This window comes from Polypterus senegalus, chromosome 4 (assembly GCF_016835505.1).
Source record: "Polypterus senegalus isolate Bchr_013 chromosome 4, ASM1683550v1, whole genome shotgun sequence".
NCBI lineage: Eukaryota > Metazoa > Chordata > Cladistia > Polypteriformes > Polypteridae > Polypterus > Polypterus senegalus.
Window position 1 is genome coordinate 13,463,829 of NC_053157.1, and position 144,179 is coordinate 13,608,007.

At 43.0% G+C, this 144,179-nt stretch overlaps 1 protein-coding gene across 3 annotated transcripts; it reads left to right on the forward strand.

Moving 5' to 3' along the window:
* The first annotated feature begins 27,001 nt into the window (after positions 1-27,001).
* On the forward strand, positions 27,002-120,027 carry fhdc1 (FH2 domain containing 1). Of its 3 annotated transcripts, none has more exons than XM_039750264.1 (12): positions 27,002-27,171; positions 81,863-82,559; positions 86,794-86,855; positions 86,989-87,091; positions 91,174-91,259; positions 91,348-91,448; positions 98,798-98,868; positions 98,947-99,054; positions 102,534-102,604; positions 102,855-102,972; positions 107,382-107,546; positions 117,331-120,027. In XM_039750264.1, the coding sequence occupies exons 2-12, from the start codon at positions 82,047-82,049 to the stop codon at positions 119,395-119,397; spliced, it is 3,465 nt and encodes a 1,154-aa protein (XP_039606198.1). In that variant the 5' UTR covers positions 27,002-27,171; positions 81,863-82,046; the 3' UTR covers positions 119,398-120,027. The 3 variants fall into 3 exon arrangements, with proteins under 3 accessions (XP_039606198.1, XP_039606199.1, XP_039606201.1); XM_039750265.1 differs by lacking the exon at positions 27,002-27,171 and adding an exon at positions 27,517-27,564; XM_039750267.1 differs by lacking the exon at positions 27,002-27,171 and adding an exon at positions 66,001-66,296.
* Positions 120,028-144,179: the final 24,152 nt, after the last annotated feature.

Sequence of the window (144,179 nt, forward strand, 5' to 3'; positions counted from 1 at the left end):
TTTTGAGGGTGGTATTGCACAAACTTGTAGAAACGCAACTGAAAACTGAAGTATGCCACAAGGGCAGAACTGTGGTGTGGTGGTTGATGCTGCTTACTTCATTTTGACCCAAGACACTGGGTTCATATCCCAGACTTGGCACTCTATATGTGGTGATTGCATTTCTGGGTTGGTTTTTTATTGGATGCTTCACTCTGTTCCAGCATGATCTGGAAGTTGATTGGTGCCCTGCAGTGGACTGGCATTTCTTTCAAGTTTGCATCCTTACATACTCTCAGTAAAGTTTCTAGTTCATTGCAATCCAAAGAATGGTGCATAGAGTAAAGCAGGATGATGGCAAGGATACTGCATCATAGGTTTGTCTGTGTGGAGTTTTCAGGTTGTCCCAGTGTCCCCAAAGATGTGCAAGGCTTGATTGACAGTAAGAAGAAATTGGGTCCCTTACATGAGCATCCAACATAGATTCAGACCCTCCTGCAATGCTAAATTCAATTAAATGGATTTGAGAATGTGTTTATGAATGTCAAGCAGCAGAAATTGTGTGGAAAGAATAGAACAAGCCAAAATTTGAGAAGCACAGAACATTAAGACCACATCCATCTTGATTATTTAAATGGTATATTTTACCTTAGGGCACCCATATTTCATGACTCAAAATAAGGACAATTTAAATTCTGATTACTGTTTTTTCATGGAAATATCACAGCTAACTAAAATTAAAATGGGTGAAGGTTATAAAAAGTTTTGTACAGTTTGTCCTTTTCTTTAAATTATACAACAGGTAAAGAGAATGAGTAGATGAAGTTTCAAATGTTTGGCCTTTAAGTAAACATTTTGGTTGGCCTGGTGCAAAATGCATGCCTTATAAATAATATGTAACATTGAGGATGCAATGTGTGTGTCTGTCGTTAACCTCCTTAGCACCACTCGGGCAGTAAAATCAGGAGTAAAAGTGTTAGTCCCAAGTGTCACTCAGGCAATGGTACAGATGTGTCTCGCATAAGACCCGAGGCTTACTCGGGCTGTAAAAGTGCCAACGGCGTTACTGCCGAGCATTACTTGAGCAGTGGTATGAGTGTGTCTTGTGTAAGCGTCAGGCTAGAGTGTCAGCCAGGCAATTGTGTAGACATGTCCTCTCTTAGCCTCATAATGGCATCTCTTAAGAAGCGCCTCTCATCAGCAGTGATGATGAGGTGTATCTGCCTTCAGGCCGTAAAATTGAAATAGTGAGTGAAACCAAAAGTGATTCTGGTAAATGTGAAAGTGACACTCGCGTCACTCACGTATGTGCAGTGTACTATAAATATTATTTGTATTGTTATGCTTTCTACACTTCTGACTTTGTACTTTTAAGGTTTTGCACGTTTTACAGTAGAAAAATGAGACTTAATAAAAATGTCACTTTTAAAGCCAAAATATGTAACACTTCTTGCATGTTTTTTTGAGAAAAAATTAACACTAAGGAGGTTAAGGGCTGTCCTAATGCCACATATAAAGAAAGACCGAGCACCAGAGTTCAAATCAGGGCTTACAGAATAGATGCCTCCTGAGGGATAAGGACTGATCAGGTTCAAGGGTGCAAATAAGTAACACAATAGCACGACAGAAGCTTAGTTATGGACTGATTTTATCTCTTCTGCATAAAAATGCCGGAGAAAACCAATCTTCAAACTTGCTGCATCTGGTTAGCTTGCATGCGTGGGTGCCTGTTTAGCTACCACAAGGCCTCTGAATGCTCTTGTGCTCGGAGCCTCAGCAGATTGTTCGTTCCTGTACGCCCACTTAAAGTTCACACAGTAACCTTTTTCATTACTGAAGGGATTCGTGTATAAATACTTTTTTGTTCAGCGGGTGTTTGAAAGTTTCTTTGGCTTAAATTTGGGTTGGCCACAATTATGCCGCTGTAGTTTTTTTACTCAGGTATACACATCCTTTCCTAAATCTAATTATTCCTACTTTAATGACTATTCAAACTCAAGTCCACGTAGCTATAATTAAGCAATGCTAACCATTGTATCACCATTCATATAATTTTCAGCTTCTTATTAACAAGTGAAATTGCTGCACTATAGTAGATGTCACAGCACGGAGCAGAGATTTGTATAGAAGAATCATCTGAGACTATGTTGAGAGCATGATCACGCACAAACTGATACAATAGTGTTACACATATATACATTAATAATAGGGCTGTCAAGTTCACCAAAAATTAAATGTTGAATTTTCAAGTTAAGGATTAATATTCAAACTTAGTTTAATGATTCTCAACATTACATGTTTGTATTTGGTTTTTTATACTTACTGCAATGGCCACACTGCTGGCCATAGTAAGAACAAACACCAATAGCATAAAACTATCTGTCAGAATATAATAATGCATTTTATTTATAGGGCACTTTACATTAGCAGTAAATCTCAAAGTGCAACATAAGATTAAACAAAGGCAAGGCAAGATAAAAACACAGAGAAAATGACAATAATTATAGCATTCTTGTTAATAAGCTTTCCTAAATAGAAAAGTCTTTAGCTGTTTTTTAAAACAGCCCACAATCTGCTGTGTTCTTAGGCTCTCTGGTAGGGCATTCCAGAGCAGTGGAGCAGCGGCTGCAAAGGCTCGGTCTCCCATTGTATGAAGTTTGGTCACAGGGGGGCGAAGGCAGTAGATATTTGTAAAACGGAGGTTTCTTGTAGTGGATTGTAATATAAAGAGCTCTTTGAGATATTGTGGAGCATTTCCATGGATAAACTGGTGAGTAAATAAACAGAGTTTATCTGTGTGTTACCTGTACAATCCTACACCCTATGTCCAATTTGGACCAAATTTTGCATAGCTGCTCTCAGCGACTACTTTGGAACTGAAAGTTTTCACACCCCGCCTGCCCTCCATCTCCCTTGTGTGCTACAGTTTGCACACCAGCACCACCTGCTGGCTCAGAGCAAGTGAAACATACAAGTAGACAAGATGACCAGAGCTCAGCATTACTGATCCAGGCCATCCCATGTGCTACTGCTATCTACTGAAATTTAAAAAGGAGTATTTATTGTGTGTGTTTTGTTGAGTGCAGTTTCATCAAGAGTGGAACTGCAGCAAATCACAAATGAGGATCAAAGATTTGTTGTTTAACTCCTGCTTTGTCCGCCTTTCTTCATAATTTAAGCACAAAGAACTGCCCACCTTCACCTGGGGTGACTTTGCTCTTTAACTGAGAGTTGGTCCTACTTTTTAAAACACAGCGTAAGTGCAGTGCAGTACTTCTCACTCAATTACGTCATCACCCCCAGGGGGTGGGATAGGGTTGGTTCCCCCTTTGTTATTTCATATACCCCCATTATTTTATTCTGAGCAGTTCCCTGTTTGTCATTTCAGATTGCAAATACTTGAGCATTCGCCTTGTTCATTTCAATTCACAGATATCTGCTTATATAATTAAGCAGGGTGAGGTCGACCTTGTAAAATTTGGCTTGTGTATACTCTGTTGTTTCATCGCTCATAGGTTGGTAAAAAGACACCCTGATGGTAGATCCACCACTGTGCACCATGCTATGCAATGCTTTACTCTCTTAAGCTAAAAAGGTGCCATTCTAAGATGTGATGCAGCCAGTGAAGATGGACACCACTGTGCACCTGTAGAAGTTCATGAGCACAGAAGGAGAAATGCAAGTTGTCGTCTAGTATCTGAGGAAGCAGAGGTGAGGGTGAGCCTTTTTGACAAGAGATGAAATGTGTTGTGCCAACCTGAGTTTGTCAGTGATGGGCACTCTAACAAATTTAAAGCTGCTCACCATCTCTGCAGCATTGTCTCCAGTGTAGACCACCTTAGGTTTTCTGAAGTCTTCAGCCACCACTGATTTTGAAGACATTAGGGGTCTGATTGTTGTCTTAGCACTAGTGAATCAACACGTCGGCTTCTCCATTATTGCTGGTGTTCAGGCCTATGACGGTCAAGTCTTCTGCACACGAACTGACAAATCTGACCTGTCAGAGGTAATAAGGCGTATAGAAGGGGGACTTCAGCCCACTATGCTGTGGGTTATACGTGTTGATGCTGCCATTCCACACATTCTGAGGTCTACAAACAAGATGCTGGCTTAACAGTCTTTTATTACCCAGATGTGCCAAGGGGGTATGACAGTATGCAAACTGGAGGAGATCAGAACTAGCTGGAATATTCCATGTAGGGTTTCCCAGTCTCTCTCAAAGCACTTCATCACAACTGGAGTAAATATCAATCTGTGGTCTTTTTGTTGTCTCAGGCCCTGATCATTGTCCATTTGAAGCCAGTGGGGACAACAAATTCTCTTAGCAATGGTAGCAAAGATGCCAGCTAGTTGGTTGCTACAGGTTTTAAAAAACACAGCCTGAACGTCCACCTGACTGTGTGACTAATAAGCATTAAAACGTGTAAAACTCCTTCCTACGTCACGTACAGAAACAGAGTAGGATAAATTGTGGGGCTGCAGACAATGACATGGTGGTCACGATCAAAATGGGCATGGAAGTGATTGGGAGGAGAACGTGCAGATGAGGCAGGACTGGGTTTTACTCTGTAGTCCATAAACATCCTCAATATCTGGCTAAGTCGGCAAAGATGGCTACAACTGCTAAATTCCATCTCTGTTTTACTTCCACACTGACAGCAGCTTTGGTTAAATGACTGATCTCTGTGATCCTTGTCTTGTTTATCTCACATGGCATCCTCCATATGCATCATGTGAAGAAGCTGAGATATTAAGGTGCTTCAGGAAGATCAGAGCCACATCTTCAATCAAATCTTCAATCATAGTTTTTAATAAATAATAAAAAATAACACTTCATATGATCAAAGAGAAACCGTATCAATAGGGCAAGTTTTATGATGAGGTGGCTTGAAATGAAAAGAGGAAATAAATCAGGAATTTCAGTAGTCACCACTCGACTTTTTAAGAAGAAAAAATAAATCAAATTAATGGATTTGGTGGAATTCAAAGACTTTGTCCTCGTCACACCTGAGGGTGGTCTTATGTGTTGAAGGAGCCAAGCCAAGGTGAGTGCTGCTGGCTTTTTGTAGAGGGGTTAGCTCTCATTATTTATCCCATTCATGTATTTTTTTTTGTGTCTTTTAATCCACTTTTAGGGGTGAGATGGGTAGAGGCAGCAATTAATGCTACATCTGCAACATTTCTGTTTCATATCAGTCTCATCTCCACTGTCCGACCCGGACATGGAAACAAACTCCATACCAGCCGTGACTTGGTCAAAAATTCAATCCAAGTCCTTGACTTCTGTGAGACAGGGCTGAGCATTGTGCAACCAGGCATTTTCTGGACTTGTCCATTTCTACATTGCCAACCTGACTTCAACCAGTTCAGGTTAGGATGGGATGTGGACCCTATGCCAGCACTGGGTGCAATGTAATAACTAATCCTGCACGGGACAGCAGTCAATCACAGAGGTACAGATGACTCGGACAGTATTCAGACCCCTTCACTTTCACACATTGTTATGTTCCAGCCTTTACACACATTAAACATTGCAAAACAATCCAAAGTATGTTTTTTACAACTTAACAATGTTGTAAAATTAAGGAGTTTTGAAAACATGCACAATACAGAGAAATTCATGCATTTGTTTCTAGTAGGACTGACTATTGTAATGCGATGCTCACAGGCTGCTCAAATTATTCATTATTCAGCTTTCAATTAATTCAAGATGCTGCTACAAGAATTATTACAAGAACCAGAAAGTACAAACACAGAACTCCAGCTCTCACGTCCTTACACTGGCAAATGGTCAAGTTTAGGGCAGAAATCAAATTTGCTCCTTACACCATATAAAGCCTTAAATGGCAGAGGACTGCTTACTTATCTATACTTTATCATTACTTACAAACCTGAGTGTACATTAAGAGCTCAAGATGCTGGTATGCTTATGATTCCAAGGATTAATAAAATAACAGTTGGAGGTCGAGCTTTAGTTACAGGGCCTCGAAGCTATGGAATGGCCTGCTTGCTAAGAGGTGCCCCTTCATCATCAGTGTTAAAATCAACTTCAGTTTAGCATACCCTGACTAGAGCTACTGATTCGCTGTTCACACTACATACATCTCTGTGGTTAGTCATTAATACTAAAATATAAGTAATATAAATTTATAAACTGTTACGAACCCTCCCCTGTTTCTCTTCTCGGTATTTCATCTGACACTTGGTGCCACTGCCCTACTGCCAAGTTTGTCATCTCAGGAAAAAGAGCACTGGAATCACTGGGTAAAAGAGTCCTTTGATTGGCTGACTCTGCTGTAAAATGGCCAATAGGGAGAGGCAGCTAGTTTGCCAAGGTCTCCAGGACTCTTACTGTGTCTGGCTTGTATGGGTCTTTTTCTACAATGTGGCTATGGTTCTACAATTACCTGAATTATGCATATTGTTGTTCTTTATTTATATTAATTTCTACTTTTTTTGATGTATTTGAACAAATCTGTGTCCTTATATGTGGTAATTCTGTATTTAGTGAGCGTTAGAATCAGTTCTTCAATTTCCATTGAGAAGGTGTCACGTCACTCAGCGCATGCACTTGGTGCAGTTTGTACTGTTGTATTATACTTCTGAGGTGGTCATGATAGGTTGCCCATCATAGACTCTATTTTCACACCTGACAAATGTTACATTGTCTAGCTTTATTCTGGTGCACATATTTATATTAAATGGATGAAAACTATTTAGACTGTGCTTACTGCTTATGATGTCAGTATACTACTGAAACGAAGATGGCTAAAGAGCCTCTATCTATCTATCTATTATATAGTGCCTTTCATATCTATCTATCTATATATCTTATATAGTGCCTTTCCTATATAGCTATCTGTTATATAGTGCCTTTCCTATCTATCTATCTATCTATCTATTCACAGTCGTACTTCAAACAGAATCACTTTCCCAGTGTCAAAGCTGTGGGAAGCGCCAATCAAAAATGACAGTCACTTAAAGTAGCCAGGTGTCATGTTTCAACCAGAATTTTCCCCTAGGCTGGGGTTCAAATTCATATTTTGGGTCTATTTTGTCTACTTTCATGTCAGTTATTTGTATTTTTTATTTTATTTATTAGTTACCTTTTCCTGTTTGTATGTTGGAAAGGGGCCGTAGCCTAAGCAATGCCCCTTGTGTTTTGTGTGTGGCACCCCCCAAGGGGCGGGGCCACCTGCCAATTACAGCCCAGAGTGGCTCTCCACCCTATTTAAGGGAGGACCTCCCATAGTTCCTGGCGGTGGGTCATTGAATGCGCTGGGATTGGAGTGTGTTGGTGACTTTATGTGCCATTGCTTTGCTGTCTGGAATTTTGACCCTGTGCGGGGTTTTTTGACTGTGCCTGTTGCATTCTGTTTTTTGATACCGTGCTTATTGATATTTTTGAACCTCTGTTCTGTTGTCGACCACAATTTTTGTATTCCGTTTTGGAACTTTGTTTACTGTGTATCTCCTTGCCATTTCAGACTCTCCTTGTGCTTTTTGGAACTTTGGGGTTTACCTTTTATGGAAAATAATAATAATAATAATAAACCTCATATTTTTATCATGATTCCTCTCGGACGTTTTTGTTTCTAGTCGGGGTATTTTGATGGTTTTTCCCCCTCTAGTGGGCAACCTTGGAACTGTTTTTGGTGCCTGTGCATTCGGAACTCCCATTTCACAGCAGCAAGCTAATCCACAGTTTCAGTGTCTCTGATCATTGTCCGTTGTCGTGTGTCGAGTCCCTCTCCGTGATCCCCTGTTGTCTGTGAGGCTGCCTCCTAGTGTCTTCCCGTGCTTGTTGTTCTTGTTCTCCCCCTGCTATGTTCTCGGGGCTTCTGGAGTGCGGAGCTCAGCACACCTGTGAACATTTTGCTGTCAATCACCCGTCCAGCCCCGCCCATTTTAGAGTCCTAATGTGTGATGGCTACTATAATAATAAAAATTAATAACAGCAGCATGCAGTATGGTCACGGAAGCAGACAGGGAATGATGAAAGGCTTGACACCAGAAATTTCAAATCTGGGTTTGTTAAGTTTTGTTGGACTGCAGTAAACATCTATATAACTAAGTTACCTGTGGATAATGTATTTTTCTTTAATTTGTTGATCATCATCGTCCTCATGCTGTTCATTCCTCTTTTCCACGTTTTGCTTATTTAAGCCATTATTTACCGATGATTGGTGGCACAGTTATAGCGCTGCTGCCTTGCAATAAACAACAACAACATCATTTATTTCTATAGCACATTTTCATACAAACAGTAGCTCAAAGTGCTTTACATAATAAAGAATAGAAAAATAAAAGACACAATAAGAAAACAAAATAAATCAACATTAATTAACATCGAATAAGAGTAAGGTTCAATGGCCAGGGGACAGAAAAAACAAAAAAACTCCAGACGGCTGGAGAAAAAAATAAAATCTGTAGGGATTCCAGACCATGAGACCGCCCAGTCCCCTCTGGGCAAAAGAGACTGAGGTTCGCGCCCCAGGTGTTCCCTGCGTGGAGTTTGCATGTCCTCCCTGTGGTTGTGTGGGTTTCCTCCGACTGCTCCAGTTTTTTTAATACACTGAAGACATGCAGGTCAGGTGAATTGACAATGCTAAAGTGGCCTTGTGTGTGTGTGTGTGTGTGTATGTAGGAATATTTCAGAAAAAGTGAAATAAAAAAATAAGTAAAAGTATTCCGAAATGTGACAATAAATAACAACATGAAGCGTAAGTATAAATGTGTCACGAAATATATTTTGTTTCTTATTTCTTAATTTCTTTATTATTATTCATGTAATTATGTATTCATTAATGTATTCATGTATTTTTTTTTTTCATTTACTGTTTTTTTTTTTTACTTCAGTGACACTCCGCGCAACGCGAGGTAAGCCCTGAAACGAAATCTCGTCGAAGCTGCTCCTGCGCATGCTCAGAGGTGCCACTCTGTGCGTCAGGCCCCAGTGAAAGCAAAAGTCGCCCAGAATAACCGGACGCTGCGAAGGCAGCTACTTTCATACGATTAACTTCAAATTCATCACCAGGTACCTGCACCTGAAGTGGCAGCTCTAACGATTCGCCAATCAAGAAGCAGTACTCGCTAGAGTCCGCCCTCTCACGTTTGATGAGTGAAGGTGACAGTTTTCATTTTCTAGTGATTGTGGTCTCAATCAACCCGCACGTTACAAAACGTAAACAGCGTGTGAAGCTAACGTGGGGAGGAATGTGGCAGATCAGTGGACCTGATGCAGCGTAATAAAAAATGGGATCAAAGAACAGGAGCGGCTCCGCTATAAGAAACTGAGCAGTTCGGGGGATAAGCAGACAGGCAGGCAGGTAGTAACCCGCTGGAGCGGTGGAGAGGCTTTGATCTCCTGAAACAAAACACACCCCCTGCCGCCCTGTTGAATCCCAATTCCCCCTTCCCTTAAATTCCGGACTGTCAAAAGTTCCCTGGTCGAGTAAAAAAAAAAAAAAAAAACTTGGCGTAAAGGTGATGACATCACTGATATAAAACGACTGTAATGTGGATGAAACGGTGCCAGCCGGGGTGGTGTGTATGTGTGTGTTTGGTGGGGGCACGGTGTCGTGGGGGCGTTGTAGGCAATCTGGCACAACGCCGCCACTAATAGCAGCCTTCTGTCGCGTTCTCTGCAGTGAATGTCACCGACAGAGCACCTCGTCAAAGGCGGCTGAAATGAAGAACACTTACCAGTTAATAGAAACTTGATGAAGAAAAATCGTCAGTGTGCAATGGAGGCATGTGAACTTTGTGAGCTCCTTCAAGGGTCTTCTGTAAAATCTTAGCAGCGCATAAAAAGACCCACAATCCGCACTGCCGAGCCCCTCGTCTTTGTGGAGGCTGCCCGTCCCCCTTGTCATCTGCGCACCTTCACTCAACCCGAAGTCGGGCTCCTGTGTGAGAGACGCCGGACTGTCTGTTTAACAATATTTTAATAAAAAATGCAGGTGCTGTATATGGCACTTTCATAGCACATGACCGGATGACTGACGTCTAAAGTGACATTTTTTATTTTTTCTCCCCCGTGGACGCTGAACAGCGTTGGTCACCATTGGCTTGTCAGTTAGTCATTTTCTAACCTTCTTTGCCCAGAACAGGGTCTGCTGGAGCCTATTCTAGCTTGCTTAGGGTGCAAGGCAGGGACAAACCCGGGACAGAGTGCCAGTCAATCATGGGGCACACACACACTAGTGACAATTTAGCCTCCCCAATGTACCTAAATGTGTTTTGGATTGTGGGAGGAAACTCCATGCAGGGAGGACACCTGGGATGCAAACCCTGGTCTCCTTACATCTATCTATCTATCTATCTATCTATCTATCTATCTATCTATCTATCTATCTATCTATCTATCTATCTATCTATCTATCTATCTATCTATTATATAGTGCCTTTCATATCTGTCTGTCTGTCTGTCTGTGTGGCAGAGCCATGGAGACGGCGTGCAGACCAAAGTGCAGCAGTAAGGCGGTGGGAGGCCAAAACCTGAGGAAGGGGACAAAAGGCTGGGGTGGGGGTCCGAGGGGTTAGAAGTGCATTGTGGATGAGTTGTGTTTATGAGAGGACAAATCTAGAGAGTCCGAAAGCAATTTGAGCTGCTGTGCTTTTGAAACCTTAGAAGATGGGCGTGGGCACCATTGTGCAACAAAGCTCTCAGGTAAGCAACTAAACACGTGACGTGTGAAGCGTGCATTCAGTCAGTGCCATGTGGTCGTGATGTATTGCATTTTCATAACCTCTATAACAATAAATGCCGGAACAAACGGATTAAAGCTGAAAGCAATTTAACAGCACGGCAGTGTCACGGAGGACTGGCAAGGTCACCACAAACACACATCAGATAATCGGGGAGACACGCAGCCTGGCAGACAAATTGAGTTTATACCCTCAATCATTTCTCATTCATTCATTTCAGGATTTGGTTTTGTTAGACAGCTGCACGGAGCACCAGGTGTTGTGTGATTTGTGCCGCTGTCTGGGAACAACTGGCAGTCATTTTGTCACCAGCCTTCAAAAAAAAAAAAAAAGTAAATGTTAAAGAGGGGAGACGCCATCTCTTACAGTATGTGGTAAAATGGTGATGTGGGGCAACAAAAACATGCAAATCCTCTCATCATATCTAGTGACCCATAGAGTGCACCATAGAGCTCTAAACCCCAGACAAGTTCCAGGTTCAAATAATAATTTATTTCACTGAATACCTTCAACAGGCTTCCAGAAGGTAGGCCAAACACAATTTTCTTCTTTCTCTTCTTCTTCTTCTTTCTCTTCTTCTTCTTCTTTCTGTTCTTCTACTGTTCTATTCCTCCCAGGTGAGCTTCAGCTCTCCTCCATCTTACCAGGGTGAGACAGAGTAGCTCAGACCCAGAAGTGCTTCCAGTGCCATGCAGCACCCATGAAACCCAACAGGGCTGCTTTAAGGGACTACAGCTCCCATAACGCCTTGTGGGTGACCATATGGATAACATAACACAGGGAACATAGCAACCAGCATGTCAGGAGTTCCAATGTTCTGAATATGTTGTCCCCCGATATGTATATACATATACATGTGGAAAAAGTGATGCGCTGTGAATACTTTCCGGATGCACTGTATGTATGTATGTGTATATACTGTATATAATAAATATATATATATGTATATATATATATATATATATATATAGTGGTGCTTGAAAGTTTGTGAACCCTGTACAATTTTCTATATTTCTGCATAAATATGACCTAAAACATCATCAGATTTTCACTCAAGTCCTAAAAGTAGATAAAGAGAAACCAGTTAAACAAATGAGACAAAAATATTATACTTGATCATTTATTTATTGAGGAAAATGATCGAATATTACATATTTATGAGTGGCAGAAGTATGTGAACCTCACGGATTACCAGTTAGTTTGAAGGTGAAATTCGAGTCGGATGGGATGCCAGTCAGGTGTGAGTGGGCACCCTGTGTTATTTAACGAACAGGATCTATCAAAGTCTGCTCTTCACAACACACGTTTGTGGAAGTGTATCATAGCACAAACAAAGGAGATTTCTGAGGACCTCACAAAAAGAGTTGTTGGTGCTCATCAGGCTGGAAAAGGTTACCAAACCATCTCTGAAGAGTTTGGACTCCACCAATCCACAGTCAGGCAGATTGTGTACAAATGGAGGAAATTCAAGACCATTGTTACCCTCCCCAGGAGTGGTCGACCAACAAAGATCACTCCAAGAGCAAGGCGTGTAATAGTCGGTGAGGTCACAAAGGACCCCAGGGTAACTTCTAAGCAACTGAAGGCCTCTCTCACATTGGCTAATGTTCATGTTCAGAAGTCCACCATCAGGAGAACACTGAATAACAATGGTGTGCATTGCTGCTCATCTGCAGTTTGCTAACGGTCACGTGGACAAACCAGAAGTCTACTGGAAGAATGTTTTGTGGATGGATGAGACCAAAATAGACCTTTTGGTTTAAATGAAAAACGTTATGTTTGGAGAAAGGAAAACACTGCATTCCAGCATAAGAACCTTATCCCATCTGTGAAACATGGCGGTGGTAGTATCATGGTTTGGGCCTGTTTTGCTGCATCTGGGCCAGGATGGCTTGCCTTCATTGATGGAACAATGAATTCTGAATTATATCAGAGAATTCTAAAGGGAAATGTCAGGACATCTGTCCATGAACTGAATCTCAAGAGAAGGTGGGTCATGCAGCAAGACAACGACCCTAAGCACACAAGTCATTCTACCAAAGAATGGTTAAAGAAGAATAAAGTTAATGTTTTGGAATGGCCAAGTCAAAGTCCTGACCTTAATCCAATCGAAATGTTGTGGAAGGACCTGAAGTGAGCAGTTCATGTGAGGAAACCCACCAACATCCCAGAGTTGAAGCTGTTCTGTACGGAGGAATGGGCTCGGTGTGCAGGAATGATCAGAAGTCACCGGAAACGTTTAGTTGCAGTTATTGGGGGGTCACACCAGATACTGAAAGCAAAGGTTCACATACTTCTGCCACTCACAAATATGTAATAGTTGATCATTTTCCTTAATAAATAAATGACCAAGTATAATATTTTTGTCTCGTTTGTTTAACTGGTTTCTCTTTATCTACTTTTTTTAAAGACTCCAGCCCTGAATGAAGGGAGACGGCCCCTTTTATTCTCTCCCGGATGAGCTCCAGGTGGTTCCCGGCATTCCCTCTTGGCCACGCCCCAGCGTGGCGGAAGTGCCGGCTGTTCTCCTGGCAGCTCTTCGGGTGTCCTCCTAAATCTTCCCCCCCAGCACTTCCTGGTGTGGCGGAAGTGCTGAGGCAACAGGTCCCAAAGGCATTGGGGTGCCTCCTGGTGGTGACCACGGGCCACTGCAGGGTGGGGCTTCCATGCCCTCAACCTGTGGCCCCCAAAGCAACCAGGAAGACGGCCCCCACGTGATCCAGGGTGGGCACAGACCCACATCCAGTCCCTCACAGCATCCCGGCTGGGTCATTTCCCCTGGCATCCCTGACAAAGTCTAAGCATTATCCTCTGATGAAGACCCCTGGCAGGGGTTGAAAGCTCAGGAATAACAAAACTACTTTATGATACGTGATTCATTTTCTCCCTTTGTGGATCTCCAGCTGCAAATATACATACAGTAGATATATATATGAATGTGTGTGTGTGTGTGTGTGTATGGTCCCCCAGAACATGCGGTGGTACATTTAGGGTCACAGGCGTGGGACTTCAAGGCTCAGCCCTGTTGGGTTCCATGGCCACCACCGAAAGGAGCTCCACGGCTTAGCGAGCCCCTGTGGGCAGGAATGCAGCCTCACCCGGAAGTGCAGCCTGAATTAGGTTAATTATCACCTGAAGCACTTCCGGGTGGGCTGTAAGAAGAGCCTGCAGCCGCTACTCGAGGCGCCAGAGTCGGAACAATGACGATGATGATGACGACAATGATGACGTTGCTTGGGAGGAGTGGAGGAAGAAGAGAGGGATTTTTCTTGGTGCTTTTCTTTGCTTGTGTGTTTTGGGACGATGTAGGGCCTGTGGGACGCGAGGAAGACATGCCCCAAGGCTGAAGAACGAATAAATCTGTTATTTTATTTCACACGCCTCCGGTGTCTGTCAGTGTCAGGTTGGCGCCAACCAAGCGCTTTTGCCATAATATATTTACAGTGGGTATAGAAAAGAATCATCCCCCCCTCGAAATATTCCCATTTTTTTTGCTTTACAGCCTAAAATAAAAACACACACAAAAATATTTCTTCCCAGCTTTACTTACTCAATGCAACCTCTAACATCCAAGTGAAAGATATCACAGCTACAGTTCAGAAGAATTTTAAAAACAAGGCCTACTGAGGTTAATAAAGGATCACGCCACCCCCCCCCCATGTCATTTTGTTGACCCACCTTTTGCTTTAATGCCAGCCTTGAGTCTGTTGATTCTTCTCTATCAGCTTTGCTCACCTATTTTGCCCTCCACTCTTCTTTACAGTTTAACTGTTCAAGTTCAGTTAAATTGGCTGGTGAGCGTTGGTGGTCTGCTATCTTCAAATCTTTCCACAGATTTTCACCGTGATTCAGGTCTTGGCTCTGACTGGGCCACACCAGGACATTCACTTTTTTTCTGCGTGCTTTGCGTCGTCGTCGTGTTAAAATCTTCAACTTTCTGGCAGAGGGTAGCAGGTTTTCCTCAAGAATTTGATTGTATTTTGCCCCATCCATTTTTCCTTCTACCCTAACAAGAGCCCCAAGCCCCCCATGACAGGATGCTGCCACCACCATACTTTACTGTAGGTTTGGTGTGTTGTGGATAGTGAGTTGCATTGGATTTCCGCCAAATAGTTGGATTTTGGTCTCATCTGACCATAAGGCCTTTTCCCACTTGGCATCAGAATCTTCAAGATGAATTCTGGCAAAGCTCAAACGAGCCTTAATGTGGCTTTTCTTGACAACTGGCTTTTTCCCTGCGACCCTCCCGAACAAGCCACAATTGTGGAGCGCTTGTGAAATTGTTGTCTCCTGCACACAATGGCCACTCTTTGCCATGAAATCCTGTAACTCCTTCCAAGTGGCCATTGGCTCTCAGTAGCCTCCCTTACCAGTTTCCTTCTTGCTCTTCCATCCAGTTTGGAGGATCCATGGAGGGTCCTAGTAGTACCAAACACTTGCCACTTCTTTACGATGGACTTTACTCTGCTCCTTGAGACTGATGAAGCCTTTGAGATTTTCTTGTCTCCATCTCCTGCCTTATGTCTGTCCACAACTCTATCCCTGAGATCTTTTCAAAGTGGCTGACCACCCATAGTCACCTGTTTGCTGTCAGTTGCACTACCAAGCAAGGGAATGAATGGACCAGGAACAGCTTCACTGATCACACTCATTACAGTTGATCACGGATGGAAGGAAGCCAGTAACCGCAATGGAAATGGTGGGCACTTACACCTGATTGAGTTTGGGGGGTAGGGGGGGTCCTTTATTCATCCCAGTATTTCTTGTTTTTTATTTTTTATAATTCTTCTGAACTCTAGCTGTGATATCTTTCAGTTCGATGTTATAGATTACATTGAGTAAGTAAAGCTGGAAAAAATACAATGGTGTGAAAAACTATTTGCCCCCTTCCTGATTTCTTATTCTTTTGCATGTTTGTCACACAAAATGTTTCTGATCATCAAACACATTTAACCATTAGTCAAATATAACACAAGTAAACACAAAATGCAGTTTTTAAATGATGGTTTTTATTATTTAGGGAGAAAAAATCCAAACCTACATGGCCCTGTGTGAAAAAGTAATTGCCCCTTGTTAAAAATCACCTAACTGTGGTGTATCACACCTGAGTTCAATTTCCTGATTACTGCCACACCTGTTTCAATCAAGAAATCACTTCAATAGGAGCTGCCTGACACAGAGAAGTAGACCAAAAGCACCTCAAAAGCTAGACATCATGCCAAGATCCAAAGAAATTCAGGAACAAATGAGAACAGAAGTAACTGAGATCTATCAGTCTGGTAAAGGTTATAAAACCATTTCTAAAGCCACAGTGAGAGCCATTATCCACAAATGGCAAAAACATGGAACAGTGGTGAACCTTCCCAGGAGTGGCCGGCTGACCAAAATTACCCCAAGATCGCAGAGACGACTCATCCGAGAGGTCACAAAAGACCCCAGGACAACGTTTAAAGAACTGCAGGCCTCACTTGCCTCAATTAAGGTCAGTGTTCACGACTCCACCATAAGAAAGAGACTGGGCAAAAACGGCCTGCATGGCAGATTTCCAAGACGCAAACCACTGTTAAGCAAAAGAACATTAGGGCTCGTCTCAATTTTGCTAAGAAACATCTCAATGATTGCCAAGACTTTTGGGAAAATACCTTGTGGACTGATGAGACAAAAGTTGAACTTTTGGAAGGCAAATGTCCGTTACATCTGGCGTAAAAGGAACACAGCATTTCAGAAAAGAACATCATACCAACAGTAAAATATGGTGGTGGTAGTGTGATGGTCTGGGGTTGTTTTGCTGCTTCAGGACCTGGAAGGCTTGCTGTGATAGATGGAACCATGAATTCTACTGTCTACCAAAAATCCTGAAGGAGAATGTCCGGCCATCTGTTCGTCAACTCAAGCTGAAGTGATCTTGGGTGCTGCAACAGGACAATGACCCAAAACACTCCAGCAAATCCACCTCTGAATGGCTGAAGAAAAACAAAATGAAGACTTTGGAGTGGCCTAGTCAAAGTCCTGACCTGAATCCAATTGAGATGCTATGGCATGACCTTAAAAAGGCGGTTCATGCTAGAAAACCCTCAAATAAAGCTGAATTACAACAATTCTGCAAAGATGAGTGGGCCAAAATTCCTCCAGAGCTGTAAAGACTCATTGCAAGTTATCGCAAACGCTTGATTGCAGTTATTGCTGCTAAGGGTGGCCCAACCAGTTATTCGGTTCAGGGGGCAATTACTTTTTCACACAGGGCCACGTAGGTTTGGATTTTTTTTTTCTCCCTAAATAATAAAAACCATCATTTAAAAACTGCATTTTGTGTTTACTTGTGTTATATTTGACTAATGGTTAAATGTGTTTGATGATCAGAAACATTTTGTGTGACAAACATGCAAAAGAATAAGAAATCAGGAAGGGGGCAAATAGTTTTTCACACCACTCTATTGGTTTGTGTGTTTTCATTTAAGGCTGTAAAACAAAAAAAAGGGAATATTTCAAAGGGGGTTAGGATGAAAAAATCCTTTTTTCATCTCAGGATTTCAAGTTTTTTTTAAATTCTTCTGAACTGTAGCTGTGATGTCTTTCACTTGGATGTTAGAGATTGCATTGAGTAAGTAAAGCTGTCGAATCTAACTGAGCTTGGAGAGGATCTGCCAGGAAGAACGGAAGAAAAACTGCAAAACTCGTAGAGACTTCGTTAAAGTGACTTGAAGCTGGAACTGCTCTGCCAAAGGGGCTTCTACAAAGTACGCGGTTCTGGGTCTGAATACTTCTAGCAATGAGAGGTTTCGGTTTTTGATTTTTAGCATGTTTTCACTTTGTCATTACGGATTATAGAGTGTAGATTGATGGGATTTTTGATTTAAAACTAACAATCATAATAATACATAGCAACTTTCTGACGCTCAAAACTCTTATAAATCTACAACCCAATGAAGTGTGAAAAAAGTGAAGATAGTAGGCCCCCCTCATGCACGTTCATATACGATCACCAAGTATCCTCACCTGTTATGTCTCCAATGTGGCGGGCGGCCAGAGTGGCACCCACATTAGTGGAAGGACCAGCGGAGAGAGCAGATTCGGGGCGTTACCTCCCCCAGAGTGCTAGATGGCAGCCTTCCTGGGTTGCAGCGCTGCCTCGGACTCCCACAGGTCCCTCAGGCTTAAGTGCCTTGAGCATGGGAAAGGCGCTATATAAATAAAAATAAAATGTATTATTAGGTCTCCTCAGGGGTTTGGAGTTTGGCACAGCCCTGTTGGGTTCTCTTGGTGCCACCAGAGGGTGCTGCAGGTCCTGGTTATGGCATTTCCACCACATCTGGGAGTGCTGCCGGAAAAAAGTCACGGAACACCTGGAGGTACGTTATAAAAGAGGACAGCAGCCAGTACTCTGGGAGGTGGAGGACAAAGTGAAGAAGAGAGAGAAGAGAAGACAAAAGGAGAAGTAGGGAAATGAAAGTATTGTGTTCATTATGTTTGCGGCTTTGGAACTGCTGTGCAGGTGGGAAACGGGGAACGCGTTTCCCACAGGAGAACATGTGTGCTCAACTTGTGTCCTGCGTCTGTCTGTGTCGGGTTTGGGTGGCAAGGGCGCCCTCTGCAGACCACAGCAGGTAGAACATGCAAATGCCACACAGACAACAAATGGGTATGGGAGCCAAACTCGGGACACTGGATTCTCAAGACAGCAGCGCCAACCGCCGTGCCACCATAGTAAGTACACAACAACAACAACATTTATTTCTATAGCACATTTTCATACAAAAAGTAGCTGAAAGTGCTTTACAAAATGAAGAATAGAAAAATAGAAGACACAATAAAAAATAAAAATAAGTCAACATTAATTAACATAGAATAACAGTAAGGTCCAATGGCCAGGGTGGACAGAAAAAACAAAAAAAAACTCCAGACGGCTGGAGAAAAAAATAAAATCTGTGGGGATCCCAGACCATGAGACCACCCAGTCCCCTCTAACATAAATGAAACAGTCCTCTTTGGATTTAGGGTTCTCATGGAAGGACTTGATGATGATACACATCTTCTGAAGAATCTGAAGTGAAGTCAAAGATGGATTCTATTCATTTATTACGCAGGAATCAGGCCAGTATGAAAGAATGGGACCCCATGCTGCCCACAATCCATCCACCCATTCATCCAACCCGCTATAATCCTAACACCCCCAGGCAGGGCACCAGCCCACCGCAGGACACACACACACACACACACTCCAAGCACAATTTAGGATCGCCAATCCACCTGACCTGCTTGTCTTTGGACTGTGGGAGGAAACCCACGCAGACACGGGGAGAACATGCCAACTCCACACAGGGAGGACCTGGGAAGCAAACCCGGGTCTCTTAACTGTGAGGCAGCAGCGCCACCGTGCCACCTTGCCCACAATCTGCATCATTAAATTTGAATCCATCCATGTATTCCATTTTAGGGTTTACGGTATAAATATTATTCAGGTCGTAGTGAAATATCAAGGAGGCAGCAATGGCTGTATTGTGTAATAAAATGTCACGCAGTGTGCGGCTCCTGTGCGGGATTTCTGAGTGACGCTTGTGCCATTCGGACTGTCCGCTCAGCCTGCTATGTCTCATTTTTTATTATTTAAAGGGGTCTATGTGCAGATGCCCCCCTGATACCTTAGTGTCTCCATATCCTGAACACTCCTCACCCCCCAGTGACCTTCTCTTTTCCTATCCAATGAGGGGCTCACCTTAGTTCAATTTCATTTTATCGGTCAAAGTGAGGGCAGATCCTTGTACCACCCTCCCCGAGGGTCCCAGAGCCGTCGTCCTCCAAAGATCTCATTTCACAAACTGCTGTGGCCACAGGATAATGACAATGACAACGCAGCTGGAAGCGCCAGATGCCATTGTGCCACCAATCTGATCTGTGCTTCAGCAGGAAGACCCCCAGAGAGGGCTGCTGCTCACCTCTAAGCTTGATTGTCTGCCCCGGCTGTCACGGCATGATGTGGTGTGATGGCTTACTTTCCTCACCTGGAGGATGCTGTGGAGCTAAAAACATTCACCACAAAAACCTTCAGAGACAAAAGAGTGAAGCGCCATCATCAGAACTGCAGGGACACGGAGCCTGCCTTCAGTAATCCAATGGCCTCTTGTCTTCTGTTTCTTGTGTGGTGGAAATCCATCCATCCATCCCGCTAAATCCTAACTACAGGGATCTGCTGGAGCCAATCCTAGCCAACACAGGGCGCAAGGCAGGAAACAATCCCCGGGCAGGGTGCCAGCCCACCACAGGGCACACGCACTTGGGACAATTTAGGATCGCCAATCCATTTCATCTGCATGTCTTTGGACTGTGGGAGGAAACCCACGCAGACACGGGGAGAACATGCAAACTCTACCCAGGGAGGACCCAGGAAGCGAACCCGGGTCTCCTTACTGCGAGGCAGCAGCGCTACCCACTGTGCCACCGTGCCGCCCGTAGAGGAAATCATTACCTTAAATGTTTATATATATATATATATATATACACATACTAGGGGGCTTCGATCTCCTGCTTGCTTCACTCGCCGACCCCCCGGCCTGCGCTACGCACCAGATTCTCAAAGTCCACAAACTGGGACACTTGTGTATCATCTACACCAGGGATCTCAAACTCTGGTGGCCGCAGGTTTTCATTCTAACCCTTTCCTTAATCAGTGACCTGTTTTTGCTGCTAATTAACTTCTTTTGAATTCATTTTAATTGACTTGCTCTTAAAGACTGAGACCCCTTAGTTGTTTCTTTTCATTTAATTAGCAGCCAAACAATAATGAGATACTGCGGTGGGCTGGCGCTCTGCCCAGGGTTTGTTCCTGCCTTGTGCCCTGTGTTGGCTGGGATTGGCTCCAGCAGACCCCCACGACCCTGTAGTTAGGATATAGCGGGTTGGATAATGACTGACTGACAATAATGAGATACTAGGGGGCTTCTAGATTCTAGAGGCGAAGCTGCCTCCTCACCCTATAATACCTTCACTCATTTTCTAAACCGTCTATCCATCCATTACCCAACCTGCTATATCCTAACTACAGGGTCACGGGGGTCTGCTGGAGCCAAACACAGGGCAAGGCAGGAAACAAACCCTGGGCAGGACGCCAGCCCACCGCAGGGCACACACACACACACACACACATACCAAGCACACACTAGGGACAATTTAGAATCGCCAATGCACCTAACCTGCATGTCTTTGGACTGTGGGAGGAAACCCACGCAGACACGGGGAGAACATGCAGACTCCACGCAGGGAGCACCGTTTTCTAAACCAGTGTATTTAAAATTAAAAATTTTCGCAATTTCCTTAATGTCAAAAAAAAAAAAATTAAAGAAAATGTCTTCGTATAGGTAGAAAAAAAACTTGACTTACACATTTAACGAATCGGCAACAAGTTTAATTAATTCATCAGAAAAATTCCGATTAACACTAGAAAGACATTTGATTGATGTGCTGCGTACTTGAGCTGCCCCAATTCACGTGGTGGGACGTCCCCGTTTTCCTATAAAGCAAGTTAATGACATTCAACGGGAAGAGACGAGCTCCGCGGCGAGCCTGCGTTTTGTTGAGGGCGGCCGGGTTCAGCTGCCTTCGTGTATGCGCCCTTTTGCACAACCGGCGGAACCGGGCCTGCTAGGGGGCTTCACCCATCCGCTCGCTTCGTTTGCCAAACCCCCCTGGTCTGCGCGGTGTGCCAGCCACATCGCATCTCTGCCTTTCACTTTCACCAAACAACAAATCTTTTAATTCTCGCGGATACGCCTCTTCAGTTTGGAAGAAACACTACTTCACCCTGATGGCAACACGAACTGGACGATCTACAAGTCTCTGACTGAAGGCTTAAATCTGAACAATATATTTGATCTCTGTTTGCTGTTCCGTTATTTCACTGAGTAATAATCCCCATTTGTTTGCGCTAATGCGATCTTTACAATCAATTTTTTGGGACTTTCGAATTTTCATTCTTCCATTATCTCTATCCTGCTCTGCCTGTGTATCGCGCCAATGCTTTTCAATTCTTTAGGACGTTCTACTTTGTCATCTACTCTTTGTCTTTTATTTCCGGCCCCGGGTGTGGATAAAACTCTTGGCACAAAGTCTCGTCTCGCGGGCCGTGAAAGTATCTCTCTGAAAAAGCCACGTCTCATGTCAGGCTAAAAAGCCTCATCATGTCCCAGGAGTTTTTTTTTTATTATAATAGAAAGACAAAATGACCAGCAAACTGTGACCATCATACAATATCTAAAAATAAAGAAAGGTGAGGGTCTCAGGAGTGTGCTTAAATCTCTTGGCACAAAGTCTCGTCTTGCGGGATTGCTTTGTCAGCTTCCTGCTGCGTGTGATTAAGACGCTAATGTTTATGATGCACCATGTGTTGGAATGACAATGCATTGTAATTCTAAAAATGTTTGTGATGTGTCATCTTTTGGAATGACAGAGACACAGCACCTGGACAGACGCACAGACACGCTTTAATCAAAGTGGATTGACGGGGAAGTGGCGGAGAGGGTTGATGTGGTATGCAGAACTTCAAGGACTTCTGATCATTTCTGCATTATCAAATACATCCCAAAGGATGGTGCAGAGCAAACGTTGAAGCTGAATGTGTCCAACAGAGAGAAACTGCTGTGGTCCCTAGGGGGGGCCCTGCAGCCCCACCAACACCTGACACAAAGTCAGCACTTAACATGAGGATTTTATTGTGTGAATCTCTTATGGAAAGAGTTTACCACACCACAATCGCAGTTGCAGTCACAAGCACAGTAACTCTCATTTCTCTCTGTTGGCTCCCTGGCTTCTCTCCTCCGCTCCTCCAGCAAGCTTCGTCCATCTCCTTCCGACTCTGGCTCCTGGAGTTGAGGCAGGCAGCTCCTTTTATATGAAACCTGCGAGGATTTCCAGTGTCCCAAAGGTTTGGCTCAGGAGCACATCCAGGACTTTTCTTTGCCCCCTGACAGCATCCTCAGAGCACAACAGGGCTTAGACAGTGAACTCCAATTACCATTTTGCTCTGTGGGAATCTGTGATGGCACCGTAACCTGGGGGGCTGTCACCTAACGGTTTGGGGGAGACAATGCTCTGTGCACCCTGTCTCACCTGGTCCTTCCACTCCATGGGTGACTGTGCCAGGTAAGGTTCCTGGGTGGCATCCCTAACACTGCCGCATGGACAAAAATCAGCTCATCCACCTTAATAAAAGAACAGGTGTGTGTGTGTGTGTGTGACCGCGTGTGTCTTCATCTGTGTATCTTTGTGTCTGTCAGGTTGCTGCATCTCTGTTATATGCTGTTTGTTATGGGATTTGTAAAAATAGTGCCAAAGTTTGTGATGCGCCAACTGTTGGAAAGAAAATTACAAAGCATTTTATTAGTTACATCCATCCATCCATCTCCATTATCCAACCAGCTATATCCTAACTACAGGGTCATGGGGGTCTGCTGAAGCCAATCCCAGCCAACACAGAGGGGACTGGGTGGTCTCTTGGTCTGGCAACCCTACAGATTTTATTTTTTTTTCTCCAGCCGTCTGGAGTTTTTTTTTTTTTTTTGTCCACCCTGGCCATCGGACCTTACTTATTCTATGTTAATTAATGTTGACTTATTTTTATTTTTTATTGTATCTTCTATTTTTCTATTCTTCATTTTGTAAAGCACTTTGAGCTACATTTTTTTTTGTATGTATATAAATAAATGTTGTTGTTGTAAGGCAGGAGGCAAACCCCAAGCAGGATGCCAGCCCACCGCAGGGCACACACACACACCCACCCACACACCAAGCACACATTAGGGACAATTTAGGATCGCCAGTCTAACCTAACCTGCATGTCTTTGGACTGTGGGAGGAAACCGGATGCATTATAAAATATATTACAATAGATGGTGCACTCCAAATGTTAACACGTCCAACAGAAAGTAACTTCTGAATAGACAGGAATCAGCTTATGCACTTTAATAAAAGGACAAGAGTCTATCTGTCTGTGTGTGTCCGTCCAGATGCTACATCCATCCATCCATTTTCTAACCCGCTGAATCCGAATACAGGGTCACGGGGGTCTGCTGGAGCCAATCCCAGCCAACACAGGGCACAAGGCAGGAACCAATCCTGGGCAGGGTGCCAACCCACCGCAGCCAGTTGCTACAGTTAGGAAGAAAAAAATGAAAAATAGGGAAATACGTACTGTAGAAAAGGGTCAAATTGAATTTTTGTTGTTGAACGTTATACTCCAGCAACAGCAGCGTGGTAGCGAATTTAATCCACCCACTCGGTCCCCATAAATGAGGGTTTATAGCTGTAATGCTAATGACTGATAACTTCATGTGGAAAGCAATAGATGAGTGAAAATAAAGATAAATCAAACCCTTGGCTGGAGCATCTAAATGTGGTAGGAACCACCAACGTATTTTCCCAGCAAAACACTTCGATTATAAGGGTGATCAGCTGGATGAGCAATGGCAAGAGGAAGCAACGAAAACGAGCAGCTCTGTCCAAAGAGGAAAAGGCCGTCGCCAGGAGAAGGGATCGTTTGACTACTTAGATTTCAACCCGTAGCACTTCTAGCTCCTTGAGTGAGCCACTTCACCTTTTGCCGCTCACATTGTAGAAATAGGAAAAGAACTCTACTCAAAGTGTAAATTAATCACGATAAAACATTGATTAAATACTTCATTGTACGACTGCCACCATACAATTACATAGAACTTCCTGAAGGCAGAGTTGCCCTCTAGTGGCTATAATGTGGTACTGTAAGCCATAGATCTGCCATTTGAATTCCCAGTGCTGCCCAGTAATGGTCTGGTGCAGGGGTCCTCAATCACGGTCCTGGAGAGCCGCAGTGGCTGCAGGTTTTTGCTCCAACCCAGTTGCTTAATAAAAAGCACTTATTGCTAAAGTAACACTTCTGCTTCACTTTAGTGATTTTGAGCTCTTATTGCTTAATTTTGTCTTAAACAGCTATTTTAATTGCTCCTTATTATCAATGACATGCAAATGACAAGAGAGAGCAGCATTTCTCCATTTAGCTTATTTACATTTACACCTGTGTGTATTTATCTGCACTATTGGGTTTAATTAAATACTTGGAAGAAAAATGAAGAGAAAAAAGTGAAGGACTGAGAATTACTCGTCCATTTTAGCCTTCAAATCATTTGCATGATAGAAAGGGAAAGAAAATCTAGGATATGAGAATGACCTGACATAGCAGAGTTAATTTAATTTCATAGCTTGTTAGTGCTTTATTGGCAAGAATTGCTTTCTAATTAAGCAACCAGGTCAGAACAAAATCCTGCAGCCACTGCGGCTCTCCAGGACTGGGATTGAGGACCCCTGGTCTGGTGTCCTGTCAAGGAATGGTTTCTGCTTTGTTATCTATCTATCTATCTATCTATCTATCTATCTATCTATCTATCTATCTATCTATCTATCTATCATGTAGTGCCTTTATATCCATCTATCTATCTTATAGTGTCTTACATATCCTTTAATAAATTGTACCTATCTACGTATTTATTATAGTGTATCCTTTCTTATAAGTCTCTTTTCTATCTGTGTGTTATATAGTGCCTTTTTTCAGCTCTCCGTTTACCTTTGATATGGTGCCTTTTGAATCCTTTGTTCTATATTGCCTTTGTTATCAATCTACTATAGACTGCCTTTTAAATTCTTTATTTTATAGCGCCTTTCCTTTCTATACATCTATCTATTATACAGTGCCTTTGTATTCTTTTTATATAGTGTCTTTCATTTCTGTATATTATATAGTGTCATTTTATTTATCCTTTATTTAGTACCTTTTATATTCTTTTTTTATGTAGTGCTTTTCCTTTTCATATATCTATTATATAGTGACTTTGTATCATTTTAATATAGTGCCTTTCATTTTTATTACCTATTATTATCTATTATTTACACCCTTTCACTTACTTAATTATATAGTGCCTTTCCTTTTTATATATCTATTATATAGTGTTTTGTATTTGTTTGAAACATGGCCTTTCAATTATATCCATAATATAGTGCATTTTTATCTAGTATTTATCTCCTTTCATTTTCTTTATTATATAGTGCCTTTTCTTTCTATATATCTATCATATAGTGCCCTTTTATCTATTAATTGGCTCATTTCAAATTCTTTATTATACAGTGCTTTTCTTTCCATACATCTCTTATATAGTCCCTTTGTATCCTTTTAATATAGTACCTTTCATTTCTATCTATTATAGAGTGCCTTTTTTATCTATTATGTATAGCCTTTCATTTCTGTCTATTATATACCGCCTTTCCTTTCTATATATCTTTTATATAATGCCTTTGTATCCCTTCTATACAGGGCCTTTCAGTTATATCTATTACATAGCACCTTTCATATCCTTAATTATATAGTGCCCTTTCTTTATACATATCTATTACATACGTAGTGCCTTTGTATCCTTTCTATATAGTGAATTTTATTTCTATGGTATACTGTAGTGCCTTTCCTTTCTATATATCTGTTACATAGTGTCTTTGTATCCTTTTTATCTAGTGCCTTTCATTTCTACTCATTATATAGTGCATTTGTGTTTTTCTTTCAATATATCTATTATATAGTGTCTTTATAACCTTTTTATATTGTTAACTTTATTTCTACTATATAGTGTCTTTCCTTTCTATGTATCTATTATATAGTGGCTCTGCATAATTTTTATATAGTGCCTTCCATTTCTATCCATTCTATAGTGTATTTTTATCCGTCTATCTCTTTTTTAGCGCCTTTCATATCTTTTATTATATAGTGGCATTGGCGATTCCAGCTCACCTGGTTTCAGTGTGGCCTTGTTACGCCTCCCCACGTGCACGTCTTCTAGTTCAAGGATGTGGCGCTTAAGACGCCTGGCGGCTCTGGACTGACCTCGCGCTGATGTACAGGAATGTGCCCAGGATTTGTGCCCAGTAATGGCCTGGCGTCCCGTCCAGGTTGGGCTCCCCCCTTGTTATGTAAAGTCCCAGCACCCAACTGACCTGAACAGTAAAGCTGAGTTCACGAGTGTGTCGCTGTGCTGAGCGCGAAGGTTGCCCATCTGTCTATTAAAGACAAAGGAGCAGTTTCGTTAACGTGCAATCTACCGATCATAAAATAAGTGTAAAGACATTAAGCTGTCGGTTTTGTGTGGGGGTGTTCTGTCCTGTAATCCTCCGGTCCCCTCGGAGTCGTAACAGCCCGCGCTATTCAGAAGACAACTTTGGAGAGCGAGTGAGTAGACAGGCGTCAGTCTGTGCGCTTGCGCTGTTTTGGGCGCTCATCGGGTGGGGTCCTCGTCCGGAGCACCTGTACATTTGCGCAGGCGTAGTGCGACGCTGGGTCTGTCGTTGCTGGTCCGGCGGTGCCGCTGCGCAGACGTCGCCTGGGTGGCCGTCGCTCTTCGAGGTGAACGCAGAACAAGCTGGCATTTTGGATTTCGCTCTTCGCCTGTCGATCCGCTCCCTCATACGCTTATGGCACATGTAAGTTGAGTGGAGGCGCCGCTTTTGTTTCGCCGTACAATGCGGGTCAGCACAGCTGGATTGGCTTTTGTGGGTCTTCTGGGTCGCACTTCGCATCCATCACTGGGAGTGACAGGCAGTGCTTCTGTTTATGTCTGGGTGCCTGTGTGGCTGAGTGTGTGTGCATGTATGTCTTATATGTGTCTTGTTTCAAGATAAGCGGACTCCACAGCCGTTTGAATATTACGGGCTGCATTTTCATACAGCTGCAGATGACAGCTCAAGATATCCCAATGAGAACGAGATCAGGAGAAAGGCGAACACCTCCATCCGCGCTTTAACCACCTTTGGACACGGACGGGTGGAAGAGGAGACCACAAGGAAGTGCGAAAGAGTCACTCAGTGGGGGAAGAGGTTAGTTATATAGGCGGAGGAGACGTGAGAAAGTCCCGATCGGGTAAGGCTGAGGGTGGCACGGGGACTGCCGGCGATGGCCAGCCACGGGAACTGCGGCTTCGCTTTTACATCCGTCACCCAGAGAGCTTGCAGACAGAAAGGGAGCGGATCTGCTTGTCGCTTGATTCATTTTGACCACAAGGGGTGCGGGTGCCCCACAAAACTAAGACAGGTGCGCCTGCGTTTAAGATGCCGCCGATCCGAGCAACCTGTGGCGTTCCGTCCTCGGCTACATGACTGGCATGGAAACGGCAGCCCGGAGCTACAGCGTCGCTTCTTCTTCAGTGACAGACAATTAGCAAAACGGTGCAAACAATAACGAGAATTAAAACAGTAATACGCTGGGTAAATAATCCACTGTACACTAAACAGACGTCTGCTGGGTGGGACTCGTCCGCGCCTTCCTCAAAGGTGCCTTTCAGCGCATTGTGTCAATGTGTGCTCAGAGGGTGGCGGGCACAAATCGCACGGCGTTCGGCAGCGAAAGGGCAACACGCAGAATGCCCATCATCATCATCATCATCATTATCATAGTCAAGTCATAGTTGTTATTATTGGACTTACCTGACATCGAACGCACACTTTTAAATGCGCTTAATACCATCGGCACGGTGCTGCTCGGGGAGGCTGCGGACCCCGCGCGACTGAAAATTTTGAATCACTGAGTACGGGACGCGGGCAGTTAACGTCGCACTGGCAGGAATTTCCTGACTGGATGAAAAATATCGCCCACCTTTTATGTTTCGGGTGGTAGATATGTTTTAGACATTTTAAGAATAGATGTGCATCGAACTTTTTATTTTTTACCTTTCAACTTTTCAAAGTAGTTGCTTTGCAATGTTAGTTGATAGACCCGCTGGTGCTGGTGGTGTGCCGACCAACGGAGCAGAAGGATGTGGAACAGGATAAGGGATGAGGGGAATTGGGCAATGCGGTCACGTGATTGGAGTCTGTGTGTGAAGCACCGGTGTGTGTGTGAGAGAGAGAGAGAGAGAGAGAGAGAAAAGCACCGGTGTGTGTGTGTGTGTGTGCAGTGAAAGCGACATCTGGGACAGAAAGGAATGAACGAATACACCAGTGGAGCTGACGCGACATATTATATAGTGCCTTTCACATATCTGTCTATCTGTCTAATTGAGGATGAGTTGATTTTAAACTGGTTACATATTAAGAATGTAGGCGGAGTACAAAATACAGTGGAAAGGGTCATTTACTCTTTATATATGGAAATTATTGATGTTTGTTAAACATGATTTTGTTTTTTTCTGAAATTCTCAAGGAATTGTTTTTGAGTTTGTGTGCAAAGTAGAAGGTATGTACTGTGGCAGTAATGGTGAAGTCATTTATGGGCAGAAGTAGGTAAACAGTTGTGCGTATGTGAAAGGCTGAGTTTATTCTTGTATTATTTTTTTAATTTTGTGTTATTTATTTGTATTATGTCTCCTTATTTGTCTTTTTCTTCTTCTTAAAGATATTGAGTTAATAAAGCTATTGTAATGATCATAACCTACATGTCTTTTCCCATACAAACAGATTTAAACCTACTATTGGCCACCCTGTATGTATATATATATATATATATATATATATATATATATATATATATATATATATATATATATATATATATATATTAGATATTAGATATTGTCTGAACGCAGTGTAGGAGGTGTGTACTGGGGTAGTAATGGTAGTGATTAATTATATGTGTGGTGACAAGATGTGTGAATCATGAAATTTATTTTAGGAATAGGAAAAATGTTTATTTATGTGTATATTGTTAGGAACACAGTTCACTTTATAACATGTGTTAAATGATTACATTGAAGTTTTATATTTGTCTTGCTATTCTATTTAATAAAGACTAATGAAAAAAATCATATAATTTGGAAAACAACAAGAAATAAAGCTAAGAGTAAGTCAACTACTGATGCATTACTGATGTTTAAGGTTTTAGTTAAAAGCAGAATAACAGTAGAATATTATGAACGTATTGATGGCACTGATCTTTTTAAATGCATGTGGGGTGTTGGGGAAGTGCATGTGCTATTTACTGTACTTGGAATTAATTATGTGGTTTTTACTTAGTGTCTTTCTTTGTTTTTGGTTTATATTTTTTTAATGATCTTCAGCTCTGTTTTCTGTGTTTAATTTGATGTTTAACTGTTGTTACTGATCTTTGGCTTAATAAAGAATTTAAAAAATAAAAATATATATTACGGTATCTTCCCTATCTATCTATCTATCTATCTATCTATCTATCTATCTATCTATCTATCTATCTATCTATCTATCTATCTGTATTATATAGTGCCTTTCACGTCTGCTGATCTGTTGCTCTACAGCAGTAGTAGACACTGATTCCCGATTTTCCAAGTCTTTCCAGTCTGTCTGTCTGTCCGTCTTTTGTCTCTAATGACAGAGCTCATTATGTAAGACACCTTATAGTTGAAGGCCGTGCTGCTTGTCCGGTGGTCGGACTCTGTGATTGGTGACATGGCGGGTGGTCTTTCTCACCTTATTATTATCTGCTTATCAGGGTTTGTTTCTTGGAGTGGTCTGGTCAGCCTGCAGGTCACTTTTATTGCCCTTTAATTCCAGTGTTTCTTTACAGTCTGTTGCTGCCATTCTGTGTTTCTCAAGCCCAGTGCCCCCCACTGCCCCCACCTCAGCTCATTCCACCTGCTATGCCCCCCACCTCAGCCCCCCAGGTGTGAGTCTATACAGCGGTGCACCTGTTGCTTACAGTGGCAGGTGTCTTTATCTCTGGGAGCGCCGCCCGCCTTTCTGATTCACTTTCAGCGAGTGCCACGGCTGACCTCTCATCTTACATAACGCCGCGCTGCCCGCCATTAACCAGCTCTTTGAAGTGCCTTCCTGTGGAGAGGAGAGGAGAGGCTGGGATGGGGCGTCCGGCCAATTACAGGGCATGTGGTCGTCCCTCAGAGCCGCTTCTGTGAGAAACGTTTTGTTGTAATGAATGAGGAGGAGTTCAGCGACTCCATTCAGCGAGGTTTTCTAAAGTCTTTCACATTTTCTTGATGTTAGACCTGCTGGCACCACTCCCAGCTGGCAGCCGTGGCACACGTCTCCTAAATGAATCCCAGGTTCACACACATTTGTCATTCCCCTGGGATTATTCACACCTTTGTCCTCACAGACCCCGCATTTCCCAAGTTCAAGTTCAGGTTGATCGCTGGGTGTTCTCAGTACATTGAAATGTTTACCTCAGTGTGTCTCCTCAAGACAGCCGACAAAAACTGTGAATTAGCGTAAAGCGCAATAATCCGGGGTGCTCATGAGAAACAGAGGTAGAGGTGCATAATGAAAAAAAAAAAAACAGCTGGATCAAATATTCAGTTATGTGCTTCAATTTAAATATTCTCAGCTGGAATTGAAATGTGTCATTGTCACCGTCTGGTAGAGTCCATAGTGGGCTAGAAGCCTAGTGCAGCACCAAAGCTAACGTCACCTTCATGATCACTGACCTTGAAGTCGTTTAATAAGATACCTCACACGCTTATGATTTTTAAACTTCTGGAAGAGTCTCTTAGAGGATTAGGGTTAGCTGTGCTACCCGTCTAAGATGGGTTGAAATCTAAGTAATCAACGTAGACTTCAATGTTAATGTTTGCAATGCATATGCATGTCTGTTTTGTGCCACGGGATTGATAAAAGCAGTGCTAATGTTTGTGTAGCGTCATCTGTTGGAATGACAAATACAATGAATACATATATATCTGTTATATGCCATATGGCGTGAGATTCATAAAATCAGTGCTAATGTTTGTGATGTGCCATCTGTTGGAATAATAAGTGCAATACATTTTTATTATTTAAAAATGTTTGCTGTGCTCTATCTGTTGGAATGACAAATGCAATGCATATATATATTTAAATATATATGTTATATGCTATTTGGTATGGGATTCATAAAAGAATTGTTAGTGTTTGTGATGTGCCATCTGTTGGAATAATAAATACAATGCATTCTTATTATTAAAATGTTGCACACTATCTTTTGGAATGACAAATGCAGTGCCAATGTATATCTGTTATATACCATTTGGTAGGGGATTCGTAAAAGCAGTGCTAATGTTTCTGATGCACCATCTGTTGGAATGACAAATGCAATATATATATATATATGTATCTATGTTATATGCCACTTGGTGTGGGATTAATAAAAGTAGCACTAAAGTTTATTATGCACCTTCTGTTGGAATGAAAAATGCAATGCATATCTATCTATCTATCTATCTATCTATCTATCTATCTATCTATCTATCTATCTATCTATCTATATATACTGTATATATACTGTATATATATATATATAATTACTAAATGAAGGTTGTATATATGCACGGCTGTGCCGAAAGCGCACGTGTACATTGCTTCAGCGCCACAGAGTCAAACCCAGCGGCTTACCAGAGTCAGTAGGTGGCGCCCAAACAACACAACACAACCGGTAAACTAAGCTTGATGTAAAGCGTGCATGCCAAAAAGTTGCCATGGTGACATATTTAAACTTGAAGTAGTGGTGCCTACTGACAGTACCAGCAGTTACTCCACTCCACTGTGCCAGCAGTCAGTGTGGCTTATTTGAAACATCCATCCATCCATTTCCTAACCCGCTGAATCCAAATACAGGGTCACGGGGGTCTGCTGGAGCCAATCCCAGCCAACACAGGGCACAAGGCAGGAACCAATCCTGGGCAGGGTGCCAACCCACCGCAGTTATTTGAAACACATGAGGGTAATTCAGTGTTAAAAGTAAGTTCAATTATGATTCCTAACATGATTTTTTTATTTCCAATTTACTTAATTTTAAACTTTGCACTCCGATATTTTTTTTACTTATGAGTGCAGCAACTCAAACACATTTTGGACTTAAATGATATAAGAATTAAATGTCAATTTTGGTTTTAATAAATTGGTTACTTTTACTACAAATATATTTATTTCATTAAATAAAAACTTTCTCAGGAAGCTCCCACCCTCCATGAGTTTTCATCCCTCCAAAGATCGGACGGAACAGAAAGTGATTGCCATTCTTGGATTTGCGATTCTTTAGAGAATCGGGAGTTTACTGGTGTATACAGTATATATATATATATATATATTGTGACAGATTGGGGCCATATCGCTCCCTTGAACCCCTGTCCAAGACTCCAGACACCAGGAAAAAGTCCAATAGTTGACTTTATTTAAATGCCACAGTGCACAAAGCACCCTCTCCTCCACTATACTCATAAGTCACACAATAATCACTATCACAAATACAATCCACCACTGCCAGACGCGTTGCCCTCCTACCACCCAGCTCAGCTCACCGTCTGGGAGCTGCCACAGTCCTTTTATATACCCTGACCCGGAAGTGTTCCCAATCCCCAGTCCATGTGATCCTGTATCACTTCTGGGTCAGGTAAAAAGTTCTTTTCTTCACGCCGGAAGCCCGTCGCTCTTTTTTTTACGAACTTCCTGGTTATAGGGCACAAATAAGTCTTTGGTCCTCTTTGCAGCTCCCTCTTTCGGTTGTGAGACTGTGGTGGACGTTAGCCGACTTGCTGACCAACCACAAGCGTTACCTGACAGGTACCCACCCATACAATCAGATTGTGATTCAGACTACGAATGCCTTTGAATGTAATTACCCCGATCTACATGCTGTCAAATAAACGAACCACACGCCGTGGCGCAACGCAAAGAGGCTTCGCTTCTAGTGCTGACGTCCGAGGTTCAATTCCTGAGAGGGGGTGCAGTGAGTGTGTCTACGCCTGATGAGCCCAGAATTAGGGTGAAACACGTGTCGCGTACTCTTTGTATTATTCGACAGTAAAACTACAGTGTATATATTGTGGAGGACTGCCGGCTTCCCATGCCAGTCCGCACCCCCAGGCCGCCAGCAGGATCGTGCCCCGACTTCCAGCAGGGCCTTATGGACTATGTAGTGTTTTGGATACCTTGGGGACCACCGGGAGTCGCTGTAGGGGGGCTCATGGGCTCTTGTGTGCCCTATAACCCGGGAGTACGTCACGGTCATGTGACAGGGTTGAAGAAAAGGACTGATTGCCCTGACCCAGAAGGAATAAGGAACTGTGGACTGTTGGGACAGGAACACCTCCGGGTCAGGGGCTATAAAAGGACGGTGCCTCAGTCCAGACCCTGAGCTGTGCTGGGTGGGCGAGGAGGAGTGATTAGTGTGTTAGTTTATTGAGATATGAGTAGTGTGGAAGGTGCTTGGTGCACTGTGAACCAAAATAAAGAGTCTTGGACTTTTACCTGGTGTCTGGAGTTGTACCTGAGGGTTCAAGGGAGCACTAGCGCCCCCTACTACCACAATATATATATATATATATATAATTTTATGCCATTTGGTATGGGGTTCATAAAAGAAGTGTTAATGTTAGTGATGTGCTTTCTGTTGGAATAATAAATCACGAGGGTCTAATGTTGTCCAAAATGGATAAAAAATGGTGGGCTTTCAGGGCTATAAGGCTAAAATATGAGAGAAAACCAAAAAAGCTTTACATCCACCCTGCATAACTAGACCTCAAGACAAGTCGAATGGTGTATCATATGTGAGGGTTTTCTCATAGTGGTGAGTCAGGAAGCACCCAACAAGAAAAACTGCAGATGTTATTCTCATGAACACCGACAAATACATAGAATGCAACATATAAAATTATACTGAAGAAATATGCAAGCCCCCCCCCCTAAAATCTCATCCACTGCCAAAAGCCAACTCACCAAAACTCACCTCTTCACCAGTAGAATGCACTAGAATGGAGGTTTGGTCTTCTAAAACCGACTGGAATGACTGTCATGGTGGTGCTGCCCCCTGGTGGCGGTATCTGTCATGACATCTGTGACCTACTGAATACTTCCTAAATGGTAATTGCTCGTTTCGAGACCCATCACTGGATACAAGTAAAGGTCTCAGTCTTCTTTAAACAACTGATATGGTGATGTTACCCACTGCCTGCCAAACTCCAAAGCTTTGGCACACCAAAGCGCCATAGTAGAAAGTTTTAACCCGGTAAGCAAACAAGAACTCCTACCGGTTACTCACTAAGCTGTACCTAATAAAGTGGCCACTGGGTGGGTGCTGAAGCCTGGCACTATGTGAGTGTAGGCGTCCCATCCAGGGCTGCTTTCCCCGACTCCCACAGTGATCACTAAGAAGAAACACATTAAGGAAATGAATGAACGGATTTTGGACGTCGTGTTGGCATCGTTTTTTTTCTTCCTGGCATCAGCAGCTCTGAGTTTGCCGGGTGCGGTGGGCTCCTCTCTTGGCTCTTTTTTTTTTTTTGTATAAATTTCCAAAGTGTCCCAACAGTTTGCTTGTTGTCAGCCTTTGGCTCAAGCTGGAATCGCATGTCAGAAAGAATTGCAAGTCAGCAGCAGAGGGCAGAGCGTCACTTGTCTGTGGCATCACTTTGAGGGCGGGCCACCTGTCTCAGTTGGTCCCAAGTGTGTGTAGCATCGTAAACTAATTTTGGAATTATTTGTAGCCATTTTTAATTCCCTTAGAACAGCACATATGTTACTCCAAGGGGGGACCCCCCTCCCATATCACACAACCCCCAATGTAATATACATATAATAGAGCAATCAAAACTCCGATGAGGGAGTTCATCCAGAACTTGTGTTAAATTTGAACAGCACTATGAGGACGGCCAAGACGCAGACCCAAACAGACAGCCCTCATATTTATTTGTTTCTGATTCAAGCCCCGTTTTGGCCTCCCACGTAAGTTGGGATCTGATTTTGTGATCGATTTTTCAGGTTTCGAGACCCGAGTTATACATCTGGGTGGTCATCGATTCAAGACAGATGCCGGCGTGAAGAAAGCGGTTGCACGAGTGGTTGCGAGGAGAAGTCCAAACCTTTTATTCTGCCTGCATCCGGGCACTGCCAGGCAGGTGCTGCGAGTGCATTGAGAAAGGGGGGGGGGTTAGACCACATTGAGAAATTACACAATCAGTTTTGTGAAGGTTCATTCCATTTCCTGATCAATCCCATTCTCTAACTTTAGCTTGACTCCCTCCCGTAGCGTGGGCAGATGTGATGGTGCTGAACCCTCAGTGTTTGATATGGCCTGTGTTATTCATCGTAATAGCCATAGTGTCATTACATGTGCCGGTAGATAGTGACTACCCACTGAGACGCCCTTCCTGGACCCCCAGAACACGGCAGAGAGGCACATGATCTTGTACCCACAGTTACAGAGCATGGCCAGATACTCTTGAATGCAGGAGGTGGGGGTCCCGATACATCAGTATTTCTAGTAGGACTGACTACTGCAATGCGGTGATCACTGGATGTTCACACTGTTCATTATACATCCATCCATTTTCTAACCTGCTGAATCCGAACACAGGGTCACGGGGGTCTGCTGGAGCCAATCCCAGCCAACACAGGGCACAAGGTAGGAACCAATCCTGGGCAGGGTGCCGACCCACTGCAGGGCACACACAAACACACCAAGCACACACTAGGGACAATTTAGGATCGCCAATGCACCTAACCTTCATGTCTTTGGATTGTGAGAGGAAACCCACGCAGACACAGGGAGAACATGCAAACTACACACAGGGAGGACCCAGGAAGCCAACCCAGGTCTCCTAACTGCGAGGCAGCAGCGCTACCCACTGCGCCACCGTGCCGCCCGTTCTTTATACAGCCTCCAGTTAATCTAAAATGCTGCTGCAAGAATTAATACAAGAACAAGAAAATACGAACACATAACTGCAGTTCTTAAATCCTGACTCCTGGTTAAGTTTAGGGCAGATTTCAAAATCCTCCTTTTAACATATAAAGCCTTACATGGCTGAGGTCCGGCTTATTTGTCTGAACTTATCATGACTTACAAACCTGAGCGCACATTAAGATCTCAAGATGCCGGTCTGCTTAGGATTCCAAGGATTAATAAAATAACAGCGGCAGGTCGTGCCTTTAGTTACAGGACCCCCCTAAATTGTGGAATGGTCTGCCTGCTACTGTAAGAGATGCTCCTTCGGTCTCAGCTGTCAAAGACTCACTACTTCAGTTCAGCACACCCTGACTAGAGCTGCTGATCAACTGTACAGACTGTATCTCTGTTGTCAGCCATTAGCACTAAAACATAAGGAACACGATAGTTATAATTTGTTACTAACCCTCACCTATTCTGTTTGTCTTCTCGGTACTCAAATGTGGCACTTGGTGCCACGGCCCACCTGCCAAGTTGTTTTGCCTGCCTAAGGTAATGGAGGATCGCAGGAATCGTCGGGTAGAAGGGTCCTTTCATCGGATTGGCTGACCCAGCGCTGTTTCGGCTGTGAAATGGCCAATAGGGGGGCGACAGCTTGATGGCTGAGGTCCCCAGGACTCTAAACAAATCCAAATCTTTTTATGTGGTATCATCTACTGTTACATTTTGCTACCTACTTCTAATATCCATCCCTCCATTACCCAACCCGCTATATCCTAACTACAGGGTCACGGGGGTCTGCTGGAGCCAATCCCAGCCAACATAGGGAGAAAGGCAGGAAATAAACCCTGGGCAGGGCACACACACACCAAGCACAATTTAGAATCACCAACGCACCTAACCTGCATGTCTTTGGACTGTGGCAGGAAACCCACGTAGACACAGAGAGAACCCAGGAAGTGAACCCGGGTATCCATACTGCGAGGCAGCAGTGCTGCCCACTGCGCCACCGTGCCACCCTACTTGTAATATTTTTATCTTTATATTGTATTCAGGATTACTTGTGTTCTCTTCTGTGTATTGTATTGTATTGACCCCCTTTTTCTTTTTGACACCCACTGCATGCCCAACCTACCTGGTAAGGGGTCTCTCTTTGAGCTGCCTTTCCCAAGGTTTCTTCCATGTTTTCCCTAATTTGGGAGTTTTTCCTTGTCTTCTTAGAGAGTCAAGGCTGGGGGGCTGTGAAGAGGCAGGGCTTGTTTAAAGCCCATCGTGGCACTTCTTGTGTGATTTTGGGCTATACAAAAATAGGGTGGGATGCTGCTGTACCACCCAATAAAGTTCTGCAGCATCATGAGTGCACATGTATCTGTTCGATTAGCACACCTCATATACGGATTCTTCCGGGTCCGTTTGACGCACATATTTTTAAAAGGTGATTGTTTTATGAAAGGTAAATTGTGTAGAAATGTGCATACGGCAGGTTTAATAAATCTGTTTTTGTTTCTGGTGTTGGGCATTTTCCTGTTTTTTTTTGGACTTCACTCTCAAATCCATGCAAAGTGTTATAAATGGCGCCTGTCATCCACTCTGCTTTTGCCTTTACTAGGGAGACATAACTATAAGAATTGCACAGAGCTTCACATAAAGGCAGCGCACTCATCGGTCACAATGTCTCAGGTCTTTTTCAAGTCATTGGCATTTTACTTTGGATCAATTCAAGCATGTATAGTAAATCATGTGAAGAATGGCGAGTTGTCATCTTTCTTGGAACAGTAATAGCAGGTCAGGTGTGCCAGGGCACAATCTGCTGCCAACCCTTAGACTTTGGACTCGCCCCTTCTCTTCTGCTAATGCTCTAAACTCTTCTGTACTTTCCAGTCCAGGAAAATGGCTGCCATATCAGACCTGGGACTGTTTGTAATAATCGACTCACAGCTGCTAGGTGGACATTTCTCCTGTTGTTGAATAAGTCGTCACGGATTACTGTATTTTATTTAGTCTTTGTTGATAAAAAGGATGTGAGACTTCACTCACGTCATCACCATTGACACACAGCCCACGCCACCTCCTTACTCGACTCCTTCAGACCAAAGGGTAAAACCTCGACATCAGCACTGAGTCTGTCACCTCGAGAGAAAACTCCACACTTCCAAAAGTTCATGACGGCCTTGCTGAATATGGAGCCCACGAAAAGCAAGGTGGCGCAGTAGTGTTCCTCTTAGTGAAGACCTGTGTGTGTTAAGAGGGTCACTGCTTTCTCCAGACCTTTAAAAACGGAATTTAAGTTTCTGTTGTATTTTTACAACTGTGCTGTTTGAGACGAGTAGCTTTTCTGATGTTGTCATGCACTGTCAGCAGCAGCTGACACAAAACAAATACAGCAGCCTTCTCCTCAGGCACACTTCAGATGTGTCAGTCTGTCGGCCGTGTGCTGTCTGTCCTCTCTGTCTGAGATATCTGAGCTCAGGCTCAAGGTCACAGTTATGGCCGTGTAGAGAGAACCGTGAAACTCCTACTTGCATGTTTGGTCAGAATAGTGACAGGGCTACAATACCAACAAGAAGATATGCATATAAATATGAATAAATAAGTAAATACTGCGAAATGAATAGCCTCGACACACGAAAACGTGTGTCCTGAGAGCTGAACTGGAAGTGACGTCTTCAGACTCAGGCAGAATTTTCTGTGTCTGGTCTGCGTGGATAAAATAAGAAGGTTCAGTGCACCCTGCCACCCCATGCCCTGGTGTGGAATTCCCTTCTTTTGGTCCCTGTAGCTGGCACCCATGCACACGTGTGTGACAATACATAAATAGTGTGACAATACATAAATAGTATATACTGTATAACGTATGATGACGTCCTAGCTAGATAACATCTGCAAGAGATGCCAGCTGATCCAGCACCTCGAGCTCAGGGTCGCTGAACTGGAGGAGGAGTTGGCTGACCTGCTGTAATAGAGAATTGGCGGACTTGGCCCAGGTGTCCTTTAGAGAGATAGTGTGCACCCCTAAGGTGGCCCGAGACCAGACAGGTAGGAATAGGTGGGTCTCACACTGTCCGGCATCAACCCCAGAATTAGAAGTGTCTAAACATGTCCTGGCGGAGCTGGACGGTGACTCTGATAATTCTGAGGTGGTAGGCATTGAGGAGCCCCAACGGGCCACCTCAAAACCAGTTCCCAAAAAGAGAGAGGTAGTGATAGTTGGGGACTCAATCATTAGGGGATTGAAGCGCAGGTGTGCTCCAGAGAGAGAGTCACAGCACAGGTGGGAGACCTCCTGTGGATAGGCTCTTGGCCAGAGCGGGTGGATCCAGTTGTCATTGTCCACGTTGGAACAAATGACATACATAAGGGTAGTCTGTCAGTTCTGCATCCAAATTCAAAGAGTTAGGTACCAAGCTGAGGAGCAGAACTGACAAGGTAGTCTTCTCCAGTTCTGCCTGTGCCACGCGCCAGTCCAGGTAAGATTGAGGAGATTAGAAGGCTTAACGCGTGGCTTAAATCTTGGTGCAGGGTAGAAGGGTATAGGTTTATGGGGCATTGGGACTCCTTTTGGAACAGATGGGACCTGTTCCGCGTGACGGGTTACATCTGAACCGGAGGGGCACCAATGTATTGGGGAGGCGTATGTGTAGGCTAGTCGAGGATTGTTTAAACTAGGGAATGGGGGCAGGGAGTTTAGGACAGGCCAGATTTAGATCTATACATGGAAGAACAAACAATGTAAGCACTATGTGAGATAGATAGATGTGAAAGGTGTTATAAAATAGGTAGTTAGTATCCATCTATCTATCTATTATATAGTGCCTTTCAATATCTATCTATCTATCTATCTATCATTATATATAGTGCATTTCATATCTATCTATCTATCTATCTATCTATCTATCTATCTATCTATCTATCTATCTATCTATCTATCTATCTACGTGACTCGCCATCAGAGGTGTGTACTCCAGCACATCAGAAGGCTCCTAAGCCTGATGTTTGCATTGCCTTCCATTTGCAAGTTAAATGACTTGCTGTGCAGGAGGAGGACAAGCCCAGGTGTCTCTCACAGTACAAACAAAGAGTCTCATGAATATTGATGACACTTCACATTGTGAGCTTTGAGTATTTTTATGTTCCTTTCCAGAATTGTGTGTATGTGAGAAATGAAGGATCAATGCCTGAAATCTTTCACATGTGCTTGGGTGTGTTTGTGTTGATGGCGTGTGTGTGTGCTGCTGTGTGTGCACAGGTGCCTGTTCAGGTGTAAATATGTTAATGTGTGCCTACCTGTATTTGTGCCCGTATGCAAATGATATGCTTATGTCTGTGTGAGTGAGTGCTTGTGGTTGATGGGCTTATGTGTACAGGTGTTTGTGTAAAGGATTTGTTTGTGCAGGTACCAGTTTTCCGTATGTGTGTCTTTGCGTGCATGTTGTGTTTATGGGGTGCATATCTGTGTGCGTCCTAATATGTGTAGTTGTTTGTGCTCGTCTGCATTCTGTGTATATACATACATGATTGATCTTTCAATGTTTATTATAAGTGAGCTTTTGGAACATTAACAGTACATACAGGTGGTTGTGGATGTGTGTACGGTATGCTGCAGTGTGTGCTTACGCAAGTGCTGTCTATGTGTATGTTGTGTACAGGAGGTCCACAGGAGGTCCAGGATATACCAGCAGGTGTCAATGCTCTTTAAAATGTGTATTTGTGGGTGTGTGTGGGTATGTGATTGTTTGTCCTACACTTGCATTTTTGGCATGAATACTGTGGTGGGGCCGTCCCAGAATTCTCCTTTATGTGTGCAGACTTCTCTAAAATTCACAAAAACCTGCTAATAACAAGCAGATTATACAAGCTCACACACTTTGGTGTTACAAAAAGTCAATCAAACAATGAGATGCTACAAATGAAAGACATAACAGCGCCAGAGAAAGTCCATGGAGGAGCAAATCGGCTGATTCAGGGCTAAGGGGTATGAGCTATAAGGAGAGACTGATGGAGTTGGACCTTTTCAGTTTAAGCAAGCAGACATTAAGAGATAACCTGATTGAAGTGTTTAAAATTATGAAGGGACTTAACATAAGACAGTGACTTTAAAATGAGTTTGAGAACACGGGGACCCAGTCGGAAACTTGTGAAGGGTAAATTTCACACAGAGAACCACAGATACCTGGAATGAGTGACCGAGTAATGTGGTGGAGAGTCAGAAATCAGAGACCCGCACAGCTCGACTTGATGTGATTTTGGACAGTCTTGGTGAACTATTATATAGTGCCTTTCAGAACTATCTATCTATCTATCTATTATATTTTACCTTTCATATCTATCTATCTATCTATCTATCTATCTATCTATCTATCTATCTATCTATCTATCTATCATATAGTGCCTTTCATATCTATCTATCTATCTATCTATCTATCTATCTATCTATCTATCTATCTATCTATCTATCTATCTATCTATCTATCTATCTATCTATCTGCCTTTCTATCTATCATATCTATCCTATCTATCTATCTATCTATCTATCTATCTATCATATAGTGCCTTTCATATCTATCTATCTATCTATCTATCTATCTATCTATCTATCTATCTATCTATCTATCTATCTATCTATCTATCTATCCTTTCATATCTATCTATCTATCTATCTATCTATCTATCTATCTTTCATATCTATCTATCTATCTATCTATCTATCTATCTATCTATCTATCTATCTATCTATCTATCTATCTATCTATCTATCTATCTATCATATAGTGCCTTTCATATCTATCTATCTATCTATCATATAGTGCCTTTCATATCTATCTATCTATCTATCTATCTATCTATCTATCTATCTATCTATCTATCTATCTATCTATCTATCTATCTATCATACTCAGATCCCACTCCACTCTCAAATCCTCAATGTAATGATTCTAGAAAGAGTACAGACTACGTGGTCGGTGCAGATTAAGGTCAGAATCGGTGTCCATTTTTTGAAGAGTCCCGACTGCATCATTTCATTTGATGAGCTCCTGACCCCCCAGGCTGCCTAAGGGCCAAATCTTCTTCCAACAAGCAGGACGCACAGCTTAGGTGGCACCAAGCCGAGCCCTCTGGCAAGTACAAACAAAGGCAGGTGTTTTGGAGGCAGAGGTGAGAACGGACTGTAGAGAGAGAGTTCCTAATGTTCAACACCTTCTGTGCACAGCGTTGGCATCTGTCTGGAGAGCTGGCGCCTTTACCACCTTTGTGTGTGTGTGTGTGTTTAATGCCAAACAGCTTATGAGTAACCTGACCACAGCCTCTTCTCATGCAAGTTAGGCAGTGCTTCTTCTTTGAATATTCAGCCCAGTATGATGATAACATTATAGGAAATAAAAATGAGACTTAGTTATATAGCATCTTTGTTATCAAGATTTAACCACAATTACCATTCATTTCCATGGTGTATCTGTGTGTGTGTGTGTGTGTGTGTGTGTTTCCAGTTCTATATAATTTATATCTGTACTCGCTGGCCTCCTTAAAAACTCGAGGGTAAATATCTGGTCCTGGTGATTTGTTTGATTCAGCCTATTTAATCTGAGTAGCACTTCTCGCTCTACAATTTCCAAATTTCCCCTTAGTAGTCCCTGTTACCACTGGGAGGCTGTTCACCTCCTCACATGTGAAGACCTCATAAACATGTGAGTTTAGAGCATCTGCTATTTCACTGTCTGTTTGTTTTAATCCCCCTTTACTATTCCTGATGCACTTCACCTCCTCCTTGACTGTTCTTTTACACCAGGAGTTGGGTTTACTGGTGGACCTCCCTAACTTCTGTCCTGTCTGAATTGCTCAAATGATGAATTGTACTGACATGTCAATTATCGGAGGACTAGTTTTACCTGGGGTTATTTTTTACAGTCTCTTTATAGAAGGTAAATGGTTCTGTAATCTTTACTTATAGATTGAACACTCAGTCTACACAATGGTACTGACACGAGCAATTCAGATGTGATTAAAATCATAATGGTCCTGTAATAATTACTTTACCTCACTTCTTGGTGTAAAGATTATGCTGTTTAAATAGGGCTTTAGTTTTCTTCTTCTTCTTCTTTCGGCTGCTCCTGTTAGGGGTCGCCACAGCAGATCATCTTCTTCCATATCTTCCTGTCCTTGTCATCTTGCTCTGTTACACCCATCACCTGCATGTCCTCTCTCACCACATCCATAAACCTTCGCTTAGGCCTTCCTCTTTTCCTATTCTCTGTCAGCTCCATCCTTAACATCCTTCTCTCAATATACCCAGCATCTCTCCTCTGCACATGACCAAACCAACACAATCTCGCCTCTCTGACTTTGTCTCCCAACCGTCCAACCTGAGCTGACCCTCTAATGTCCTCATTTCTAATCCTGCCCATCCTCGTCACACCCAATGCAAATCTTAACATCTTTAACTCCACTGCCACCTCCAGCTCTGTCTCCTGCTTTCTGGTCAGTGCCACCGTCTCCAGCCCATATAACATAGCTGGTCTCACTACCGTCCTGTAGACCTTCCCTTTCACTCTTGCTGATACCCGTCTGTCACAAATCACTCCTGACACTCTTCTCCACCCACTCCACCTGCCTGCACTCTTTTTTTCACATCTCTTCCACACTCCCCATTACTCTGTACTGTTGATCCCAAGTATTTAAACTCATCCACCTTCACCAACTCTACTCCCCTCATCCTCATCATTCCACTGACCTCCCTCTCATTCACACACATGTATTCTGTCTTGGTGGTCCTACTGACTTTCATTCCTCTCCTGTCCTCTCATATTTCCACCTCTCCAGGGTCTCCTCAACCTGCACCCTACTATCACTACAGATCACAATGTCATCAGCAAATCATAATCCACAGGGACTCCTGTCTAATCTCGTCTGTCAACCTGTCCATCACCATTGTAAATAAGAAAGGGCTCAGAGCCGATCCCTGATGTAATCCCACCTCCGTCACTCCTACCGCAGACCTCACCACTGTCACTCTTCACTCATACATATCCTGTACAACTCTCACAAACTTCTCTGCCACTCCCGACTTCCTCATAATATACCACAGCTCCTCTCAGTCACCCTGTCATTTGCTTTCTCCAGGTCCACAAAGACACAATGCAACTCTTTCAGTCCTTCTCTATTCTTCTCCATTAACATCCTCAGAGCAAACATTGCATCTGTGGTGCTCTTTCTTGGCATGAAACCATCCTGCTGCTCACTAATCATCACCTCACTTCTTAACCGAGCTTCCACTACTCTTTCCCATAACTTCATGCTGTGGCTCATCAATTTTATCCCCCTGTAGTTACTACAGCTCTGCACATCACCGTAATTCTTAAATATCGGCACCAGTACACTTCTTCTTCACTCCTCAGGCATCCTCTCACTTTCCAAGGTTCCATTAAACAATCTGGTTAAAAACTCCACTCCTATCTCTCCTAAATACCTCCATGATTCCACAGGTAGGTCATCTGGACCAACGGCTTTCCCATTCTTCATCCTCTTCATAGCTGTCCTTACTTCCTCCTTGCTAATCCATTGCACTTCCTGATTCACTATCTCCACATCATCCAACCTCTTCTCTCTCTTGTTCTCTTCATTCATCAGCCTCTAAAAGTACTATTTCAATCTGCTCAACACACTCTCCTCACTTGTGAGTACATTTCCATCTTTATCCTTTATCACCCTAACCTGCTGCACATCTTTCCCAGTTTGGTCCTTCTCTGTAGTCCACAGGTCATTTTCTCCATCTTTAGTGTCCAACCTTTCATCATCATATTCCTTAGCTTTGTCCTTCGCTGGCTGTCTCTTCACCTTGTACTTTATCTCCGTGTATTCTTGCCTTCTTTCTGCAATTCTGCTTTCTTTTTATAATTTTCAATTTGTATTGGTCACTATCTTACATTTTCATGATAGCCAGAATTTTAGACACCTGTCATTAGGACAGCATCCCGGGTTGTCAGAGGTGAGCCGTGGGTAATCAACACTTCTTCATTCAAGTTTTGAACTCAATACACCTTTAGGCAAATGTCCCTTTTGTTTAAAAAGTCTTTGAAGGAATACCCTTTGTGTTGGCCTATCATTGAATCTCTGGTCCCCAGTTTTGATATTCAAGGTAAGAATCCTTTAAAAGTTAGGGTAAAGATGGCTGATGTTACACCACATGCCCTGTGTTCACTCGTTCCTCTCCTTTTCTGACACTGAGAAGTTCCTCCATGTTTTTATCACATCCTACGTTGTCCGCTGTAACTCTCTACTGGCAGGTGGTCCTTCTAATTTGTTATCTCCGAGTATTCACTCAACCCACATAACTCCATTTCTATTCTGTCTTCAAAACAAGAGCTGACAGTGCTGTGGGAAGAGAAGATGGAGGAAGCCCATGAAAGAGAGCATGGGAAGTGCCAAGGAATCAACTTTGAATGCTATCAGATGAAATGGCTGGCATGGAATCTTCCAGTGGAAGAAATCTAAAGAGGATTTCCAGGCCAGTCATTATGGGGAGCCCAGGGGTTTAGACTTCAGAGCATGGGTGTCCAACTCTGGTCCTGGTGGGCCGCAACGGCTACAGGTTTTCATTCTCACCCTTTTCCTAATCAGTGACCAGTTTTGGCTGCTAATTCCCTTTTTTTCCCTTCATTTTAACAGCCCTGTTAGAAGGATTCAGTCCTCTGAATTGATTCATTTCCTCATCAAATGGCAGCCAAACAGAAATAAGGCATGAAACGAGCCAACAGATGACCAGCTAAACTGGTGCTTCAAACTCCAACCAGTTTCTTAATGAGAAGCCGATGTCTGCTGTTAATTAACCCCATTATTTAATTCCACGGCTTCTTGCTGCTCTCGTTCTGCCACAGCAGACATTTCCAAAACTGTCGATTTTCTGTTTTTCATAAGAACATCAAAGTGTTTTGGTGACCTGAGAGATCAGCCTTACTAAGACCTTCACCTTTCTTTATTTTCAGATATTGTGTGATGGGCACAGGTGAGCTGGTCATGTAGCGGCGCGTTTTGTGTCTCATTATTGTTTGGCTGCTAATTAAGGAAAAAGAAACAATTAAAGGGCCTGAGTCAAGTTAATTAAAAGAAGTAATTAGCAGCAAAACTGGTCACTAATTAAGTAGATGGTAAGAATGAAAACCTGCAGCCACAGTGGCACTCCAGGACTGGAGTTCGACACCCCTGCTTTAGAGGATCTTGTGGCAAGAGACTCGCCATCGAGGAGGCTGTGGCTGAAACACAATGACCTCTGGAACATCTCATTACATCTCAACCTTCTGAAAAACACACAAAGCATTGATTTCAACCAGAAATCAACATAAAACATCTATTGCTAAGTGCTGTGGCTGTGCGGTATCTCTGGCAGCAGCGGCTTCGACGGGAGATCTCGGTGGCCGGCAGTAATACGCAGAGGGCCAGCTACCTGGCTGTCTTTGTGTAGCAGTGGCAGTCGCAGTGTGGCGCAATCTGGTTTGTACCTCTTGTTATTGTAAGTGGCGGTCTTCCCAGGCAAATGTTGCTGTAGGCACACCAGCAGAGGTGGATAGAGTAGCCAAAAATTGTACTCAAGTAAGAGTAGCGTTACTTGAAAATAATATTACTCAAGTAGAAGTAAAAAGTACTTGGTGAAAAGACTATGCAAGTACTGAGTAACTGTTTGATCATAATAAATGATTTCATTTTTAGAAATGTAATAAGACAGAGAAAAATATAAAATAATGTGCACATTCTGCTATTTCCAAATAACAAAATAAAAAATGAGTAAAAATACAGTGAAACCTCTAGATACGATCACCTCTGTATACGAGAAATTCAAGATAAGAGGAAAGTATGAGCGAAAAATTCGAATCTAAATACGAGCATTGGCTTGCGTAACGAGCCACGAGCCAGGTGTTTCCCGGTCCGCCGCGACTCGGGGATTCACCCAAGCTGACGCTGCCAGCCCGTCAGCTCACCCAGTGTTCCTTGTTCTCCCGTAGCGTGAGGATCTACGCGTTTGTGCGCTTGTGATTTCATTGTTTCGCTGTAACAGTTCGCTGTATAAGCGTCTCCAAAAATATTGCGGACATGCAGATGGAGAATAGGAGACGATTGCCCTCAAGAGGAGTACTAGGGTGTTGTACCGTGTTAGCCATTATGAATGTAGAGAAAAGCCAAGCAAAATGACACGTTTTATTGGCTAACTAAAAAGATTACAATATGCAAGCTTTGATTACGTCTTGCCTGAAGAAGGGGCCTGAGTTGCCTCGAAAGCTTGCATATTGTAATCTTTTTAGTTAGCCAATAAAATCAATCAATCAATCAACATTTATTTATATAGCACATATTCATACAAAAAAATGTAGCTCAAAGTGCTTTACAAAATGAATAGAAAAATAGAAGACACAATAAAAAATAAACAGAAGTCAACATTAATTAACATAGAATAAGTAAGGTCCGATGGCCAGGGTGGACAGAAAAAACAAAAAAAACTCCAAAGGCTGGAGAAAAAATAAAATCTGTAGGGGTTCCAGACCACGAGACCACCCAGTCCCCTCTGGGCAATCTACCTAACATGAATGAAACAGTCCTCTTTGGGTTTAGGGTTCTCACGGAAGGACTTGATGGTGATGGTCACGTAGACTTCTGGCTTTCAGTCCATCAATGTTGGTGCATCATGATGCTTTGAGTAGGTGGTGGTGGCGCAGGTCGCCACCACAAAGAAACCGGAAAAAGAAACAGAAGAGAGAGTTGGGGTCAGTACGGATTTTAGAGCCACTATGAATAGTTATTGTGATGAATTGAACATACAGAGTATCAGGATTAAGTTAAAGTGAAGTTATGAGAAGGCCATGTTAAAGTCATGTGTTTTCAGCAGTGTTTTAAAGTGCTCTACTGTATCAGCCTGGTGAATTCCTATCGGCAGGCTATTCCAGATTTTAGGTGCATAACAGCAGAAGGCCGCCTCACCACTTCTTTTAAGTTTTGTTCTTGGAATTCCAAGGAGACACTCATTTGAAGATCTAAGGTTACGATTTGGAGTATAAGGTGTCAGACATTCTGATATATAAGATGGAGTGAGATTATTTAAGGCTTTATAAACCATAAGCAGTATTTTAAAGTCAATCCTGAATGACACAGGCAACCAGTGTAGTGACATCAAAACTGGAGAAATGTGTTCGGATTTTCTTTTCCCAGTTAGGATTCTAGCAGCTGCATTCTGCACTCGTTGCAAATGATTGATGTCTTTTTGGGTAGTCCTGAGAGGAGTGCGTTACAGTAATCTAGTCGACTGAAAACAAAAGCGTGAATTAATTTCTCAGCATCTTTCAATGATATAAGAGGTCTAACTTTAGCTATGTTTCTTAAGTGAAAAAATGCTGTCCTAGTGGTCTGATGAATATGCGATTTAAAGGTGTCATTTTGCTTGGCTTTTCTCTACCCTCAAGAGGATAGAGAGAGAGAGAGAGCGACGAGCGAGCGAGCGAGAGAGAGAGAGAGAGCGAGAGATAAGGAGAGAGAGAGAGAGGCAGAGGCGTGCGAGCGAGCAAGAGAGAGATAAGGAGAGAGAGATGCGCACGAGAGAGAAAAATCATCAGCTCAGTTATGATCACATGACGCTCAGCAAACAAAGTGTATCCACACTTATTTATCAGTGTTATTTGTTAGGAAAATTGATTTTTATGTTGATATTTTTGGAGGTGCGGAACGGATTAACTGGATTTCCATTATTTTCAATGGGGAAGTTTGTTCTAGATACGAGAAATTTGCTATACAAGCTCAGTGCTGGAACGAATTAAACTCGTATCTAGAGGTTCCACTGTAAATAACATCTTTACAAAATAAAGATGCACAAATAACACAAAGTTCCAAATCTCAGTTTTTCACAACAAAGCTTTTGAAGCCGATACCTACAGTAGGTAACATGTATGTCTGAACAGTGCCAAGTACTTACAGTGATGAGATATCCTGCACACTGACAGTATAATACTGCATATTCACTCGCCCTCCAAATAGCACAGCTGATAGAAAATAACATCAGAACAAGGCAGCTTGTGCGCGTACAAGAAGTCTCACTTCACCTTGACTGTCTGTGTCTGTGCATGTTTGGTTAAAGCCGGCTTGTTCTTCAATGAATGAAGTGATGGTTAAGCTTCGGCAAGAGTTGTCTCTCAAGGTTCCTGCAGTGAAGCTGTGACCGTTTAGCAGTGATCAGGAGCCCTGCATGATTAAAAAGTCGCTCACAGACTGCCGACGCAGGAAGTTTGTGTGGTCATGTGACTGCATGGCTACATCTGATTACTGAAACAGATTCTTGTGATTATTGTTGCTACGTCTGATTGGTGAAACAGTCATTCAGTAGATCCACTGGCGACCTCTATCTGACTAAAATATAGTGTATATAAATGTGTAAATGGAAAAAAGTAACGAGTCGTTTGTGGCCCAATGTAGCAGAGTAAGAGTAGCGTTTCTTCTTCACAAATGTACTCAAGTACAGTGATACCTTGAGATACGAGTTTAATTCGTTCTGTGACCGGGCTCGTAAGTCAAAATGCTCGTATCTCAAATCAATTTTCCCCATTGAAATTATTTTGCAATGAGATTAATTCGTGCCAGCCCCCAAAAAACCACCCCAATTTTTTGTTAAATGTTTTCAACATAAGAAAAATGTATTTATAATGAACAAATATTGTATACAAACAGAATAAAACCTAATACATAAAGGAGAATCTAAAGAAATAAACAGATGTTGGCAAAACTGATTAGCTTATTGTTATGTTTTTTTCTTTCACTTCACTTTTGCTTAATTTAATTTTCTTCTTCACTAGTTTTTTTTTTTTTTTTGCCACGCTTCCACTTTCATTCGCAGGGCATTTCAATAGAAACCTATCCATGGAGCTTTGTTTAGTCCTGCCCATGAGTTAGGCAAGCGTCATTAAATAGCGCCACTGCGCGATCAGTTGCAACTTTTTCAAGGTGTTTCTTTTCTTTAAAGTTCAAAACTCTTTCCCACATTGCAAACACTTCCTTTATCTCACTTTAAGAGATAACCTCCTCCGCGATACCGATCTCCTGCAGAACCTCCGTATGTTGCTGCGTCTGTAGTTCCTTCAACTCCACTGTCGTCAGTTCCTCGTAATGTGTGGCGACAAGCTCTTTGATGGTTCAGATTTCGAATTTTGGCTCGTAACTCAAAGTAAAAAAATTGACTCAGTGATGGCTCGTATCTCAAAAAACTCGTACGTTGGGGCACTCGTATCTCAAGGTATCACTGTAAAAGTAAAAAGTATGGTGCAGTAAAACTACTCGTAGAAGTACAATTTTTTAAAAAAGTTACTCAAGTAAATGTAACTTGTTACTACCCACCTTTTGCACACCAGCTACACCTACTGTACGTGTTCAGCACCACAATCAGCTGGGGAGCGATCAGCTGACGCTGGTATCTCGCCTTCGTTTTCGATCTCCATCTCTAGATCACTTGCATCAAAATCAGAGTTCGACAAGTCAGAGCCCGATTCAGCGATAATACGCACTACGTTGTCCACGGAGTATTCTGTTTTGCGTATTTGCTTTGGTGTCTCTCACCAGATGTTGACGCCATTTCAGAGGTTGTTTTCTTATCGCTATTCAGGAAATTGAGGTCAAAACAACAAAGCTAACCTTCCTTCTAGGAAAGACAATTGAACTTGTCACCATTTACAGCTGATTACCGTCCTCTACTCCTCAATTTCAACAAAACTTGACATCCGCCCTGAAAGAGATGGGCACGACCATCAGCAATGTGTCTATCTGCGGAGAGAGTGCCAACCTTGTCGAGAGATTTACTTACCTCGGCAGTGACATTCGTGTCTATGGTGACTCTTCCTGTGAAGTCAGTAGATGGATTGGGAGAGCATGGGGGGTCATGAGGTGACTGGAAAGGGTGTGTGGCGCTACTGATATCTGCAAAAGCATGAAGGTCCAAGTCTTTAGAGTCCTGGGGTTTCCTGTTTGTGAGACATGGATGATATCCAGTGACCTGAGACGAAGACTGGACTCCTTCAGTTCTGTCTCTCTTCAGAAGATCCTTGGGTAAGGCTGGCTTGACTTTGTGTCAAATGAGTGGTTGCACTTGGAGTCCCAATTGAGACACATTACCAGGATTTGGAGGGAGTGTCAGTTACGGCACTACCGAGATGTAACGCAATACCCCAAGGTGTTGTTGAGGACCCGAGCAGCTAGACCAGGCCAAGGAGACACTCATGTAACACCTGACTATGGCACACAGGGTGAGACTGGGCCGTGTGTCTGCCTGGGGGGAAGCCAACTGGCATCCAGAGCTGGTTAGTCATGTGTTGGGTGTGGCAATGTGCTGTACCAGTGCAGGCTTCCCAACCTGACCTGACGAGGCAAGGTCAAAAATACATGCAGGGATCAATCTTTTGCCAAGCTCAAAATGCTAAACACGACTCGAAATTAAAGGACAGAGAGAAGTATTAGAAGAACTGTTAGAAGAAACAATGACAGGAAACATGGATGACTAAATGGCGTGTAAATATAATCACTTATAGGGTTGCCCTGATAAACTCACATGACACGTATTCGTGGGGAATTCTGGGAAGATGCCTCCACAAAAATCTCGAATTCAAGATGGCATCACGGAAAGATGGTAAAAGTGTATGGCTTCCTCAGAAAACAATATAGAACAAAATATGTTTTAAAAATTAATTCCTCAGCTTCCGATTGGATAGTTGACAAGAAGCCCAAAAACCTACCCAGAAAACCAGCAAAAAATTGAATGAAATGCAGAAATGGTTACACCCACCTGATAGCCATAAGAACATTTGAGGGGCCCACTCTGCATGGCTTTGTCAAGACGGGGACTTGTGAAGGTGCAATCGCTTGCCGTCCATCTCAGGCAGGGAATTTCCCAGCTAATGACATGGGTGTGATGAACCCATGGTGCTGCGGATGATAACATCTGTCTTTCCTGCACTTTCATTGCGCTCTTTTAAATATCGGTGCATGATTTTGAGCATAAGAAATCATGGGAGCCAAACGGAGGAGTGAGGTGTTAAAACGAGGAAGACAAGAAGAACCGAGTGACCATCGCCAAAGGACAAAATGAAAGAAAACGCCAAAGCCAGAAACAAGATGACACCAAAAATCAATCCTACTGTGATGTCCTGGGCCAGCAAACACATAGCATTGTCCCTAGTTGGGGCATTTTGTAGTCTGTAGACTGAGGATGGTCCGGTAGCATTGTGAGTTCCAATAAATCGCCTTCAGTGAGCAGGTCCTTAAAAACATTGAAAATCACGGTCAGCCGTAGTTTCTTCTTCGCCTGCACACCTCCCGTTCCGTCTGTCCTCGCTCAGCAGTAAATCAGCAGACTCAAGATGTCCAGGGCACCGGTCTTTTCAGATTCCCTCCCATCAGAGTGTCTCAGACGCCGTTGTACTCCCTGGCTCCTCCATCGATGTCTGCGGTGATCCTGGAGAACCTCGATCTTCTCCTTAGCTAGATCCATCTTACGGGATGGCAACCTTCATCCATCTCTTGGAGACTTCCACCCGACCGGCCCTCTCTAATTCAGGTTCCCCTGCTGACTTCTGGACATTTGCCTTCTTTATACCTCCGTCTCTTTTCCTCCCATCTCTCCCTTCACTCAGATCTTTCAGATGATCTTGTTGGCACAGCACTTACAACACTCTGAGGCTGCTAATGAGGGATGGCAGCCCTGGTGTCTTGATTTAATTAGCCAGTTCGCCCATTACTGCTCCATGCCAGCTCATCGTCAAGTCCTTGTCTCAGCTACACTACCAATCCATGCTGCCATTGTCCCACTAAACACTTCACTTGCCACGTTTGCCAGGGCTTTGGTGACACTTAGTGTCACACCTACTACTGCACTAGGGTTTACTTGAACAAGAAGCTAACTTCCACTAAAGTTCACAAGGATGTTGTATCCATCGCGGAATAATAAGGAGTAATAAGCGACTGCTGCCATATTTAGAGCATTACGTTCGTTGACGTCAGAAATGTGAAAACGAACGGTTCTCAAAAACCCCAAATTCCGAGAATGCTAATTTCGATTTGGTGCCTGTAAGTCTGGATATATTTTTTTTAGCTATGCAAATTTTGTTTGCAGTTTGTTGAGGGTGAGAATATTTAACAAGTCTGTACCAATCAAGACCTGGGGCGTTAAGTTGGCATACAGAAGAGGAGAGTCTCCATCTGTGAGGAGTCCTGCAAATTCTGGCCTGGGTTTTCCTTTGGCGTCTATTCAGCTAAAAAAAAAAATCTGTTAGCGTTTGATGCCCTTTGAGGTCTGGAGTGTGCCATTAATTGGCATCGACTGAGGCTGTTAAATGTGTTTCAGGTTGGCACATGAGGAAGCTGGCATTTCTGTCTGTCAGCTGAGGCCTGGTTATGTGTGTACAGTATTGTGTGCTCATTTTGTGCCCGGAGTGTCTCAAGTTACAGCATACTCTGTTTTCGGATGGCACCTGCTGAAACCAGTAATGTCTCCCCATGTTGCTAGGAAGGCTGTATTTAGGTGGTACCAGTTAAGACCTGAATGGTGTCTTGTGTTGGCATCCATTCAGACCGGAAGTGGCACTTGTTGAGGCTGAAATTTTGACACTCCCTTTGGTGCCAATCAAGATCAGATGTCTCTTTTATTTTGGTGTCTACAAAGACGTGCTTGTTGTCTGCAGTTTGTGGTGAGCAAGCTGGTGTCTGTCGACGAATGCCCAGCAGGGAGGGTTAGCCCTAAGGATTGTCCAGGCAACCGCACTGTGGAGAGATCATTCCACTTACAGTGCCATAGCAGTGGCAAAAGAGAGCAACACAAATGTTATAGTTAGCTTGTGTTAAGGAAGTCCATAGACAGGCTCTGTGGGGAGACCCCCTAGATATCAGCCGACAGAGATGAGTACAGCAGTCCGCCCGTTCTCTTCTCCAGATGCTGCAGGACTGCCCAGAGCTTTGAAGGGTGAAAGCTTATGGAGGGCTGCACTTCATAGTGTTGTGGTTGGACAGAGGAGCGTTTCCAGTTGTAACATGAAGTGCTCCACTGAACGTCACAGGAAATCCTTCCTCCCTCTCCTGGTCACTCATCCACACTATAAGCTGTTCCCTTTTTCTCCTATGGATATCCCAGTACATTTTCAGCCACATAGATGTGCCATAACTTGTCTGTTCTTGTCACATGAATAACTTTTTGTTCTCACAATGTGCAATATTTCACTAAACATGCAATATTATTATGTGAGATTTTATAAGATACTCTCATGTATAGTACTGTATTTCATTACCGTGTACCTGTGGAGGTGGATGAGTTTAAATACTTGGGATCAGCAGTACAGAGTAATGGGGACTGTGGAAGAGAAGTGAAGAAGAGAGTGCAGGCAGGGCGGAGTGGATGGAGAAGAGTGTCGGGAGTGACTTGTGACAGACGGGTATCAACAAGAATGAAAGGGAAGGTCTACAGGATGGTGGTGAGACCAGCTGTGTTATATGGGCTGGAGACGGTGGCACAGGAGACAGAGCTGGAGGTGGCAGAGTTAAAGATGCTAAGATTTGCATTGGGTGTGACGAGGATGGACAGGATTAGAAATGAGGACATTAGAGGGTCAGCTCATATTAGATGGTTGGGAGACAAAGTCAGAGAGGTGAGATTGCATTGGTTTGGACCTGTGCAGAGGAGACATGCTGGGTATATTGGGAGAAGGATGTTAAGGATAGAGCTACCAGATAAGAGGAGAAGAGGAAGGCCTAAGAGAAGGTTAATGGATGTGGTGAGAGAGGACATGCAGGTGATTGGTGTGACAGAGCAAGATGACGAGGACAGGAAGAAATGGAAGAAGATGATCCGCTGTGGGAACCTCTAACGGGAGCAGCCGAAAGAAGAAGTACCTGTGGAGCTTAGTGAATGAGGATTTATTTAGACATTTATGTTTTGTTTATATTTTTACATGCAAACTTTTTACTTTCTCGTATGTGAAGTATAGGGAAAATATTGGATTCTTCCAAAAATTCCATTTTAAGATTTTGATGAATCTCGACGTTTTAGACCTCCCTGAGTCCGAAAATTCCATTTTTGGAATTATGTCTGTCTGCGTGTCTGTCTGCGTGTCTGTCTGCGTGTCTGTGTGTGTGTCTGTGTCTCTGTGTGTCTGTCTGTCTGTCTGTCTGTCTGTCTGTCTGTCAGTGCGTCTGTGTGTGTGTCTGTGTGTCTGTCTGTGTGTGTCTGTGTGTGTCTGTCTGTGTGTCTGTCTGTGTGTGTCTGTCTGTCTGTCTGTCTGTCTGTCAGTGCGTCTGTGTGTGTGTTAATATTAACACGATAACCTGAATACGTTTTCACTTCAGTCAACCAAATTTTGCATACAAGTATTAAGTACAAAACGTAGATTTTTGTCAACGTTAGAGCTATTTCCACTAACCAGAAGGGCTGCTTTACCTGAAACGTTTCCCCAAAAATATAAAAAATTGTGATAATTTCTCATCATATTATGGCAGAGCACAGCATTCTAAATATTTTTTGTCGCTTTCCACTTTTTCAAAAAACAACCGGTTTTCTAGATAATCACAATTTTCCATGTGACGTTCAAACGGTAATACATACATATTTGAGAATGTGTTTGCTTTATGTAAATTAAATTTTGTATCCAAGTATTAAATTTCACACATTATTAAAGTCTCTTGCAGCTTTTGACCCACTTCTTCTTACTGAAAGTGGTAATTTACTTGAATTGTTTGTCATGGAAAATGTTTTATTCATGCATCTGCAGAGTCCGATTTATTCGACTTTACTTTTATAACAATTGTTCAATATGTTATTAATGTGATTTGATTTGTTGTTGATGGCTCTTTAATGTCCATAATATTAAAATATAATCCTTGTCTTGCGGTTTACTCCTCAAATATCCATCCCCATATCTGAGTATACGAGAAAGTGAAGGGGAGACGACTCCCAATTTTATATTTGCTCTTAGTGTTATTTGTGCTTTTGTCTGTTTGCACAGTTGTAATATAAATTACTTCATTTAGGATTAGTGTAATAAAGTTTAACTGATTCTGTTTCAGAAGTAGAGGGAACACATTCACTGTTTTTATTATCTATTTATTTATGTAGGGCTCCACTGTCATCATCGTAATATTAATACTCTTCTTGGGTCCCAGTATGGTACTGAGTTTCTTATTCGGGGTCCTCAAATGAAAAAGTTTAAGAACCCCTTCAGTAAGCCAATCAGGTGTCTAAGTAAGAATTTTGCCACTGCTTTTCTAGAAGTTTCTGCAGAGCAATCAACATCCTGGTTCTTTCTCATGCCAAAACCCCAGAAATATTTTCTTACAAATTTCTATAAAAAAGACGAAGTGAAATACGTGCAGTGTACCAAAGTGATGATGATGATGATGATGATGATGATGAAGATAATAATAATAATCAAAAACATGTACTCCTTGTGTGGTGTTTGCATATTCTGCCCTTGTCTGTGTGGGTTTCCTCCCAAAGTCTGAAGACATGCCGGTTAGGTGGTCTGGCGATGCTTCATTTGCCCCTGGTGTGTGTGTGTGTGTGTGTGTGTGTGTGTGTGTGTGTGCATTCACCCTGCGATGGACTGGCACCTCATGAAGGGATTGTTCCTGCCTTGTGCTCTATGCTCGCTGGCATAGACTGCAGCCTCCCTGTGACCCTGCTCTGGGTAAGAGGGTTAGGAAAATGGATGAATGGACAACAATCTAAAAATAAAAATCAATACTATATATTGCATATGAAAGAATAATACTCCGTAAGGCCACAGTGATGCACTGAATATTATTAATCTGCATGAGGTGTGAAGTGTATCTTGGGTTCCCCAGACTGTCTCACCCGGTGCCCAACACCACCAAACCTTGCTTGCTCACTAACCCTTTGCCAGGGTACAGCACTTGCCATGCCCCATATTGCATTCCCTGTTGGTGCAGCTCGGCTTGCGTGAGCTCACCAGTTTACAGTCCGGTTTAGCAGGTTTCCTGATGGCTTGTCAGGTGATGCTGGCTAAGTAAAGAGAATAAGACTTGGCTGTCTGACAGAAGAAGGTCATCCTGTTAACTGACAGACTCCGTCCATGCTTCATTTTGTTTTATAGCGCCTTGCATTCTAAGTGCTGTGGTGAGCACTGTTATTATAAATGAAAAGCCGTCCTGGGGATCTTCAGGGAGTTAAAGATGGTGGGCCGCATCGAGCTCAGCCCACAGCCCCTCACCCAGCTGGCTCCGCCTCTTCCGTGCATTTCCTGCACTACACCAAAAGTAAATCCCCGTGGAAGGATACCAGGTGCAGGAGAGCAAACGAGCAATTAAACAATGAGCTTTGTTAGCCGTACGCTTGGGTCAGCTCATGCAGCACCGTCATAGAGGCCATACTTGTAACCATGCCAGTCAGCCTGTGTCTGTGTCATAATGTGCTGATCAGTCCATGTGTGTGCCCTCAGATGCCAACCTACACATCTCTGTGCCCTCAGGCACCCACAGTGGGTACGGAAAGTATTCAGACCCCCTTCAATTTTTCACTCTTTGTTATATTGCAGCCATTTGCTAAAATCATTTAAATAATTTTTTCCCTCATTAATGTACACACAGCACACCCCATATTGACAGACAAAAAAAAGAATTTTTGAAATTGTTGCAGATTTATTAAAAAAGAAAAACTGAAATATCACCTGGTCCTAAGTATTCAGACCCTTTGCTCAGTATTTAGTAGAAGCACCCTTTTGAGCTCATACAGCCATGATCTTCTTGGGAAAGATGCAACAAGTTTTTCACACGTGGATTTGGGGATCCTCTGCCATTCCTCCTTGCAGATCCTCTCCAGTTCTGTCAGGTTGGATGGTAAACGTTGGTGGACAGCCGTTTTTAGGTCTCTCCAGAGATGCTCAATTGGTTTTAAGTCAGGGCTCTGGTTGGGCCATTCAAGAACAGTCACAGAGTTGTTGTGAAGCCACTCCTCGTTATTTTAGCTGTGTGCTCAGGGTCATTGTCTTGTTGGGAGGTAAACCTTCGGCCCAGTCTGAGGTCCTTAGCACTCTGGAGAAGGTTTTTGTCCAGGATATCCCTGTACTTGGCCGCATTCATCTTTCCCTCGATTGCAACCAGTCGTCCTGTCCCTGCAGCTGAAAAACACCCCCACAGGATGATGCTGCCACCGCCATGCTTCACTGTGGGGACTGTATTGGACAAGTGATGAGCAGTGCCTGGTTGTCTCCAAATACTGAGGAGAGGCAAGACACATGACAGCCCGCATGGAGTTTGCTAAAAGACATCTGAAGGACTTTGAGATGGTGAGAAATAAGATTCTCTGGTCTGATGAGACCAAGATAGAACTTTTTGGCCTTAATTCTAAGCGGTATGTGTGGAGACAACCAGGCACTGCTCATCACTTGTCCAATACAGTCCCACAGTGAAGCATGGCGGTGGCAGCATCATGCTGTGGGCGTGTTTTTCAGCTGCAGGGACAGGACGACTGGTTGCAATCGAGGGAAAGATGAATGCGGCCAAGTACAGGGATATCCTGGACAAAAACCTTCTCCAGAGTGCTAAGGACCTCAGACTGGGCCGAAGGTTTACCTTCCAACAAGACAATGACCCTAAGCACACAGCTAAAATAACGAAGGTGTGGCTTCACAACAACTCTGTGACGGTTCTTGAATGGCCCAACCAGAGCCCTGACTTAAACCCAATTGAGCATCTCTGGAGAGACCTAAAAATGGCTGTCCACCAACGTTTACCATCCAACCTGACAGAACTGGAGAGGATCTGCAAGGAGGAATGGCAGAGGATCCCCAAATCCAGGTGTGAAAAACTTGTTGCATCTTCCCCAAGAAGACTCGTGGCTGTATGAGCTCAAAGGGTGCTTCTACTAAATACTGAGCAAAGGGTCTGAATACTTAGGACCAGGTGATATTTCAGTTTTTCTTTTTTAATAAATCTGCAACAATTTCATAAATTCTTTTTTTTGTCTGTCAATATGGTGTGCTGTGTGTACATTAATGAGGGAAAAAATTAATATAAATGATTTTAGCAAATGGCTGCAATATAACAAAGAGTGAACAATTGAAGGGGTCTGAATACTTTCCGTACCCACTGTAGCAACCCATATCTGTGCCCCTAGATGCCAAGCCACTTGTATCTGTACTCTATGGTACTGAGTCCATGTCTGTGTCCTCAGAAGCCAATTAGCCCATTTCTGTGCGTTTAGGTGCCATTCATTCCAAGTCTGTGCACTCAGGTGCTAGTCAGACGATTTCTGTACCCTCAGGTGCTAACCCAATCACCCCACTTCAGTGCCAGCAGGTGCCCACCTCAGTGCCTTCAGGTGCCAATCAGACCATGTCTGAGCCCTCAGGTACGGATCCCATGGCTGTGTTCTCAGAAGCCAATCAACCTGCGCCTGTGCCTGCATGTGCCCAAAAGTCCATGTCTGTGCCTTTGGGTGCCAGTCTGCCTATGTCTGTCCCATCAGATGTCAATCTGCCTTTGTATGTACCCTCAAATGTTATTCTGTCTCTTCTGGGGCCAATTAGCCTCTGTCCCTGCCCGCAGATGCCAATCAGGCTGTGCCTTTGCCCTCAGGGTTAGGCCAATATGTGTTACACCAGACGCCAATGAGCCTTTGTGTGTACCTTCAAATGCTCATCAGCCCATGTCTGTGACCTCAGGTGCCAGTCTGCCTACATCTATGCCCACAGTTACCAATCAGTTCATGTCTGTCATCCCAGGTGCCAATCAGCCTCTGTCGATGTCCTCAGGTGTTTCTCACCATGGCATCAAACACGGGCAGAGTCATTTGATTTATCTACGATAATTCCATGGTGACAGAGAGTTGTCAAGTTGGATTCAGTGTGGCGTAGAGACTAAGGAGCTGGACTTTGAACCCACCTCTGTGTTGTCGGTGCAAGTTCCACTGTGAGACCCCTGAACTGGTCACTTGACTGTTAAACAATATCAGCTGTAACGCATCCTTGTTTTGTAAGTCACTATAGGCAAAGGCATAAACCAGATTAAAAAGGGTGATTGGCACCTTTTAATGAGGCCTGTACCAGTCACTATGCCCTGGCACCTCCTACAGGACAGGACCCTCAGTTTTGCACCTGATGTGGTGGGATTGACATCAGCCCCACATTAAACGGCAAGTTGATCCTAGCAGACAACACAAATATAGAAAGTGGATGAATGGCTTGACAAACGACGGAGCAGACATTGACACTGGCTTAAAGGGTCACCCACTTAAATGAGATCCGGTAGACCCCTGGTGTGATAAAAGCTGCTTACTCGCTGCAAGTTCCGGCTGTTCAGCTTGTTACCTGCAGAAAAGCTTTGAAAGGAAAAAGAAAAAGAAACGAGGGCGGGCTGGTGGGGTGAGGATAAGAGAGGCCTGGGAATTGTAAAGGAGCCGGACATCACTGCTGGAATGCGGCCTCTTTATTGAATTGGTGCGGCGGTTCAGGATCTGAGAGTAGAATAACTCAAGGTTGTGGTCTTCAGCTAATAAAGCATGAAAAAAATACACAATAAAGAAATAAAAAGGCTTGATGTTTTAAAATATTAAGTAAATTCTCTACAGGGAACCCCACTGGATTTAATTTGGCTTTTTAGACCCTGAGAACAGAAAAAGACCCTTAAATGTCAACGTAAAAACAGTTTACTGCTAAGTGGTCTAAATGAATTATAAATTTAAAACGCAATATAATTGATCACATACAGAGCTGCTCAATCCATTAGGTGACACAGATGGCTGTTTAGGGTGCTGTCATCTGAGGGACACCTTTTCTAGGACTGTAAAAGTATGATCTCCATGGAATTTAGAAAAAGGGGCGCTAAATGTGTTCCGGACACTGAGGGGACTGGGACCCTAAACACACCACCAGGCTGTAGAACTACGATAATAATGTCTGTGGTATGTACACAAAGGGGTGGAGTTTCTGTTTCTGAAGGCGTGGGCTATTCGGACACTGAAGGGGAAGCCCCACCCCATCCCGCCCACTGGGTTGTAGACATATGATAATAATGACCACATTGTGTACTCATAGGGGGACCATTTGTGTTTCTGACACTGAGAGGGCCTCGGACCCCTACCCATTCATAAACCTATGATAATGAGAAGGCGGCATCAATGACAGTAAGCCCGAGGTGGATTCTCCCCACCCGCTCACCGAACTTGCCGAAGTGGCATCATTATCCATATTAAGTAAAAGTGGGTATGCTCCAAACACCAAGTGGCATAACCCCCAAAAATCTGTGGTATATGCACAAAGGGATGCCATTTGTGCTATTGTTGGGCACACCCCAGGCACTGGGTCATCAAAGTTTTATAATACCAACTAGCCTGCTCTAGACGATGAGAGGCTACGTCTCTCCACCCAGCCTAGAGCTCCAGATGGGCCAGTGGAGATTACATCAGCATTGCGATATAACTTGTTTTGGTATGGTGCTGTTCACTGAGTGGAGGTGCAGAGTGCTGTGAACAATTCTCAGTTAGAATACAAGTACTGATTATACAAATGACTACTGTAAATACAGAACTGGTACACATATTGTTGCAGATTTGTTAAAACACACAGAGAACAAGGTAGAAACTGATTAAACATCAATTTATTGACTGACAATAGAGGAGATTTAAACTGTAAAAGACAACATCAAAGAAAAAGTTGAACACACAGTGACCACCCTGGAGATCTCGAACAACTAGCGGCCCACCCCATCCTGGACATTCTATAATGGAGTTTGTGCTGGCTGTCCACTCATATGACAGAATTGGCAGTAGAGCAGTGGCACCAAATGCCAGCTTCTTGTAAAGAGAAACAGAATATGGGAGGGTTAGTACACTTTATAAATATTGCATTACTTAAATTCCTTTACAAATTATTTACTGAATCACTACCCAAGAAAGAGCCATAGGATTCTTACTTATTTGATTCTCAGTTCTCAAAGTGAATCATTATGCGAGAACAAGTTGTCTTATTCATTTGATTCTTGAACTTAATCATTAACTGAGAATGAGTCACAAATTCTCATTTATTTAATTCTCAAACTGAATCATTATCCAAGTTCAAGTCAAACGATTCTCAGTTGATTCTCAAACTAAATCATTACCCAAGAACGAGATGCACAATTCTCATTTATTTAATTATTGAACTGAATCATTATCCAAGTTCAAGTCAAACAATACTCATTCGATTGTCAAACAGAATCATTACCGAAGAACGAGGTGCACAATTCTCATTTATTTGATTCTCAAACTGGATCATTTCTGGCAATAGGAGTTCACTAACGTATCATCTAATTATGTGTATATTATTTGACTATACACTATATTGTGATTCATTCACTAGAAAACCCCAAAAGGTTTTCTTCTCTTCTTCTCTACCTCCAGCCCCAGATCCTATCCAAACAAATCAAATTATTCAAATGACTATTTTCACTTAAACAGGTGGTTTGGAAGCCTCTTATAAGTAAAGTGAAACTAAATATCCGGCGTTACATTTAGCCAACTGTAAAAACAGAGTAACAGTGAAATATCTCATCTTTATATTGTCAAATTGCCCAGCCACCCGCTGGTCCTGTCTTGTTCAAAAGGCTTCATGAGCCTGTAAAATCACACAGTGACTGTTTGCTTCCAATCAAATTTTAGAACCAATGAGTCAGTAAGTGTTATGGGGGCACCCAATCTCTTGATGTCGTAACACATCGAGAAAACTGCATATTGTATGCCTGCCCAGCTTTGAAAGTCAGTGACCCAGTGGACAGATAATTATACAAGAGTGGCACACTGCCTCAAAAATCTAAAGACTTGAGTTCAACTCCTAGTCTGGTCAGTGCCCATGTGAAACTGACGTTCATACACATTGCAAACATGCAATTTCAACACAAGGGATGGCCAAGCCTTCATTGGAAGAAAACAGCAATAACCTCCGTATTGAAAGGGAAGGTCTACAGGACGGTAGTGAGACCAGCTATGTTATATGGGTTGGAGACGGTGGCACTGACCAGAAAGCAGGAGAAAGAGCTGGAGGTGGCATAATTAAAGGTACTAAGATTTTCATTGGGTGTGACAGGATGGACAGGATTAGCAATGAGGACATTAGAGGGTCAGCTCAGGGTGGACGGTTGGGAGACAAAGTCAGAGAGGCGAGATTGTGTTGGTTTGGACAAGTGCAGAGGAGAGATACTGGGTATATTGGGAGAAGTATACTAAGGATAGAGCGACCAGGGAAGAGGAGAAGAGGAAGGCCTAAGACACGGGGGTCGAACTCCAGTCCTGGAGGGCCGCAGTGGCTGCAGGTTTTCATTCTAACCATCTTCTTCATTAGTGACAAGTTTTTGCTTGTAATTAACTTCTTTTGCCTTAGTTTTAATTCACTTCATTCAGGCCCCTTAGTTGTCTCTTTTTTCTTAATTAACAGCCAAACAATAATGAGAAACAAAACAAGCCGCCACATAACCAGCTAACCTGTGCCCGTCACACAATATGTGAAAATAAAGAAAGGTGAAGTTTTCAGTAAAGTTGATCTCTCAGGTCATTAAAACATTTTCACAATGTTCTTGGAAAAAACAGAAAAATCAGCTGTTTTGTAAATGTCTACTGTTGCAGAATGATAATTAAATAATGGGCTTAATTAACAGCAAGAATTGGCTTCTCATTAAGAGATTGGTTGGAGTGAAATTTGTGGGAGTTTGAAATCCCAGTTTAGCTGGTCATCTGTTGGCTCGTTTCACATCTCATTTCTGTTTGGCTGTCATTTAATGAAGAAAAGAATACATTTAGAGGATGGGATCCTTAAAAACAGGGATATTAAAATGAAGGGAAAAGGGAGTTAATTAGCAGTGAAAACTGTTAGCTGATTAGGAAAAGGGAAGCCACTGCAGCCCTCCAGGCCTGGAGTTCGACACCCCTGGCCTAACAGAAGGTTTATAGATGTGGTGAGAGAGGACATGCAGGTGATGAGTGTGAGAGAGCAAGATGATGAGGGCAGGAAGATACCCGCTGTGGCAACCCCTAATGGGAGCAGCCGAAAGAAGAAGAAGAAGAAGAAGGTCAAATCCCATAGATGTGTGACCTAGTTTAAACGGTGACTTTAATCTGGTCCAAACACAAAGACATTAAAGGAAATATACTTAGCCCCGGCCAAAGTGGTTTGTGCTGTGGACTCACAGCTTGAAGGTCCTGTGCTCAAACGTGTTCTCCAGGTAGTCTATTGTCCTTCCTTAACATGCAGGGTAGATCAATCGGTGACTCTCGAGTGGCCTCTTCTGAGCTGAGAGTGTGTTGGTACATCCTGTGGTGGATTGGCATTCTGTCCAGTGTTGGTTCCTGCCTTATACCTGAAATTGTTAAAGTTGGCTGCTGCTCCCTGTCACCCTGGAATTAAATCAACTGTGTTAAAAGAAATGCAATTAACGAATAAAAATTTAAATGTCATGCTTATGAACAAATGGGAAATAAGCAAACAGGATACAGCTTACAGTATACCAATCACAGGTGTTGAACTCCAGTCCTGGAGGGCCGCAGTGGCTGCAGGTTTTCATTCTAACCATCTTCTTCATTAGTGACAAGTTTATACTGCTAATTAACTTCTTTTGCTTTATTTTTAATTCACTTCACTCAGGCCCCTTAGTTGTCTCTTTTTTCTTAATTAGCAGCCAAACAAGCCGGCATATGACCAGCTCACCTGTGCCCATCACACAATATGTGAAAATAAAGAAAGGTGAAGGTCTCAGTAAGGCTGATCTCTCAGGTCACCAAAACATTTTGACAATGTTCTTAGAAAGAACAGAAAAATCAACTGTTTTGGAAATGTCTGCTATGGCAGAATAGAAAAATCAACAAGCCATGGAATAAAATAATGACTTTAATTAAGAGCAAGAATCAGCCTCTCATTAAGAGACTGGTTGGAGTGAAACTGGTTGGAGCTTGAAATCCCAGTTTAGCTGGTCATCTGTTGTCTCGTTTCACATCTCATTTCTGTTTGGCTGTCATTTAATGAAGAAAGGAATAAATTTAGAGGACTGAATCCTTAAAAACAGGGCTATTTAAATGATGGGAAAAGAAGTTAATTCGCAATGAAAACTGGCCAGTGATTAGGAAAAGGGTTAGAATGAAAACCTGAAGCCACTGCAGCCCTCCGGGCCTTTAGTTCGACACCCCTTTCATAGATGATAAAACGTTATAAAAATAGGAAAGGTGTAAATAGATAATAGATAATAATTATTATTACCCATCCATTCATCCATCCATTATCAAACCCGCTATATCCTAACTATAGGGTCACGGGGGTCTGCTGGAGCCAATCCCAGCCAACATAGGGCGCAAGGCAGGAAACAAACCCTGGGCAGGGCGCCAACCCACCGCAGTATTATTATTATTATTTTTTTGACCAAACTGGTCAGACATGCCAAGGCTCTTCTGCATTTCCTTGTCTTCCGTGTCACATGACTGCCATTCTCACGTATCGCTTTGCCGCTGGATTTCTCTGTATTTTGGGTTCTGCTCGCTTGCTTTTTTTTCTGCCTTGGCACGTTTTTCATTTCTTGTGCATCCTCATTAGCTTTCCGCCCCTCTGAGTGTACGGATGCAGCTCTCTAATCCCTCACGCCAGGTGTCCAATCGAGAGAATGAATGGGTGCCCTTAGAATAATGAGAGTGCAAGCGTGATGGAGGAAATAACAGAAGAGGGCCAGAGGAGCTCTCTGTTGCTTTTAATCCCTTTTACCTCAGAGCAGGCAGAGTGAGTTGGGAGTTCTCTCTGCTGGCCCGTGTGCTCTGAGTGGCACATCTCATCGCGTTTCCTCAGTTGCTAAATAAATAACGGGCACAGATGGCGGATCAGGTGGCCTGAGCTGACAGTGTGAGCTGGAATGGTTGCCATGGCCACCTGGGAGGCACAATGAAGATGACACATCAAAACACTGGGGCTGTCACATTAGGGCGGACAGGTGCCCTGGCACACATGGATCCTTCAGAAGAGTGGCAAAGGTGAGGCAATGGCACGTCGGGTGGGAGCTGTGTGATCTGCTTGGGGTGGAGTGTGTGATTTGGTGTCAGGTGACTCCTGTGTACCTGTAGGTCATAGTGCCGCTGGCCCTTCTTATTTTTGGTATTTGGCACACTGTATTCATCTCCAAGGGGAAACTGTCTTTCCACATGACTTTTTGGGTTCAGAGTGCCAAGTCAGCAATTGTACAGCGCCCCCTGGAGCAATTGTCGGGTTTAGGGCCTTGCTCAAGGGCCCAACGGAGTAGTGCCTTTCATTGTGCGGCACTGGTGTTGTGCTGCCTGTCTCTAGTAGGATATGCATGGCTTGACAATTAGGTGTGAGGTGTGCAGCCCACCCCAAAAAGATCCTCAGCAAGCCCGCAAGAAAGGAGGCATAAGAGTTGTGACGTATGCCAGGTAACTGTTTGTGCAGGCAGTTGGTGGGAATCGTTGCAGAAAAGATGAATGATAACCAGAAAGATTCTTCCAATGTTTTAATGATAAAAGAACAATCAAGGAGAAGATGAAAGAGTATTAGGAACGGTAAAGGTGGGCGAAAATACACAGACCGTGAAACAGTAAATGCTTTGAACCGGCATTGAAGTTCATCCGTGTGAAGAAGAAGCCTTGGACTTCCTGTGTCGTTATGGGAGTCACACCTTGAAGCATCTCCATTCGAAGATATGCACTGTGGTGAACTGATTCTGGTCGGTCACAAACATCTCGATCCCTGTAGCGCAAACTAATAGCAGATTTCCTTTATTCAGCCACACAGAGACCGTTTCTGAATCCTGTGAGCTGAGCACTTCCTACTGACCTCTCACTCTCTCTGTCACCCCCTCACCATTTCTGTGCAGTGTTACCACTAAACTCCACCCATCCACAGTGCAAATGTTTCGAGCTGAGATGCTTCGTGGTGAGAGTCCGCAGTAATACACTTGGTGGAGAGAATGCAGATTTGGGGTTGTGAAAGATCAGACTCAACACACTTAAAAAGGTCTGGGGCAGCCACCCGTATATTATCCCTGGCTGCAATTTGTTCATTTCTTTGACAGAAGTGTCTTGGTTGGAGTCCAGACATCAACTGATTGAGGTTTGGAAAGATGGCGGTTTTAAGTGGGAAGACCGGAAGTGCCGGAATTGTAAGTGTCCTTAGCCTAAGCGCCAGAACTGGAAGTGACGTCATCTCATGCGCTGGAACAGGAAGTGACGTCTCCAAGGATGGGTCAGACAGGTTTTCCCACAGCTGTTCTGCTAAGACAACAGATGAAGGTTTAGTGCACCCCGCCACCCCCTGGCCTGGCGTGGAATTACCTTCACTTGGTCCATACAACGTCCTCCTGTTCACATGTACAGTGGAACCTCGGTTCACGACCATAATTCGTTCCAGAACTTTGGTTGTAAACCGAGTTGGTCGTGAACCGAAGCAGTTTCCCCCATAGGATTGTATGTAAATACAATTAATCCGTTCCAGACAGTACAAACTGTATGTAAATATGTAAATATATGTAGATAGATTAAGCACAAATATAGTTAATTACACCATAGAATGCACAGTGTAATAGTAAACTAATGTAAAAACATTGAATAACACTGACACAAAACACCCAGGCTCCCTGCTCAGCTATAGGAGCTGGCTCGCTCGCGCTCCCTCCCTCAGCTACAGGAGCAGGCTGGCTGACGCTGTCTCTCTGTAGCGCACACACACACACACACCCTATCCTCCTAAACCCCCCATATCCCTTCCCTGTCAGCTGCCCCCTCTCTCTCTGCGCTTGCTCGCTCACGCTCTCTAATCTCTCTGAAGCACGTGCTCGCGCAGCATTTTTTTTAAAATGAGTTTTAAGCACAGCAGAAAAAAACGAACATTAAAACAAATCCGAAGTGCAGTGCATGCAAAAACCAACTCGCAAGCAACCAGAAAGAAAGATTGCAGGAGATCACGCTATTAAACTTAAAGCCTAATCGCTGTAAACACTGTTTTTAAAATGAGTTTTAAGCACAGCAGAAAAAAGGAACATTTGAAAAAAGATAAAAGTAACATTGCAACAAATCGCGTTATGAACTGAAAAATTAACTTTTGAAAATCCGTAATACAAAAACCACCAAGAAAACTAACCTTGCATGAGTTGAGTTCTGGCATGAAGTGTTTTCCTTCAGGTGTTTTCTCTCTTGTGATTTCTTGGGTTTCTGGTGCTTTTAGCTGGTAGGAGTGAAAGCCTCATGCAGCCATTCCAAAAACAAACTCCTTGTGACCCAATCCTTCGTGTTTGCGCCCTACATTACTGGCAGTCTGGCTTTGTTTACATTGTGCTGCTTGAAAGCACGAGGGTTCTCAGATTGGTAAATGAGTAAACTGGTAAACATTTTTTCCACCTTTTGTAATTTCTTTCTTTACTTCGATTTCAATTTTCTTTAAAACTTTCTTCTGACCACTCTCCACTTGCTTAGAAGCCATAGTTAACTGCAAAAGCACACGAAATACTGTAGAGCACAAAGAGAGTGCACGTCTTATTGAAAACAATGAACAAGGAGCGGCTTTGCTTAAATGAAAAAGCATGGCAGCTCTCTTTCTCTCTCAGGCTGCCTGTGGGGGGACGGGGATGGTTTCGCTTGCACTACAGCCTACAGATAGGCAGGCAAACACGTGCAGCAATCTCCTCCTCCCCCTTCCCAGCAGACACGTGCTCGCTCGCTCTTTCTCTCTCTCTTTCAGCTCAGCTTGCAGGCAGGCAAGGGAACCTGGCTTGTTCGTATACCGAGTGTGTGGTTGTGAACTGAGGCAAAAGTTTGGCGATCTTTTTGGTCGTGAACCGGGACGTTCGTGAACCAAGGTTCCACTGTACGTGACAGGGTGCTCTGCTAAAGTCTACATAATAAAGAGTATTAAGGGGAATTTTGACCCCCCTAGGGCCCAACCATGACAAAACACCTCCTAAAAGTAATGAGGATTACTGAGGAATTACAAATGGGAAATTGTAGAGAGAGAAGTGCTGCTTAGATTAAAAATGCTAAAATCTAACAAATCACCAGAACTACATACTGTAACATTTATTACCGAGTGCTTAAGGAAGTTAGGGAGTGCAGATATAAACCTGTGATGCATATTTTTCAAAAATCTCTGCACATGGGTGAAATTCCTTAAAGGCTGGAAGCTAACATGTACTATTCAGTTATATTAAAAAGATAATCGGGCTGATCTGAGCATCTCCATTCGAAGATTTACACTGTGGTGAACTGATGCTGGTCGGTCACAAACATCTCGCTCCCTGTAGCACAAACTAATAGTAGATTTCCTTTAGTCAGCCACTCAGAGACCGTTTCTGAATCCTGTGAGCTGAGCACTTCCTGCTGACCTCTCTCTCTCTCTGTCACCCCCTCACCATTTCAGTGCAGTGTTACCACTAAACTCCACCCATCCACATTCCCAATTTTCGAGCTGAGATGCTTCTTGGTGAGAGTCCGCAGTAGTACACTTGGTGGAGAGAATGCAGATTTGGGGTTGTGAAAGATCAGACTCGACACACTTAAAAAGGTCTGGGGCAGCCACCCGTATATTATCCCTAGCTGCAATTTGTTCATTTCTTTACTTGGAGTCCAGACATGAACTGATTGAGGTTTGGAAAGATGGAGGTTTTAAGTGGGAAGACTGGAAGTGACCTTTTTCTGAAGTCACCATAGTTGCCAGAACCGGTAGTGACCTCAGCCTAGGCCGCCGGAATCGGAAGTGACCTCAGCATAGTCGCCAGAACTGGAAGTGACATCATCTCATGCGCCAGAACTGGAAGTGACATCTCCAAAGATGGGTCAGACAGATTTTCCCATAGCTGGTCTGCTAAGACAACAGAAGAAGGTTTAGTGCACCCCGCCACCCCCTGGCCTGGCGTGGAATTACCTTCACTTGGTCCATACAACGTCCTCCTATTCACATGTACGTGACATGGCACTCTGTTAAAGTCTACATCGTAAAGAGTATTAAGGGGAATTTTGACCCCCCTAGGGCCCAACAATGAAAAAAGACCCTCTAAAAGTAATGAGGATTACTAAGGAATTACAAATGGGAAATTGTAGAGAGAGAAGTGCTGCTTAGATTAAAAATGCTAAAATCTAACAAATCACCAGAACTACATAATGTAACATTTATTATCGAGTGCTTATGGAAGTTAGGGAGTGCAAATATAAACCCCTGATGCATATTTTTCAAAAATCTCTGCACATGGGTGAAATTCCTTAAAGGCTAGAGGCTAACATGTATTATCCAGTTATATTAAAAAGATGATTGGGCTGATCTGAGTAACTATAGGCCAGCAAGTTTAACGTGCATCACAAAGAAATTAAAGAAAGGAATTGCTAAGGGAAGGATCAAGCATCACATCTCAAGAACAGGAGGGTTAGCAAAAACTCAACATGAGGGACGATGAGCAGGTCAGGATTGCGAGTTTTTTCGTAGGCTTCAGTGATTCTTGTGTTAAAAATGGCAGCGGCCCCAGCACTGACCCCTGCAGGTCACCACTCAGCTAATTCTGATGAGGTTCCTCACACCATCACCGTCCACTTCCTGTTTCTGAGCCAATTCTGCAACCATCTACACACCTTCTAGACTCTGTGTGCTTGGAAGCTCTTTAGCTCATAACAGTGGCAAGGAGGGGAGTTCAAAGCATAGAGAGAAAAGAGACAGGAGCAAGGAGAGAGCTTTGAAGAATGCTCATTTGGAGAAACCAGATATTGACCCACTGGTCTTCCTTTCCAAGGAAGAGTCATCCAACCTTCTGAGCGTCGGAAGGGGTGGGGATGAAGTGTCCAGTTACGTCTCCATTGGTACTGACTGAGGAGCCAGTGAAGGAGCTGATAATGTGGCCAAGTTCCTGGGCGAGTGGCATCAGGTCTGCAAGATTACTGTGAGAAAGCAGAGGAGACCAGAGAGGTTCACTGGATCATGTAACCGTGGTCAGTCAGTCCAGTGATGATGCGGTGCAAGGGTGGCGATGAATATGAGGTCGCTTGGGTTGTGGTCAAGAAGGGGCGATTTACAGACAAGGTTTCCATTTCTGCACTGGAGTGTTGCACTGCTATCCCCATGTTGTACCAGGCGCTGATGATCAGCTGCTCCTCCTTTTCATGGCGGCTCTTTGCTTCACTTATCTTCTGACGGGAGGCTTCTTCCTCTGCATAGAGAGTTCTGATTTGTAGGTCGTCTTTGGACGTTTCAAGCCTGTTATTTCCCATCTGCATCTGTTCCAGTTGGCTTTGTAGTATTTGGAGGGTCACATTGGATGGGAGGGCGACTGGAATGCTACATGGCACCAAATAATTCAAGATGTGGTGTTTAGGTGGGTACAAAATTGTTTCAAATACAGGAAGCAACAGATTATGCTGAGGGGTGTGGACTATGACCGGGACACAGACAGGCAGACATGTTCGAATCACCCCACACACGTTTATTATACATTCTATTATTTACACTTCAGTGCTCACAAACCCCTAGAGTCCCCAAAGTCCTGGCCAATGCCACACAATGCCTTCACTCTTCAGGCCGCCTCCCCGTCTCCTTCCAGACCTTGTCCTTCCTTCTCTCCTGACTCCAGCCCCAAATGAAGGGAGGCAGCCCCTGTGGGTTTTATTCACACCCGGATGTGCTCCAGGTGCTTCCCAGCAATCTCCCGCCGACATGCCCCCGTGTGACGGAAGTGCCGGCTGTATCCCCGGAAGCATTCCAGGTGTCCCTGCTCCTCTTCCTCCCAGCACTTCCTGGTGTGGCGGAAGTGCTGAGGACCAGGGCTCTCCAAGGCATCCCGGCCGGGTCGTCCCCCCAGCCATCTGCGACAGGGGCAACATCAGACTTGGGTTGCATTTAAAGTGGTGCGTCAGTTCTGGGGTCACTTCTGTTTTAACCCCTTGCTTCCTAAATTTATTTACAATTATATAAAAAAAAGACTTTATTTGTGTTTTTTCTGTCAAGCAGATGCTAAATTAAGTGGAGATTATTCATTTGAATATAGCACACAAGCAAACAATAAGCTGGTATGTGTTTTTATCTTATAGCACAACTTATCTCAAATTTGGACAATTTCTCGAAATTAGCAGCCAAAATCCACGTGCACAGCCACGCCAGCACTTTGCTTCCATCAGGTAGATGTAGTTTCCACTATGACTGCTAGGTGACATGACCAGTGCCTCCACTATGATCGCTGGTATGCATTGAATTGTATGTATATGCCACCTCGGCTGCATTCAGGCCGGAAGTGGTTTGAAGTGATTTCGCGACAATCATCTACAAAGGGTTAATATATGTAAATGATCTGGACATGAATATATTCAGTAAGCTGATGTAAAATAAGAAGTAAGAGAAAGTTTAAAAAAGGGTTGGGGTCTGTCCAGACCACCCCGTTTAATACAAACAGAAATTGTAATAATGAATGTAAATGTCAAAAGTAAGTAATCAGTGTGGAAAGATCAGCCCGACTACAGACAGACACCAGGACAACATGGAAGTCCAAACACACACGTTTATTTTGGCTTTCCTTTACAGCACCTCACTTAGTGCACCAATTAGCTAGAAATGCTCACAGTCCCCTCTTTTCTTCTCCTTTTCTCTATTCTTCTTCCACCTCCACTCCTCTCCTTGCAAACTCCATCCTCTGCCTCCCAACTCCGGCTCCTTGAATGGAGTGAGGCAACCCCTTTTATAGTTCACCCGGATGTGCTTCAGGTGCTCCCTGATGACTTCCGCCAGACCAGGAAGTGCTGCGGTCCATGGCTTAGCAAATGTCCAGGCCCCAACACCCACCAGGGCGGGTGCCCTCTCATATCCCAGGGGAGATACTGCTCCTCTCCTGGTCCTTCCACTCTCTGGGCGTTCCAGCTGGGCATGAGGCCCAGCCATCCTCCCCATCGGACATCTATCGACCTGTGATGCCTAAGCTTTCCATTTATAGATAAAGGATTTTGAATCCCCCCTGAACTCAACTGGGAGCCAGAGTAAGGACGTGAGAACTGCAGTTATGTGTTTGTATTGTCTAGTTCTTGTAATAAGTCTTGCAGCAGCATTTTGAATTAATTAAAAGCTGCATAAAGACCAATTAGAACAGCCACAGAAAAGAACAGATTCAGCCCCCTTTAATATGACAAACCTAGCAACCAGTCCTCAACATGGCAGTGTGTTGATAAGGAAAACATCAAGGAGCTGTGGGAGAATGTGAATGTGTCAAAGATGAATATAACTATAAGTTTCTTATCCTCAGAAACCACAAAAGCCGTACTCATATGAACAGTAGGAAAAAAAATTAAACTTTTTAGGCAGATTATGACAAGGTGTCATGGCAGAGGTTGACAGGTCTGTGAGTCACAGATCTTTCATCAGGTTGATGGCTTCAGGACAAATACGTGAGCCTCTTTTACAGCCCTCTTCTGTGATCCCCCCTTACTTGGCCCCTGCAGGCTCATGTGAATGATCACCCTCTCAACACTGTGTCTGTTCTTGCCTTTTGTCTGCCAGTGTTGGTCTTCTTGGTCTTTTTGTCTCTTTTTCTTTATGACTATTGATGTCCATCCCTTGTTGAAAGCAAAAAACAAAAAACAAAACCAGAAAAAACAAGGAAGGGTCAGAAAGAGCAGAACACTTGAATACAAGAATGACAGAAGCAGCTGCGAGGAAGGAGGCAGGATGCATGGTGGTGGATTGAAGAGCCTGACTGGAGTGTTCTGCTCAAATGGAGGCCCGAGGCGGACGCCTCTCTCACTCCTCCGTCCTTTTCATCTTCTGTTATTTATGGTGCTGTTTGGGTTCAGGTGGCTAAGCTTTCACACAATGATGAGCTGCTCTTCCAGAGTGTCATTCATTCAAGGTTTCTCTGGGTCTTTTGTGCCTCCTGTAGTGTGATTTATTATTGTTCAAAGCTTACAAGCCATCACAATTACAGACCAAGCCACCTGCACTTATAAATTAACTGAAAGGACAAGGAACAGCAAGGTCAAGTTAAGAAAAACTTTGAAATGATATGTTAGAAGTTAACATCAAAAATATATTAAATCTGAAATAAATCTATCTATCTATCTATCTATCTATCTATCTATCTATCTATCTATCTATCTATCTATCTATCTATCTATCTATCTATCTATCTATCTATCTATCTATCTATCATTGTAGCCGGCCCGGACACAGACAGGCAGGCATGTTTAAGTCACTCAAAACACATTTATTATACACGTCCATATTTACAAAAGTGCACAAACCCCAAAGTCCAGGCCAACTCAAATCAATACCTTCGTCCTTCAGGCCACATCACTCCTCTCCTCCCGAGCTCCGTCCTTCTCCTCACCCGACTCAAGCCATCGTATGTAGGGAGGTGGCCCCTTTTATAATCACCCGGATGTGCTCCAGGTGTATTCCGTCAATCTTCCACCGGCACTCCCCAGTGTGGCGGAAGTGGCGGCTGCGCACCCAGAAGCACTCCGGGTGTCCCCGATCCTCATCCCCCCAGCACTTCCAGGTGTGGTGGAAGTGCTGAGGTCCAGGGCTCCAAAGGCATTGGGGCACCCCCTGGCAGTGACCTTGGGCCCCTACAGGGTTGAGCTTCAAACCTCTATACCCGTGGTCCTCATAGCCACCAGGGCGGTCGCCCCCACATGGTCTGGGAGAAGCGTAAGCCCTCCTCCAGTCCTCCGGGGTGTCCCAGCCGGGTCTCCCCCCCAACCATCTGTGACACTATCTATCTATCTATCTATCTATCTATCTATCTATCTATCTATCTATCTATCTATCTATCTATCTATCTATCTATCTATTATATAGTGCCTTTCCTATCTATCTATCTGTCTATCTATCTATCTATCTATCTATCTATCTATCTATCTATCTATCTATCTATCTATCTATCTATCATATAGTGCCTTTCCTATCTATCTATCTATTGTGAACCACTTTACCAATGTGTAGCATCAATCTGGATGATGTGATGGCAGCCATTTTTGTACCCTTATGCTCACTACACTTTAACTGTTAGGTGGTGAAGCGGTGAGAGATAGTTAGCCAGTTAGAGATAGGGGATGATTAGGGGATGATCAGAATGACCAGGCCATGGTGGGCCAATTTAGGCAGGACATCGGGATATAATCTACTCTTAATGAAGAATGCCCCGGGATCTTTTGTGGCCACAGAGAGTTAGGACCTTGGTTTTACGTCTCATCTGAAGGACAGTGCCATTTTTATAGCACAGTGTGCCCATCACTGCACTGCGGCAGTAGGACCCACATTCAGACCACAGGGTAAGCGCCCCCTGCTAGCCACACCAACACTTCTTCCAGCAGCAAATGCAATGTTTACCTAGATGGTCTCCTAATATTAGTAATGACTAGGCCCGAACATTATTATTTATATTTATATGACAAATATTACTAACCCAAAATTTACTGATACACATACAGTATACTGTACCTTCACATATTAGGAAATATTTTTACACATAGAGAGATCAGTTCATTTGTCATTAACTTTATGGTGTTATATGTCATAATATCTGTAATAACTAAAGTCATGGTATACTCAGTACAAGCTTCTGTCCTACAATCTTTGTCTATGAAGGCTGACAATTTCTATATACTGTATATATATTGTGAAAGATAGCCCAGACACAGACAGACACTGAGGCTCACGATGTCCAAAATACGCATTGTTTATTCACAACACCATACACAATATCGTGCACAATCCACAAACCCAGTCCTTTTCACTACTCTTCAGCCGCCTCCACTCCTCTCTCGCAAGCTCTGTCTTCCTCCTCCTGACTCCGGCTCCCCGAATGGAGTGAGGCTGCCCCTTTTATCCTGCCCCGGATGTGCTCCTGGTGCTCCATGATCCTCTGGGCGTACACAGTTCCTGGTTCGGCAGCACTTCCTGGTGTGGTGGAAGTGCTGTCCTCCAGGGCTCGGGAACCATGCAAGAGCCCCCTGGTGGTGGCCATGGACTCCCACAAGGGTGAGCTTCCCAGCTCCGTATCTGTGTCCTCTGATGGAATCCGGGGGGCTGCCCTCTTGCACCCAGGGGGATATTGCCCCCCTTCAGTCCTTCCTTGCTCCAGATGTTCCAGTGGGGCAAGGTCTCTGGTCGTCTGCCACATACTGTATATACAGTTCATATATATAGTTTTTTTTTTTTAAAGTGGGCAATTGTAACTTAGAACTTGGTGTACTGAATACACTGTACACATTTTTATAAACTGACCTACTGACCTCGCTGTTCTTTGTCATGTTAAGCCATGATTGCAGCTGGTCTGTTATGTAATTGTAATGTTTTATAAATTGAGTCTTTATGACTGTTTCCATCACTCTTCTAGTTACAATGTAAAGCGTCTTTAGCCTTGACATTAAGTATACTGGCTTCATGCACTGTTGTAAAAACATTGTCTTTATTTAATGACATTGTACAACACTCCTCTGGCTAAGTGATTGTAAGACGCTCAGTGTCTGTTGTACAGAGAGCCTCTGAGTGGGCTGAACAAGGTGCATCCTGATATCTAGAAGAGCACCTCAAAGGGGCTTGTAAAGGTTGTCAGATGTTGAGACCAAATACCACAAGTACATCAATATGATTTTAAACAACCTAAAAGGGTAATGGGAGTCGGCCAGTTGTATTCAGTCAGAGTGTTCAGGGTCTCCATTGATTAAAGAAATGCCACCACCCTCGATGACTGCTTAGTTCGCCTAAATAGTAAAGCTGGCCCTGCCTTGAGGAACATTTTATAAATCACAATCTCATGACACACATTGTCAAAAGCCATGGAGACGTCAAGAAAAAAAAGCTCCTTAATATGAGTAGTAAAGTTGCCTTCTCTGAAGGAGCAAATTGCCTCAGTCAAGCTTTTTCTTTTACAGTGGTACCTCGGTATACATCCGCTTTGGAATAAGTCCAACTTGGTATACATCCTGTTTGGACGCGAAAAATCTTGCTTGGTATACGACCTTTGTTTGGAATCCGACTCACGTGCTAGACCACGGCCTGCTACCCTTGTTGACCTCTCTTGAGACAAAGCCACGACTGCCCACGCGCGTCAGTACGCCAGTTGCTAGCATTCAGTGAACGACCCGCTGTGACGATGTGGGTTCTGGCTCCACGCTCCCTTTGATGTTTGGGAACCCTTGAACCCAACACCGTCGATAATGAAACCGAGTGAGCTAGTCAGTGAAGGCAAATAATTGAGCATCTTAGCAAGGGGATGGTTAAAAGTGAAAACAGTGCTTTTATTAAAAAACAGTCCATCAAAACAAAATTGTTCATAAAGTGCAGTCCATTCAAAAAATAAATAATCCATTAAAGGTAAAACGTGGAGGTTAAAACAATAAGAAAAAGCAATCCTTTAAAACGAGGTGTAAAATCTTCTTTAGGAAGCAGTTCTTTAAAACAACAAACAAGCTCGGTGCTTTTCTGGTAGCGTCTCACCTGCTTATCCTGTTTGGGCTTAGCAGCAGGCAAGACGCTCTCTGCAGCTGCCCTCCTCTACACACACACACACACGAGACTGGAGACCTCCCGATCGCTGGCTTCGGTCTGGCACTCATCCCAGTCCCCGAGACTTAGTTTCCACCAATGGCCAGGACGCACACACTGGGGACTCCACCACCAAGCCTCCCGACTTCCGCTGCCTTTCCGCGGCCTTCTGCGGCTCGTCGCTTTCACCTGGTCACTCCCGCTACTTGGTCGCTCAGTGGGAGCAACATCAACTCAAACGCCTGGGTGTCGGCCTAACACCCAGCTTCCTCGCAGCTGCCCACGATCGTGCGCTCACCACACGCACACACCGCCTGTCCATCTCTCTTGCTCCGCATGCTTCCTCGCTCCCTGTAACCTCTGTCCTCTTTCCTTTCCTTTTTTCTCTCCGATCGTTTCTTTTTCACCCCCCACAAAACCGACTCGCACTTCTTTTAAAACGTGAGGGGCCATCACAGCTGTAGCATTAGCCACGGGAGCAATCACGAATGTGGGCAGTTCCTCACCTGTGCACACGGTGAGAAACGCCCACATCGACGACTGCCCCGCTGCTCGCATAATCGCCTCACGAAGCCGCCTCGGGTGCGGTGATTATTTATTTAAAATGAATGGCCTTTTCTCAACGAGCTGTGGACCCATAACACCACACCCGCGCTATAACTCTATGTGAATTTTCATGTGATTTTGTGATTTTTTGCATAAATTTGAATTGATTGTTGAAAAGTATGAAGGTGGCATGCATATCCGGGACATGGCTGCTGCATACCGTATGCCGAGAACGACGGTATCTACGATTGTGAAAAACAAAGACGTTATTAAAAAGCAAAGTGAGGTTAAATGTTCATTTATTTCATCTAATTGCTTTTGTATTTATGCATTTTAATATTAAGCAGTGTTTAGATTATTTTATACAACCCCATCAATGTTTAATATGCCAATAACAATAGGATTATTTTTCATGGGAACGGTTTAATCATTTTCCCTTTATTTCTTATTGGAAAAATTAATTTGGTATACGTCCTGTTTGGTATAAGTCAAATGATCTGGAACGGATTAAGGACGTATACCGAGGTACCACTGTATAGCCTTTGTCCTTCTCATGAACATCACAAATTTTGTAAGATGGAGTCAAAAATAAGACCAAAAGGAGTTTGGGGCTTCCAAAACAAAAGTGCCACAGAAGCAGACCTAGATCTCCTATAGCCTATCCAAAAAAGCCTCACCCCAAACCAGCCTGCCCCCAACTATTAGCTGCAGGCTTCAGTTAAGGTACAATACTAACACGACCGCTTGGGGGTTGCAGCTGTAAGAACTGCTGACTCATAATCAAGAGGTCGGCGGTGCGATCCTCAGGCGCTTCCTAGAATTACTTTTTGCCCGTGTTGAGCTGTGGCGATGGGAAAGCAGGCTGCTTGCCGCTTGTGTTGGTCGACACATTTACAAAACAAACAATGCAAATGGAGAGGTGCGAAGGAATTAAAGGTGGCCCAGGATTATCAGTGATTCTAGTGTTAAAAATAGCAGTGGCCTCAGCACTGACCCCTGCTGAATACCACTCTTATCTTCAGCCAACTCTGATGAGGTTAAAGTCTACATAATAAAGAGTATAAAGGGGAATTTTGCCCACCCTAGGACCAAACCATGAAAAAACACCTCCTAAAAGTAATGAGGGTTACTAAGGAATTACAAATTGGACATTGTTGAGAGAGAAGTGCTGCTTAGATTAAAAATGCTAAAATCTAATAAATCACCAGAACTACATACTGTAACATTTATTATTGAGTGCTTAAGGGGGTTAGTGAATGCAAATACAGTGATTCCTCGCTATATCACGCTTCGACTTTCACTTCTTCACTCCATCACGGATTTTAAATGTAAGCATATCTAAATATATATCACGAATTTTTCTCTAGTTCGCGGATTTCTGCGGACTATGGGTCTTTTAATTTATGGTACATGCTTCTTCAGTTTATTTGCCCAGTTGATTTCATACAAGGGACGCTATTGGCGGATGGCTTAGAAGCTACCCAATCAGAGCATGTATTACATATTAACTAAAACTCCTCAATGATATACGATATGCTTCCCATGTGGTGCTTGATTGTTTGCTTCTCTCTGTCTCTGACATTCTCTGCCTGATGGAGGGGGTGTGAGCAGAGGGGCTGTTTGCCTAGAGGATACGGACGCTCCTCTAAAAAATGTCGCTTTATCGCGGTACTTCAGCATTCTTAAAAGCCCAAAAGCATGTATTGATTTTTTGATTGTTTGCTTTTCTCTCGCTCTCTCTGACATTCTCTGCTCCTGACATGTGCACTCCTTTGAAGAGAAGATATGTTTGCATTCTTTTAATTGTGAGAAAGAACTGTCATCTCTGTCTTGTCATGGAGCACAGTTTAAACTTTTGACTAAAGGGTGTTATTTCATGTCTCTAAGGGGGGGCTCTAATAATGTTAACAGTGTGGGAGAGTTTATAAGGGCTTAAAATATATAAAAATAACCATACAAACATATGGTTTCTACTTCGCAGATTTTCATCTATCGCGGGGGGTTCTGGAACGCAACCCCCGCGATCGAGGAGGGATTACTGTATAAACCCATGATGCATATTTTTCAAAAATCTCTGCACATGGGTGAAATTCCTTAAAGGCTGGAGTCTAACATGTATTATCCAGTTATATTAAAAAGATGATTGGGCTGATCTGAGTAACTATAGGCTAGTAAGCTTAACGTGCATCACAAAGAAATTAAAGGAAGGAATTGCTAAGGGAAGATCGAGCATCACATGTCAAGAACAGGAGGGTTAGCAAAAACTCAACATGAGGTACGATGAGCAGGTCGGGATTACGAGTTTTTTCGTAGGCTTCAGTGATTCTTGTGTTAAAAATGGCAGCGGCCCCAGCACTGACCCCTGCAGGTCACCACTCAGCTAATTCTGATGAGGTTCCTCACACCATCACCATCCGCTTCCTGTCTCTGAGCTAATTCTGCACCCATCTACACACCACACCCTGAACTGCCACTTCTTTTAGTTGGAGTAGCCTTCTAGACTCACATGTGGAGAAACCAGATAGTGAACCTCTGGTCTTGACCGTTCCTTTCCAAGGAAGGGTCATCCAAACTTCTGAGTGTCGGAAGGGGCAGGAGGGGATGAAGTGTCCAGTTACGTCTCCATTGGTACTGACTGAGGAGCCAGTGTAGGAGCTGATAATGTGGCCAAGTTCCTGGGCCAGTGGCGTCAGGTTTTCAAGATTACTGCGAGAAGGCAGAGGAGACCAGAGAGGTTCACTGGATTGGGTAACCACAGTCAGTCAGTCCAGTGATGATGCGGTGCGAGGGTGGCGCTGAATATGAGGTCGTTTGGGTTGTGGTCAAGAAGGGGCGATTTAGAGACGAGGTTTCCAGTTCTGCACTGGAGTGTTGCACTGCTATCTCCATGTTGTACCAGACGCTGATGATCAGCTGCTCCTCCTTTTCATGGCGGCTCTTTGCTTCACTTATCTTCTGATGGAAGGCTTCTTCCTCTACTTAGAGAGTTCTGATTTGTAGGTCATCTTTGGACGTTTCAAGCCTGTTGTTTTCCTCCTGCATCTGATCCAGTTGGCTTTGTAGAATTTGGAGGGTCACATTGGATGGGAGGGCGACTGGAATGGTACATGGAATCATTTTTTTGGGATTATAAATGTGTTTTCATTTTTGATCACACTTCCCTCTTGATCCCTATGTATGTATGTATGTATGTATTTATTTATTTATTTATGCACCTGTTGAATTTAATCAATATGGACTTTTGTACTTTTTGCCACCCTTAAAAATCTCTTGTTGTCTCCTCACTTGCCCTACTCCATCCTTGGTAACAAACTACTAGATGTCCCAACAGAGTTTGGTGCCAATGGCTGCAGGCAACAGGACATCACACCCCAAAATAATTAATTTTGGAGAATGTAATGAGTTTTCTGAAATGGTCCTTTTTTGCTAATTCTGAAGTTGCTCCTAATGTTGCATTGTTATAGTTGTAATGGACACTTGTGGTTTTCAGAGATGTCTGCTTTTTTGGTAACTTGTTCTCTCTTTTTGACTGCAGGGTCTCTGCGTGGAGGCAATAACTGGATACTCAACTTGCATCACACAGAACTAATGAACCCCAAATTGGCAATGCCTGCTGGATCCCCTACTCTGGTGATGATTTATCCTTTTTCTTCTTCTTCTTCTCCTCCTCCTTCATGTCCTGCCCTCCTGCCTCGGCTCTTTGACCGCTGGTCAGTAGAATGTATGTTATGAACTGTCTGTCCTTGCTCAGCGAGCCGATACACTGCGATGGTGAGCGGACAGAAACCGTATTGATGCCTGGACATCCCTCTGTCTCGGAAACTTCCATCGGAGTCGCCCCTCCTCCATCTTCTACTCCTTCCACTCCACTACATCTGCCTCCACCGCCACCTCTTCCACCCCCATCCCCCGGGATCCCCCCTCCCCCACCTCCACCCGGGATCCCTCCACCTCCGCCCCCTCCGTTGCTTCCCCCTGGTCAGGGAAGGCCAGACACAGGTCAGTTCAAGAAGAGGAGGGTGCGGAGCTTCTTCTGGAAGACAATTCCTGAAGAGAAAGTGCGAGGCAAGCCCAACATCTGGACTTTGGCCTCTCGCCGGCCTCATTACCAAATCGATGTGCGCACCATTGAAGAGCTTTTCGGGCATCAAGAGGACAGCAAAGTTGTTGGCATTTCATCGGGACAGGGATCCCGTGGCTCCTGGACGGCCTTACAGAATGGGAAGGAAGAGGTGAGTGGAAGTGGCAGCCATTAGATGGTGTATATGATCTGCATCAGTCTCCTCACATTGCCATACATCTATTATGCTTGTTTGGGTAATAGATATGGCGACCAAAAGCTTGACGTGCATAGGTCAGGCTTCTCTTTCTCTAAGAATTGCCTGAAATAAAACACCATGGATCGAAACCGATGTTACGGTATTGTATTGCTGGGTCAATATGATGACCCCATGACAGATAGATAGCAGATCAATAGATCATACTTTATTTGTCCAAAAGGGAATTTAACTTTTACACAGAAATATTAGAACAAGCAACAATAACAAAACTGTTCTCTAACACACACAAGCATTTTCAAAAGAATTGGCTACTAATCAGACAACAGTCACAATGAGGCATTATAAAGGCGTATTACCATAGAGGTGGAGGACCCCTAGTAGCGTTTCTTGGCACACTTGTGTTGAAGGCCCTCAGTGCTAGTGAGTTACAGAGAAGTTGTGCAGCATTGTTCAGATGGGCTATCAGTTCTGTCCTCATTATCTCCTTCACTACAGTACAACCGCCAGCAGGTCCAGAAGGTATCCCATAGCTGAGTCTGCATTAGCAATAAGCGAGCTCCACTAAATTCACTTTGCCTCAAGTTTGGCAAAATTGAAGAAGGGTTCTGGAATTTTGCCAAACTCTGCTACCTGCAATAAAGTCAATGTAGAAGTTAAAAGTGTACAAATTTTAGGTGGATTCGAATGGTGCAATGGTCTTTTAGGTGCCTGTAAGGGCAGGTTTATAGTTCATACTCAGAACGCGTACACGCACACATTATGCTTCTGGAAGACAAAAGCGACAGAAAGCCGCTTTGCAGATCGTACCACATTGATGTGCGTACTTCAATGTTTGTGGAATGGTTTGATGTGGTGAAGTAAAATGCCGACATACAAATGCATTCGTGGTGCTTTTGTATTCAAGCATCGCATATTCACCATCTTAATGACACAAAACATTTTAAAAGTCTCACATACCATCTTCTGTGCCGTCTTTTTTTTTTTTTGCACCTTTACAACATCATAAACTGCTGTATAAGGCATATAAGACTAATGACTGCAAAGAGAACCGTAGCGCGTATGAGAACATGAGGGCAACCATTAAGAAGGATATCAGAGAGGCTAAAAGACAGTTGGAGAGGAATATAGCAGATAAGGCGAAAGAAGACCCCAAGAGATTCTTTCAGTATTTTAGTAGTAAAAGAACAGTTAAGGAGGAGGTCAAGTTCATCAGGAATAGTAAAGGGGAATTAAAAGATACAGACAATGAAATAGCAGATGCCCTAAACTTACATTTTTCTGAGGTGTTTACAAGTGAGCAAGTGGATAACCTGCCAGAGGTAAACACAACTACTAAGGAGGTACTGAGGGATTTGGAAATTGTAGAGGGAGAAGTGCTGCTCAGATTAAATAAGATGAAATCAAACAAATCACCAGGCCCAGATAATATTTATCCTCGTGTTCTTAAGGAGGCTAGTGAGTACATATATAAACCCTTGACACGTATTTTTAGGAAGTCACTGTGCACTGGAGAGATTCCAAAGGACTGGAAAATGGCAAATATCATCCCATTATATAAAAAGGGTGACAGGGCAGATCCAAGCAACTATAGGCCAGTAAGCTTAACAAGCATCACAGGAAAATTAATGGAAGGAATTATTAAGGATAAGATTGAGCAACACATGACAAGGACAGGAGTTATTCTGAACAGTCAGCATGGGTTCAGAAGGGGAGGTCGTGTTTTACTAACATGTTGGAATTCTATGAGGAGGCAACAAAAGGATACGATCAAAGTGGAGCTTATGATATTATTTATCTGGACTTTCAGAAAGCATTTGATAAGGTGCCACATGAGAGGTTGGGCATCAAGTTAAAAGAAGTGGGAATTCAGGGTGATGTTTTTAGATGGGTGCAGAATTGGCTCAGACACAGGAAGCAGAGGGTGATGGTGCGAGGAACCTCATCAGAACTGGCTGATGTTAAGAGTGGTGTTCCACAGGGGTCAGTGCTAGGGCCGCTGCTATTTTTAATATATATAAATGATTTAGATAGGAATATAAGTAACAAGCTGGTTAAGTTTGCAGATGATACCAAGATAGGTGGATTAGCAGATAATTTGGAATCCGTTATATCATTACAGAAGGACTTGGATAGCATACAGGCTTGGGCAGATTTGTGGCAGATGAAATTTAATGTCAGTAAATGTAAAGTATTACACATAGGAAGTAAAAATATTAGGTTTGAATACACAATGGGCGGTCGAAAAATCGAGAGTACACCTTATGAGAAGGATTTAGGAGTCATAGTGGACTCCAAGCTATCAACTTCCAAACAGTGTTCAGAAGCCATTAAGAAGGCTAACAGAATGTTAGGTTATATAGCACGATCTGTGGAGTACAAGTCCAAGGAGGTTATGCTCAACCTTTATAATGCACTGGTGAGGCCTCATCTTGAGTACTGTGTGCAGTTTTGGTCTCCAGGCTACAAAAGGACATAGCAGCACTAGAAAAGGTCCAGAGAAGAGCGACTAGGCTGATTCCAGGTCTACAGGGGTTGAATTATGAGGAAAGATTAAAAGAGCTGGGCCTTTACAGTTTAAGCAAAAGAAGATTAAGAGGTGACATGATTGAAGTGTTTAAAATTATGAAGGGAATTAGTACAGTGGATCGAGACTTGTATTTTAAAATGAGCTCATCAAGAACACGGGACACAGTTGGAAACTTGTTAAGGGTAAATTTCGCACAAACATTAGGAAGTTTTTCTTTACACAAAGAACGATAGACACTTGGAATAAGTTACCAAGTAGTGTGGTAGACAGTAAGACGTTAGGGACTTTCAAAACTCGACTTGATGTTTTCTTGGAGGAAGCAAGTGAATAGGACTGGCGAGCTTTGTTGGGCTGAATGGCCTGTTCTCGTCTAGATTGTTCTAATTGTTCTAATTGTTCTAATCATCAGAATGTACGGCGGCGTATTTGAACCACAGAGAAAAAAAAGTTAGGGACACAGTGAAAAGATGTATTTTGTGATTAAAGTGGAAATTTCGGTTTTAATGTCAAAATGTCCACTTTAACCTCGTTGTTTATTTTATCACTAAAGTGAAATGTCATCTTAAAACCAACCCATTTGTTAATCACTACGTAATTCTGGGGCTTCCTCCTGACCCGACAACAGCAAGCGTCACACATGATACAGTACATGTATGATATGTATCGTAATCATCCAAAAATTCAGTATCAAGATGTTAATGAATCTCGACGTTTTAGACCTCACTGAGTTAGATTTCCTTTCTTGTAAGGAAAGTATTGTAACTCTCCAAAAATTCGACCTCGAGATTTTGATGAATCTCAAAATTTTAGACCTCCCTGAGTCCTATTTACTTTCTCATAGGGAAAGTATTGCAATCGTCCAAAAATTCGACCTCGAGATTTTTATGAATCTCGACCTTTTAGACCTCCCTGAGTCCAAAAATATAATTTTTGGAATTATGTCTATGTGTCCGTCTGTGTGTGTCTGTGTACATGTAGACTCGATAACTTGAGTACGCTTTCATTTAGGTCAACCAATTTTTGCATTCAAGTATTACGTACAAAACGTGGATTTCCGTCAACTTTTGAGCTATTTCCGCTAACCGGAAGTGGTACTTTTTTATTCATGCAGCTGCAGAGTCCAATTTATTCAACTTTACTTTTATAATAATTGCTCAATGTATTATTAATTTGATTTGATTTGTTGTTGATGGTCTTTAATGTACATAATGTACACTCCTCAAATATCCATCCCCATAGTCGAGGGGAGACCATTCCTGATTTTTGTACATCTTATCTATCAACTACAACAGCCTCATGCCAAGAGACTGAGGGCATTGATGCGGAAAATGGGATTTATGCAATATTCTTTGCTGTTTATATGGTGTGCTTAAGACTGTTTAATGGCAATTAATCATTTTTCAGAACTTAACCACCCTATCAGGACCCTCTTTGCTTTATCGTAAGATCAGACCCAAATTTTGTCATCAAACTCTGTCCCTGTGACTCTCTGTTGGTGGGTTTCTGGAAGACAGAATCAAAATGGGAGTTCTGAGTTGTGCTGGTGAGGGTCATGCTGGACAGGGTCCCAGTATGTGGTTTGGGGTTTTGGGGGGTGGTATCAAGGAATAAGATCCTGGTTCTTTTTCATTAATTTTTGTGCCCTCTTTTTGTCATCAGGTCAGTATTCTGGACTCCAAGAGAAGCATGAATGTTGGCATTTTACTGAAGCAGCTCAAGAAGTAAGTCACCCATCTCTTCCTTTGCAGCTGCGCGGTTTCAAGTCAGTGGGCTCCTGCTTCCAATGGAGCTGATGCCCATTGTTAGTAAGCTTTGGTCCTTTTGCACTCCCACTAGTGACGTTCCATTTTGCAGGTCAAGTGAGTGCATTATTGAAGATATCCGTCTGGGAAGAAGCGAGCAGTATGGGGCAGACACTTTGAAGGAATTACTGAAGTCACTTCCTGAGGCTACAGAGGTAAACCGATGTGCTTCCAGATTCTGGTTCAGTCTCTCCTGAGGTTTAGGGGTGAGGAGAATGTAAACACAGTGCTGGCATTACTTGTCAGTTCTGCTGGGTGTGTGTGATAAATAACCAGGCCTTAACACAAAAAGAGGTTTGGGGCGGCCTCCTGTATACTTGGAAATGGCTGAGAAATTGAAGGCAGAGGTTGTGGAAAAATGGTCTTTACAGACAAGAGTCCAAAACAGAACTGAGGTTTGATACAGACAGGGTGGGTTTTATAGTCATAGGGAAAAAGTGACATCTTCAGGGGTGGAACCAGAAGTAACAGTAAAGGGGCCCAGGTGGAATTGGTCAGCGGGGAAAAAAGAGAAAGGGTCAGTGCACTCTGCCACCCCCCGGTCTGACTAGGAATTACCTTCTTTCGAGCTCTTTAGCTGCCTCCCATGTGCACATGTGTGACATGGGGTGTGTGTGACAAATGAGTCACATTATATTTGGTAAAATGAACCTAAAAAAGTCAGATATGGGCATTTTAATGTGGAAAAGGATGATACCTCCTTCTTCTTGTTATCCAGTATGGGCCATAGTTCTGATTGGAACATGTTTCCTTATTAAATACTGTAGTTCCAACCCTCCTCTGAAATTTTAAACAAAGTTGCTATGATTTGGGTTTTTTCAAAGAACGTCAGGAATTTGACGAACAACATGAGACCATTCAGTCCATCAAGCTTATATTTTTAACTAATAGTTCAGCTGTCCCAATATCTCCTCCAGGTTCTTCTTACAGGTTCTCAAGGTTTTGGCTTCAACTCCATGGCTTGGTGGTTTGTTCCCAAGTCCACACAACTCCTTTTGTAAAGATGTGCTTCCTGGCTTCAGTCCTAAATGCACTGCTCTTTCATTTCCACTGATGCCCTCGAGTACGTGATTCACCACTTAGTCTATAAAATTCTGATGGATCTACTCTATCAATGTCTTTAAGGATTTTGAACACCAGCATTAGGTCCACACGGGGGTCTCATCTGCTTGAGACTAAACAGGTTTAATTCTGTCAGAGTACGACATGTCCTCAAGTCCTGGGATGCACTTGTTTGCTCTCCTCTGCACAGCTTCAAGTGCTGTTATGCCTTTCTTGTAGAGAGTGGTGACAAGAACTGCACACAGCATTCCAGATCTGGTCGCACAAGTGCATCATATAGTCTGAACATAACGTGTCTGGATTTAGTTTGAACAGTTTTCACAATCTAACCTAACATTTCATTTGCCTTTTTTAATCACTTCTGCACATTGCTTAGCCAATGAAAATGTTCCATCAACATAAACCCCTAAATCGTTCTCAGACGTCACTTCCTGTAGCTCAGTGTCTCCCATCTCGTATTTGTAATTGACGTTCCTTTTGCCCACTTCTAGCACTTGCTACTTTTCTACATTAAAGTGCATTTTCCAATTGTTTGCCCAGTTCTGAAGATTGCCCATGTCGAGCACCCAAGTTGTCGAACACTTTCTTTTGGACATCTGCCACAGTCATGGTGCTGTCACAGTTTGCCTGCTTGAACATTATACAGCCATTTGTCAGTGCAACCTCATGCATACGATGGTACACAGGTGTGTCAGATGTGCAAATGCTGGCAGGTGATCATCTGGGGTGGCATCGACTGGGGTCTGATCAGCTGATGCTGGTTCCTCACTCTCCTGCTCGATCTCCTGATCACTTTCAACAAAATCAGAGTCCGACTCGGTGATATTGCGCAAAACATCAGGTATTTTGCTTTTTGCACTCGCTTCTCTCCCTCATGAGATGTCGATGCCATCTTGCCTTTGTTTACATTTCGTAACTCGCACACATGCAGGGATTAGATGCTGAGTCAACGAGTCTAACATTCCTCCAAGCAAAGAGGGCCTATCTTTAACGTAATGGAGAGTTTTGTCGCCATTTACAGCTGATTATCGCCTACTATCACTGGATGTTGACTTTTGTCGACATGACCCCTTGACCCCTCATGTCCACTAAAGTCTCAATCCACCCTAAAAGAGCTAACATACTGAGTCTAATTTTGCAATTTCATTTTAATTATGATCATACATCATTTTTGTTAGTTTTTTATGCCACCATTTTGTGTATTTCTTTTGTTTATAGATGGCAGCTTTTTCCATATAACCAAATTGTTTATGGTTGCTTGGGCCATTTCTACCATGTGATTAGAAGTTGTTATAGGTCTCATATCACAACCCATTTCCTATTTAGGATGGTGGTATGTTGGTAACATCCAAGTTTATATTCTGCTAGATGACAGAAAATGTTGCAGCATGGTGCAGGACCAAGAGATGAGAGTAATCATAAATGAGAAAATGAATTGGTGGTTAAAGAATATGATTTCCCAAAGCCCAATTCATAAACAAAAAAATAAAAGTTGGAAGGAAACTCATGACAAGTCCTATCTCCCTAAATTGATTTTAGGAATAATTGACTCACAATCATTTCTTGAGAAATCCAGAACAATGTCTGTCTTCTGCAAAGATAGATCTTGCATCGACCAGATTACTGCACATCACCGTGGAGAGGTCACTGGAGTGGAATTTGCTCCTGGATGGCAGCTTTATTGACCACGAGAAGGTGTTCAACATCATGAACAGGGAGAACCTCTGACATCACCACAAACATCATCCAGAATCTGGAAGGTCGTCCAAGCTTGTCAATTCACTTTTGTAGAAGTGGATGACCTGCAAGGAGGTCCATGCTTGTCAATTCACTGTTGTACAAGGAGATGACCCGCAAGGTGGTCCAGGCTTGTCAATTCACTTTTGTTGAAGAGAATGACCTGAAAGGTGGTCCATGACTGTCAATTCACTGTTGTACAAGGAGATGACCTGCAAGGTGGTCCATGCTTGTCAATTCACTTTTGTTGTACAAGGAGGAGACCTGCACAGTGGTCCATGGTTGTCATTTCACTAATGCCTTCCAAGTACAGATAGGAGTGAGGCAGGGTTCTTTGCTGTCAGCTTTCTTCTTCCTGCTGGCAATAGACCGGGTTATGATGATAATCACAGTGCAGAAGTGGAATTGGATGTAATGGACGCTCTGGACACTGATGAGTGAATCTTAGATGACCAGGTCCTCCTTCCCCATACCCAACAACAGATGCAGGAAAAGACCAGAGACAGTTACTCTTGCTTGGGACTTAACACTCATAGAGGAAAGAGCATGGCCCTGAACGTCAGTTCTGTTAGTACACCCCCCATCATGATGGAAAGCAAAGTGCTAGAAGAAGAGGAACGCTTCACCTACCTTTACATCACTCTTGACAAGCTGGGTTGGAGAGATACCATTGTTAGAGCCAGGATCATCATTTCCTCAAACTGAAAAAGGTCTAGGGAACCTTGGACTTTTCCATCACCACCATGGTCAGACTCTTCTCTTCTAACATGAAGTCAGTTCTACTCCAGTTAAGACATGGAATACCCCAGCAACCACCACCAAAATGGTTCAGACACCTTATTAACACCTGTATGAGAAGGATCCTCAGAATTCTTTGGCCTGATACCATCAGTAACAAAGACTGGCAGCAAACAAGACAAGAGCTGGTTAAGGAAGAGAGTTGTCAAAGATGTTGGAGTTGGACAGGCCACTTCACAAGCAAGCCCTTTCATATGCAGTCCCCAGAGAAAGACCAAAAGACACCAGCCAAGAAACACTTGACTCCAGGACGTGGAAGCAGATGGAACACCAGGGGACAATTGGAGAATATCTTATTAGTGGCCCATACCCCAAGAGGGGCAATAGGCATAAGTAAGTAAACACTGATAGCGTGCCACCATTTTAAACAGAAAATGGCTTGTGACATCACGTCCATGACACATAAATTGGGTTAGTGACCCTGGTATGGTCAGGCTGAAAATGTTGGCCAATGCCTGAAGGTTAAAAGGTGCACACTTGGCCCATCTTGAATATTTTTAAACTTTTTTGTTCCTGTCACCACTGGGTTGCGGCACAGTTCATCCATCCCGGACTCTTTTTCATTTTGAATTATTGACAAGCTTGATGTCCAATCCTGACTAATAGAATACTGAAACAGAGAATTGTGCCCTCCCTCTAGGTGAAGAGTTTGCAAGCATTTAAGGGAGACGTCAGCAAGCTGACCTTGGCAGACTCTTTCATATATCACCTGATCCAAGTGCCAAGGTAAGGAGGGCAGATGCCCCTCTCTGTTCAGCCTCTTCTCACCCACCAAGTAGACCCCTGCTTTACTGTGGCCCTTTTTTCTTCTCAGCTTTGCTCTGCGTATTGAAGCCATGGTGCTGAAAGAAGAATTTCTCCCTAGCTTCTCTTCCCTGCAGAATGACATCAGTGTTATACGTGCGGCCATTAAAGGTAATAAATAGTTGATTTCTTTTTCTGATGCAGGAAATTAAAAGCATTTTAACTGCCTGTAATGCCTTTTTATATTATAATAGCTGTGTAAGCCCGTGCTGTAAAAACTCCGGGCTCCTAGAAACTATTGAAATTGTCAGAAAATGTTGTTTTGCGGACGTGCTCACCCACTTCCTCTATCAGCAGCTAAGCGAGTTTCTCTCTCCTCTGAGGTTTATTTTGCAGATGTTCTTATCTCGCTTGTCTATCAGCACCTAAGCGAGTTTGTCTTTCCTCGAAAGTTTTGTTTTGCCGATGTGCTCACCTCACTTGTGTATTAGTGGCTAAGCAAGTTTGTCTTTCCTCGAAAGTTGTGTTTTGCGGATGTGCTCGCCTTGCTTGTCTATCAGCAGCTAAGCGAGTTTGTCTTTCCTCGAAAGTTTTGTTTTGCCGATGTGCTCGCCTCAGTGGCATAGCGTGGGTGTCAGCCGCCCGGGGCAGAGGAATATTTCGCCACCCCCTTATTTAGGTATTTCAATTTAAAAAAACTAAAATATACAGTAATTCTTTGCCGCCCCCTAAAAGTGCCTCCCGGGGCGGGCCGTCCCGACTACGCTACGCCACTGGCTCGCCTCGCTTGTGTATTAGCGGCTAAGTGAGTTTCTCTTTCCTCTGAGGTTTCGTTTTGCAGATGTGCTCGTCTTGCTTGTGTATTAGCGGCTAAGCGAGTTTCTCTCTCCTCGAAAGTTTTGTTTTGTGGATGTGCTCGCCTCGCTTGTCTGTCAGCAGCTAAGCGAGTTTCTCTTTCCTCGAAAGTATTGTTTTGCCGATGTGCTCTCCTCACTTGTGTATTAGTGGCTAAGCGAGTTTCTCTCTCCTCTGAGGTTTCGTTTTGCAGATGTGCTCGTCTTGCTTGTGTATTAGCGGCTAAGCGAGTTTCTCTTTCCTCTGAGGTTTCGTTTTGCAGACGTGCTCGTCTTGCTTGTGTATTAGCGGCTAAGCGAGTTTCTCTCTCCTCGAAAGTTTTGTTTTGCCGATGTGCTCTCCTCACTTGTGTATTAGTGGCTAAGCGAGTTTCTCTCTCCTCTGAGGTTTCATTTTGTGAGTGTGCTCGCCTCGCTTGTCTATCAGTGGCTAAGAGAGTTTCTGCTATCCTTGGAGGTTTTGTTTTGTGGACGTGCTCGCCTCGCTTATCTATCAGCGACTAAGCGAGTTTGTCTTTCCTCGGTGGTGTCACTTTGGTGACTTCTTCCGACTCATGAACTTGGAGCCGCCTTGCCGGCTCTTTGAGCTTCATGCTGTAGCCTCACACTTGCTCACCGGACAGACAGACGCACACACTTCCTTGTGTAGACATTTATATATAAGATAGCACTAGTAATGAGTGAAACCATTTGTGTGAATTGACTTGTCAGCAAAAGTTTTTGTTTTGCTTTGCAAAGATATTCACCTGGTATAATTCATGCCATTCTTTAGTTAATGTTGGGAAGCATTTTCATGCATTAGTTCTGCATGCAACTGCCTGTCATTCAGTATTTAAATAAAGATCTCTAGTAAAAAAAAATACTTGGTGTGCATATCACCAGCTAGGATAAAGTGGTTACTAGATAACGGCACAGGAAAGGGTTTTTTCTGTGAAGAACACCCTGTTGTTTTGTGGTGTTAAAGGGTCCAGGAAAGGCACTTTAATCTCAAAGACTCTTTTTATATTGGTGGAAAAGTTAATACTGGAAAACCAGTAAACAGTAACAGTAAACTGTTAGCCTTGATTCATACATACCGTAAATACCCGTATATAGGACGATACCATGTATAGGACGCAGTGGATTTTTGACCCTAAAAACCATAGAAAAACCTGTGTACCTGTTTATAGGACGCATCCTGATTTTTAGTTACTAATTAAAAGCCAGCACTGGTGATTGTAGCCATGCATTTGTGTTAGGCTGGAGTCTCTCTGAACAACAACAAAGAGTGAGAAACATACTAGATGGTGAAAACGACGTATCGGTGACATGAAAATCCAAAATAAAACAATTTCCAAACGTTACAATGGGGCATATAGGTGGATGTATTGTAAAATAAGCTTTCAAACGCCTTGTCATTCTCCAAAATCGATACAGTATTAGCGACGCTACACCTGAAAAATGATTAATTTGAAATGGTGTGAAATGCCAGTACAGGGGCGACGTCTAATCACGCGCGGACTGAGGCATACCCCGGTAGCTACAATTGCAGCACTGCTAACCGACTGTCGCTTGAAAACAAACCTTGAAATTCAACTTGGATTCAAACCACTACTCTCTGTCCCCGTCACAAAGCCATCGAAGGCGAAGGAGAGGCACTGACACACGCGCACACGATCATAAAGTCCAATGGACTCTCCCGCCAAGAGCATCACGCATATCCACCGGCTCACATTGAATGACTGCGACAAAACTTTTGCACCACACTGTAAGTCTCGTCGGTATGTGTTCAGTGAGACTCCAGCCGACGATAAATTGATAATAAATTTTGATTCAAATACTTCTCTATGATTGGCTGATATTACGCTTCCACGTACACACCGGTAGTATAAATATCCCATTAGTTTTAAAGATAGCTGTTCATTATTACCCAGTCAACATGGCGAAGACAACACGACAGAGCTATACTGCAAAGTTTAAACTGGAAGTGATCACGTACGCGAAAGAACACGGGAACCGGGCAGCTGAGCGGCAATTTGGTCCGACAGAATGCATAATCAGAAAATGGAGAAAAGCCGAAAATACCATCAAAGAAATGCGAAAGGTAAAGAGAGCGAACAGAGGCTCACCACCCTAACCTGGAAAAGGCTCTCATTAAATGGATTGAAGATACCCGTCGAGACTGCCTGGGGGTCAGCACCACTACCGTTTGTTTACAGGCTCTAAGATTGGCGAAAGAGCAAAGCATCATAGAATTCAAGGCGTCAATGAACTGGTGTCGGAGATTCTTTGGAAGATATAAGCTTTCAATAAGATGAAGAACTACTATTAGTCAGTGACTACCCAGCGACCACAAGGAGTTATTAACGAAATTTCAAAGTTATGTCATCAAGATGCGTCAGAAATACGACTACGGTATGAGCCAGATTGGAAACGGCGCCCAAACTCCGTTGACATTCCATCTGCCATCCGAGAACACAGTAAACATCAAAGGCGCAAGGACCATCACTATGCAATCGACTGAAAATGAACAGAACTGTTTCACCGTGATGCTTGGGTGTATGGCTGATGGTACAAAGTTACTACCGTACGTCATCTTTAAGAGGAAAACCATGCCCAAAGATAAGTTCCCGAGTGGTGTGATAGTCAGGGTGCAAGAACAAGGATGGTTCAATGACAACATAATGGATGACTGGCTGAAAACAGTATGGATGAAATGTGATGGTGGTCTAGGGAAACAACGATCGATGCTGGTGTTAGATGCCTTCCGATGCCATACAACCAACAATGTTAAATCCAAATTGAAGCAACACAATACAGACCTCGTCATCATCCCCGGCGGCATGACCAGTATTCTGCAACCAATGGATGCCGTCGTGAATAAGCCATTCAAAGCAGCACTAAAGAAAAAATGGGCCGAATGGATGATTAATGGTGAACACACTTTCACCAAGGGCGGCAACATGAGGAAAGTCGACATGCCTACAATCTGCCAATGGATAGTAGACGCCTGGAAAGAATTGCCGATCAAGACCGTGGTGAAGAGATTCAAGAAATTTTGTATCAGCAACATGTTAGACGGCACAGAAGACGACATTCTTTGGATGGATGACGCTGACGACGATGATGATGACCAAAAGGAGGAAGAGCTGGACTATCATGATGACAGTATAGCAGTGGGATGCTTTGTTTAATGAGGACAGTGACGACGAGGATAAATATTGATGAATGTGGTATTGTAATTTGAAATTTTTATAATAAATTTCTGATATTATAATAAACTATATAGATAGACGCCGCATTCACTGTGTTGCCCAGTCGACACGATAAGTCAGCGCGTCCGCCCTATTGCGAGTGGTAAAAGTGGCATTTAAACTAATACAGATAGACGTGGAAACCGGGTTTTCTGATGAAAAAACAATAGCGTTTTAAACAGTATCGTTTACATACAACAGATTTTGGTGAATCGTTTACATGCAATTATTTATATCCATTTATACACTAAATGCGTTCGTATCCCATGGTCTTAGAGTTGGTGGGCGGGGCTCTGTGAGTTGGCGGGCGTGGCTCTCTATCTTGCGTGCACTCTCTGTCTTGCTTGATCTTAATTAGAGTTTGCGGGCGGGGCTCTGTGAGTTGGCGACCGTGGCTCTCTGTCTTGCGTGCGGTGTAAAGTCATGGTGGCTCAGAGGTGCATGTGGACTTTTGCACAGACGAAAGTGACTGAGGCTGTGTTTGGTGAGTTGTTGCGTGCCTCGAAAGTGACTCGGGAGGACGGTTACAGTTGGCGTGCGTGACTCTGTTGTGCGTATTCCATGACGCAGTAGGAGGGTTAGAGTTGGCGGGCGGGGCTCTGTCGAGCATATCGCATGGTCTTAAGAGTTGGCGGGCGGGGCTCTGTCTTGCTTGCGCTCACTGTCTTGCATGCCCTCAGTGTCTTGCTTGCGCTCAGTGTCTTGCGTGGCCTTAGTGAATAATATATATAGATTTATAATTTTTGTAATAAAAGTATCCATGTATAAGACGCACCTGGGTTTTTATGCCTACTTCTTAAGAAAAAAAATGCTTCCTATTGTGAAAGACGCTATATAGCGCCCGACCCGGCACAGACTACGCAGAGGCACATGTAAAAAACACACAGGCTTTTTATTTTAGTCTTTAACCGTGGGCACACATCTTCCCGTGTCCCACAGGCCTAACACAGTCCCAAAAGCACTTTAGTCCAACACAACAACTCTTCCACCTTGCACCACCACTCCTCCCAGGCAACCTCGTCCTCTTCCTCCCGATTCCGGCCCTTGAGTGGTGGAGGCTGGCCCGTTTTATAGCCCACCCAGAAGTGTTCCAGGTGTTTGACCACCGGGTCCCAATTGCACCTCCGGGTTTGGGCTGATGACTCATCCAGCCGGGTTCTTGAGACTTGGCAGCACCCCCTAGTGGCCATTCCAGCTCCCAACCAGGCTGTGGAAGACTCCATCTCCCATGGAGCCAGGTGGGAGGCTGGGGAATCATCGTCGGCCCGGGAGGCTGCCACCAAGCGCCCCGGGGGAGGTATTGAGTTGTCCAAAGTTGCTCCCCCGGAACATACATAGCAGGGGCTGGAACCCAGCCATCCATCACACTATATATGGGTATTTACGGTACGTCCTGCAAAAACGTACCTACTCAATATTCACTCAGCATAGATAAGCTCAAATACCAAGCAAGAATATCTCGACACCACGTCAACTTTGATACCTTACCAGGGGCTAGAAGCCATTCTGCTCATGAATCATCCCTGCTGGGATTCACCTACATGTCGATCAATCTTCAGATTGCTTCCCCCAAATGGGCTACACTTCAGAATACCCAAAGCACTCCTGTCGGGCTTTTGTATCCCAATGGCTACCTTTGAAAAGGCTACACAGTCTAACAGAAGCCAAGGCGCTAATCACTACCCCTTAGAGTACATAACCTAAATGGACACGGTTCGTTGTATTAATAGTCATTGGTCATTGCTAAATGTCAGCAAACAACAGGACAACTTTAGCAAAGCAATTTCAATCATTAATTATTTTTATACCAGTAACAGCGGACTGCACAATAACATGCAGTGAATCCACTTGACTTGTAGTTTTCATCCTCTTTCTCTGAACGTTTAGCATTCGTTTGCTCAGAGGTTGATGTGCTTGTTCCTTCCTGAGCATCTCTTCTTTTCTCCACCCTAGCAGCCCGTTTCTTCTCTTCTTACGTTGGCATCTTTTCGCGTTAAACTGATTAAGTCCGTGTTTCTTGTTGTAATTCCTTAGTACGTTTTCTTTAATTTTTCACTTAGGCTGGCAATTAAGTCTTCAATCTGCCTCAAGAATGATTTAAGATATGAAGATTTAGGGGAAGTGACGGTTAAGGTGGTAGGGATGAGAACGACGCCCATATGCATGTGCCACACGGCCGCCCTGCTGGAAGCTGCCGAGAGTTGATTCTACAATACAATAAAATAAAAATAAAAAGAGGGATAACCTTGAAGGTCAATCATCACCCTGAAAGCGGACAGTAGACGTCACGTAGTATATGTGTACCAAATTTCAGGTCAGTAGGTCAGACGGTGTGCGAGCTACAGGTGATTTAAAATCCTGGACAGACAAACAGACAGCCACGGTAGTGTATTATATAAGAAGAATATTTCATAATTTTTTAATTATTTTTATTTGAAGGAGAAACTGGGTGTAAATTGTGGAAGATCAGGGGTCGGACAGTCCCTTAACCTGAACACAGACAGGCAGACCACACAAGTCCAGAAGCACATGCTTTTATTTTCCTTTCGTTTCCTTTTCACAGCACACAATGCCCAGGATTCTCCACAAGCAGTTAATGCTCAGTCCTTTTCTCTATTTCTTCTCTTTTTCTCATCTCTTTCTTTCCTTTCTTCTGCCACCTCCAGTCCTCTCCCGCATGACTAGTCCTCCACCTCCTTGAATGGGGTGAGGCGGCCCCTTTTATATTGCGCTCTGAAGTGTTCCGGGTGTTCTCTGACAATCATCTGGTGGCACTTCCTGGTGTGGCAGAAGTGCTGCATGGCCACCCAGATCCTCTCCTGGCCATACTTCCGGGTGTCCAGGGCTCCGAAACTGTCCAGGCGCCTCCTGGCAGCAGCCACGGGCCCCAGCAGAGTTGAGCTTCCAAGCTCCAAGCCTGTGGCCCTGATGTAATCCAGGGGGGCTGCCCACTCGTGTCCCAGGGGAGGTATTGTCTCTCTCCCGGTCCTTCCATTATCAAGGCATCCCAGCTGGGCAAATGTTAGATATGAAAACATACAACCTCCATCCATCCATCCAGTATCCAACCTGCTATATCCAAACACAGGGTCACGGGGGTCTGCTGGAGCCAATCCCAGCCATCACAGGGTGCAAAGCAGGAAACCAGCCCACCGCAGGGCAAACATACAACCTGAACGATTCAAATCAGGGTCACACAGCAAACTTTATTTCAGGTGGCTATGGCTTTGGTTTGTTGCAGTCTTTGGTTTCTTAAACCTGGCGTGATGCTTGGGACCGAAGAGGCAGTCTGTAGGTGGCAAAGTCTGACCAAGTGGTCTTCTCTTTGGCAGTTCTCTCTCTCCTTCTAGTATTGGCACTTATGATGTCTCTCTGGCAGTGCCTTCTTCTTTTGTTTAATCCTTAAGATGCCCTCTCAATTATCTGTTTGCAGAGCTCATGTCCTGTGAGGAGCTCCATGCCGTTCTGCACCTGGTCCTTCAGGCAGGGAACATCATGAATTCAGTAAGTGGTCTCTCGTTCATCCCTTTGGTGCCTTAGGCAGAAGGGCTCACTAATTTGCTCTTCTTTATTTATTCGCAGGGAGGATACGCTGGCAATGCTGTTGGCTTCAAGCTGTCATCCTTACTGAAACTGGCAGATACCAAAGCAAACAAACCTGGCATGAACCTGCTGCACTTTGTGGCCCTGGTACGTCAGACTGGACTAGCGGGACACTTCATTTAAGGCAGACTAAATTAAAAAAAGCCAGGATTTACCCGTTTCATATGTCTGTGACTCAGTTATATTGTGTAGCACCCCTCCAAATCAGGGCTTCAAAAACAAATGGATCCATAAACAGCTGGAGGGGTTTGCCACTTCAACCATACACTGAGCCAAAGTTGGCATTGCAGCACAGTGGTAAGGGCTGCTGCCTCACAGGTCCTTTATGGAGATGATGTGTATCCCTGTGGTGGTACAGGAGGAGACTCCAGACCAGAGAGGTTGAGGTAGGTGGGTCACAGTCGGACATAAGCACAAGGTTAAGGGTGCCCACTGTCCCAGGGGCATGAAGCCCAGAGTTAGATGTGTCAGACCATTCTCAGGATCTTACAGAACTGGCCAGGACTGGATTAAGGTGGGTGCTATTGATGCTGCAGCATTAGGCCCATTCCTGAAATAGGCCCAGATGAAAACAGACGAGAATTTTCCAGAAGCTGAACAGTTTTCCTTTGCTATATTAACCTCAAAATAATTCTTAGAATGAAATTTAGAGTCCGACTTTCGGACGCCTAGACACAGCGTTACTTATTATACAGTTACTATTGTTCTTTGCGCTGTGATGTAACTATAACGTTGTTGTGTTTATTGTTAACCGAAGAATTTAAGTTAATGCTATCAATTTTACGTTAAAAAGGTTACTTAGTAATTTAGCTGCATTTTTTGCAATATCTTGGGGATTCTTGCCACTTTATTATTGTTCAGTAAGTGCCACGCAGTACATTTTTCACCTTGGAAGTTAGTTGTACAGTAAAAATCGATGGCCATTTAAATGGTTATCTGTAAAGGTAAAACTAAAAGCCAGCCCACAGGCCCGGAATGGATGTTTAGAATTTTTTAAATCCTCAACAGGATTCTGGTCTGTTATGAAATTTTAAATCGTGGACAAACTTATACCCTCAAGAGCCTGAACTGAGTCACTTTGACCCAATGTCTCTGCAAATTCATTGCTTCGTAAGAGAACTGCGAAGTTAGGTTTTCTGCATTAAGTGCACTTTTCATACAATTGCTATTGAATGTCGATGTTACATAGTTTGATGTTAATCTTGAGTTGTCACGATACTACGTTGTTATTATTATTCATGTTCAATATATAGATAGATATATATATATATATATATAGATAGATATGAGAAAAACACTCATATCAATGACAAAACAATTACATTAACAATCATGTTACGTTATTTTTAAAATTTTTCCTTTTCTTTTTCGTACTTTCTTTAACACACTACTTCTCCGCTGCAAAGCGCGGGTATTCTGCTAGTGTTCAATAAAGGCTGGCTGGGTGCGTCGTAAGCAATTAAGGCTCCTTGGTCGATCTGAGTGCGCATGTACGGTGAGTGTCAAATGCATGTGCACCAATGCCGAGAAAAAATAGGCCTTTTTTGCACTGCAGCATCAGGCCGAATTTCGTCTTAATCCGGCCCTGGAACTGCCTGCTGATTTTGAAAACAAGGAGTCCCAACTGGTCATCTTAAAACCACTCCAAAGAAAGAGAAAGGTTGTGATAGTGAGGGTCTCAATCATTATGGGGGTCATTGAGATGAAGGTTTGTCTCAGACACAGAGAGTCTTGTGCAGTGTATTTCTTATCGGTGCAAAGGTAGGAGACCTCCATGCAAGGGTGGATAGTCTCTGGCTGGATCCAGTTGTTATGTCCATGTGGGAACAAATGACATACATAAGGCCAGGCTGTCAGTTCTGCAGTCTAAATTTAAAGAGTTAGGTGGCAAGCCGAGGAACCGAATTGGCAAGGTGTTCTTCCTGCCTGTGCCCCGCGTATTTGCCTATCACTATGACTAACGCCCATAGAGACTGTGATGCAAGGCATCAGCTTTATACTCGGGGGCAAATATCCCTGTCACTTCCCAGGCTGCCAACACATATCAAGGAGCATAACATGCTTAACCCAGTACTGAAGACACAATGCGGAATAATAAAGTGTTTTTATAGTATTTGCATTATGGTCAGCTAATATACACCTCAAATGAAAACACTGCAAGTTTATTATTTTTTTTATTTTCAGCACATACGTGGTGCAATTCTAGCTGGCGTACCAATCAGGTAGTAACATCATGGATACACCGTACATTATTCATGCATGCACAGGTCAAATCACATAGTCCATAAAGTGTGAGGTGGAGTCCACTTACAGTATGTGTGAATGAAGGTTCTGCACATGTGCAACACAAATCAGCACAGATTGGGTAGTGACATAGCCCGTCCAAAATGGATGCTATAGCCCTGTGATTTCACAATGGTGTCACAAAGTATCATGGGGCACTGGGAAAGAAAAGTTTGCCAAAGCCAGCTGCAGAGTGAATTGCTTGGAGAAAAAGTTACTGGCAAAATCAGCCAATTTGGTAAATTTATGCCACTCAACACTACAGATGATTACACGGATGGTGTCAGAAGTGGGATGTGATAGTAAGGTGTTTTGTGCTCCTGACCAAATTCTACACCAGTTTCTCTCTGTCGTTACTTCTTCAATAGATTTACTGAGTTGCTGCCCCACTGCATTCGCTTTACAGGTTTTATTTCTCTCCAAGATTTCTTCTTACACCCTTTTGTTTAGCTATGCAGCCATCTAATTTCAAATCTGCTTAATCCAGTTGAGTTTTCTTGGGGCCAGAGTTCACCCCCTTCTAACTGAAGGCCGGTCTATTAAAGAGCCCATTCGTGTACACTTCTTGGGATTATGGCAGGAAGTTCAGGGTACCCAATAAAAACAACACACACTTAGAAACAAAATGTAAACTCCACACCCATGTAGGAACATAAGAAATTTCACAAAAACGAAAGGAGACCATCCAGTCCACTTGCCACCTGTTTGCGTAGCTAATAGCTCAGCTGTCCCAATATCTCATCCAGGTACTTCTTAAAGGTTATTAAGGTTTCTGCCTTAACTCCATGTCTCTGTAGTTTCTTTCAGATTCCCACAACTCATTGCGTAAACAACTCCTAAATGCAATTCCACGTTAATTTCCACCTATGTCCTCCAGTATGTGTTTCACTGTTAATTTGAAAGAATTCTGCTGGATCTTCTTGTTCAATGTCTTTGAGGATTTTGGAGATCTGGATTAGGTGTCCATGCGATCTCCTCTGCCTGAGAGTAAACAGGTTTAATTCTCTGCGTCTGTCAGAGCAGGACAAGTCCTGAAGTCCTGGGATACACCTGGTTGATCTCCTGTGCACATGTAGCAACTAGGCCTGAATTTGGTCTCAGACCTCAATGATTAGGCCTCAGTGTCATTTATAACAATTTTACTTCTGAAAGTCTTAAGCACTTTCTCTCTGCTAGTTGCTCTCTGGATGGTGGCTTTCCTCATTTTATGCAGATGTTATTGGAGCCAATGGAGTAAGGCAAGTGATTAATTTGTAATTGTTTATTCTGTTTCCTTTACCCAGGAGTCCCAGAAGAGAGAGGAGAACCTCTTAGGTTTTCCTCAGAAGCTGCTCCATGTTCAGAACGCTGCCAGGTGAGTTCTTAGTCCAGCCGGAGAGACATGATGGATGGCTGGAATTTGGCCTGACTGTCACCCAAGAGACAACAGCTTAGATGCTGGGATGTCAGTCTGGAACAGCTAACCAGTTTTCTCCAATAAAACCCTACTTGTTACAGCATTTGGTGTCATTTCAGAAGCTGGCAAGATCAATAAAACAAAGATTTAAAAACCATCTGAGTAGGCATAGAGCACAAGATGATAACCATGTCTATTTCTTTGGCAGAATTTCGGTGGAAAACATAGAAGCTGAGTTCCAATCATTGTCCTCCAGAACCAAATCAATAGAAAAGCAGATAAAAGAGGACACCGAGCTCCTGCGGCAGACGGAGGTGTTTATCCAGGTCAGTGGAAGTGTGCCAGCCATCCGCAGGGACTGGCAGCTTTGGGGTGGCAGTAGCGCCTGATTCGTGGCAACACTGAGCAGCAGGTTTCAAAATTCATTTAATATTCAAAATATTTGTCATTATCTTGGCAATTTCTATACAATCATTGTATTAAGAGTTTGATGTATTGTTATGAATATTTAATTTTTTATACATTTCCTTTTACTTTTGTTTAATTAGATAGATAGATAGATAGATAGATAGATAGATAGATAGATAGATAGATAGATAGATAGATAGATAGATAGATAGATAGATAGGCACTATATAATATGAAAGGCACTATATAATACAGTAGATAGATAGATAGATAGATAGATAGATAGATAGATAGATAGATAGATAGATAGATAGGCACTATATAATAGATAGATAGATAGATAGATAGATAGATAGATAGATAGATAGATAGATAGATAGATAGATAGATAGATAGATAGATAGATAGATACTTTATTAATCCCCAAGGGGAAATTCACATACTCCAGCAGCAGCATACTGATAAAAACAATATTAATTAAATAGTGATAAAAATGCAGTGCAAGTTTAAAAATGCAGGGTGGAGAGTGCAAGGCAGGTATAACAGACAATAACTTTGTATAATATTAACGTTTTACCCGGGTGGAATTGAAGAGTCGCATAGCGTACGGTCTCCTCAGTCTGTCAGTGGAGCAGGACGGTGACAGCAGTCTGTCTCTGAAGCTGCTCCTCTGTCTGGAGATGATCCTGTTCAGAGGATTCTCCATGATTGACTGGAGTCTGCTCAGCGCCCGTCGCTCTGCCACGGATGTCAAACTGCCTACAATAGAGCCTGCCTTCCTCACCAGTTAGTCCAGGTGTGAGGCGTCCCTCTTCTTTATGCTGCCTCCCCAGCACACCACCGCGTAGAAGAGGGCGCTCACCACAACTGTCTGAACCGTCTTATTGCATATGTTGAAGGACACCAGCCTTCTAAGGAATCTAAGGAAGTGTAGTCGGCTTTGTCCTTTCTTAAACAGAGCATCAGTATTGGCAGTCCAGTCCAATTTGTCATCCAGCTGCACTCCCAGGTATTTATAGGTCTGCACCCTCTGCACAGTCACCTCTGATGATCACACATAAAACAAAACAATAAATAAATAATACATACAGAGAATTTTGCCTTGAGAGTTCACTTCGCTCTCTCGCCCGATGCTGATGCCATTCTAGACGTTGTTTATTCTGTGCTACTGTACATGCAGGGATGTGACATCAAATCAGCAAGTCTAACAGTCCTCCTATTAAAGAGGGCCCACCTATAATGTAACAGTGAATTCTGTTGATGTTTAGCAACAACAGCAACAATAACAACAACAACATTTATTTCTATAGCATATTTTCATACAAACAGTAGCTCAAAGTGCTTTACATAATAAAGAATAGAAAAATAAAAGACACAATAAGAAAACAAGGTATGTCAACATTAATTAACATCGAATAAGAATAAGGTCCAATGGCCAGGGGGGACAGAAAAAACAAAAAAAAACTCCAGATGGCTGGAGAAAAAAATAAAATCTGCATGGATTCCAGACCATGAGACCACCCAGTCCCCTCTGGGCATTCTACCTAACATAAATGAAACAGTCCTCTTTGGGTTTAGGGTTCTTACAGAAGGACTTGATGATGATGATGGTCACGTAGACTTCTGCCTTTTAATCCATCCATCATTGTTGGAGCATCATGAAGCTTTGAGTAGGTGGAGGTGGTGCAGGCCACCACCACAAAGAAACCGGAAAAAGAAAAAGAAGAGAGAGTTACAGTTGACTGTTGACCTCTGGCCCTGGACATCAACAAAAGTCGACATCCGCCCCAAAAGAGTTAAAGAAAAGGAAACAATTGAAGTCAAGTGAATTAAAACTAAGGCAAAAGAAATTCATTAGCAGCAAATACTGGTCACTAATGAAGAAGATGGTTAGAATGAAAACCTGCAGCCACTGCGGCCACCCAGGACCAGAGTTTGACACCCCAGATAGGGAAAAGCTTGGGTTGATGCTGGAATGCCAGCAGGGGGTGCTTACCCTGTGGTCTGAATCTGAATATCAACACCCCAGTGCAGTGATGGGGACACCATGCTGTAAAAAAATAGTGCCGTTCTTCAGAGGAGATGTAAAACTGAGGTCCTGTTATAAAAGACCCCTGCAGGGCCCTCTTCATGTATGGTCACTGGCCAGGGGCCCCAGAAGCATAGGGACCCACGATGTTTCTGATGCCTACGTATATTTCTGTTTTCCTATCAAAGCAGGGGCCCCAGCGCAATACTTTAACCCGGGATCCTTTGATGCTGGTAAGATGGCCCAGGACCCCTGGGTATCCTTCATAAAGAGCAGGGTGTATCCCGATGTCCGGGCTAAGTTGCCCACAATGGCCCACTCATTCTGGCCCCCTTTTCATCCCTTGTCTCTAACTGGATAACTATTTCTCTCCACATCATCAACTAACAGCACATTTGTGGTGAGCGTACTGGAGCAAAAATGGGTGGGTGACTGTGGTGTAGCGGGTCCACAGCTCAAGTTAACAAGGCCACTTTTTAAAATAAATAATCGGCGCTTAGCGAGGGGGCGTGGTGTGTGTGTGAGGCCGAGCGGTTCCCGGGAAATTTGTGATGCTGGCGGTTCTCACTTACTGTAAGTGCACAGGTGAGGAGTCATCCACATCTGTAATTGTTCCCGGGAGCTGCTGATTGCCACAGCTGATCCACGTCCCTGTGATATATAGAAGCGCAAGGAGGCTAGTAGGGAGGAGGGGGGCGAGAGAGAGCAAGAGAGTGAGAGAGAGAGAGAGTGAGAGAGAGAGAGTAGAGAGAGAGAGAGAGAGAGAGAGAGAGAGAGAGAGAGAGAGAGAGAGAGAGAGAGAGAGAGAGAGAGAGAGAAGGAGAGAGAGAGAGAGAGAGAGAGAGAGAGAGAGAGAGAGAGAGAGAGAGAGAGAGAGAGAGAAGGAGAGAGAGAGAGAGCAGGAGAGAGTGAGAGAGAGAGAGAGAGAGAGAAGGCTCGATGGAGCAAAGGCAGGCAGCTGGGAGGTGAACCCCTGCAGAGGAGTGTTTGGCCGACACATGGTGGGGCTGAAGAAAGCGGTCGTTCCAGCTGAGCGATCACGGAGCTGGAGTGACCGGTATTGAAGATGACTGGCCATCAAAAGGTAGCGGCAGTCGCGGAGGCTTTGGGCTGGTTTAGCCCCTGTGTGAGCGCCCTGGCCGCTGGGGAAAGAACCCAAGTCTCGGTCTGGATGGAGCCCGACGTAGCCAGGGATCGGAGGGCTACCAGACCAGTGTGGAAGGTAACTGCACCTGCAGGTAGGGCGACTGCCCTGTTGAGAAACCCGATGGGAGAAGCAGGGGAGCCGTCAGGTGCTTTAGATTTTAAGAGACTGCTTCCAGCCATTGTTTTAACCCCGTTGTTTTTAAAAGATTTAACCTCCACCCTTTTCACTTGTTTTTATGGACTATTTATTTAAATATATGAAGCCCTGCACTTTTTATTTTAACATTTGTTTTGTTTGCTGGTTTTTAATAAAAGCACTTTTCATTTTTTGCACCATCCCCTTGCTTTGCTGTGCCTCACTGCCAAGCTCATTGGTGACATCACCGACAGTGCCGGGTTTAGAGCTCCCGGAAGGACGATGGGAACGTGGAGCGAACCTGCATCGTCACAGTGACACACATTAGCAGTAGTTGAAGTGGCTCCCCACTCACTACGAAAAGCACTTTGCGCTACATCAATGGAAAGACTTATTATTATTAACAACATGTGAAAAATCAGAAGGGCTCTGAATACTTTGTGAATGAAAGAATGTAACATGCTGAAACCTGTTTAATCCAGTTCAGGATTGCAGGGCGCCATAGCCCACCCTGGCAGCATTAGGCTGCAAGACAGGAACCAGACTTGAATTGGTTTGCAGTCCATCACTTCTGTTGTTTTTAAATTTGCTCTATAAGTAAAATTTGACTTGCCCTGACCGCCCCATTTAACTCACATTTTACAGCCACACTCAGTCCTATGAGGCGCCTTCGCTGATACAACTATCAGAATGGCCAATCTGTAGTGTTGAAACTGGATGGCTTGAATCCTCCAGGGGATTTCCAGGTGAATTCAGCCACCTGCCATCAGGCTGGGTATATTAATCCATCTTTTTATTATCATTTTGTAGCCTCTGACAGATAATTGCCAGCCAGGGTAGGAAGTCGCCAGCGTGGATCACTTCCTGCTGCTCCTTTATTGTTCCATTTAATATTGACATTTTTGGAGCCCTGCAGATAGATTTTTTTTCCCGAGTATCCCTTGAGCCCACATCTTGTTTGCTGAAGGTGCTGTCAGGACTCACTGATTGTCTGCTTTCGTTTGCTTTGCTTGCAGAGTGCCGCCAAGACCCTGGAGGAACTGGAACGTCAAATGAAGACTATGCAGATGGAGGGAGCTGTGCTCATTGACTTCTTTTGCGAAGATAAAGACACCATGAAGCTGGACGAATGCTTCAGAATATTCCAGGACTTCTGCCTCCGATTTAACAAGGCAGTTAAGGTATTTGAAGAAAAAACATGGCTGAATTAGGTTCAGGGAAGGAAGAAGGGCATACAGCATGCATGAACGCAACACCCGTTGGGCCTTTACTTCTTCATGGGTCTATGGAAAGCAGAGCCGGGCCTAGAGGTATTTTCACCTGAGGCAGGAGGATAAATTTGTGCCCTTCTGTATATAGTTTTTTATTACTAATAAGAATTAAATAAAAATAAATGAGTTTTGAGAACAAAATAAATGTATTAATTATTAAATAAAAAATCACAGAACGCAGTAATAGTACAATAGTAACAGGAACATAAAATTGCTCATGCCGTGTTTCCCCGAAAATAAGACCGGGTCTTATATTAACTTTTGTTCTACAAGATGCACTAGGGCTTATTTTCAGAGGATATCATCTTATATTTATTCATGTACAACAATATACATTTATTCAAATACATTCTGGAATATCGTCCTAACTCTCCACATTCAAAACCTGAATTCCAGCCTGAACTTCTCGCTACTCCAGCCGCTTTTAGGACCCTCCAGGATCGATGTGCGTTCTTCAATATTTGATGAACGGTTTGATGTGGTCAAGCAAAATGGCGACATACAAATGTATTCATTTTGCTTTTATATTCAAGCGTTGCATATTCCCCAAAGTAATGACGCGATACATTTTAAAAGTCTCACCATGTTCTGTGCCGTCTTTTTTTTATTTTTTGCTCCTTCACAATAGCAATAGAATTTACATTGTGATCTGTAGTGAGAGTAGGGAGCAGGTTGAGGAGACTCTGGAGAGGTGGAGATATGAGAGGAGACGAATGAAAGTCAGTAGGAACACCAAGACAGAATACATGTGTGTGGATGAGAGGGAGGTCAGAGGAATGGCAAGGATGAGAGTAGTAGAGTTGGTGAAGGTGGAGGAGTTTAAATACTTGAGATAAACAGTACAGAGTAACAGGGATTGTGGAAGAGAAGTGAAGAAGAGTGTCAGGAGTGATTTGTGACAGGCTGGTATCAGCAAGAGTGAAAGGGAAGTTCTACAGGATGGTGGTGAGACCAGCTGTGTTATATGGGCTGGAGACGGTGGCACAGGAGACAGAGCTGGAGGTGGCAGAGTTAAAGATGCTAAGATTTGCATTGGGTGTGACGAGGATGGACAGGATTAGAAATGAGGACATTAGAGGGTCACCTCAAGTTGTACAGTTGGGAGACAAAGTCAGAGAGGCGAGATTGCGTTGTTTTGGACATGTGCAGAGGAGAGATGCTGGGTATATTGGGACAAGGATGTTAAGGATAGAGCTGCCAGGCAAGAGGAAAGGAGGAAGGCCTAAGAAAAGATTTATAGATGTGGTGAGAGAGGACATGCAGGTAATGAGTGTGACAGAACAAGATGACGAGGACAGAAAGATATGGAAAAAGATGATCTCTTTGTGGCGACCCCTAACGGGAGCAGCCGAAAGAAGAAGAAGAAGGAGACAATAACAAAAGAATAGAATGTACAGAGGCGTATTTGAGCCATAGAGAAAAAAAATTAAGGAGATAATGAAAATGTCTATTTTGTGATAAAAGTGGAAATTTCTGCTTTAAACTCGAAATGTCCAATTTAACCGTGTAGTTTACTTTATCGTTAAAGCAGACTGTAAATGTCATCTTGAAACCGACCCAGTTGTTAATTGCTGGGGTTTCCTCCTGTCCTGACAGCAGCGGCAAGCAGCAATAGATCGCCACACAGAACAGATTACATTGGCTCTCTGCACATTTAGAATTCTTAGATTTACACTTGATATCACTTTCATGATGAAATCCATTAACATATGTATGTTACATTTTATAGATAAATCGTTAACTTTGTTTAAATAATGAATACTGCCAATAGTTACACATATGGGGTGGCATGGTGGCAGAGCAGTAGCGTTGCTGCCTCGCAGGGAATCACATCCCCTGTTATCCCCGCCTGGAGTTTGCATGTTTTCCTGGTAGGATTCCACAGTGGGCTCAGTTTTCCATCCAAAGAAATTGCCACACACGTGTGCATAGGAGGCAGCAGACGGGCTTAGAGATGAATGATAATACATCTGCCTGGGGGTGGCGGGGTGTACTGACGCTCTTTCTAAGTTCCCTGCAGGCCTTTCCCTTTCACCGCCTCAACTCGGGACAACATGAAGGTTTGGGGATTTGGTGACACTAAAATGATGTTAGTGTGTGTGTGTGCTTGTGTTCGCCTTGCGATGAGCCGATGCCCCATCCAAGGATTTTGTTTCTGTCTTGCGCCAATGCTGCTGGAATGGGCACATCCCTGGATGGATGGATGGATGTAATCATTAAACATCCTTTTCAGAGATATTGTGGCAAGGTGTCCACAGAATTTAATGGATGTTACGGGCACACGTGTCGCATCGCCTGAAGTATAAACCTGGCCTTAGGCGGCTTACTTTTCAGCTGATGATCTTGACTAGGGTTTATTTTTGGGGAAACACGGTATTAAAAATAAAATCCCACCAACTTTAACAAAAAAATAAATCAAAAAATAAGCATTATACATAAAATGAATTAGAATATTACAAATTTTTCAGTAATTTAATTGAATATAGAGACAAAATAATATCAATAATACTTTAGAAAACACAACATTTTCTATAATTACAATGAATAAATAATTAAATCAATGCCCAATATAAAATCTTCTTTTAAAGTTTTACTTTTCTTGCTTTTAGGGAAACAAATTCATCAATTATTTTATCAAAATGTATTTATTTTGTCAATTCCTGTTCGATTGATAAAATTACCATATTTGACCATTTTTCCTGAGCAAGTGATGATCTTAAATATGTTTTGATACTTTTGAGTTTGCTAAAGCTTCTCTCACCAGAAACAGGTAGCGTTAGGAATATCCATCCATCCATTATCCAACCTGCTATATGCTAGCTACAGGGTCACGGGGGTCTGCTGGAGCCAATCCCAGGCCAGGAAACAAACCCCAGGCAGGGCGCCAGCCCACCACAGGGCACATACACACAGACTAGGGACAATTTAGGATCGCCAATACACTTGGCTTGAATGTCCTTGGACTGTGGAAGGAAACCAGAGCACCCGGAGGAAACCCACACAGACACGGGGAGAACAGGCAAACTCCATGCAGGGAAGACCCGGGAAGCGATCCCAGGTCTCCTAACTGCGAGGCAACAGCACTACCTCTGCGCCACCATGCCGCCCTTAGGAATATTCTCAATTCAACTTCTAAATCTGGACAGGACTGAACTAAACTATACTGCTCAAAAGAATTAAAGGAACACTTTTTAATCAGAGTATAGCATCAAGTCAATGAAACTTCTGGGATATTAATCTGGTCAGTTAAGTAGCAGAGGGGGTTGTTAATCAGTTTCAGCTGCTGTGGTGTTCATGAAATTAACAACAGATGCACTAGAGGGGCAACAATGAGATGACCCCCAAAACAGGAATAGTTTAACAGGTGGAGGCCACTGACATTTTTCCCTCCTCATCTTTTTTGACTGTTTCTTCACTAGTTTTGCATTTGGCTACAGTCAGTGTCACTACTGGTAGCATGAGGCGATACCTGGACCCTACAGAGGTTGCACAGGTAGTCCAACTTCTCCAGGATGGCACATCAATACGTGTCATTGCCAGAAGGTTTGCTGTGTCTCCCTGCACAGTCTCAAGGGCATGGAGGAGATTCTAGGAGACAAGCAGTTACTCTAGGAGAGCTGGAGAGGGCCATAGAAGGTCCATAACCCATCAGCAGGACCAGTATCTGCTCCTTTGGGCAAGGAGGAACAGGATGAGCACTGCCAGAGCCCTACAAAATGACCTCCAGCAGGCCACTGGTGTGAATGTCTCTGACCAAACAATCAGAAACAGACTTCATGAGGGTTGCCTGAGGGCCCAAATGTCTACTGCGCCCTGTGCTCACTGCACAGCACCGGGGAGCTCAATTGGCATTTGCCATAGAATACCAGAATTGGCAGGTCCACCACTGGCGTCCTGTGCTTTTCACAGATGAGAGCAGGTTCACCCTGAGTATATGTGAAAGACGTGAAAGGGTCAGGAGAAGCCGTGGAGAATATTATGCTGCCTGTAACATCGTTTAGCATGACTGGTTTGGTGGTGGGTCAGTGATGATCTTGGAGGCATATCCATGGAGCGACTCACAGACCTCTACAGGCTAGACAACAACATCTTGACTGCCATTAGGTATCAGGATGAAATCCTTGGACCCATTGTCAGACCCTACGCTGGTGCAGTAGGTCCTGGTTTCCTCCTAATGCACGACAATGCCCGGCCTCATGTGGCAAGAGTATGCAGGCAGTACCTGGAGGATGAAGGAATTGAAACAATTGAATGGCCTTCACGATCCCCTGACTTAAACCCAATAGAACATCTGTGGGACATTATGTTTCGGTCCATTAGGCGCCGCCAGGTTGCTCCTCAGACTGTACAACAGCTCAGGGATGCCCTCATACAGATCTGGGAGGAAATGCCACAAGACACCATCCGTCGTCTCATTAGGAGCATGCCCGACGTGGTCAAGCATGCATACAAGCTCGTGGGGCCACACAAGATACTGAAAAGCATTTTGAGTAGCAGAAATTAAGTTTTTGAAACAATGGACTAGCCTGCCACATCTTCATTTCACTCTGATTTTAGGGTGTCTACACAATTGAGCCCTCTGTAGGCAGAAAACTTTTATTTCCATTAAAAGACTTGGCATCCTTTTGTTCCTAAGACATTGCCCTGTCGTTATTTGTATAGATATCCAACTTCATATTGAGATCTGATGTATCTAACGTGTTTCTTTAAAGTGTTCCTTTAATTTTTGTGAGCAGTGTATATTCGTGAATCATTTTTAAAAGATCTAAACTTGTAGCAGCTTTAACATCATTGCCTGATTTTTGAAACTGATTATTTCTGATAAGAATTCTGCTTTTTTTACATTTTCTGTATCCGACTTTAATTTTTCACCTGTTAAAAATTCAAAATCAAATGAAATCCCATATAGTTTTTCATATCTCCATCTAAGTTGTGATATTAAAATATCTATTACTCCACTGTAAATGAATATTTACCATTATAAGGAACTGATTGCTAAGATTGATCATCTAATTTAATGATTTTTCTTTGATTGTTTCTGAAGCCAAATTTTCACTCTGTGAGACTTGCCCGGACACCACCAGTCGGAGACCACATCTTTATAAAAATCACACGTTTATTTTTCATTAATAAACACAGTCCCAAACACCACACAATGCACAAAGCAATAATCACCCAAAATGAACTTTCTTTCTCTCAGTCCTTGGCCGCTAATCTCCTCCTGGGAGCTTCGTCCTGCTCCCTCTCCCGACTCTAGCTCCCTGACTGTTAGTAGGAGGGCCCTTTTATTCCCGCCCGGATGCATTCCAGGTGGCTGGGAACAAACTTCCGGCAGCACTTCCTGGTGTGGCGGAAGTGCTGCCCTTTGCCCTGGAAGCACTCCGGGCGTCCCTGGCAGGTTCCTCCGCCATCTTGCCAAGTGTGGCGGAAGTAATGTTCTCCCGGGTCCCAGGAGGCTTAAAGCGCCCCTGGCGGTGGCCACGGGTCCCAACGAGTAGGAAAGTCTCTCCTCCTTTCCCGTGGTCCTCTCCTGCTCCAGGGCGGTTGTGTCCTCCTGACCCGGAAGCTTTTAATGCCAGCTTCTGGTCTTCCTAGGCGTCCCGGCCGGGTAAGAACCCCAGCCGTCTGTGACAACTCTTAGAAAAAATATTTTCCAATATGGTGTCTCTCATTTGCTGCAAGGAATTATATAATCCTTCTATTAAACATGAAGTTTTAATTATTGTTATCGTTTTTGATTGCAAAGCTTTGTTTATTTTATCAACCTTGCAATATAAAATTCAATGTAGATAACGTACATAAGAGTTTAAAATGTATTTGTTTCAATATGCTTTTAATTTCAGCGTGTTGCAATGATTGCTCATTTTTTAAATCAATTAATATCTTATACACGAGTGTATCGAGCAAGAGCGTCCGGTGCAAATCATAAGTTGGCTTGAGGTATTTGACAAACATTGTAAAGTACATTTGGCTTTTTTTTCTGTCTTGCAATTTGTCAGTTTTTATTTTTCATCAATTTGGCACCCTTTCCCATAGTTCTCCTGAGGCAAGTGCCTTGTTTGCCTCACCCTTGCCCGGCCCTGATGGAAAGCATGGATTGAGGTCAACATTGTGACCTGCAGGGGGCATTGCAACATCCCAAACCCCAGACATTACCACATAGACACAAGTCCCAAGTGCAAATACAACCTTTTTCTCCCAGTTTAGATTTGTCCGTCCTCCACACCCGACTCCAGCTCGCCTGAATGAGGTTGAGTGTCTTCTTTTATCGCTGTGTTAGAGCATAACCCGCTGGAAGCACTTCTGGGTCAATTGAAAGTCCCTAAAAAGTAGAGATTACTAATCTCAACAGCTCCCCCTGGCACCCCCCACAGAACCCAAAAGGGCTGCCCCGCATTACTACAGGTTCCAGCATACCCTGCGGGTGTATGTGTGGGAATCCTAATCCCTTTAAGTGTACCGGGGGAACCTCTGGTCCAAATAGATCATCTCCCCCAAATTGATTTTGAATCCAGATATCTTTTGAAATTCTAGTACCAGTGCTGTTAGGACTGCTGGTATGGAATTTTGTGGGTCAGATATATACAGTACCACATCATCTGCATATATGATCTTTTTCTGTTCAAGTTCAAAGTAACCCCCTTTATCTCTGATGCATTTCGAAAGTAAACAGTCAATGGCTCAATGGCAATTGCAAAGAGCCAAGGAGATAGGGGGCATCTTGTCAAGCACCACATTCTAGTTTGAAGTTGTCTGAAATAATGTTGTTAATGCAAACTGAGGCTCCTGGACTTGTATAGTGTAGTGTGATCCATGCACATATGGTTTAGGCTGAACCCAAATTTGGGCACTGTGGTGAACAGGCAGTCCCATTCAACTATATCGTGTCATGGTTATGTTTACCTTGACCTGGATGTTTGCTTTAATAAAAATACTGCTCAAAAAATTAAAGGAACACCTTTGAATCAGAGTATAGATTCAAGTCAGTGAAACCTCTGGGCTATTGACCTGGTCAGTTAAGTAGCAGAGGGGGTTGTTAATCAGTTTCAGCTGCTTTGCCGAAAAGGCATGAAATTAACAAACAGGTGCACTAAAGGGGCAACAATGAGACGACCCCCAAAACAGGTCTAACAGGTAGAGGGAGGCCACTGACATTTCTACCTCCTCATCTGTTTTGTCACTCGTTTTGCATTTGCCTACACTACTGGTATCATGAGGCCATACCTGGACCCTACAGAGGTGGCACAAGTCGTCCAGCTTCTCCAGGATGGCACTTCAATACCACGTGCCATTGCCAGAAGGTTTGCTGTGTCTCCCAGCACAGTCTTAAGGGCATGGAGGAGATTCCAGGAAGCGGGCAGTTCCTCTAGGAGAGCTGGACAGGGCCCCTCGTAGAAGGTCCTTAACCCACCAGTATTTGCTCCTTTGGGCGAGGAGGACCAGGATGTGCACTGGCAGAGCCTACAAAATGACCTCCAACAGGCAGGCCAGTGGTGTGAATATCTCTGACCAAACAATCAGAAACAGACTTCATGAGGATAGTCTGATGGCCCGATGTCCTCTAGGGGGCCCTGTGCTCACTGCCTGGCACCATGGAGCTCGATTGACATTTGCCATAGAATACCAGAACTGACAGGTCCACCAATGGTGTCCTGTGCTTTTCACAGATGAGAGCAGGTTCATCCTGAGCACATGTGACAGACGTGAAAGGGTCTGGAGAAGCCGTGGAGAACGTTATGCTGCCTGTAACATTGTTCAGCATGACCGGTTTGGTGGTGGGTCAGTGATGGTCTGGGGAGGCATATCCATGGAGGGACACACAGACCTCTAAATGCTAGGCAATGGCACCTTGACTGCCATTAGGTATTGGGATGAAATCCTTGGACCCATTGTCAGACCCTGTGCTGGTGCAGTGGCTCCTGGATTCCTCCTGGTGTACGACAATGCCCAGCCTCATGTGGCGAGAGTATGAAGGAACTGATACCATTGATTTGCCCCCATGCTCTGCTCGCCTGACCTCAATCCAATAGAACACCTCTAGGTAAGACATTATGTTTCGGTCCATCCATCTGACTGTCCAGGAGCTCAGTAATACCCTGGTCCAGATCTGGGAGGAGATCCCACAGGACACCATCCTTCGTTTCATTGTCAGGGATGCATACAAGCACGTGGGGGCCATACAAACTACTGAGTACGATTTGGAGTTGCTGCAATGAAATTGTGGCCAAATGGACTCGCCTGCCTGCCACATCATTTTTTCACTTTGATTTGCAGGGTGTCTTTGAATTCAGCCCTCTGTTGGTTGATCAGTTTCATTTCCATCAAACGATGTGCCATCCTTTCATTCCTAACAGATTACCATATCGGTCCATATAATAATAATAATAATAATACAGTAATACATTTTATTTATGTGTAGGTGCCTTTCTAAACACTCAAGGACACTGAACAAGGATTATAAGCAAAAGTAAAATACAAAAGTTAAAATTAGACAGAGCAATTGTAATCAAAGAGAAAAAGCAGTCTTAAGCAAATGAGTTTTAAGTTTAGACTTGATTAGTGAAAATGGTTCGATATTTCTAAACTCAGGAGGTAGTGAGTTCCAAAGCTGGGGAGCAGAGCATTAGCGGTAAGACAGACCAAGTGAACAGTCAAGTGGATGAAGGAAGAGGATCTCAGGGTACGGGAGGGAATGGCAACATGGAGGACGTCAGACAGATATGGAGGGGCAAGGTTGTGGAGAGCCTTAAAAGTTAGTAGGAGAATTTTGGATTGAATTCGGAACTGAACTGGAAGCCAGTGAAGCTGCTGCAAAACGGGAGTGATATGGTGAGTACAGGGGGTGGCGAGTGCCTGTATGTGCTACCCAGCCAGGACGCCCAGGTGGACCTGGTGGCTTTAGGGACCACGGGAACGGAGCTTGGAAGCTCAACCCTATAGGGGCCCGTGGTCACCGCCAGAGGGCGCCCCAATGCCTGAGGAGCCCTGACCCTCAGCACTTCCACCACACCCGGAAGTGCTGGGGGGAAGAAGACCAGGGACGCCCGGAGTGCTTCCGGGTGCGCAGCCGGTACTTCCACCAAACTGGGGAGTGCCGGCAGAAGATTATCGGGAGGCACCTGGAGCACGTCCGGTGGGGATAAAAGGGGCCGCCTTTCTCCATTCAAGGGATTTAGTTGGGAGTGGAGAAGGACGGAGCTCGGGAGGAGAGGAAAAGAGGTGGCCTGAAGAGAGTGAGGCATTTTGGATAGTCCTGGACTTTGGGGGAGTTTTTGGGTTGTGTGCTTCACTTTTGTAAATATTATTGTAAATAAACGTGTGTGGGTTATAACCAACGATGTCTACCTGTCTGTGTTCAGGCCGCTTACCACAAGGGGGGTTCTAGTAATGATGCGGGCAGATGAATTCTGGACCAGTTGAAGCTTATAAAGAGATTTGCGAGAAAAACTAAAGAAAAGAGAATTGCAATAATCCAGATGAGAAGTGACGAGGCTATGAACAAGGATAGCAGCGGTGTGGGGAGTGAGGGAGGGGTGAATACGATTAATGTTACGCAAGTGAGTAGAGATATCGAGCAGGATTTGTTTTCCCATTGAGATCTGATGTGTTTTCAAAGTGCTCCTTTAATTTTTTTGAGCAGTTTATATTAACAGGGTCTGTAATTCTGTTTTGGATTTCTTCCTTTCTTCTGCAGGACAACTGGGAATGGGAAATGAAGGAAATCGCACGGCAGAAGCGACTGAGAGAACTGGAAGAGAAGCGTCACTCCTGGGCTGCGGGTGAACGGAGCAGCTGCTTTGGTCGGAGCAGTAGTGAAAACGATGTGCAGATGCTCACAAAGGAAGGACTTCTCGACTTTCTACAGCAACGGTCTCAGAGTCCTCTTTCACGTACTTCCAGCGTGAGGCGCTCCAGGCATTCACTTGCTGCGATGGCAGACAGAGAGCTGCAAAGTTTCCTTGAAGTCTCCACTTCCCAGGAGCCAATTCGATTCAACAGCCTTCCCCGGTCACGTGGGCATCATTCAAGGAAGAGCATTCCATGGCTAGATTATAAAAACGACAATCGAGAAATGGCAGGTCAGTTCAGCCCAAACTTAAATAGAAACCAAACAGCTGACCATTGGAAAAAGAAGGAAAATGAACTTCAAATTCCCTCTGTTAGTTACGGCAAGGAAAGGAAGACTGACGAAGATGCATGTGGAAACAATAACCAACAAGCTGTTACTGTCAATAGCTGGCAGCAAGGCAGAAACAGCTCCCAAAAGACAACAGCTCCCAACTGCAGCCAAATGAACGTCACTGTGGAAAGACACACTTTAGTCACAGGGCTTCAAGCGTTTGACATGATGTCACTGCCCAATGATAACAATAACTGCTTAAGGAACCATAGGATTGCAGACCTTGAGATGATAGGTGACAAAATGAGGGCCGTCAGTGTCTCAGACCCAAATTTGAATCCTTCTGGTCAATTTCATCACAGGGATTATGATTCTATGAACTCAACCACCGCCAAATCTTCATCCCGTAAGGAGGAGGAAGATAATCACAGCACGGATGTTTCATCAACCACCTGTGGCACCCCAGTAGAAGGCAGAAGGCCAGTGTTTTACATTGTGGACTGCACGGAGACTGACTGTTCCATAACATTGGATTACTCCGAAGAGGGTGAGCAGCCGATAATGACAAATGATGACAAGGTGGATGCTCCTGAGAGCATGGATACAGAGGCTATAGATTCCAGTAACACGAAAGATCAAATTTCCCCATCAGAATCAAGCAATGTTCCCTCTGTCACCCAATCCAATGCAGAGGACCAGAGAGACTCGAGGACCTCAAAATCAGGTAATGTGGATAGGAAGGATAATGCAATGAAGAAAGTGAGTAAGGAGAAGTCATCGTCAAAAGGCCATGGATCTCACCCTGCTGCTGGCACAAGACCTGTAAGGACGCTGAACCCTTCCGAAAGCCAGAACATGCGAAAAGTAGTGCCCATCTCCAAGGCAAGCCGTCAAGCAACCAGTACAAAAAGAACAGAACGTTTATCTGTTAGGGAGAGCAGCAACGCTGAGATGAGACGCCCCCACCGAGAAAAGAGTAATTTGTCAGCAAAGGCTGACCACACTCCTAGGCCCCCTCGGCGTGCAAGTCTTCCTGCAGAAAGTCTTAAGTTCCATCGCGAATCACCGGCACGTTCCTCCTCCAGGGTGATCAAGGAGGTTACTCCACGTAAGAACTCAGTCAAAAAACCCAGTGCCAAGCCAGTACGAAACATTCCCAAACCGGAGGAAAAAATGTGTCGAGCCACAATGAAGGCTCTGGCCCAAGACCAGGCTGCATGTGAGGCCAGTAGATCTCCAAAAATGGACCAATCTGCTAATAAGTCTGCAACTTTCACGCCAAGGTTTGCAAGGAATACAGTGGCCTCCTCCTCTCGACGTACCAAAAAGGAGTTGGCCCCTGATTCGAATCCCCCTACACCTTCCAAAAAGTCCACCCTAACAAGAACCGGCCCTCTGAGGCAGTCTGTTAGCAAGACCACTTCTGTGCATCAAGATGGAGAAAAGTCACCTCTTTTCTTGAGGAGGGTGCAGAGCATGCGAGTTGGCATAGGGGTTGAGCAGCGCAGTCAGACTCCTCCTCCTCCCAAACGGGAGCCTTCGCGGAAAGGGAGCAGCTTTTCGGAGCGATCTTTAGTGCAAGGAAGAGAACTGAGTCGAACTCCACCCACACCTAAAACACAGAGGCCCATGTGGAAATAAATAAGCAGAAATTTCTTGATTTTTTTTTTTTTTATTTTAATTTTGTAAAGTCGGAGATCTGCCATAACACTGAAAACACTTTCTCAAATCATTGCCTTAAAAGGGGGTACATGGCAAGCTTTACGGTACACAGATTTATGATTTTTTCTTCTATTTTCCAAAAACTTTTTAACATCTTTGGGATGCTTTTATGATACTTCATATGACTCTGAATTGAGGAGGCCAAAAAAATACAGAAGCACTTGGTCATTTTACAGAGCCTTACGCAGCAAATGCCTTTGTCATATGTGAAAACCTTTACCAGTTCTACTAAACTTTATGCATGCTGCACGTGGACCCAAAGCAGGCCGTGTCTCCCGTTGCCTGTTTTCACGTTTCTATTCAAAATATGCAACACTTTACAAAAATTCTCATACTGTTGCTTTCAAGGGTTCCTGTGACTTTATGCTTAACGTTTGAAATGAAAGCCTCACTTATGTTAGTGCAACTCTTATTTCTTGTTTTTTTTTGTGTTGCTGCTTCTTGTAAAGAGCTTTCTGTTTTGAATGGTTTCATGTATTGGCTGGAAGATCCATTTTGTAAATGCAAGCTTTTGGTGAATTGTTTAAAGAAAAAAATGGTCTATTTGTACTTTTCGGGAAAAATTCCTAACCTGAATATAAGATTCTAATTTAGGGATCATTTAGGGGGCGGAGGGGTACACAAATATTAGAAGACCTACAGGTTAATAATTATCTGCACTTCTGTGCTAATTTTGTTTGGGTTGGTTGTACAGCTTTCCTCACGCACATCTGGAAATACTTTATGACTGTGGTCATGATGTTACAGTTTCCAACTTGATTAGTTAGCAGCGAGCAGTGATCTGCTTTTTATGGGTTGAAGGTGTACCAGAGGTTGAAAATCTCATTGGTTCATCAGAACCACGATATGAACATGCTCAATATTCTCATCCGGTTTAACATTAGTCTGTCCATCTTTGAACTTCTCAACCTAAAAACTCCACTATTGTAAAACACTGTCTTCATATTGTGCAGAAAGCCGTCCATGAATTACATACAAAGGGGATCACAGTACAAACAAAGGAGATCACTGCTTGTTGCTCTTGTATGGGACAAATAGAGAGTGGAGTGACCATGTTTACTTTTAGAAAAAAAAATCAAGAGAAACTGATTGATTAAGGTCACAACTTTACCTCTATGACCACAAACACACCGGGTCAGTTGCAGTGTAACTGAGACCATACATACTAGCTGTAGATCAAGACTAAAACAAATCATATGTTACCAAGAGGAGATGATCCACAGGTCTAAGTGCTGTCTCAGTGGACAGCAGAACAAGATCAGTCCATAGTTTATCCGACTTGGCACTAACACTGAGCATGACTTGGGCTAGAAATTCTGTGCAATTACGGTTAATCCCAAGTTACACTTTGGTTGATGTGTAATAATGCACTTTATACTGTAGTGTGGAAGAGAATGACAAGACGACGAAAAAGATTTGGGGTCCAACCCCAACGGGTACATCATGGTGGTTCGGTCATACGGTGCCATATTATCACTTTCTGTGTCATCACATCTGATGACCAATTCACATAGCCATCACTATCACTTGATATGAACAATGATTCAATTTCAGTTTTTCATAAAACTGCCTTATTGGCTTTTTGCTTGTCATTGTGTTTTCCGTTGGAAGTTCTGCCCCACTCATGAGTATCGATGAGTTACCATAACACACTTTTACTGTCCTGATTGCAACATCAGGCTTTGCGTTTCAACTGTCTCAAAGCATGAAGGATGTGTCCTAAATCTGCATCAGTACAACAGTAGACACTCGACATACTTTTCGTAGTGTTTTTATGTTGAAGTTTTGCTATTACCTGTTTCTCTTCCACATGATAACATTTTTGTCTTGTTGTAAAATTTTCAATGTTTTTGGCCCATTTTTCCTGGGATAAACAATAATGCTAAGGAGGTTAACTGATCTGCAGCTAGCCTTGTTTTAGTCTTGTGCTTCTCCTCAGACTGTCTGATTGCATGTTAATAGTGTCTCACCCATTCTCAATTATCGACATGCTGCTAAACATTCCTCTCAACTTATTGGCACATGAAACATACAAAAAGTACTGTACCTGTACATCCTTGTGTACACTTAATAAAAATTAGTTGCAATCTTTAAGCAAATTTAGATCAAAATGAGGTTGCTGTTGATATTGTAGATGTTATTCACTTTGAGCCTACAGAAGGACATTGAAATCCCTATATAGAAAGTAATCACTAGTAGAGGTACACATTAGTAGAACTGTATCTGATGCATAATTGTCTCTCTTAAGCTCATTTCCCAATTATGTACTGTAGATAATACAGAAGACTTAAAACTTGTCAGCAATATTCTCCTAATAACCAAATTAATCCAGAAGTCTCCAAAGTGTATGAAATACCTAGTCAGAGGCAGGACAATATTCATAAAGAATGTATCATCATAGTGGAAACTTCAAAGTAGAGCACAGGCTCGACATCATACACATGGTGAGAGATCTCATATCAGATCTGGAGGACAACTGCAATGATACCTTCAAGACACTCGAGAGGAGCACATTATGGAAAAATCTGTTGGCACACTTTCTGAACTGGCAGCCAAGTGATTTCTTAATTAGGGACAACAACTCTGCTTCTTTTTTACTGAAGATTAATGGTTAAATGTATTTTGTACCGTATTTTTCTATTTCTTATATAACAACTAGCAGGAGTACCCAGCGTTGCCTGGGAATCTATAACTGGTGAATTTCTGAAATGAAAGAAACAGAATATAGAAATAGAACAAACAGTTTTCTGATTCACATTTTATTGTAATAGGTGCTCATTCCAGAGCCTTTGGATACACTATATTTTTTGTTCTGAAGATTGCCCACTGTAGAACATGCTACGTAGAGTTGTCCATGTGAAAAGCATGGATTTTCTAAATTGATGCCTGCAACTTGTAGTGATTGCCATTGCGCCTTATTAATTGACATAGCAAAAGCCAAACAAACAGGAATTTGGAGCAGTTTGAAATCAAGGGGTAAATCATTCTGAATCAGCGGTATTCTTGGTATGAAAAGATCTGTACGTCTTGTGCAACGTGTCATGATAGTTGCTTCAATAGTATTTGGATAGAGAGTCTTAACACAAAGGTGAGTGGTATTACACAGTAAGGAGCGTCTGTGTTAAACCGTGCTACTATCTAACTGAAGTTGGCGATGGTAACTACAGAGAGAAGTGACATACAACCGCTGCTGCATGTGTAGAAAATGGCCGGGTAAGGATGCTGCCTTTTTAAGTTGAGTCTCTGTTCAAACATGCTGCCATATAATGGACGGTGGCGAATGAAATACAGCACTATCAGTGCGTCTGGAAGTGTGACCCGTGGAAACGCGGGTGTGTCAGCCGGTCATGCTTGCTGGGTCGTTCACGTTTTACATCAATACGGCAGTTCTCCTTCACCCGATCAAAGCAGTCGGCCTTCTTATACTTGGACACTTCCGCCATCTCTTGGCAATTTAAATAAAAATGGGTAAAGATTGACGCACAGAGACCAAAGCTGCCGCTAGATGGCACTGCTGTGAAGTTCTGTTGCAACGTGCAGCCATCTTAAGTACTGGGACGTGTGCCGAACGTTGTGTCAGTGAAAAGGAGCCCTGAGGTTCACCATGAACATTTTTCTGAACCAAACTTACCCCCATGACCTTCACCTGGTCACAAAGGAGCCCCACGCCCAGTTTGGTGGCGATCAGATGCCCAGTGCAGATTTGTATGGCGGACAAACATACACACATACATCGACTCTGCTTTATATATTAGATAATTCTTTACATTTATATAGCACTTTTCTCACTACTCATAGTGAGTGGGGAGCCACGTCAACCACCACTAATGTGTAGCATCCATCTACCTGGATGAACCATTTTGTGCCAGTACGCTCATCGCACATTAGCTGTTGAAGGGGCGAGAGATAGTTAGCCAATTAGAGACAAGGGGATGATTAGGGGGCCAGAATGACCAGGACCTTACTCTCCTTACGAAAGCTGCCCAGGGACCTTTTATGACAACAGAGAGTCAGGACCTCAGTTTTATGTCTCATCTGAAGGATGGCGCTATTTTTACTGCACAGTGTCCCTGTCACCACACTGGGGCATTGGGATCCCCAGGAACTGCTTGGTCTTCCATCCACGTACTGGCTGGGCCTGACCATGCTTAGCTTCAGCTGGGTGACCTCTTCTGAAGTGCAGCTGCTATGGCTGCTGTACATATGCAATATAAATATTTCCATGTGTCACTTGTCTTTTTCTATGGTATTGAGTTAACTATGTTTGATTCAGTATCACGCTATAATAAATAATAATAATGTATTTTATTTTTTATAGCGCCATTCCCATGCTATACTTCAGTCCAAATATAAATATAAAACATGGTTTCCATATTTTTAAAATGACATAGTATTTGTGCTTTTTCATGTCTGTAATGGACTCTGTGTGTGGAATTCATTTTCCGTCTGTTAGACCTGCTCATGGGTGGTCTAATTTAGTACACTTCTTACTTTCCTCCCCTTCTCCGACTCTTAAGAAGCCCACTGCACCAGCACTTAGCCTCACTCTTGGTCTGCTGCTAGTCCGCAGCTCTGGGGTGCGCTGCAATAACACTAAAAGTTAATCTTGTTATCAAAAATATGGACTAAGAGCACATCAGCACGGGGCCATCTTGAGCGGAGAGTAAACTGCGACTGAACCCACCGTGTTCCCACATGTACGCGAAGAAATTTGTACAGCCAAGCCAAACAAAATGATCTGTGGATAATTATTCACTTACCTTCATATTAACTTTTTTACATTTTTTTTAACTTAATTAAAGGATCAATTGAGTGAAGTACGAAATCGTGTCTTGCCCACTGTGCTGCTGTCAAAGAAGCGAATAAAACCAAACAGCATTTGCCAGCTTTTTACATGTCAACGGCACGTCTGCAAGAAGAAGGGGTTAAAATCTCAAAATCACCAGATTTTAGTTTTACATTTTCAATAGCATTATTTATTGTTGTATGTGGAGTTTCATCTTTAGAATGTTTTACTTAAGATGGGAATGTTAGGACAAGAGACAGAGAAGATAAAAACCTCGGGCGGGACTCCTGCACGTCAGGCAGACACAAATAATACTAATAAAAAGGTAAAACCTTTCACCTTCTTAGTTGTGTATTTCAAATCATACTGAGGTGGGTGGCACAGTGGCGCAGTGGCAGCGCTGCTGCCTCATAGTAAGGAGACCAGGGTTTGCATCCTGAGTCCTTCCTGCATGGAGCTTGCATGTTCTCCCCGTGTCTGTGTGGTGTAACCACAATGGGGCACCAGAGAGGCCCAAATGACACACCCAACAGTACACCACACATTAACAAAATAAAATAAAGGATATTTATTTCTCAACACACCTTCATAGACGATGCGTCACAAGTATACAATAAATCAAACACAAATCAAACAATTCTTCCTCCTTCCATCCTCCAGCCGAATGTTGCCCATTGCCACCCAACTCTGATTCAACCATGTGTGGCAACGGGCTCCCTTTTATGTCGGACCCAGGGGTGTTTCCATTGCCACGTCATATCCTCTGGGAAACACTTCCAGGCCGTAAGAAAAGTAGGGGAGTCTGCCTCCGACAGTACCCTCTGTCGACATGTAAGGACCCCGACAGGGCTGCACTTTCTTACTCCAATTCTCAAGCATCCTTATGGGTGTTCTGACTGGGCTTCCATATGAGGACCATTGCCACCTAGCATACAGGGCATGGAAGAACTCCTGATTCCCGGCTATTGCTGATCCGTCCATTATTTCCTGCTGGCTGGATACGACGGTATTTCTGTGGTCCGCTGGCCAATATGCTTTTTTCGTCGCTCTGGCCTCCTGTCCGGGTTGTGTATAATTCTCTCGTTTCTCACTCAGGATGCCTGTTCTCCTCCTACAGTAGGTTTCCTCTGGGTGTTCCAGCTTCCTCCAAATACATACAAGTTAGGTGGATTGGCAATACCAAATGTGTGTGGGTGTGTGTGTGTCTGTGTGTTTGCCCTGCAATGGACTGGCACCCTGGAAGTGTTTGTTCTTGCCTTGCACCCTGTGCTATCTGTGACAGGCGCCAGCAGCCCCTGTGACCCTGTTCAGGGCAAAGCAAATGACTGAAATCATACTGAAGGGGGCACGATAGCGCAGTGGTCACTCTGCTGCTTCACAGTAAGGAACACCAAAATTTATGTCCCAGGTACTCCTTGCGTGGAGTTTGCATGCCCTCCTTGTGTTCATGTGTATTCCCTTTGGGTGCTTCAGTTTTCTTCAACAGACCAAAGATATGCAGGTTATGTGGATCTGTGATGCTAAATTGGCTGGCGTGTGTGTTTGATTCTGCATGTCTGTGTTTGCCACGCCAAAGACTTGTTCCCGTCATGTGCCTGGTGCTCTAACTTCTCTCCAAACCTACTCAGTGGAAGTGGATTTGGAAGATGGATGGAAATCAGACTGTAGCACAATCAAAGTCATCTGAGAGGTGAGATCCTTTTAGTGATTAGCACAAATAATTCACTGGTCTGGTTTTGTGGCCACCGCTGACCCTTTTAAAAAGGATCCTGGCTTGGATCGGCTTATGAAACTGGGAAAACTGAGCACAGATGGTGTTAGCTCTCTTCCTAAATGAGTGGTCCAAGGCAGAACTGGCAGTGTGAATGTGCAGGCAGGCATTGGGATGACATCATGTGGAGCCCCACGTGGAAGGAGCTGTGGATGTTTGGGATCGGTGGTAGAGGGGAGCCGAGGGAAATGACAGTGGAGTAACCCTTACGAAATGATATTCCATACTTTCTGTTCTAAAAAAACTTCACAAATGCATTAAAATCTCATTTCAATGTGACATGACATACTAGACAAAGTTTTAGGGGCAATTTCACAAAAGTGCAGTTGTTTATCGTTTGTAAATGTTTTGAAGGATTCAGAAAAATGAGCAAATACCCGAGGCTAGAAGATAAATTCAAGGAATGGACCAGGAGATGAACTACTAAAGAACACATAACAGTCCAAGGACCTCATTTATAAAGCTTGAGAAAGCTCAAAATATTGGGATTTATAAAGGAAAACTTGACAGGGAAACATACTTATATTATATTATACATACCCGTACATTGTGCAAAGAAACGCTTTGACACAGGAAAAAGGTTTGGGGCAGCCACCCATATACTTGAAAAAGGCTGCAAAGAGTGAAGATTGGTAGTTCAGTAGTGTAGAGAGTCCAAAACGCAACTGAATTCACAGAGGAAAGTTGTCTGGCTTTTAAGGCAGGTGGGCGGAAGTGACATCATCAGGGCTGGAACAGGAAGTGACATCATCAGGCCCAGGTAGAATTTCCCGCCTTTGGTCTGCAGGGATAAAAGAGAGAGGTTTATTACACCCCCAAACCTGGCCTAGTGTGGAATTACCTTCTTTTGGTCCTTCTAGCTGCCTTCCATGTGAACATGTGTGACAATGTATACTTACAGCAGGGGTCCTCGATCGCGGTCCTGGATGGCCGCAGTGGCTGCAGGTTTTTGCTCCAACCCAACTGCTTAATGAGAAGCTCTTATTGCTCAAGTAACACTTCTGCTTCACTTTAGTTGTCTCGCTCGTTAAGATTTTGAACCCTTATTGCTTATTTTAGTCTTAAACAGCTGTATTCTAGTTTTTTAATGGCTCCTAATTAGCAGTAACATGCAAATGACAAACGAGACCTGCATTACTCCATTTACCTTGTTTCCATTTAAACCCATGTGTATTTATCACGCACTATTGGGTTTAATTAAATACTTGGAAGGAAAGTGAAGAGAAAAAAGTGAAGGAATGAGAATTGCTCATCCATTTTACCCTTCAAATCATTTGGGTGATATCCTTAGAAAGGGGAAGAAAATCTAGGATATAAGAATGACCTGACATGGCAGAGTTAAAGTACTAACAGTCCATGAAATTAAATTATTGGCAAGAATTGCTTTCTGATTAAGCAACCGGGTTAGAACAAAAACCTGCAGCCACTGCGGCCTTCCAGGACTGTAATTGAGGACCCCAGACTTACAGTATATATGCATATACTTACATATACATATATTATACATATACACATATATACCGTGTATACTCACGTATAAGTCGGGTCTTGAAACCCGAAAAATCAATCATGAAATCATAATTATTTATTTAATCATTTAATTTTGTTGCAGCAGTGCAGTTACCAATTTCTTTCACTACTTCAACGACATTTAATTTAAAGACCAGCTTCATATTTTCTTCTGATCGAACGCTCCATCGTAGATAAGGGATGCTATTACGATAAAGGTGTATGAGGGTGTGAGATCATAATCTCTTGGACCAAAAGCTGAGTTTTCCTCATTCGACTTATATGACCGACATTATAAAATACTGGAAATTATACAGTAAAATCAAGCCCTGACTTATCCACAAGAGAACTTATCCACGAGTATATATGGTATATTGTGACAGTAAAGGGCACTGTCCCTCCTCTAACCCAACAGACTCTCCACTCTCTCCACTGGCACTCTCCATCTTGCATTTTCTAACTTGCACTGCGCTTTTATTGCTCTTTAATTGAAATTGTTTTAATCAGTATGCTGCTGCTGGAGTATGTGAATTTCCCCTTGGGGATTAATAAAGTGTCTATCTATCTATCTATCTATCTATCTATCTATCTATCTATTTCATATCTATCTATCTACTGTATTATATAGTGCCTTTCATATCTATCTATCTATCTATCTATCTATCTATCTATCTATCTATCTATCTATCTATCTATCTATCTATTATATAGTGCCTTTCATATCTATCTATCTATCTATCTATCTATCTATCTATCTATCTATCTATCTATCTATCAATCATACGGTGCCTTTCATATCTATCTATCTATCTATCTATCTATCTATCTATCTATCTATCTATCTATCTATGTTATATATAGTGCCTTTCACATCTCTATCTATCTATCTATCTATCTATCTATCTATCTATCTATCTATCTATCTATCTATCAGACAGACATCCAGGACAGAAGGTAAAAGTACAAAAAGGTATTTTTAATTCCTTTCTTTAATAAATATAGTGCCCTTGGAGCACCACAGCCACCATATAAAGACAAGTAAATATGCATAACTAAATAAGCTATATAGAAAGTAGAGACACCCAGGTCTCCCTGCAGCGTCTCCCGGTGGCACTCATGGTACCCAGCAGGGCTGTGAAGCCGAATTCCAGATCCCATGGAGCCCTGTAGGAATCCGGGGCACCGCTATGCTGCAGGGAAGCCATCTAGCATCCTGGAGAAGAAGTTAATTAGCAGCAAAAACAGGTCACTGATTAAGAAAAGGGTTAGAATGAAAACCTGCAGTCACTGGTGCCCTCCAGGAGTCGAGGACCTCTACCTTAGATGCTGTCCTATTCCCCCTCTAAAGTATATCAAAATTTTTTAAATCTGTAAGGCAGAGAGAGTTCTTCATCTACAGCAGTGGTTCCCAACCTTTTTTTTTTGGCCGTGCCCCACCTAGGCCTCTTTAAAATTATGATGACCCTCATTGTAACATATACCTTATTTTTATTATTACCTAGTCAAAAAGTGAACTCCTACTCACATGGAGGAAGCCCATAATTTCATTAATTTGGTCTAAACAAGCTTCCAAAGAACATGGAAACAAAAGAGGGAAAGGATAGTTGAAGTACTGACAAAGAAATCACTAAGAAATTGTTTTAAAAAATAATATAATATGAAGTAATATTAAATACAGCAAATACAGTTTTGAAAGTATATAATAAGTGGCGTGATATTCATAAATATAATAACTTTAATGACAGCTTTTTCTGTAATATTTTGATCATTTTATATTTTTGTTATATTGCAAAATTTTATAATCATTGTTACAATTCATATTATTTTAATGGTAAAAATGATTTCTAAGTAGAAAAACCCAGGCCGGTTGTAAAATCATAAATTAAAGGGTTCTTCACCATCCCTTCTATGTTTATATGAATATATAAATGTCCCTGTAAAAATTAAAAATAAAAATTATTTGTTTATTTTTTTTTTTTGTATCATTCTTAACAGTGAATTTCTGTTTTTTCATTTTCTAAATTGTTTAACGTACCTAAATTCTCGAATTGCCCCCCCTAGAAAATCTAATTGCCCCCAGCGGGTGTGGTGCCCCACGTTGGGAATCACCGATCTAGAGTTTCTATAACCGCAAAGTGTTTCATGCAATGAAAGGCATTCATACAGTAACGTGAAGAGTCAATTGATGGCTAAACTTCATCTTTTCAGAGTTTGTTCCTCTTTAAATGAATGTACGCCGCCTGCAAACCAGCCACATTTAAAATGCAGGGCTCTTCTCTTGGTGAAAAACGCTTTGGATCAAAGTGTATCGACAGCTAAGGTGTAAACTGTCTCTTCGATATTTACTAGCATTGACCTGCACATCGAACCCTGCATTTTAACAGCTAATTAGCGGAGATTAGTGTGTTCCCTCTAAAGATTTGTCGACGTCGGCAGCTTCCTGAAGTCAGAGGGGAATTCCAGGGCTCACCTTACACTTTGGCCCACTGACGACTGGCTAATAACAGTCCTGGTCATGCTTTATTTGAAATCTATACCTTTAATCTGCGGATGGAACAGTGGCGAGAATTACTGCCAGACTACTTCACAGATCCGTATTCAACACCTGCCCCTGGTCACTGGCTGTGTGGGCTTCTTCCGGGTATTCTGGTGTCTCCCACATCCCAAAATGAAAGTACAGTACAGTGGAACTAAGACAGTTTTCACACCCCTTTACTTCCTGCACACTTTATTGTGTTGTAGATTTCATTTTAAATGGATAAATGTGCCACTTTTGCCCATCAAAACTTACAATGGCATAGTCAGTCAGTCAGTATATTACCCAACCCGCTATATCCTAACGCAGGGTCACGGGGGTCTGCTGGAGCCAATCCCAGCCAGCACAGGGCGCAAGGCAGAAACAAATCTTGGGTAAGGTGCCAGCCCACTGCAGGGCACACACACACACACACATACATCGGGGACGATTTAGGATCGCCAACGCACCTAACCTGCATGTCTTTGGACTGAGGGAGGAAACACACGCAGACACGGGGAGAACATGCAAACTCCACGCAGATTGGACCCAGGAAGCGAACCCAGATCACCTTAATATACTGAAACAACCCTGGGTGCATAAGAGACTGAGGATTGGAATTCTCCACTTTTCTCTAGCCTGGTAGTAAAAGGCCCTAAATAGAAATATTGACTTCTCAGTTACCACACCTTCTCAGGTCTTTTGGGTGTTGCTTCATCCCTGTGTGAAAATTTCAAAAATAAAATGAAATCACCCTTTAGTCATTTCATTTTCTCTTTTATCTTTTCATTTTCCATCCCGTCTTGGTGTGTCAGTGTCATAATTAAAATGAAAATGCAATCCCAAGTTTAGATTGGAAAACACTTCCCATATGTGCGCTAACATGAAATGAACACTATCTTCAATATCCTTTTCCGCAAACATGAGTCATTTGTGAAAATTTTAAAAATAAAACTAAATCACCCTTTAGTCATTTCATTTTCCCTTTTGTCTTTTCATTCTCCATCCTGTCTTGGTGTGTCAGTGTCATAATTAAAATGAAAATGCAATCCGACGTTTAGACTTAAAAACACGTCCGCTATGTGCGTCAGTGGTTCGGAAATCAATTTAGCGGTTCTGGATTGATAGGTGATTGAGGGATTGATTGGACTTGTCTGCTAGGCGCGATATTCCATCTCCAGGCGCTCTTCCTGTTGTCCTCCTCTTTCGTTGCTCATTCCCTTGCTGAGGATGGATCGTTTTGAGCCTGACTTGTTAATCATTCCACTGTTACAGGTACGTAGCAAATAAAACAACAATATAGAAGGCCAACAGGCAGTGTTGTGCAAAGTCACACCTCACAAGAATTAGGTCAATGTTCAGTTCACACAGATTAAAATGAAGAAATTCACGTTCATATAGTTCACCATTTCAATTTTGAACTAGTTCATTTTGTATTTAAGGAGTGATAATAAATCACCCATGAGTTTTTTTAAATTTAGCATGCCGTAGGCTATTACAGTGTTCTTGAAAAAAATACAATAATTATTTTTATTTAAATATACTTTATTGAGTTATACCCAGCAACAAACACGTATAACCATATACTGTATGCTAATATCCTCCTGGTCAAAAAATAAATTAAATAGATGCAAGTATCCATATAAATTACCGCTGTGTTTCCAACCGTGTGACACAAATAGTGACTGTGTAGGCGAACTAACCGATTGCACCGCCGGTCAAAATTGTCCAACGGCAAAAAATATAAAGTGGCCTCGCGAAGTCCAACGTTTTCCTAAAAGCAAAAGCGGAGCTCGTGTCAGCGGGGGTGCAGCTTAAGCACAAGCAGGCAGACACAGACAGTGCCTATTTTACGTTATTTTTTCCGAATACAAATAAATGGCAAAAAATGTGTACGAAGAAAATATTCGTAAAAATCCACTATTTGTGCTTATCCGAATACCGTATTCGGATTCTTCTCCACCCCTACATTACAGGGTAAGGCAAAACGTTTTAATGTGGACCTAAACCAGATTCAGAATGTCACATTAAACTGAACTCGCACACGTTCAAGTTCTTCACTTGCAAATATGTTACGTTAAGTTCGCCGTTCGTAGAAAAATTAGCTTGTTTGAACTCGTTCATGCGCAGCACTGCCAACATGGTGAGGATAAATGGTTATCTTACAATCTCGCTAAAAGTCGCTGCAGCATTAAACTCATTTTACTTTCTCGTATACGAAGTATAGAGAAAGCATTGTAATCGTCCAACGATTCGTCATAATCTCGACATTTTAGACCTCCCTGAGTCCAAAAACACCATTTTTGGAATTATGCCTGTGTGTCTGTCTGTAAACACTATAACTTGAGTACGCTAGGTCAAGCAATTTTGCATACAAATATTAGGTACAAAACGTAGATTTCTAACATCTGTTGGGCATTTTCTGCTAACTGGAAGTGCTACTTTACCTGAAAACATATTCGATTTTTTTTTTATTCATGCAGCTGCAGAGTCCGATTTATTCAACTTTACTTTTGTAATAATTGTTCAATATATTATAAATTTGATTTGATTTGTTGTTGATGATGTGCATAATATATAAATATAATCATTGTCTTCCGGTTTACAATACAATAATACAGTTTATTTGTTGTATAGCCCAAAATCACACAGGAAGTGCCACAATGGGCTTTAACAGGCCCTGCCTTTGACAGCCCCCCAGCCTTGACTCTCTGAGAAGACAAGGAAAACTCCCAAAAACCCTTGTAGGGAAAATGGAAGAAACCTCGGAAAGGCAGTTCAAAGAGAGACCCCTTTCCAGGTAGGTTGGGCGCAGTGGGTGTCAAAAGTAGGGGGTCAATACAATACAATACACAGAACAGAACAATTCCTTAATACAGCATAATAATAAAAATTTTAGAAGTACGGTTTAACAGTAGATGATATGACATAATTAGTTTTGGATATTTTTAGAGTCCTGGAGACCTCATCCATCTAGCTGCCTCCCCATTTTGCCATGCCACGGCTGAAACGTTGTTCATGAAAGGACCCCTCTTTCCCATGATTCCTGTGATCCTCCATCAGGGATGACTTTACCATAGGCAGGCAAACAACTTGGCAAGTGGGCCGTGGCACCAATTGCCACATTTGGGTACCGAGAAAAGAAACAGAATAGGTGAGGGTTAGTATTCAAATATAATTATCATGTTACTTATGTTTTAGTGCTAATGACTAACAACAGAGATGCAGTCTGTACAGTTAATCAGCAGCTCTAGTCAGGATATGCTAAACTGAAGTAGTGAGTCTTCAGCCGGGATTTAAAGGCTGAGACCGAGGGGGCATCTCTTATGGAAGCAGGAAGACCATTCCACAGTTTAGGGGCCCTGTAACTAAAAGCTCAACCTCCCACTGTTATTTTATTAATCCTTGGAATCCTAAGCAGACCGGCATCTTGAGATCTTAATGTGCGCTCAGGTTTGTAAGTCATGATAAGTTCAGACAAGTAAGCCAGACCTTGGCCATTTAATGCTTTATATGTTAAAAGGAGGATTTTGAAATCTGCCCTAAACTTAACTGGGAGCCAGTGTAAAGATTTAAGAACTGGGGTTATGTGTTCATATTTTCTTGTTCTTGTAATAATTCTTGCAGCGGCATTTTGGATTAACTGGAGGCTGTATAGAGAACAGTTTGAACAGCCAGTGAACACCGCATTGCAGTAGTCAATCCTACTAGAAATAAATGCATGAATTAATTTCTCACAATCCTGTTTATTTAGAAAGCGCCTTAATTTCATAACATTTTTAAGATGGAAAAACATGTTTTGGACGACTTTGTAATATGCGCTTTAAATGACATGCTAGAGTCAAAGATAACACCTAGATTGCGGGCTGATTCAGTAAAATTAATTGGGATTCCAACTGAGTTAAATGACGACAAAATATTGCTGTGATCAGCGTCATTCCCTCCAACAATTAACATCTCTGTTTTATCTGTATTTAAAGACAAGTAGTTATCATTCATCCATTCCTTTAATTCACTAACACAACTAATTAAAGACAACATCGGAGAAACTTCATTTGATTTAAATGAAAGGTATAACTGGGTGTCATCTGCATACGAGTGAAAATTAACATTATGTTTCCTAATGAGAGATCCCAGTGGAAGCATGTAAAGTGAAAACAGTAAAGGTCCCAGTACTGATTCCTCAGGACACCATATTGAACTTCTGTGTATAATGATGGAGTACTGTCTGCACATTTCATAGCAGCCAAACAATAATGGAACACAAAATAAGCCACCACATGACCAGCTCACCTGTGCCCATCACATAATATCTGAAAATAAAGAAAGGTGATGTTCTTGGTAAAGTTTATCTCTCAGGTCACCAAAACTTTTTGATGGTGTTCTTAGGAAAAAAACTGAAAACTGTGGCAGAATGAGAGCAGCAACAAGCTGAGGAATTAAATAACGGGGTTAATTACCAGAAAGAATTGGCTTCTCATTAAGAAACTGGTTGGAGTGAAATTTGCTGGAGTTTGAAGCCCCAATCTGACTGGTCATCTGTTGGCTCGTTTCACGTCTCATTTCTGTTTGGCTGTTATTTCATGAAGAAAAGAGTCCATTCTGAGGACTGAATCCTTAAAACAGGGCTATTAAAATGAGGGGAAAAGGAGTTAATTAGCAGTGAAAACTGGTCAAAGAGTAGGAAAAGGGTGAGAATGAAAACCTGCAGCCACTGCAGCCCTCCAGACCTGGGGCCTCATGTATAAACGGTGCGTACGCACAGAAACGTTGCGTACGAACGTTTCCATGTTCAAATCGCTATGTGTAAAACCTAAACTTGGCGTAAAGCCACGCACATTTCCACGGTACCTCATACCCTGTCGTACGCAAGTTCTGCACTCGGTTTTGCAGACTGGCGGCACCCAGCGTCAAAGCAGTGCTGCTGTTCCTGTGTGGTTACCCTTTCTTTCTTAGATCCACATTCCTAAATACACTGAAACTAAGCGCATATTGTTTATTAGTGTAACGCATCTGATTGTAATTAACTTGTAACAATATAATGGTCCAGGGAACAGCCATAGTATTCCAAATATCATAACTGCTTTAGCGTTGTTACTCTCACTGCACCTTCTTCTTCTTCTTCTTTCAGCTGCTCCCATTAAAGGTTGCCACAGCGGATCATCTTTTTCCATATTACTCTCACTGCACCACTCGGAGTATTTATATCACTGTATCTGCGTGGGGAATCACAGGAGTACAATAGCTGATCGGAAAGAGAATTATCGGTATACAGCATCAAGCACACGCTGCCTCAGCCACGGCAAAGTGCTTCAGAGACTTTCCTGTACGGACCTCGCGGTTCAGAAACAGTTTCATCCCAAGAAGTTTAAACACAGTCAATCAATCCATCAAGTGCTCCTTGTAGAATTGTTTGTACTTATAAGTACAATCACCTCACTGTAAACTTGCACTACAGTTATAATATCGCACAACCTGCGCCACTTTATAAAGAGTGTATTTACATATGATGGCGATATCACTTTTAAGATGAAATGCAGCAAAATATGTTGATTATATTATACAGGTAAAACTAACTTCATTTAAATAATCTGTATTGATAATAATTAAACATGTGAGGACACGGCGCCGCAGTGCTAGCTAGTTCACGGATTGATCCTACCTCGTGCTGTATTCTTTCTGGGGCTAATGCGACACTGGAAGGATAGATGGATAGAATAATTAAACTTGTACTACGAAGATATTTCAATGTTCCTTAAAAGTTTTCAAGAATCGTCATTGTAAGCTTACAAATGGCTTAACGTCTATTACAGAGCTGATTGTGTGGCGATTGGGTATTTGGAGAAAGAAAAGTAAGGACAGGAATTGGAGGTTAGTACGTTTGAAAGAGACAGTACTGCTACAATAATTTCATCAAAGGTCACGCACAATCACTGCGCCACCGTGTTCCCATGTTTAATAACATGCTTTCATTCCTATCATCATGAAAAAGATGTCACGTATACATCTCAGTGTTTTAATTATTCAGAGAGCTGTAATATCACGAATGTAATGGATTCTGTGTCCTGTCGGAGAAGGAGAAAGAACGGAAGCACGTAGTGATTCACACACAGAGCAAAAGATCAAATACAAAACAAAGCATTTAAAAAAGCATGGGATTTGAGAAACTAGTAAATTAAATGATTTTAAGATGAAGTTTATGATGTTCTACTTTAATGACAAAATAAACTACGTGATTAAAGTGCAAATTTCGAGATTAAAGTTGACATTTTGTGCTTTTTTCCCCGCTGTGTGCCTATTTTTTTTTCTCTGTACCCTAATAAGCTTTCATATGACTCTCAGATGGTGGGCTACGACCCACCTTTTCACTGCAACTTTGATATCTGACAACTTCTTTTTTATTTCGGGCACTGTGCGACTTTGTGAACTTGAGCTTTTGAGTTTCTCCGACACTCTGTCACTCGATCAACTTCATTTTGTTGTTTATACCACCGTTTAAACCAACAAATAGTATTTTTGTCCTTTGACTCCACTTGGTATTCGCTGAAATTCTTATATTTTCCCCCGTGCCTTTCCCATTGTCTTTTCACAGAAGGCTGAGCTTAAGGGCGATTTATATTGATTTGCATATTCAAAGAGGCGTAATTCTGGGAGGAGTTGGGGCGGGACAGCAGGCGCGTGCACGAGCGTTACTTTTAACGCTGATCGGGATTTATGTAGCGGAAGAACGTGGAAGTTGGAGTACGCACAGATTCCTGCATCTGGATTTTTCTGTGCGTACGCACATTCCTGCTTTTGTGCTGACACCATGTTATAGTGCGAGTTCTACGCACGGCGTTATACATGAGGCCCTTGGAGTTTGACACCTGTGATCTAGGGGTTCACATACTTTTTGCAGCCTACACTGTGAATGTGTAAATGATGTATTCCATATGTAAAAGAATAATACAAACCGGATTCCAAAAAAGTTGGGACACTATACAAATCGTGAATAAAAACTGAATGCAATGATGTGGAGGTGCCAACTTCTAATATTTTATTCAGAATAGAACATAAATCACGGAACAAAAGTTTAAACTGAGAAAATGTATCATTTTAAGGGAAAAATATGTTGATTCAGAATTTCATGGTGTCAACAAATCCCAAAAAAGTTGGGACAAGGCCATTTTCACCACTGTGTGGCATCTCCCCTTCTTCTTACAACACTCAACAGACGTCTGGGGACCGAGGAGACCAGTTTCTCAAGTTTAGAAATAGGAATGCTCTCCCATTCTTGTCTAATACAGGCCTCTAACTGTTCAATCGTCTTGGGCCTTCTTTGTCGCACCTTCCTCTTTATGATGCGCCAAATGTTCTCTATAGGTGAAAGATCTGGACTGCAGACTGGCCATTTCAGTACCCGGATCCTTCTCCTACGCAGCCATGATGTTGTGATTGATGCAGAATGTGGTCTGGCATTATCTTGTTGAAAATGCAGGGTCTTCCCTGAAAGAGATGACGTCTGGATGGGAGCATATGTTGTTCTAGAACCTGAATATATTTTTCTGCATTGATGGTGCCTTTCCAGACATGCAAGCTGCCCATGCCACACGCACTCATGCAACCCCATACCATCAGAGATGCAGGCTTCTGAACTGAGCGTTGATAACAACTTGGGTTGTCCTTGTCCTCTTTGGTCCGGATGACATGGCGCCCCAGATTTCCAAAAGAACTTGAATCGTGACTCGCCTGACCACAGAACAGTCTTCCATTTTGCCACACTCCATTTTAAATGATCCCTGGCCCAGTGACAACGCCTGAGCTTGTGGATCTTGCTTAGAAATGGCTTCTTCTTTGCACTGTAGAGTTTCAGCTGGCAACGGCGGATGGCACGGTGGATTGTGTTCACTGACAATGGTTTCTGGAAGTATTCCTGAGCCCATTCTGTGATTTCCTTTACAGTAGCATTCCTGTTTGTGGTGCAGTGTCGTTTAAGGGCCCGGAGATCACGGGCATCCAGTATGGTTTTACGGCCTTGACCCTTACGCACAGAGATTGTTCCAGATTCTCTGAATCTTCGGATGATGTTATGCACAGTTGATGATGATAGATGCAAAGTCTTTGCAATTTTTCGCTGGGTAACACCTTTCTGATATTGCTCCACTATCTTTCGCAACATTGTGGGAATTGGTGATCCTCTGCTCATCTTGGCTTCTGAGAGACACTGCCACTCTGAGAAGCTCTTTTTATACCCAATCATGTTGCCAATTGACCCAATTAGTGTTTATTGGTCTTCCAGCTCTTTGTTATGCTCAAATTTACTTTTTCCAGCCTCTTATTGCTACTTGTCCCAACTTTTTTGGGATTTGTTGACACCGTGAAATTTTGAATCAACAAATTTTTCCTTTAAAATGATACATTTACTCGGATTAAACGTTTGATCTGTCATCTACGTTCTATTACAAATAAAATATTGACATTTGCCATCTCCACATCATTGCATTCAGTTTTTATTCACAATTTGTTTAGTGTCCCAACTTTTTTGGAATCCGGTTTGTACAATAGTGTGTGCATTATTAGTTAAACAAGATTCTGTTTATTGATTATTGTAACTTAGACAGAGATCAGACCTTGTTGTAAGACGAATGCATACATAAATGCATTTATTTCCAAAGGATAAAATACCTTTTCTTGCCACTGTAGCATTCTAATAGTGTTCAGCTGAAAGGGTACTTTATAAGATACATCTTGACCAATTCATTTATTGAGGCACATGTCGGAAATCTAAGAACACACCATCAGAATGTCCTCGTCTGTGGCTGAGGAATATGTCAGTGCTCATTTATTCAACATCTTTTCCGTGACTTGACCCTAGGTGACCACTGATGACCTTCAACCAAACCTCAGCGATGACAGTGGCTGTCAAAGTGTACTCCCTGAGCAAGAATTTGAACGTTTGAAGAACTATCGTGTCTGCTTATAGGGGTAGGCGTCACTGCACAGTTCATCCTTTTCTTTAGCTAGATAGACAGATAGATACAGTAGATACTTTATATTAATCCCAAGGGGAAATTCACATACTCCAGCAGCAGCATACTGATAAAAACAATATTAATTAAATAGTGATACCAATGAAGTTATAACAGACAGACAATAATTTTGTATAATGTTAACGTTTACCCCCTCGGGTGGAACTGAAGAGTCGCAGAGTGTGGGGTCTCCTCAGTCTGTCAGTGGAGCAGGACGGTGACGGCAGTCTGTCGCTGAAGCTGCTCCTCTGTCTGGAGATGATCCTGTTCATTAACATCATGATGTTCTTTAACATCAGACTTGCAGCACCACCTAATGGACATTAGAAATTGTGACTATAATAAGCAACTGAGGATAGGAGGCTACATACTTGATACTTAACACAGCAGTCTCAGATCTATAACCCCAAATCAGAAAACGTTGGGACAGTGTGGAAAATGTGAATAAAAAAATAAAGCAGGAATTTACAAATTTCCCTTAACTTTTATTTCATTGCAGACAGTATGAATACAAGATAATTCATGTTTTTTTTTGGTCAACATCATTTGATTTGTAAATAAACATCCATTCTTGCCATTCAGGCTTGCAACACATTCCAAAAAAAGTTGGGATGGAGTCAGTTCAGGGTAGTAATGAGGTATAATAACTAAATAATGATGTGATTTGAAACTGGTGATGTTAACAGGTGATTGCAATCATGATTCGGTACAAAAGCAGCATCGAGGAAAGGCCTACTCCTTTAGGAGCAAAGATGGGCAGAGGATCGCCAGTTTGCCACCAAGTGCGGGCAAAAATCTTTGAAAGGATGAAGAAAAACGTTTCTCAAAGACAGATAGGAAGAGATTTGGGCATTTCTTCCTCTACAGTGCATAACATAGTGAAAAGAATCAGGGAATCTGGAGAAATTACCGTGCGCAAAAGCCAAGGGCGCAAGCCTAAACTGAATGGCCGTGATCTCTGAGCCCTCAGACGGCACTGCATTAAAAACCGTCATTTAAAGGCAGAAGGCGGCATGGCTCCACCTAACTTCCAGTTTTATTACTGGGCAGCAAATATACAGGCGATAAGAACCTGGACACAAATAGAAGAACATACACAGGCTTGGACCGCAATAGAAGTAAAATCCTGCAGTACTTCTTTGTATTCCTGCTCTGCCCAATAAACACACGTTATCGGCAATACACTAATAACCCAATTGTGCTCCACTCACTTAGAATCTGGAACCAATGTAGAAAGCATTTTAAGACGGAGAAGCTTCTATCTGTGGCACCTCTGCAAGAGAACCACCTCTTTCAACCCTCACAAACATGTGCAGTTTTTAATATCTGGGAAAAATTTGGAATTAACTTGCTTAGAGATCTTTATATAGACAACATCTTTGCTTCCTATGAACAATTACATTCCAAATTTAACATTCCAGCTACACATTTCTTTCACTATCTTCAAATCAGGAACTTTGTTAAACAGAACCTTCCAGATTTTCCTCATCTTGCACCCTCATCCATGCTGGAAAAAATATTGCTCAATCTCAAGGACTTAGACTCCATCTCTGCAATATATAAAATCATTTTACAATCCCTCTCTTTCAAAGATCCAAGAGGACACTGGGAAAAAATTTCTCAATTAATATATCAGAAGAGGAGTGGAAAGTAGCAATGCAGAGAATTCACTCGAGCTCCATATGCGCAAAGCATACAATTATACAACTCAAAATTATATATCGAGCACATCTGTCTCGACTAAAACTCTCCAAAATGTATCCAGGGCGAGAGCCAACCTGTGAACGCTGCAAACTAGTTCCAGCCTCACTAGGTCACATGTTCTGGGCCTGCACCAAATTAACATTATTCTGGACAAAAATTTTTAATTACCTCTCAGACAGCCTTGGACTCACAATCCCTCCTAACCCATTAACAGCTGTGTTTGGGATTCTTCCAGATGGGTCTTAAAGTGGAGAAGGACAAACAAACTGTGATTGCATTCACTACACTCTTGGCACGCAGACTTATTCTGATAAACTGGAAGAACCCAAACTTTCCTCTTTTAAGTCAGTGGGAAACTGATGTGTTATATTATTTGAAATTGGAAAAAATCAAATACTCAGTTAAAGGATCTGTACAGACGTTTTTCAAAACATGGCAGGATCTAATCAGTAATATTTTAAAATAAGTTCATGAAGCATAGAGAATTTATTAATTTAGGTATGTTTAAAAGCTGTAAAATTTTTATGCCGTTTGGCTTGCTCTCTCTCTCAAGGGTGGGGATCGATCTGTTCTTAACTCTATTTTTCTTTTTGTAAAAACTTGATTGCTTTGAATGGAGTGCAATAAAATTAATAAAAATAAAAAAAAAACGTCATTCATCAATAAATGATATAACTGCGTGGGCTCAGGACTACTTCAGGAAGTCGCTCTCAAGCACTACAGTACATAGTTACATTAGGAAATGCCAGCTAAAACTGTACTGTGCCAAAAGGAAGCCCTACATAAATAGTGTCCAGAAGCGCCGTCGACTTCTCTGGGCTCGGAGGCATCTGGGATGGTCCATTGTGCAGTGGAAACGTGTATTGTGGTCAGACGAATCGGTTTTCACAACTTTTTTGGAAGAAATGGACACCGTGTGCTGCGGACCAAAGAGGAAAAGGACCATCCAGACTTGTTAGCAGATACAAGTCCAAAAGCCAGGGTCTGTCATGGTATGGGGTTGTGTCAGTGCCTTCGGCAAAGGTAACTTGCACTTCTGCGATGGCACCATCAATGCTGAGAAGTAAATCTCAGTTTTGGAGGAACAAATGCTGCCTTCAAGACGGCGTCTTTTCCAGGGACGCCCATGCTTTTTTCAGCAAGACAATGGCAAACCACATACTGCGCGCATGACAAAGGGCCTGCAGCCCTGATTTGTCTCCTATAGAGAATGTTTGGCGCATTTTGAAACGAAAAGTGCGTCAACGAAGACCCCGTACTTCGCACCTAAAACGTTGTTTGCATTAAGAATGGGACAAACTAACACCTGCAACACTTAGTCACTTGATTTCTTCAATGCCTAAACGTCTTTTAAGTGTTGTTAAAAGACAGGGGAACTGTACAAAGTGGTAAATGCTGTACTGTCCCAACTTTTTTTGAAATGTGTTGCAAGCCTGAATGGCAAGAATGGATATTTATTTACAAATCAAATGATGTTGACAAAAAAAAAACATGAATTATTTTGTGTTTATGCTGTCTGCAATGAAATAAAAATTGAGGAGAATTTATAACTTGCTTTTTTCTTTTTTTGTTCACATTTTCCACACTGTCCCAACTTTTTCTGATTTGGAGTTGTAGTTAATTCAATTGAAGGGTGCAGAGGGGCAGCGACAGCAGCCGCAAGACATAAAACAGCCCTGGATTTGGTGCCAGTACATCACACAATAATAATAATAATAATAATAATACGTTTGAATTATATAGCACCATGCCAAAGTGCTTAACTAAACAAGAGGTATGGGAACAGGTAAAGAGTGTATGACATAAGCTGACTTGAGCTTTCTTTTAAATAAAATGGTAGTGATGTAGTTTAATGCATTCTTGTTTATCATGGCACTGGTGTGTGGTGTCGCATTGCATGTTAGTCAGACATACGAGTAAGAATTTATCTGTACATTTAGCAGTGCTACCACAACTACTGCAGGTTCACATTGAATTTAACAATTATTATTAACCTGCGCATCACTGAGAATGTGGGGAGAAAGCAGGCATATTCAGAGGAACAGCCGTGCAGACTCCACAAGGATAACACAGGAACAACAACAACAACATTTCTTTCTATCGCACATTTTCATACAAACGATGTCGCTCAAAGTGCTTTACATGATGAAGAAAGAGAAAAAAGTCAAAATAAATATGAATTAAAAGCAGGCAATACTAATTAACATAGAAAAAAAAGTAAGGTCTGATGGCCAGGGAGGAAAGAAAAAACAAAAAAAAATTCCAGATGGCTGAAGAAAAAAAATAAAATCTGCAGAGGTTCCAGGCCACGAGAGCACCCAGCCACTTCTAGGCATTCTACCTAACATCAATGACGTCAAATCAGTCCTCATGGTATTTAGGGTTCTCATGGAAGAAGATGATGATGATGTTCATGTGGACTTCTGGCCTTTAATCCATCAATGTAGGGACATCAAGGTGCTTTGATTAGGTGGTGGTGGTGCAGGTCGCCACCACAGAAAACCAGAAAAAGAAACAGAAGAGAGAGTAGGGGTTAGCACGGATTTTGGAGCCACTATGAATAATAATGATAATTAATTGAATATACAGAGCATCAGGATTGAACTAAGATGAAGCTATGAGAAAGCCATGTTAAAGTAATGTGTTTTCAGCAGTGTTTTAAACTGCTCCACCGTATCAGCCTGGCGAATTCCTATTGGCAGGCTATTCCAGATTTTAGGTGCCTTAACAGCAGAAGGCCGCCCGCCTCACCACTTCTTTTAAGTTTAGCTCTTGGGATTCTAAGCAGACCCTCATTTGAAGATCTAAGGCTACGATTTGGAGTGTAAGGTGAGAGACATTCAGAGATATAATATGGAGTGCAATGACTGAAGGCTTTGTAAACCATAAGCAGTATTTTAAAGTCAATTCTGAATGACACAGGTAACCAATGTAGTGACATCAAAACTGGTGTTATGTGCTCGGATTTTCTTTTCCTAGTTAGGATTCTAGCAGTTCCATTCTGCACTCGTTGCAATCGATTGATGTCTTTTTTCGGTAGTCTTGAGAGGAGTGCGTTACAGTAATCTAGTCGACTGAAAACAAAAGCGTGAACTCATTTTTCAGCATCTTTCAATGTTATAAGAGGTCTAACTTTTGTTATATTTCTTAAGTGAAAAAATGCTGTCCTAGTGATCTGATTAATATGTGATTTAAAATTCAGGTTACAGTCAACAGTTACACCTAAGTTCTTTACCTCTGTCTTGACTTTTAATCCTAATGCATCAACTTTAATTCTAATAACCTCATTATATCCATTATTGACAATCACTAAAGTTTCTGTTTTCTCTTTATTTAGTTTAGGAAGAACATGAAGCCAGGATATTAGATCCTGCGGGCAGCATTATGAATCATTGCAGCGCTGCGTGG

Coding starts and splice junctions, on each gene's coding strand:
- fhdc1 (XM_039750264.1), top strand. CDS start 82,047: ATGTATGTTATGAACTGTCTGTCCTTGCTCAGCGAGCCGATACACTGC. Junction 102,973..107,381: donor AGACGGAGGTGTTTATCCAG/GTCAGTGGAAGT, acceptor CTTTGCTTGCAG/AGTGCCGCCAAGACCCTGGA. Junction 107,547..117,330: donor GATTTAACAAGGCAGTTAAG/GTATTTGAAGAA, acceptor TTTCTTCTGCAG/GACAACTGGGAATGGGAAAT.